The following is a 129,993-nucleotide window of genomic DNA, read 5'->3' on the forward strand; positions in this document are numbered from 1 at the left end:
TATGCTTCATTTCATTTGGGCAGAGACTGACCCTGCATTGTTTTATAAAGTACTGAATTCATATTCTAGGTGTATAGATTTTTTTCCCCAGTGAGCTTGGGTTTTCCCCCCTTATATTCCCAGGGTCAGAGTCAGCTTCAGCCCAACCCAGGTGAAATTTTACTTCTGGAGATGCCTACCGGGCTGGACCTCGTGTCCAACCTCAGTGATGGCCATTCTTAATCTGCAGCAAGCCCAAAGAGCTGGGCTGTTTCCTAAACTGAGTGGAAGGCTGTAAGGATGTGTTGGGGCCAGGCTCAAATCCCTGAGAATCCACAAGATCAGCCCTGCATTCTGGATCTTGTATCTCCCACTGGCTTCTCTGAGCGTCAGAAAACGTGGAACGGTTGAATTTGTCTCCGACCGCTGTCTTGCCACCTTCTCCCATACCTTTTATCCTTGGGCCCAGTGCACATTCTAAGTTTGGGTCAGTACTTGCCTGTCTTCTGGGTGGTTGAAAACCTCACAAGTAGGACAATGTTGGACACATGAAGACAACCATTCTCCAAGAACAACATTCTTCAACTGGTGACAGTGCAATTTTGGAAGAGTGGGTTTCTATACTTGAGGTATCAGGGAGTCATAACAAATGAAACTTCTCACAGTTTCTCATGTTCTCGTCAAATATGCGGCACTCGTAGAAATAGCCCCAAAGCTCGAGCATCTCTGCAGAAGCCAGAGCAGATGGAAAGCATCACCCTGATCACAATGGACAAAATCTCATACCTGTGATTAACTTTACCTGCGCCTCACCTGTGCCTCTCACCCCACCTGCGCCTCTAGCCTCAGATTAGAAAGCTCTTCACACACAGTACTCATGTGATCCCACAACAATTAAGGAACATCATGCTGGGCTTACTGCCAACTTATCCCATTACAGTAGAGATAACACTATCTCTAGAAGGTTCTCACTTCAGCCACAAAGAAAGCCCTTCCCAGATTAAATCCTACCGTGCGTCCCTCCGCACCCTCCAGGCTTTTCCCCATATGCCTTTTTATACAGAGCGTATATTCCACCAAGTCCTAAATCCTTGGGTTCATCGTTATCTGCTACCCTCTCACCCTCCTTGTAAAGCAGACTTCCCGGTGCCAGGGACATTAGTGAAAGCTTCATCTCAGAAATTTGCTCATCCATCCCCAGGGCTCCCAATTGTTTAACCCAGTGCCATCCAATAGAACATAATGAGAAAGCCACTTATGCAATTTAAAATTTTCTAGTAGCCACATTTTTTAAAAATTCTATTTATTTTTTGGCTGCGCTGGGTCTTCGTTGCTGTGCATGGGCTTTCTCTAGTTGCTGCGAGCGGGGGCTACTCTTCGTTGCAGTGCGTGGGCTTCTTGTCGTGGTGGCTCCTCTTTGCTGCAGAGCACGGGCTCTAGGCATGCGGGCGCGCGGGCTCAGTAGTTGTGGCTCATGGGTTTAGATGCTCCGCGGCATGTGGGATCTCCCGGGACCAGGGATCAAACCCATGTCCCCTGCATTGGCAGGCAGATTCTTAAGCACTGTGCCACCAGGGAAGTGCTGGAAGCCACATTTTTTAAAAGTGAAAAGGAATAAGTGAAATCAATTTTTAAAAGTGTACTGTGGTAAAAATTCACCATTTTAACCATTTTTAACTGTACAATTCAGTGGCATTAAAGTTCTTGCACAACGCTGTGCAACCGTCAGCACTATCCATTTCCAGAACTTTTGCGTCAGCCCAAACAGAAATTCTGTATTCATTAAACACTAACTCTCCACCCCCACTTCCCCTAGCGCCCCGGTAATCTCTATTATACTTTCTGTCTCTATAAATTTGACTATTCATATAAGTGGAATCGTATAATATTTGTCCTTTTGTGGCTGGCTTGTCTCACTTAGCATAATGTTTTCAAGGTTCATCTCTGTAGTAGTGTGTGTCAGAATTTCATTCCTCTTTAAGGCTGAATAATATTTCATTATATATATCGCGTTTTGGTTATTGATTCCTCTGTTGATGGAAATTTGGGTGTGACCATCTTTGGGCTATTATGAATAATGCTGCTATGAACACTGGTATACAAGTATCTGTCTGAGTCTCCATTTTCAGTTCTTTGGGCATATCCCAGAATTAGTGAAACTAATTCTAAAAATATATTTTACTTAAACTAATATATCAAAAATATTACAATTTCAACATGTAATCAGTAGGAAAAAATGAGATACTTTACATTATTTTTACATTATTTTTTGTATGGGGTTTTCAAAATCCAGCGTATTTCTTCTCAATTCAGATGATAAATTTTCAACAAAAAATTGATCTGTTTAGATTTCATAAAATATATATTTGAAAAAGTAGATTCACATGCCCACATTGTTCCAAATATACTTTAGAATATGTAAATTAATTAAAATTAAATAGAATTTAAAATTCAGTTCCTTAGTCACATTTCAAGTGCTAAATACCCACGTGTGGCCAGTGGCTCCCATACTGAAGAGTGCAGGTCTAACCAACTGAGTACAAACGCCTCTTTTTGGTGCTATACAATCCACTCCATCCTACCTTACTCAGCCTGCCTCCCACTATTTCCCAACAACTGATCCTGATCATTAACTCGAGAAATATTTATTGAGCACTGAGAATGTTCTAACCACTGGATATAACGGGAAACAAATCCATGCATGGAGCCCCAAACCAGGTGGGGCCAGCAGACATTAGAAACAAGTAATTGCATAAATACGTATACATATATATATATATATATATATATATACACACACACACACACATATTTATAGTTATAAACCTTATGGAAAAAAAGGGTGTGATGACAGGACAAGCAGATGTCAAACAGAATCACATGAATAACAATATCTTAAAATTTTTGATAAGTACCTGGAGAAAAAACAGATCTGATGGGAGTTATAATAGTGGGCTTTATGTAGAAGAGAAGCTTCTCAGAGGAAGCAACTTGAAGCTGAGAAGGAAGGACGGATGAGCTGGGGAACGGGGTACAGAAGAGGGGCAGGGTAGTAAAGTGACAGGCAGAGGGTCAGCACGTGTGAAAGGCGTGGGGTGAGAAAAAGTTTCGTCTCTGAGAAACAGAGATGAGTAGAATGGTGCAAGTGTAGACAGCAGGGCCCCAAATGGGTACATAAGCAGGACTCAGTGTAGACACTGGGGAGGCTGGGCAGGTAAGCAGGACCCAGCTTATGCAGGTTTTTATATCATAGTAAGGATTTGGGATTTTGTACCAAATGCAACGGGAAAGCTATTAAAGAACATTTAAGAATGTTGGGCTGGCATTTCTTTTAAAGGCCACTTTGACTGGTGAAGAAAAGTCCTGACTCTGCAGCTTGGCTCTTAAATGGGCCCTTCTTTCCTTCTTCAGCCTTTTGACCTACGCTGCTTGGTCAAAGCTGAACCATAATTCTTAGCTTGTATTTATCTACTGTCATTGTACGTACTGCCTTCCTTTACTGCTATTCATACACTCAGGTCACTAATGCACCTCACCCTAACTGTAATCTTTTCCAGCAGGTGGAAAAGCTTCTCACCCATCTTTGTGTGTCCACAGCCTGGAGTATGGAGCAGACAGACCCAGTCAATCTGTTAAATTGGATTGAGGTCAAAGTCTAATCATAGTTTGCTACTTTCTCCCTCCAAAAAGCATTCTGTGACCTAATTAACTCTTTGATCCAACTTTTCTGTACTCTGCTTGCCACAAAGAATGAAGTCCCTGAACAAGACCTGGGCAGCCCTCCAGCATCCCGGCAGGCAATACTTAATTACAAAAAGGGGTTTTGTTTCAGGTCAGGCTAGGGTTACAAAAGACATCAGCCCATATGTGACCTAGCATTTCAGAGCTTCAAGGAACTCTCCTTCTACCCTTCAAAGTTCTGGCATGAAAACTATGTACTTGACAGAGTTCTCAAGAAATACAAACCCATCTCCAAGAAGTGCTTGCACACTGGGCTAGATGCACCATCCTTAGCTAAGGGTGCCAAAAGCATTAGATTCCTTTCTACCTTCCATTTATTGTGGATTCCATGATCCGGGGGTAAGAAGTGTGGAAAGGGCCCAAACTCTGTGATACACAAACTGTGATCTTGGTCAGATTAATCTCTGAACCTGTTTTGACATCTAAAACAGGTGATAATACCTATTACTACAGACTGGTTAGGAGGACTAGGTGAGAAGTGAAAATATCTAGCAGCAGTTTGCGGTCAAACTGTTTTCTGTGCCTTACGGTTTTGGGAGGGGGAGGAAGAAGGGAGTGACCTCTGCCACCAACAGAAAAGCCACTAGGTTTCCTCTTAATCCTTCCTGATGAATAAGACATTATGGTAGATAGCTCAGAAGAAAAAACAAAAGCCCATTTATGAAACATAGTAGGACAGATATTTTCAATATCACACAATTTTTGAAGATACAAAGAGTAAATATAATTTTACCTCTACAGAAGCAGCCTTTTGTTTTATCCCCACCCTCCGCAGCCTGGACAAGCATTAACAAAGTCTACAACTGCGGGGTAATTCCCGGGTTATAAAAGAGGACTGCGAGAGATGAGTAAGGACTTCAGGCTTCTCTCCACAGCCCTTCCCTAGCATCGCACTTGGGCTGAGCTGTCCAGAGCCACATTTTCCTGCTGCTTCATCTTCCCCTTTTCTCCTGCCCCACCCAGTTCCACCCAGGGCGCGGCTCGGGACCGGGAGCTTCCTACGCGCCAATCTGGATGCTCTGGGCTCTAGGTCCGAGGGGAGTGGGACCACTGCAGTCAAGACCACTTTCCATTCTTCCCGACCACCCTCAGATCCCAGGACTCCGCCGTCCGGCCCGCACAGCTCTCCGACCCCTCGCCCGGCGTCTCCCCACCCTCACCCAAGTGCCCGCCGGGTCAGCGCGAGGCCGAGGCAGGTCACTGCCCGGGACTGACCCAGGCCGCCCCGGGAAGGGATGAGCGTGTGCCCGGCGCGGCCCCGCCCCATCGCCAGATGCGGAGCTGTGGGTGCGCGGTGATTGGCGGGCACGGCCGCTGGATGAATGGGGTGACCGCAGCGGGGGAGCGGGGCGGGGCCGCGGAGGGCGCCGGGTGGTGGAGCGCGGCCGGGCGCGGGGCCGGAGTGGCACCGCCCTGCGCCGCAGGCGGTTAACGGTCCCCACGCCCTGAGAGTGGAGGAGGGGTCCGGGGGGCGGGCTGTGGTCCCAGGGCCTGGCGTGGCTGTAGGGCCTGGAAGTGATGGGGGCCCCGGAGGTGTTGAGGTCCAGACTCGGGTGCGGGAGGTTGGAGTGGGGGAGGAAAAGCCGCGCCCGCCCCTCCGGCCGGCGCAAAGGGCGTCCCCACCCCATGAGGATCCCTCCTGGGCTCTCGGAGCCTGTTGGTGCAAAGATGGCCCGGAGCTCTTCGGAGGACGAGCTATGACAGGAATCCATGTCCGGACACGCAGCTTTTTTCCATCCCTCGACCAGCACCCTTTTTTGACTTCGCATTTTACATTGGGTCATCCAGCAAATATCTGTTGAGCGCATACTTTATGCCTGGCACACCCCAGTGAACAAGGCGGACTTGTTTCTGCCATCACGAAGTCTAAAGCCTAATTGGGAAGGTAGGGATAAAAATAGCAAGCAAAACAGTCGCAGACTGTGTCAAGTGCTGTGCATTGAGCGTAAACTAGTGGCTGAGGGAAAGGAGGTGAGGAACTGATTTTAGCCGGGGTAATAGGGGAGACCTATCTGCAAAGGTGACTTTTAAGTTGAGACCTGGAAAAGGGGAGGTGGGAAGTTTTAAGTGGAGGGTATAGCCTTTGCAAAGGCCCTGCTGCCTCAAAACGCTTTTCTCATCCTCTCCAATACCTGAATTCCTGGGGCACCTTTTCCTGCACTTCTTAAGGTACATCACTTTTTTACCAAGTATTGTAGTTTTATTATCTCAATTCCTGACACACACCAGGTCCCCAAAGAACATTCAGTAAATATCAACGTAGCATTAACTGACTTGCAGATACCCGGCTAGGTGCCCAGGTAAATTTAAGAAGTGAATAGACTATTCATGAATGTTTCCTGAATATTCATTTTGTCTTTTTTGTGCTTCTCCTATACACTCACTGTAGCACCCTTTATCCCTAGTCTTTGGGAATTTTTCTTAATTTATTTAACCAGAACGCAACTTCCCAGGTTTTCACACTTTCAGAGCTTAGTGACTTTCTTTTTTAAAATTATTTTTTTTGTCTGCGTTGTGTCTTCGTTGCTGTGCGCGGGGTTTTTCTCTAGTTGCGGCTAGCGGGAGCTACTCTTCATTGCGGTGCACGGGCTTCTCATTGCGGTGGCTTCTCTTGTTGTGGAGCACAGGCTCAGTAGTTGTGGCGCACGGGCTTAGTTGCTCCGCGGCATGTGGGATCTTCCTGGACCAGGGCTCAAACCTGTGTCTCCTGCATTGGCAGGCAGATTCTTAACCACTGTGCCACCAGGGAAGACCCCTTTTCTTATATAAATTTATTTTATTTTTTGGCTGCATTGGGCCTTCGCTGCTGTGCGTGGGTTTTTCTCTGGTTGCAGAGAGCAGGGGCCACTCTTCCTTGCAGTGTGTGGGCTTCTCAGTGTGGTGGCTTCTCTTGTTGCGGAGCACAGGCTCCAGGTGCGTGGGCTTCAGTAGTTGTGGCACGCGGGCTCTAGAGCGCAGGCTTAGTAGTTGTGGCACACGGGCTTAGTTGCTCCGCGGCATGTGGGATCTTCCTGGACCAGGGCTCGAACCCGTGTCCCCTGCATTGGCAGGCAGATTCTTAACCACTGCGCCACCAGGGAAGTCCGCCATAACATTTTTAACTCAAAGCTTCTGTAGGTGAGGAATCGGGGCATCACTTACTTAGGTGGGTTCTCTGCTCCAGGGTTTCTCATGGACTATAGTCAAGATGCCCGCTGGGCCTGTAGTCATTTCAAGGCTGCACTGGGTAAGGATCCACTTTGTTGGCAGGATTCTGTTCCTTGTAGGCTGTCATATTGAGGACCTCAGTTCCTAGCAGTCTATTGGCTAGAAGCCACCCTTAGTTTCTTGTTATGTGAGCACCTCCAACATGGCACCTTGCTTCATCAAAGCATGCAAGTCAAGAAGCTATATGGAGAGAGCCAATAAGATAGAAGTCACTTCTTTTCTGCCTAATCTTGTAAATGTCATTCCATCATTTTTTTCCCATCATTTTTGCCATGTTCTTTCTATCTATTAGGAGCAAGTTACTAGGTCTAATCCATGGACATGAGTATCAGGTGCCAGAGATCATTGGTGGCACTTTCAGAAGCTGCCTACTGCATTATTAAAGAACATTAAACTGTTGAAATAAACTTGGGGCTCCAAAAGTCTTTCATGCATATCCTGAAACAGCCTACTATGTTTTATTTGCCATCCTTATCATGAAGAAAGTAAATGGTCTTTGAAAATTTGATTCAATAAACATTCATTGAATGCCTACTATGTATCTGGTATAGCATAATGCTAGAGGAACAAAGATAAATGACACATCTTCCAGCCTTGAGTTGGGGAAGAGAAGTAAAAGCAAATAATTACAATATTAATATCATAAGTGATAAAACAAAGGCCTGTACCGAGTGCTCCGGTTACAGGGAGAATAGGAAAGAAACATTCTGTTCTAGGTTACATTCAGAAAGTAAAAAGGGTGGGAGGAGGTGGAGAGAAAAATGAAAAGACAACATATAAATTAAGACAATGTAGAGGGCTTCCCTGGTGGCGCAGTGGTTGAGAATCTGCCTGCTAATGCAGGGGACATGGGTTCGAGCCCTGGTCTAGGAGGATCCGACACGCCGCAGAGCAAATAGGCCCGTGAGCCACAACTCCTGAGCCTGCGTGTCTGGAGCCTGTGCTCCGCAACAAGAGAGGCCGCGATAGAGGCCCGCGCACCGTGATGAAGAGTGGCCCCCGCTTGCCACAACTAAAGCCCTCGCCCAGAAACAAACATGCAACACAGCAAAAATAAATTAATTAATTAATAAACTCCTACCCCCAACATCTTCTGAAAAAACAAAAAAAGACTGGGGGCTTCCCTGGTGGCGCAGTGGTTGAGAGTCCACCTGCCAATGCAGGGGACGTGGGTTCGTGCCCCGGTCCGGGAAGATCCCACATGCCGCGGAGCGGCTGGGCCCGTGAGCCGTGGCCGCTGAGTCTGCGCGTCCGGAGCCTGTGCTCCACAACGTGAGAGGCCACAACAGTGAGAGGCCCGCGTACCGCGAAAAACAAACAAAAAACAACAACAACAACAACAACAAAAGGCTATGTAGAAGTTAATCTTCCTGATTAGCAAAATGTACAAGTAATAACATATTATTTAACTTGCTAGACTTTAAACAATTTTATGTGTATAGGGTATCTGACAGTTTTTTTTTTAAAATTTATTTATTTATTTATATTTATTTTTGGCTGTGTTGGGTCTTCGTTTCTGTGCAAGGGCTTTCTCCAGTTGCGGTGAGCGGGGGCCACTCTTCATCGCTATGCGCGGGCCTCTCACTGTCGTGGCCTCTCTTGTTGTGGAACACAGGCTCCAGACGCGCAGGCTCAGTAGTTGTGGCTCACGGGCTTAGTTGCTCCGCGGCATGTGGGATATTCCCAGACCAGGGCTCGAACCCGTGTCCCCTGCATTGGCAGGCAGATTCTTAACCACTGCGCCACCAGGGAAGTCCCAGTTTTTGTTTTTTGTTTCTTTTGTTTTTCTGGCCGCACATGCAGCATGTGGGATCCTAGTTCCTGGACCAGGGATCGAACCCCTGCCCCCTGCAGTGGAAGCGTGGGATATCTGACAGCTTTTTAAGTTGTATACCTGCGTCCATTCTGTTGAAATACATCTGATGGAGGGCAGTGCATTATTTAATCATTCAGATTAGAAGACAATACTATAAAGCTATTAAACCTGAAAGAGAATTGACTGAGTGAACCTGATATCAGGGAATATATGAATTTCAAAAAAAAATAAATGTGCTTCACCAACACATGCCAAGCAATAGTTTGCAGAAATAATAGAACTGCAACATACACTTGTAGATTTCACTTGACACTTAAGCTGCCACACTTACTCAGCGAAAAGGGAATTTGAGATTGTGAAAAGAAATGGCACTGCCAATTTTTGACATGTAATATAGAATGTCTAATATTGCAGGTGTACAGGGCTTCCCTGGTGGTTCAGTGGTTAAGAATCCGCCTGCCAATGCAAGGGACACGGGTTCGAGCCCTAGTCTGGGAAGATCCCACGTGCCGTGGAGCAACTAAGCCCGTGCACCACAACTACTGACTCTGCTCTAGAGCCCATGAGCCACAAGTACCGAAGCCCGTGCACCTCAAGCCCGCGCTCCACAACAAGAGAAGCCACCACAGTGAGAGGCCTGCGCACTGAAACAAGAGAAGCCACCGCTCGCCTCGACTGGAGAAAGCCTGCGCACAGCAATGAAGACCCAACACAGCCAAACATAAATAAAATAAAATAAATTGCAGGTGTACAAAAACAAGGCGTTTTATGACACGTTATGCATATAACTAATACGTCACATAACCTAGAATAATTAAACCAATTATGGCTAATATTTGGAAAACTTGTTTCATAAATAACAGCATTAGGGCAAAGCATATTCTGTGCTATATCGCCAACTCCAAAATCATCCAGAGCACTTATAGAACACACTGCTCGACCAGGACGTAGTCCACACAAGCATGTTCTTAACAACAGAACCATGTCACTACTCTTTGCCAGTTGCGCATAGCTTTTAGCCAGAATTTCGGTTATCATCTGCTTTTGTCTACTTCCTAGAATTCTTTAGCTCCTCCGTATGTTATAGAATGAAATATATCAATTGAGAAATTTCTCTTTCGATAACCAGCAAAGTAAAAGACACACTGAGAAGCTCTCCTGATTTAAGATCTTATCTTTGACAAAGCTCAGCCTGTGAAGAGATTGAGGACTGAGACCTGAATTCAATCTTAATTCTTCACTTACTGGCTTTGCAGCCTTGCGATGTCACTTAACCCTTCTGTGACTCAATTTTCTCATCTCATTATGGTGTTGAAAGGATAAAAGGAGAGTGTATTGGGAAAGGCTTTAGAAATTCATAAGTAGTAAGAAGAAAAAGAACTGGTGCCAAATTTGACTTATCATCTAAATAAATGTAACAGTCTCTATTTCAAGAGAAAGTGCTTGATATTCAAGATAACTGATGCAGGACTTCCCAGGTGGCGCAGTGGTTAAGAATCCACCTGCCAGTGCAGGGGACATGGGTTCGAGCCCTGGTCCGGGAAGACCCCACATGCCACTGAGCAACTAAGGCCGTGCGCCACAACTACTGAGCCTGTGCTCTAGAGCCCGCAAGCCACAACTACTGAGCCCCCCTGCCACAACTACTGAAGCCCGCGCACCTAGAACCCGTGCTCTGCAACAAGAGAAGCCACTGCAATTAGAAGCCCGAGAACCGCAATGAAGAGTAGCACCCACTCAACTAGAGAAAGCCCACACGCAGCAACGAAGACCCAACACAGCCAAAAACAAATTAATTAATTTTTAAAAAAAGGTAACTGATGCATTTATAGAAGAGTAAGACATCCCGAATTCATACCAATTTAAGACAATGGTATGTCTTTTTCATCGTAACCATAGTTATAGTCTTTCTTCTTTTATAGCACTTTATAAAGGTTAAGTATTCTCTTGGAGTGTGTTAACTTTTCAGATTTTAACATTTCAGAAAGGTGGCAGGAAAAACTATCATTAATGGGGAACAGAAAAATATTACCCATCGATAGTAATTTTTTAAATTATTATAGTTGTTATTTTATTTCTCTTAGACTTAATTTTTGGCCAAGGGGTTCCTAGTAAAAGCATATCTTACTGATCTGCATTTCAATTTTCCATTCATTTGTTCATTAATTTATCCATTTAATAAGTACTGACTGAGCTCCTACCAGGTGCCAGGCAATGTTCCAGGTGCTGGGGTTTCAAGTAGTGGTGAACAGAACAGTCTGTGCCCTCAGTGAGTTAACGGGGGGTGAGAATAAACAAATATTAAAAGTGAGCCTATAGGGACTTCCCTGGTGGTACAGTGGTTAAGACTTCATGCTCCCAAAGCAGGGGGCCTGGGTTTGATCCCTGGTCGGGGAACTATATCCTGCATGCATGCCGCAACTAAGAGCCCTCATGCCCCAACTAAAGATCCCGCACGCGGCAACAAAGATCCCACGTGCCACAACTAAGACCCAGAACAGCCAAATAAATAAATAAATAATTTTAAAGTGAATCTCTAGTACGTCTGACAGTGATAAGTGCTAGGGAGAAAAATAAAGCAGAGTAAAAGGAAGGCAAGGAGGGAGATATTACAAATTTAGATAGTGAGCAACAACTCTCCAAAAGATGACATTTATAGAGATCAGAGTGAAACAAGGGTATAAGCCTTGGAGATTTCTGGGTTAGATTATTCTAGGCATGGGGGAGAGTAAGTGCAAAGGCCCTGAGGCAATTCTAGTGCTTAGTGTGCTCAAGGAATAAGAAGGAGGCCGTTGCAGGTGGAAGACAGAGTAGCTTTAGAAGGTCCAAGAAATGACAAAGGTCTTATATGTTGTTTTAAGGGTTTTGACTTTTACTGAGTTAAGAGTTTGATAGATTGTTTTAAGTGACTTAATCTGGCATTGGTTTTAAGAGGATTGCTCAGGCTGCTGGGTTGTGAATAGACCGTAGGAGGAAAACACAGAAGTAGAGGTCAAGTTGGAGACTATTGCAAAATTCTGGGAAACAGCTGATAGTGACTTAAACCAGTGGCTGTCATAAGGAGGGTGAAAAGTAAACAGATTCTAGATATGTTCTGACGATGGACTAGGCAGGATTTTGCTGATGCGTGAAGATAGGATGTGAAAGAAAGAGGAGTTAAACATAACTCTAAGGTGTTTGCCTTGAGAACACCACAGAGGGAGCAGGTCTGGGGAAAAAATCAAGAGATCACTTTTTATTCTCAGTTTGAGATGCCTTTTAGATAGACACCCAAGAGGAGGAGTCATTAATAGGCAGTTAAGTATATAAGTCTGGAATTCCGGGGAAAGGTTTGGGCTGGAGAAATACATTTGGGAGTCAGCAGATTGTAGATGGAATCCAAAGCCATAAAAGGGGGATGATAATACACCTAGGAAGTAATATAGATAGAGGGAAGTGAGGACACAGATGCCTTTCATTGCCCAGTTGCTCCCAGATAGAGTACTAAAGACTATAAAAGGAAGTGGAGAAGAAAAGACCAGAGAATCCAGAAACAGGTGAAATTGTTCACTCATTCAGTAGATATTATGAGCATCCGCTATTTACCAGAGGTTCTGCTAGCCATTGGGAAAACAACATGGTAGACAGGCATGGGCAGTGCCTTTCAGTAGCTCACATCCATTAGGATGAACACTCAAGGACAGGAATAGAGATAAACCTGGTTACGTGTTGACCAGCAACAAGGAGGAGTAGCAGCAAAGTAACAAAGGAAGCATGGAAAAAACCCCAAGGTTGAGGAGGAAAGAAAACTGCCTTTTAATCTCTCTCTCTCTCCAGCAAGACAAGCCAGGCCAATGGGAGCCCCTGGCAACAAGATAACAGAAAACACAAATTAGAAAAGAAGAAAAAAGTAGGATCACGGGGAGGAAAAACAAAAGGCAGAGACTGAATAGTGTTACCCTTAGCATAAACTAGCTTATACTTGGTTTGTATTTTAATCAACATTCAAATGTCCAGAGGCAAACATAGGCTTGTATTTTATCTCAAAAGAGAGGTTTCATTGGGTTGTGCAAATACCTCCTAAACACATGTAGTATTTCATCTTTAAATCAAACAGCACTCATTAGAACAGCATTCTAATGAAACTTTCAATCATATTTCTTAATTCAACTTCAGATGCTACAACAATAGAACAAATCTCCCAATACTTCTTAATACTGAAGCAACCTTCTGATACAGTTGTAAGTGTATGGTTGGAGGACACCTGGGATCACAGAAGGGAGAATGCTGCCAGAATTTAAAAATAAAGAAAGAAAAGCAGGAGGAGGGAGAGGAGAAGAAATAAAATAGTTAACTATTATGTGAAGATAATTCAACAATCACTTCTCAGGGGACTACCATGGATGCTATAGGGCAGGGGTCCCCAACCCCTGGGCCACAGACTGGTACCAGTCTGTGGCCTGTTAGGAACTGGGCCACACAGAAGGAGGTGAGCAGTGGGTGAGCGAGAGAAGCTTCATCTGCATTTACAGCCGCTCCCCATTGCTCACATTACCGCCTGAGCTCCGCCTCCTGTCAGATCAGGAGCGGCATTAGGTTCTCATAGGAGCACAAATCCTACTGTGAACTGCACATGCGAGGGATCTAGGCTGCGCGCTCCTTATGAGAATCTAACGCCTGATGATCTGAGGTGGAGCTGAGGTGGAGATGCCAGCACTGGGGAGCGGCTGCAAATACAGATTATCATTAGCAGAGAGGTTTGACTGCACAGAGACCACAATAAATCAATTGCTTGCAGACTCATAGCAAAACCCTGTCAGTGAGTGGCAAGTGAAAACAAGCTCAGGGCTCCCACTGATTCTGCATCATGGTGAGTTGTATAATTATTTCATTATATATTACAATGTAATAATAATAGAAATAAAGTACACAATAGATGTAATGTGCTTGAATCACCCCGAAAGCATCAGGCCCTCACCCCCTACCCTGGTCTGTGGAAAAATTGTCTTCCATGAAACTGGTCCCTGGTGCCAAAAAGCTGGGGACCACTGCTATAGGGGAACAAGCAAGAGCTACAGGGCTGTGTACTGCACCTACTTGGGTTCTTTTTTTTTTTTTTTTTTTGCGGTACGCGGGCCTCTCACTGTTGTGGCCTCTCCCATTGCTGAGCACAGGCTCCAGACGTGCAGGCTCAGCGGCCATGGCTCACGGGCCCGGCCGCTCAACGGCATGTGGGATCTTCCCAGACCAGGGCACGAACCCGTGTCCCCTGCATCGGCAAGCGGACTCTCAACCACTGCGCCACCAGGGAAGCCCCTTGGGTTCATTTTTGACAGGCTGGTTGTAAGGATTGGGATGGCTCCAGCACAGGGTCTAGAACCCAACTGGCCAGGAATTTGATTCTGACACTCAGTAACACACTTTCCTTGAACCCTGGCATGGAATCCTAGGCATTCTCTTGATCTATTTTGAAAAAAAATACCCACAGTTAAGTTGAAGAGTCATTTCTTGCAACTTTATCCATGAATGCGATGGTGTTGCCATATGGAGTAACTCATACTGAAGTCATGGTAGTCAGTTTACACTGCAGGGTTAAGATGAGTTGTCTGGGGGACAGAAATTTCTCCCTAAATCATATATGTATTGGGAACCCTAAGTCTCTGGATGGGTAAAGAATGAGAACATGACCTTACTAACTTAGGTGTGAGAGGAGTCAATAGTCCTGGGACATAATTATCTGACAGAGGGTTGGAGTTCTGGAGCAGAAAATGGAAGCACCAATGTGACGATGGTGAGGGGGAGTAAGAGCTCACACACTTATTCAAAACATATTTACTAAGCTCTTATTATATATCAGGGACTGTAGTAAGATCTGGGGATAAATAATGAGCAAAATTCAACATGGTTCTCCCTCCAATGGAGTTTACAATCTAACGCAGGGCTCTTTAAAGTGAAGGTACAAGCACCCCATGGATTGAACAAGATGGGACAGTCAGGAAACTACAATGCAGAGTGAAAAATGCTCTAATGGAAACCAAGATACACAGACAATAACTAAGGCATATCTGTCAAGGGCATATGAAAAGGCGTCCTTTGTTTTTGTTTTTGTTTTTTGCGGTACGCGGGCCCCTCACTGTTGTGGCCTCTCCCATCGCAGAGCACAGGCTCCAGACGCGCAGGCTCAGCGGCCATGGCTCACAGGCCCAGCCGCTCCGCGGCATGTGGGATCTTCCCGGACCAGGGCACAAACCCGTGTCCCCTGTATCGGGAGGCGGACTCTCAACCACTGCGCCACCAGGGAAGCCCAAAAGGCATCCTTTGAAGGCTAGGAATAAAATAATAGAAATTTGTGTTTACTTTTCTCTTAAAATACGAAAAATTATTTAATATTTAATGTATGACTTGACAGTTATATAAGTCCATAATTAAAAATAAATACAGATATTTTGGTAGTATGGCCGAAACATTTTGATAGGTGAACACAGCTAAAACAATTGTGTCTGCGTAAAACTGGAGATTTTTGGAATATCAAGTTAAATTTGAAACTTTTAAAACCTGGAAGGATAGAACTTGTTAGGGTGATGAAAAGCTGAACCAGCTCTGGTCTTGAACTGCGGGCAGAAAAGTGAAGAATAAAGGAGATACATTTGCCCAACTCTTCTATGCCTCTGGCATATGCTTTTCACCCGCCCCTTGACAGACAGTTCTTCATTAATCTCCTTATCTTGGTTTCCATCGTAGTGTTTACCATTCTGCATGGTAGTTGTTTCCTGACTATATCATTTCACAGGGGGAGGGGATCCTTGCAGTTTTTTATTTCTAACACCTAGCATAGTATCTGTCAAACTGAAGTCAGTGTTTGTGGAGTTGAATGGCAATCGACTGTTAAAAATCTTGTTATGTGTTTATGTTTACATTATCTCATTTGTATATAGTTTGTACACCTGTATTCTTAAGGCAATGGGCAATGGCCGAGGTCCTGGAACGGCTGGCACATGATAAACATTGTAAATACGTAAATGAATAAACTTGCCTACATTAAACAGTTGACCATGTTGGGTCCGGGGCATGGGGTAATAGAAATACAGCCAGAGGGCACTGGGAGAAAGGCTTAATTTCTGGGGCTGGATATGGGGAAAGCATAGGATACTAGGATGATGAAGGCCTTAAGTTATCCAAATATCAATGAAAAACAGCAAGGATCTTCCACTTGTGCCCTGAGCACAAAGCACTTTGTCTTATATGCTTAAACCTGTCTAGCTGAAAATACGTCACTTGCTCCACTACATTTTCTCCTTCTACAAAAAGTCTTGAGGAGAGATGGAGTTGGTAGTGATCACTAAGGGAAAATCAGAATCCCTAAGAAAAATCACGGTAAATCTACCCACCAGGAGTTAAGCTATAGCATCAGTTTTGAGCGCTTTTTTGTTGTTGCCTTATCTTGTTCGCGCCGGTGACCTCTGCAGGCATTTAACCCTATCATCCAAAACCAAGAAGAACTGGCTCCCTTGCAGAACCCGCGAGGAGACTGCACCAGAGTGGGCTGCTGCTGTCCAAACGCGGCCACACAACCTCGCCACGCCTGGCACTAAGAGAATCAGAGTTCAGGGCACCGGGAACTTCACTGGTGCTATTGCGCAGGCTCTGCGTTCCACGCAGGCTTATTAGGAAGAAAGGGGATAAAATCGCCCAGAGACACGTGAACCGGAGGGGACCAACCCAGACCACGGTTCCCCACTGCGTCGGATTCTGGAATTTACAATCACGAAAGTTCTATTGTCTCGCGATTGGCTCCGGAGCCGCATGACATCATAGCGCTTGATTCGGCCTCCCGGCGGCGATTGGCTGGCCGCGCCATTGTGACGTCACGGTCAGCCCACGTTCAGATTGTAGATACCCGGAGCCTTCCTCTTCCCATCCCGGCGGCTGCTGCTGGCCCGGCACTCCCTCCCGCCTCCTCCTGGCTCGGCTGGCCCCGGGCGCTGCCGCCGCCGCCTCGCCGCTTCTTGGAGCCGCAGCCACCCTTGGCCTAAGAGGTAAGCGGGCGGCTCCAGGAAACTTCGCCCGGCCGCCGCTCGGCCATGACACCCGCGCCGGCGCGCGGCCCGGACCGAGGGTTGCGACCCACCATTGGGTCCTGAGCCCGGTGCGCACGAGCGACTGCCGGCTCGGCCCGCGCTGCGCCCGCGTGGCAGAGGAGTTCGGCAGCTCCGGGGGCGCTGGCCCGCTCCCGGGCGCGATGGCGGGCGGGGTGAGAGCTGTGCGGGCGTCTCAGGAGTTTACGCGCGGTGCTGTCTCACCTGTTCGGCGGTGGAAGCAGTCGGCGGGCGGTGTGCACGCTGACGGGCGCGGCGGGAACGCACCCGGCGCGCCGACGGGAAGTAGGGCGGGTGGGCTCTTGCTCTCGGGTCTGCCCGCCCGGGCGGGATGAAGGCGCGGCCGGAGGTCGGGGAAGAGCCCCGAGAGCGATCGCGCTTCCTCAGGGGAGAACAAAACCCGAGGGAGCTGGGAGAGCTGCCACGGGGTCGCAATGCGCGGGTCGGTGCGCGGCGCCTCCGGCCTTTCCTTTTCTCTCTTACCGTCCCGCCTCTGCCCCTCGGAGTGGGAGCCCGCTAGCCCGGGAACGCTTCGGTTTTTATTAAAACCAGATAACTGTAGCCCGCGGATCCTCGGGGAGGCCGGTGGGGAAGCGCGGGGGAGGGGACTGGAGAGCCACCTGGGAGACCCTAGCTGGAGTCTGAGCGCGGGGGCGGCCGGGGAAGCCCTGGGGTCGCGTGTGCTGCGAGTGGCAAGGAAAAGGCTCTTTTACAGTGTACACGCAATAAGACTCGGCCCCCACCCCATCCCCGCTGTCTGCACGCCCGCCTCGGGGTGGAGGGAGTCGTGCCTGGAGCAAGGCTTGTTCTTTTAAACTGTGTCTTGCAACCGTTCCGTGCCCTTGCACTTTTAGGTTGATGGTTTCCCCTGCTCACGATTGTAGTTCAGCTCAGCTCCTGGCTTCTTGATTGCAAATTGGATAATGCATTTGGTCCACTTTGGGGTGAGGGGTGAGGAGTCCCGTATGGAAGAATCCAGTGCATGACTTGTGAGCTGGGCTGCGGAACCTAGGCATGCGGCGGGAGAATAGTGGGGAGCGAGCAGCCTTAATTCTTTAATAGCGGGCCCCGTGGCAGGAAGTGCTTTCTTTATAGGGTAGGACGAAGAGCTAACGTTGCTTGTTAGGCTTTGTAACTTGTTCGCCTAACCATTCCGTAGATAACCTGTTGGTGTGCACTTGTTTTGCTTGCACCACCTCTCAGCCAACAGCGTTCGGTGCATAATCTCAGATAGGGACACAGCCTATCTGTGGACGAACACTTTAACTTTCCATCTGCTGTTAGGGATAAGCGGATCACTTTTTTAGTTCGTTCGGAAGCTGCCTGGGATTCTCCAAGGAAAGCTCCGTACTTGAAAGAGAAATGTCACTCATGTCCCTTTTAGATTCTTACCCCAGATTATAACTTCTCATTGCCAGGAATTTTTTCTGTACAGTTCCTCTTTTTTATATTTCTTTTCTGTTTCTAACTGAAGAGAAAAGGGAGAGTGTTATTGATGGTTACAGATGGTTAATTTTACAGAATATAGAACAGAACTGGGCTGAAAAGTGAAAGTAAAAAGTGTATAGATTTGATGGCCAAATTTTCTTCAAGAAAAGTACATCATAAGTTCAGACACTGTCCTCACCCTCTTGACTCAATTTCCTCGTCTGTCCACAGGTTTCACGTTGCAGAATTGTTAGGGATTCCAAGAGATGACACAGTTGAAAGTGCCCAGCATGGGTTTGATAAATGTTTCTTCTTCACTTATTTTTCTTCTTGGGGAAGGGGAAGTGAGGTTTAGGGGGTGTGGCCAAGGATACAGCTGGAGAATCTCAAGTAACTGGGAAAATATTCAAAACTAGGTTTTCACAGACACTAATGCCAGCATTCCTGCAAAGTCACTTTTGAAAATGAGGTGAGTTATCTCCTTCCCTGGGATCGACTGAGCTTCCTTTTTCTTTTTTTGTGCGGGAGGGGTGTCAGAATTCTTAATTTTTGGATGTCTGCAAGGATCTTTTTTCCACTGCCCCCTCTTTTCCTCTTAGCATAACAGTTGATTGCCCTCCTGTTTGTAGGAGTGAGTATCGGTACTTGGGTGTCTTATTTCCAACTTGAATTATACAAATCAAGGCAAAACTGTTTACTTTCCTTTAGGGTGACTTTGATGCCTAAGTAGATAGTAGAGAGTGTGAGTGATGGTTTTATTTCTTTCTTACTCGGGGCCACATCCTTCCCCTAAGAAAATTTGTAATTAAGTCTAATACCTCTTTTATGCCTACTAACTCTTTTACTGATGGGATAATCTTTCCATTAGTTAGTTCCCAAAATAGGTCTGTCTTTGCATGCATTCAGTTTCAGGTATTACTGATGTGAGCACCTTCCTATTAATAGTTGCTTTCCGTACATAATTCTTACAGCCTCCCTGTGAGAAGTGCTATCCCCTACCTCTTTTATAAAGAATTGAGAACTAAGGCCTAGAAATGCCAAGTGACTTGTCCAAATCACATAGCTCTGTCTTCTGTAACATACATGCTCCTTCCTCTGTCCTTGCTGCTGGGAGGATTTGGTCAGTGGGCTCTGCCCTTTATGTAACTCTGTTACTCTGTAACTTAAAACTCTAACCTCATGATTAAAGGTCCATCTTCGAGCCATCCAAGATTAACAATTTGCCATTTTTAAATCTGTGTCAAGTCTATTCCTTCCTTTTAGCCCACATTTGATTTACTCTCTTTATTAATTAATTGACTTGTCAGTTACTGAGTGTGTACTGTGTGTGTGTGTCTTGGGGGAAGAGGTTGTATACAAAGCTGAACGACAGTTTCTGACTCCAAAGGGCTTCCTGAATGAGTTTACACTTTAATCCTTTTATACCCATACTTAATCTGCACCTTCTACTAGAAGGGTATCAGAAGCAGATTTCCAGGGGGCTTGTCTCACTGTTTCTGGGAAAGCTTTATGGCAGAGCTCACCATGTTAGATGTATCAGTGCCTAGCACTGATGGGCCTGTTTTTCGTGCAAGAGACAGAAAACCCAATGCAGATGGGCTTAAATGACCATCTGACCTGAAAAGTCCCATAGGCAGAACTTTTGCTCTGTTTCTCTGAAGTCTCCTCAGATGTTGGTTATGTCCATAGGCTGATTTTGCAAGATGACTGCCAGCTAGTCTGGACCCCTTATTACCATATTCTCATGTGGGAACTTCCCTTCCCACCACCTTCCAAAGAGGGTCCTTGCCCTTGAGGTGATTGATTTTGGCTTTGGTTACTTGAAGTAATAACTAAAACAATGAAATCTGATAACCTGGGGCCCATCCCAAACTGAGGAAGTGGATTTAAATCTCATCTCACCTACCTGGCTGCTAACTACACTTTCAGGAAGGGCCTCTGTGGACATGGGGGGTGTGTCGGCTATAAGGGCCTCCAAGGATGTCAGGCCCCATCAAAGAGATGATTGGATTAAATGAAACAGAACTGAATCAATATTTGAATTTCACTTTACCCGTCATAGAGGAATCTTATGGGCGCACAGAGGTCAGAGGGTGGGCATTCTAGGAGAGGGAGTTTGGAGAGCAAACAAGTGAATCATTGGGCATTAAAGCAAGTAGCCCAGTTGCCTGAAGCTAATAGGGCAGAAGTGGAAAGAAAGGTTAGAAAGGCAAGTTGGCGCAGTGGTTGAGAGTTCGCCTGCCGATGCAGGGGACACGGGTTCGTGCCCCGGTCCGGGAAGATCCCACATGCCGCGGAGCGGCTGGGCCTGTGAGCCATGGCCGCTGAGCCTGCGCTCTGCAACGGGAGAGGCCACAACAGTGAGAGTCCCGTGTACCGCAAAAAAAAAAGGGGGGGGGGGCTAACTTTTATTAAACTTAGTACATATCAAACTCTGCATTGAGCCCTTTTATGTGGGTTTATCTCAAGTACTGTTAATTGGTACTGTGAGCATTCCCACTTAACAGATGAGGAAATGGAGGCTCAGAAGTTTTAGTCTTGCCCAAGGTCACAAATCATTCCAGCCTGGGTGGACTTGACCCAGTAGCCTGCTGTCTTTCCTGAGATGTTGGGTAACAGGACCGCTGAAGCTTTTGAACCAGAAGGAGTGCGTTGTGAATCCTGTGTTCCAAGAATATGAGTGTGGTCAGAGTACGTGGTGGGGATTGGCGAGGACGGACACCGGGGCTGTGTGGGGGTGGACTGGGAGGCTGTTGGAGGCCAGGGCAGTGGTGAGGCCTCACCTGGAGCCACAGCCATGAGCACAGACTGCAGCGAGCTAATCACATGAGGTTGTTTCTAGGACAAGATCTACGCAACTTGGAGACCAGCTGGATTGAGGGCCAGCAAGAGGAAGGGCGCTCTCAGGCCTGGGAGTTAGAAGAAATGCGGTGTCGTGGGGGAAGAGGGAGGAGGCTTTGTCCTCAGGTGGAAACATCTTAAGGGCCCACGTTCCATCCAGACAGGCCCTTTCTCCCCCTGTCGGGCCCGCGGTCCTCTTTGCAGCTGGTGTTTGTCCGCCACTTTACAGGTGTGTGTTTCCACCACATTTCATCCGTTTTCAGGCAGTTTTTCACATTTTCACATATCTGGGTAGAGATGCAGCTTACAGTCAGTGGCATGGTAAAATCACACAAGCCGTCTTTCGCATTTTAATATTACTGAAATCAGGATGCTTCCCAGCTTTTAATGACGTATTGTTGGTGAGAAAAGTAAAGTCTCAGTATTGCTGAAGCTCATGGAGCCAGTTGCTGGCAGAGCCAGGAGTGAGAACCAAGGCCTCTGGGTTCCTCTCACCCACTGAGTTACCTCAGCTTACGTAAGAGATACTAAAATAAACATTGCCTCCTAATACAGGATTATGGTAAAGCACACGCATATTTCTTTGTTATTAAAACGGAAGTAATCTGAGAGGTTTGGAAGGCACAGTGGTTCAGGTAGAGTGCCTCATCCTTGTATAGAGCCCGGCTGCCCTGGTTCCCTATCCTAAACTTGCCATCAGCCTTAAGAAAATCAATTCTGGGCATTGGTCCCTTTCTTTAAAAATAAACAGTTACACCAAGGTGATTTTCAAGTCTGTCTCAGAACGAAAATTTTTTATTTTCACTTTTGCCGAGAGCAAATCCTTTGTTTCTGTTTGACCAGGGATAGAGAATGAAAGTTGAAGTCATTTAGGTCTCAGTAAGGTAGATGTCAGAATCAGTGATGGAAATTACAGTTTTCTCCTTAAGAGGTTAATCGTAACTGCTGGAGATGTTCCGGCCTAGCAGAGTGAGTTGTTCAGGAAGGTAGACTGACCTCATTTTGAGTTTCTGTCATAGAATCCCTCCTCCCACCTGATCCCGATTTCAACCCCTAAATGTTATCATTACCAAGCTCTTTGATTCCCACTGGCATGTTTCCTCTACGGGGACACTTTTATTTGACTTATGCATTTGCTTTTGGAATTGTGTGGCCCCTGGATTGAAAATATTCATACTTGGTGAGTTTTTAGGAAGACTGAATCCTTATGCTTCCTATTTAAAGCACAGTTGTGTGCGATGTCTCAGTATTCCTTGTATCTTAAGTTAGACTTTGGTACCTTTTGTTTGATGAATGTTTTCTTGCTGACTGGGATTTAGGAAATAGTTTTTCACTTAAGATTTTTAGTGCTGGGACTCTCATGCTTTCTGCAGTTAGAATAACCATTTTCTTTTTTTTGCGGTACGCGGGCCTCTCACTGTTGTGGCCTCTCCCGTTGCGGAGCACAGGCTCCGGCCGCGCAGGCTCAGTGGCCATGGCTCACGGGCCTAGCCGCTCCGCGGCATGTGGATCTTCCCCGACCAGGGCACGAACCCGTCCACTGCGCCACCAGGGAAGCCCCTAGAATAACCATCTTCTTGAAACACCTGCAGTTTCAAAGGACAGTCCTAACACTAGGTTCACGCCCTCCTGCTAGCACACGCCCTCTGCCCATTTCTTTCCCCATTGTCAACAGTTTTACTGTGTCAGAGCTAATCTCTGATAAGTGTATACTAAACAGACCTAATTAAAGCCACACTGGAGAATTGGCCACTCTGGTCCTTATTTTATATGAGTTGTTCTGAACCCCAGAGTACCTGTTCCTTCTGTCTTGGGATAGCACACACTCCTACAGAGTAATTGTGAATTTCTCCTTCCCCAAAGAAGAGTTCTTATGACGCCGAATTCAATGATTATTCATTTGCTTCCCTGGGAAGTTTGGCCGTGCGCTGTACGTCCCTTGAGGGTAGCGTTCAGGGTACCTCTGCTTCAGGTTTTGGCAGAAGAAATACATTACCTTAATATCTACAGGAGTTGTTGACACCTCTATCTGCCCTGTTTGTGAGCTGATATGTACCTCTGTGAAAATTTGAGCTTACTTCTTACAAAACTTCCGAATGTTTAGCTTTACTGTGGATCTGAGGTGCATTTATTAAGAGCATCTACTGTGCTTTTTTTTAAAGTTAGCAAAGCTATAGGAAGGGGATTGGCAAAGAGGCCTTTCAGGTTAGCAGCTGCACAGGATAGGGACCCAGCTCTGCCCCACAAGGCTGGGCAGGCTCCGGCAGGCCAGTCACTGCACCTCTGAGACTTCTGTGTAGAACTTGCAGGTGATAATACCTGTGCCTCCTTTGGAGGGTGTCCAGACTATCGATATTATACATAAAAGTTAAGTAGGGGACTGACTTAATTTGATGTGCGTAGTTAAAAAATAATCCCTCTATTGGATAGGATGTTCACTGAAGCATTGTTTACTCAGCTGACTCAATCTTCTGTTATAATGTTCTTCAGAAGAATAAATGACACTGCAGTTGGGCAATGTTTGCAACTTATGAAGAGAATGAGGCTGTTCTGTGGGTGCTAAATACACTACATGCCAGGCGCTTTTCTAAGGTGCTCTACATCTGTCAATTCATTTTGGCCTCACCAAACTCCCCATGAGGTAGGTACCCCAGTTTTACAGATGAGAAACTAATACACAGAAAGGTTAAGTGACTTGTTCAAGGCCTCCCAGCTAGCAGGTGACAGAGGCCGGGTTCAAACCCAGACTGGTTGAGGGCATCCAGCGTCGGTTTCCTTGTCTGACCCCAGCGCAGCCTGGGTTTGATCTACAAGGTGTATAAGACCTGAGGGCTGTGGGTTGGGAGGGAAGGGCACCCACATCCTCCAGGCAGCCTCCATCTGCGGATTGTCTGATCTCCCTTGAGTAGAGGTGTACATCCTGTGTGTTTTGAGAACATCTGGGTCATTCTGACACAGGCCTGGTTAAAGGCTGCTTGTTCGGGCTGTTCAGAATAACATCTTCCCCAGCCCTTCAGTCCTCTTGGGATTCTTACTGTTTTAGGACTTCCTCGTTTTCTTTCTGGGTGTGGGTCACTAGGTCTGACAACATTATGATGGCTGTTAAGTACCATAATTCCTAAAATATGAGGATCACAAAATTCACAGAATTGTTTATATATTAACATGGAATGTTACCAGGTGATAAAATAACTGTTGGCTTTAGACACTCTGTAGAGGACATGATAGATTGATTGCTGGGTTGTGTTTGCTTTTAAAAATGCCAGATCGTACCAGGCTTTTTTCTTTTTGAAACACATTTTAACCCTGCCTGTTCCTCCCATTCCCACCCCCCCACACACACCTGAACAACAGTTATAAAATATGGAGGTTTAGATTGAGTTTTTAAGAAGAAATGTGTTTTCGTGTCACACCCTTATTTATGTTACACAGATTTGAATTAAAATCTAAGACATTTTCTCTCCAGGGGGGTACATAACTTATCTTTGTTAATTATATTTCTCCACCCTCTTTTAATTTCAACCAAGGCTGTAAGGCTGCCTTTGTATATTTTGTATGAATTAGCTTGGAGAACATGACTATTTATTTTGAATATTCAAGTAATCACGTCAGTTAATCAAGTAATCATATCAGGCTGTGGTCAGCTGCTTAATGTTGCTGAAAAGCCGCTTGAATGTTTGTCTCCCAGCTATCTGCAGTTGCAGTCTGATTTGTATGTTAGAAATGGGGTGGAAGTAGAGCTCGGCCTCTTTAAGCTGGGTCTTTAAGGGACCAGTTAGAGGCTTGCAGAGGATCTCATATCCAGATCTGTGCGGCCTTCCATTGTCTGCAAGTTTGTTTCAGCCAAGAAGGCGGTTGTCCTGTGAAACAGGTCGGAGCTTCTCCAAATACCCCCTTAAAGACAGTGTTTCAGGACTTCGTGAACCCAGGAGAATGCTGTATGTGCTGGGCTTGTTATGGCAGATCCTTTTTGTTTTCTTTGCAAGGCGCGGTAGGTTTGGAAGAGGCTCAGCGACCCAGAGGAAGGTGGCTGCGAGTGCAGAGTGAGGTGGGTGCTCTACATTGAGCCCTGGTACAGAGCTCCATGCTTGAGTTTACCATCTTTTAGGAAATGGGACTGGCATATTTTAAAGTGCTTCCCGAAATTCAAGATGTAGGTGAATAGTTGCAAAGTACTGTTGGAAAACCAATCTCAGTGGGTGATTTACTTAACCCATGGATTCAAGTATTCACCCACCCACCCAACCCATTGTCCATCTCAGACATTTCTTTTTTTTTTCCTAAATTTTATTTAAGAATTCATATAAAATACTCCAGATAGCTGAGTTTCAGTCCTCATCTTCCTCCTCTTATTCATCTTGATTAATCTAGAAGTAACGTTAACTCACAACTTTCTTTCCTGTTAGCAGCTGTGCATAACCGATCACGTAGATGATGATTCTTCAAATATTTTTTCGTGAGATATTTCAAATACTTTTTGGAAAAAGGCACCTCGGAAGTTACAGTGATTTTGCTTTTGCTTCTTTCGATTGTTATAACACCTCCTCTGAGATTCCCAGCTTTTCCATGCACTTTCATTCTTTCCTGAAGGAACTGCTCAAAATTGGCAGCATCCATGATTCCATCTTCTACAGGATGGGCACAGTCAAGAGTAAACTTCTGGACCTGCTTTTTCTTGCCCCCCTTCGCCACAAGCTTTTTCCATGCTTGCACTTTATTTATTTATTGGTTTTTAAATTTATTTATTTAGGGCTTCCCTGGTGGCACAGTGGTTGAGAGTCCACCTCCCGATACAGGGGACACAGGTTCGTGCCCCGGTCTGGGAAGATCTCACATGCTGCGGAGCGGCTGGGCCCGTGAGCCATGGCCGCTGAGCCTGCGCGTCCGGGGCCTGTGCTCCGCAACGGGAGAGGCCACGACAGTGAGAGGCCCGAGTACCGCAAAAAAAAAAAAAAAAAAAAGTAAATTTATTTATTTATCTTTGGCTGCGTTGGGTCTTCGTTGCTGCACGCGGGCTTTCTCTAGTTGTGGTGAGCAGGGGCTACTCTTTGTTGCAGTGGCTTCTCTTGTTGTGGAGCACAGGCTCTAGGTGCATGGGCTTCAGTAGTTGTGGCATGTGGGCTCAGTAGTTGTGGCTCACGGGCTCTAGGGTGCAGGCTCAGTAGTTGTGGCACACGGGCTTAGTTGCTCTGCGGCATGTGGGATCTCCCGGACCAGGGCTCGAACCCGTGTCCCCTGCACTGGCAGGCGGATTCTTAACCACTGCGCCACCAGGGATACCCCAACGCTTGCACTTTGACAAGCCTTTCAGAATCTGAAAAGACCTTTCCAAGAACACATCCTACCTCCCTTCATGTCTCAAAGAACTTCACCTAAAACTTGTATTAATTGGGTCAATTTTTCAAACATTTAGCTTTCGACAGAAGTCACTCTTTTTTTTTTCTTTCCCTAACATGTCTTCCTAGTAACAACCAAAAGGGCTGCTTTAAAATCTAGCCCCAGAAATACACAATCAGCAAGTAAAAGACCTGCCAGCAGTGGGCTCCATACCTCCCCCCATGGTTTTAAACCAAAAGTGTACAAACGCCTAGAAGCCTTAAAAGCCCACCCAGGCAGAAAGATGCAGGTGAGCCGACAATGTTAACAAGGGCATCCCAACAAAGGAGGAGGGTAGGAAGACTTTCTTACAGTGACCTGGGAGGAGAACGATCTGCAGCCAGAGTGACGTGAGGGCGCCGCACGGCCCAGGCCCAGCCTGGCTGAGAGCGAATGGAACTGGGCCCTCCCCCAACACCCAGAAGGGTCTGTAGAGCTGCACCCTGAAGATCTAACTTCCTCCACAGTGGCTAAAGGGTCCTCTAACCCGGGCCTCCCTCTGAAAACAGGCCGACCAGGTCTAACTTCCATGGACCTTCCCACTGGTCCCCAGGGATGGCGGGTCCCCACTTTCCCCGCCCTCCGCCCAGGTAACCAGGCCCAGGCCTTGGCTGCCTCACGCCGGCCGGGCTCCAAGGGCCGCTGACCGACCCAGGCTGCAGTCGCTGCCCCCCGCTGGCCACAGGCAGGGCCCTGAGCGCCAGCCATGGCCTCTGAGAGTCCCGGGTCTCCCCCTCACGTGGGGGCCCCGGCGGCCGCCCCAGCCTGGCCCCGGCAGGATGCTGCAGAGCACCATGTGCTGCAAGCTGTCAGCCACGCAGGGCGCGGGCGGGCGAGGCCCTCGTGCCTCCCCCCAGCCGGCTCCCCCCTCATGCGGAGTCATACTCCCCACCCCAGACTTTTATTTCTAATCCACTTCTTTCTTTTGAGCTCCAGGTTCAGAACTTCTCATCCGCTGATTCACCTGGTTGCCCTCCAAACCTGTCTCCTGTTGGCCAGCATGGCCAGGAGCACCGCCATCGCCTGTGTGCCCAGGCCGTCAGGCTGGCAGCACTGCCTGGGTCCTTCTCCTGTCAGCTGCATCCTTCCCCCGCTCCCTCCAACCATCAAGTCACCAGGTGTCCATTCGGGCTCTGCCCTGTCCGCAGCCCACCAGTCCTTCCTAGGTGCCTGGTTTCCCCCTCCTCCTTCCTGCCTCCCTGTGTTCTGCTCCCAACTGTGCTGTCACAGAGGTCTTGTGACAGGTTAATGGGATCATGCGCTCCACCCTAACACCTTCGTTTACTCCCTGTTAGGGCCACCCTTGATCCAGCATCGTTTCCTGCCGGCACTTTTCACTCTGCACACACCACAGACTCACATCTCCCCAGATGTGCCTTGTAGGCTGTATTTGGATGCTTCCTCAATTGCTCCGCACCGACAGAAACACAAAAGCAAAGCAAACTAAATAACAGAAAAGGCCCTGTTCTTTGTAAGTCAAACTCATACAGCCTAGAACCTTTGATGCTTTTGACTCGATTAGATGTTCCCACCCCTTCCGGCTTGTGTAACCTTGGTTATACATGACTAACTAACCTCTGTGTGCCTCAGTCTCCTCATTCGTCAAGTGAGGCTGACGAGTGCTTTCCTTCTGTCTCTGCTCAGCGTCTGGCACGCTCCCCGCGTATCCTTGGTACCTGTGTCCTGTCTGGCATGTAGTAGGTATCTGCCAATTATTTGCACGAATGTCTCTAAATATGTACCTTTCAAGTACGATAGTTCTGTAACCTGTGCTTATGGCTGTGTGAAGGTGAGTATGCCTCAGTAGCCTGAGAGGCCTGAGGCTTCGTAACACTGCACAGAGGAGGGGCCCACCTGGGGAAGCGGGCTCTGGGGCACTGGTTTCCCTGCTTAGGGTTGCTGTTCCCCCAACCAGGCTGAGGGAGTAGAGCAAATTGCTAGACATCCCACCTGCCCAGGAGCAGAGGATGTTTTTTTAATGTCTGTGTTAAAGGACCTTGCTTATTTGCGTATTACCTTGTAGAGCTTTTAGGTGGAGTAAGCCAGTGATAGAGTACACTGGTGACCCTGTGCCCGAGGAAGGAAGAGGATGAACTCTGGTGTCTAGGCTCTGAACTATTCCCTGATCAAGTAATGGTAGAAACTGACACTTTTTTTTTTTTTCTTTTTAATCGGGGTACAGTTGCTTACACTGCTGTGTCAGTTTCTGCTGTACAGCAAAGTGAATCAGCCATACGGATACGTATGTCCCTTCTTTTTTGGATTTCCTTTCCATTTAGGTCACCACAGAGCTCGGAGTAGAGTTCCCTGTGCTATACAAGAGGTCCTCATTAGTTATCTATTTTATACATAGTGGTGTAGACACTCTTTTTAACTTTATTTTGGTTGGCCGCAGCAGTGAGCCAAGGTTAAGGTAGCCCCGTGTAGCTTGGACTGAGTCTGTCTGCATCAGTAACCACGTGGTCATCAATTCATTGACCATCCCCACTTATTCACCGTAGAGGAGTTCTGTGTGCTGCCCTCTGCTCGGGTGCATGGATCCCGCAGAGACACATGACAGTACACCTACTGACAAATAGATTATAATCCAGTAGAAGAGGTGAGGTATGTACTTGATGCAACAGATAATTACTGGTGCTGTGGATATGGCTGTGTGTGTTGCAATTAAATTTGAGTGCAGGCGACAGGGATTCCAAAATAATGATGGTTCCAATAATGGCATCTCAAAACAAGGTATTGTATTTCCCATAAAGGGCTGGAGAAAGGTACAGGTATGACCCAGCTGTAGGCTCCTAGCTCACTGTGTGTAAGGCTTAGAGGCAGCAGGATGGAGGGAGAGACAGAGGCAGAAAGGACAGAGGATTCATTCGTGCTTTCTCTTAGGGAAGTTCCCAGAAACTGCCCTTAGACAATTTTGCTTATGTCTGCTTGGCCAGAACCTTAAACGTGCAGCCACATGATGCTGCAAGACAGACCGAGAAATCTCATCTTGATTCTGGGTGGCTGTGAGCAGGTCCTTCTGCTCTATCCAGAATTTGGGTGACCACCCCCCAGTCTGTACCTAGGGTGGTAGATGAGGTTGACTGACGGTGCTGCCCGTGTGGAAGTTGCAGTCTGGAGGATCCTGACGGGGAACAGACACTACTACCACGGTGATGAGAACGGAGAGCGTAGTGTGGGGTGCTATGGGCGCAGACAGGAAGGACCCGTAAATCAGACCGGGAGGGCCGGGGAAGGGTGCCTGGAGAACAGGCAGACATCTGCCTGGTGGAAAGAGGAAGTAGGCATTCAGGCAAAGGCACTGAGGTGAGGAAGCAGGTAGCACATGACGAACTGATAGGAAAATCGAAGGAGGAAGCAGGGGTCTGGGGCCACCCTGAGGAGTTTGGACATTTTCCTAAGAGCCTTTAACTGGTTTTGAGGTGAGTAACCTAGAAAGATGCTTTTTGGGGAGTGGGGAGCAACGCAAGGCTGGAGTCAGGGACCCTCTATCGGGAGGGAGTGCACTAATCCAGTTGACGTGATGGTGACCTTGATTGGACAGTAACTTTGGGGGTTGAGAGAAATGGATACAAACCCCCCCAGTTCGTAGAACTGGGAACGGATTTAGACTAATTTGGGCTGCTTTTCACTGACAGATCATGAAAGCAAGGCTGTCAAGTGGCATGCCCGGGCCACACAGCTGGCTCAGGGTCATCCCTCTGCCTGAACCCTTTGTGTCACTGCTGAATGGCCAACTGGCGCAACAGGGCTTTGTGGGCATTCAGGGAAGGCAGAGAGAGGGCAGGTGGCATGTGAACTGGAGCGCGGTGTGCGTGTGGCTGTGGAGCAGAAGCCGGTGTGTTGGGTGCTCCCGGTTCTGCAGGTTGAGGACAGCGCTAGGGTACTTCAGGGAAGTAGTGTGAGATAATCCTGCAGGAGTGTTTCGAAATCATGGAAGGCTTTAATAGCAAATTAAGTGGTTTAGGCTCAATTCTTTTTTTTTTTTGCGGCATGCGGGCGTTTTGTGGCCTCTCCCGTTGCGGAGCACAGGCTCCGGACGTGCAGGCTCAGCAGCCATGGCTCACGGGCCTAGCCGCTCCGCAGCATGTGGGATCCTCCCGGACCGGGGCTTGAACCCGTGTCCCCTGCATCGGCAGGCGGACTCTCAACCACTGTGCCACCAGGGAAGCCCTAGGCTCAATTCTTTAAGCAGCGGGAGTCAGTTAACAGTTGGTATCAAAGGACTAACACAAGCTTGACAGCCAAGTCTGTGTTTAACCTTTGCCCCTCCCGGTGCCTTGTATCAGGCGCTTATGGTCAGCAGAATAAGGGCCCCCAGAGATGTCCGTGTCCTAATCCCCAGCACCCATGAATATGTGGGGTTATAGGCAGAGCAGCATTAAGGTTGCAGACGGAATTAAGGTTGCCAATCAGCTGACTGAAGCAGGGAGGGTCCTAGGTTATCCAGGTGGGCTCAGGGTAACCCCCAGGGTCCTTAAGTATGGAACAGGGAGGCGGGAGAGAAGTAGAAGGGTGGGGTGTGAGGAGACTTGGCCCAGTGTTGCTGGCCTTGAGATGGAGGAGGGGGCTGTGAATGGAGTGATACAGGCAATCCCTAGGAGCTGGAAAAGGCGAAGAAAAGGATTCTCCCATAGAGCCTCCAAAAAGGAACGCGGCCCTGCCCACACCTTGGTTTTAGTCCATTGAGACCCGTTTTGGACTTCTGACCCCTAAGATGCATTTGTGGTGTTTCAAGCCACTAAGTTTGTGGTCCTTGGTTATCTGATACAGCGGTCAGTACTTGTTTGCTGAGTGAATGAGTTGTGCTTTAAGATATCAATGTGACAGATTCATGCATTAGATGGACTGGATGAGGGGAGGTTCTGGAGGCCAGGGAGTTCATAGAAGATGGTTCTGGCAAAGAGGTGACGAGGCTGAGGCAGGCCGCGGTGGGGGAGTGGGTGACTGGAATCGCAGGGCCTGTTAACAAGCCTGAAGCCCTGGCTGGCCTGGGATCCATGCTGCGGGGTGGAGTGTGCTTTCAGGGCTGGATTCCTGGGAAGGTGATTGGGCAGGAAATCACCTGGAGTGAGTCAGGAGGAAGGGAGGCTTGGCTTGTTGGGTTTAAGGTTCAGAAGCATCTCATGTATGTAGGTGGAGAGAGCAGATGGAAACTGGCCCTTGAGCGTGGAGTTGGGGATACAGGATTGGGTGTCATTGGTCATGATTTATCTGTACCCTTTCTTTAAATTTTTCTGGTGAAGAGACTCAGCAGCCCTTTTGAAGAATCCAGTATGTTACATTCCTTAAAATTAAGAAGTTTTTCTTAGTGTTTTTTGCCTAAATTTTTTTGCGGCCATTTGAATTCTGTGACTCTTTTCTCCCCCGCTCCCATTTATTTATTTATTCATTCATTCATTCATTCATTTATGACTGCGTTGGGTCTTTGTTGCTGTGTGCGGGCTTTCCCTAGTTGCTGCGAGTGGTGGCTACTCTTCATGTGGGCTTCTCGTTGAGGTGGCTTCTCTTGTTGCGGAGCACGGGCTCCAGAGCGCAGGCTCAGTAGTTGCGGCTCACGGGCTTAGTTACTCTGCAGCATGTGGGATCTTCCCAGACCAGGGCTCGAACCCGTGTCCCCTGAATTGGCAGGAGGATTCTTAACCACTGCACCACCAGGGAAGTCCAATTCTGTGAATCTTTAAAAGATTTTTACTAAATAAAAATAAGTTAATACTAAATAATTGTTTTAAAAAACTAAAAATAACATCATCCATGACCCTTCCTTGCATATTTCACCCTGTGCTGCAGGTCATCTTCCCAGAAGCCTCTCTGGCTCCGGTTGGTCTATCACCCAGCTGGTCATCAGGGTCACACGCTTACCTACCCACCCCCAACCTGCCCCCGGGTCCTGACCCTATCAGATCTCACCCACTGAACTGGGGAGGATAGAGCCCTAAACAAAACTTGGCTTGTGTTGGAAAAGGGAAATGGATGGTACTTGCTAGAACATTTCCACATCTGTTTTTTAAAAATATCAATTTGCCACTGAACTATATATGTACTTATTTTAGACTTGGTTACTGAAAGTCCTGAAAGTTCTTGGTTTTTGAATTCCTTTGTTCTTCATAATGAACTTGGTTGTAATGATTGAAGTTACAACCTGTTTCCTGAGAAATGGGAGAGGGACCATTTCCGAGGAGCTGTGTAGAGTGTATTGACATTAGAGGTGTTTTACTTTGGCACCACATTGCCTTCCTACCTGTCTGTTGCTGCCGTCTTAGCACTCTGATCACTGTCCTTCTACTTGGTGGCAGTGTATCGAGTAATATAAGTTTAAAAGTTTTCAGTGAAGATTGTACTGAATATAAGTAAAAAAAAAAGCCTTTGAAGATGAGTTATGACTAATAATGATGTCCATAAACCACACATGAAAATCAGTTTAATTTCAGTGAGTTACTTACATTTCATTCTCAGAAAAAAATAAGATTAACACGAGATGTCATTCGTTCTAAGTTAACCAACTAAACTTTCTGTTCTCCCTTCCCTTTGCTCTTTGATTTGATTAAATAAGATTTGTGGGTGCTACCTGGTGAGTTGTCTTTCGCATCAATTGGTATCCCTGTAAGACAAAGGCCCCACAGTATCCGGCAACCAAGTGCAGCAGGGTTAAGCCGTGTTGAGCAGGAGGTGGGGGAGGAGGTGTTGGTCTGGACCCCAGTGCCCATTATTGACATTTCAACTGTGCTGTCCCCAGGAAACAGTCATGATTTTTTTCTTTCTTGAAATCAAGTTGTTTCCCCTAATGAGACAGACCGCTTGGCCTACAGGCATTTCTCTGTAATGTTTTCCAAACTAAGAAAGCAAATAGAGAAAACATTTTGTAGAGAGAAGCCTGCAGATAACTGCACTGTGGCCGTGACCTAAGGTGAACACCCTGAACTCTTGTTTGAAAGCACTGGGTTTCTTCACGACGGATGGGAGGACATAATACACCTTTATAGCAAGTGAGTGTTAAGCTTCACACAGGATTTGTTCTCCCGTCGACACTGCTCTCTGTCAAAGGAATAAATGAGGCGGGGGGGTCATGCTTGGAGCTCTGAAATGTCACCTTCAGATTCTTATTTTGGAGAAAGGAGTGTCCTGTGATTTTCTCCCTCTTATTCATATTCATTCTGTCTGTCTCTGCTGACCTGCTTTTCTTCCTCCAGTGGGGACTCTGCTTTCCTGTTGGTAATTATATTTCTGTGTCATGTCAGGGACATACCTGCCACTGACACCCCATTTAGAGGGAGAAGGAGGTGAGCCCCTGACCGGGCAGATGTGCTCCCCTGAGCAGGCTGCACTTTTAAGTTTGGGGAAACCTCCTGCCTGACGCTCTGTTGGACTCATTAGCAACATGAATCAGAGAACGGAGGACCCAGTGACAGTTGGACAACTGAGGCGATAGTTAAATGGAAAGTGTGGTGTTTTAAAAGATGTTTTGTAGTGGCCGGAAAATGAATTTTTGATTGATTCTGAGCCCTCTCTCTCTCTTTCTCTCACGTGTGTGTGTGTGTATGTATATATGTATATGTACATAAGCACTTCAGCATCTGTGTACTGGCTGGTGAGTTAATAGCATTTTAGCTGCAGCACTACCTAATGTGACTTAGCTACAGGATACTTAGGCCTTATTACTTATGACTTAATTAAGTTTTAGGTTTTGGTGAGTAAGAGTTTCCACGAGGAGTATCTTCATCTGAAAGGGAAGTATCATGCTAAAGAAACGTTCAGAGGTTTTAGCCCACATACTAATGTGAAAATCAGCTCATCCTGCTGTATATAATTTGAGTTACTGGGAAACCGGTAAGAATGTAATTATTTCACAGAGTGCTTTAAATTAAAATGTATTCATTGTACGTTTTATTCATTACTGCTAGCTGGCTCTTTTTGAGGTATATTTGGGAATTTTGCCTTTAAGTTGAGAAGCTAAATTAACGTCTTTTTAGAGATAAAACCTTACAGAGGGGAAAAAATTCTGTATGCGGTTTTTAATACAGCAACTCTGAGACTTTTTGGTCTGAGGACCTGCACTTCTAAAAATTACTGAGAACCTCAGAGCTTTTGTTTATGTGGGTTATATCTATTGGTATTTATTCTGTTAGAAATTGATTTTAAATTATTTTTAAATAATTTTAAATAGTAATACATCTAAAAGTAATAATTAGCCCATTATATGATAACATTGTCTATATTTTTATGAAAAATATTCTTTTCCAAACAAAAAGAAATGAGTGAAACCAGACATTTGACTGTTTTTGCCCATCACTTTGGTATCTGGCTTAATGAAGGACAACTGGATCCTCTTCTCTGCTTCTGCATTCAGTCTTTTGAGATATCACACATTATGTAGCCTCTGGGTCACTTAACAGTGAAGAGAGAGATGAGATTGAAAAAGTAATCTCTTAGCAACATTACAAAAATAGTTTTGATCTTATAGAACCCCTGAAAAGGACCCAAGGACCTTCAGGTGTCTGGCCTACACTTTGAGAACCCCTGTTCTAACTAGAGCCTATTGTATTTTTAAATAAGGACCAACCTTCTACTTGGCTGTGAAAACATCCTTCATGGGGGTGGGTGGTGGTGTCTTACTTCATCAGCTATTGCCTCCTGAGTCCTTCTGCCTGAATAAATTTCTTGATTTATGTCACAGGAGGATCTCTGAATGTCACCTTTGTACGTGAACTTCATCAGGTGGACTGGTTTTGGTCATTTTATCAAATAAATGTATCTGTAGGTCTGTAAGTACCATACTTCGGTAGGATAATATTTAAAAGTAAATTTATGTCGTCTGAATATGCTGGTTGCTTGCATAGGTGCTCTACTGGAGGACTGTAGTGTTCAGGGTTTTTTTGTTGTTTTTTTTAAAAATTAATTTATTTTATTTATTTGGGCTGTGTTGGGTCTTTGTTGCTGCACGCGGGCTTTCTCTAGTTGGGGCGAGCGGGGGCTACTCTTCCTTGTGGTGCATGAGCTTCTCACTGCAGGGGCTTCTCCTGTTGCGGAGCACGGGCTCTAGGCACGCGGGCTTCAGTAGTTGTGGCTCGCGGGCTCTAGAGCGCAGGCTCAGTAGTTGTGGTTCGCGGGCTTAGTTGCTCCACGGCATGTGGGATCTTCCCAGACCAGGGCTCGAACCCCCATCCCCTGCATAGGCAGGTGGATTCTTAACCACTGCGCCACCAGGGAAGCCCTAGTGGTCAGTTTGTAAAATAAAAATCCAGAGCAGAAAGGAGTTAATCAAGAGTAAGGTCTCAGTGTGGTGTAAACACCTTTTTCAAAATTTTTATTTATGTATGCATGCATGCATGCGTGTATGTATGAATGCATGCATGCCACATGGCGCGGCATACAGGGATCTTAGTTCCCTGACCAGGGATCGAACCTGCGCCCCCTGCAGTAGAACATGGAGTCTTAACCACTGGACCGCCAGGGAAGTCCCGTAAATACCTTTTTAGATGTTCGAGATGTTCATTTCTTCCCCCCCCCCCGCCGCCATTCTCTTTGCCATCTATACATTATTGTATTTGGGCCTTCAGATTGGCTGTCTTTTGGAACAGTTTTAAAAATAGCTAATTTCCTTTTTGTTCATGCCTGTTTGATAGATACTACTTAACTTTCTTTTTAGTTACTGCTGATTTTGGACAGTGCTTTTGCTTTAATAAAAATTTGCTGCATCGCGTCCCCACATCACCTTGTTCTCTTTAACCATTTAACCTTTACATTCTTGTGTTACACAAAGGTTCTTCTGGCGTTTTTTGTATGTCTGATCATGTAGCGTTCTGCTCTGGGGACTCGTCAACCCAGCATCTGCCTCCCCTTTTCTTTACTCTAGGGACTTCTTTCAGGATGTTTATAACCTCAGGTTCTGTGATGTCTGAATGAGGTGCCAGTGCACACTGAGCTGCTCGCTTCCAGATGCTGAGGTGTTTCTCTGGGATATGTTTTGCACTGTCCAGTATAGTAGTCACCAGTCACAGAGCACTTGCAGTGTGGCTAATGCAAGTGAGGAACTGAGGTTTTTCATTTACTTTTACTTAATTTACATTTAAATAGCCATGTGTGGCTCAGGTCTCTCTAGACCATGCAACTCCCAGGGTGTCTGACAGCTTCCTTTTACTGACTCATGCCCGGCTCAGTCTTGACCTCAGAGTCTCTTGCAGGTTCGTCTATTCATTTTTATAAGTTTTGTGTATATTTTATCTGTCAATTTTAGAAGTAGCACATAGGTTTCAGCATCTGTAGACTGCCTTACAGCCGGAAACAGAACTAGAGGGAATATTGGAGCTAAAAAAGTGAAGGCTGTTTGATGTTGGCTGCTTTTTATGAGATCGTGAGGTGGTTCTAGGTGAGATTCAAGGGTAAATAGGGTTAAGGGGAAAGATTTTAGGTTGGGGAGACTTGAACAGATTTGTCAGCTGATAAAAGGATCCTACAGAGAGGAAATTGAAGGTAAAGGGGGAAGTGGAGTTGAACAGTCAATTCTTGAAGGAGGCAGGAAAGTAGGAGATGCTCAGCCTCCCTTTATGAATTGGGAGGGGAAAGAGTAGGTTGTTTTTCGGGTTTTTTTTTTAAGTATTTGATTTTTTTTTTTTCCAAGCAAAAGTCTACGAAATCAACCTTTTTTTTTTTTTTTTTTGTTACCGTGCAGCACGCGGCATCTTAGTTCCCCAACCAGGGATCAAACCCATGCCTGCTGCAGTAGAAGCGTGGACCATCAGGGAAGTCCCTGAAATTAACCATTTTGAAGTGGACAGTTCAGTGCATGTAGTTCACCCACAGTGTGGTGCTCCAGCCACCTGTGTCTAATCTTGAAACATTTTCATCCCCCACAGGAGACCCTGTGCCCATCAGCCGTTCTCTGCCCGCCCTTTCCCTGCAGCCTCTGGGCAACACTAATCTTTCTATCTTTGTGTATTTGTTTATTCTGCATATTTCATATAAACAGAATCATACAGTATGTCGCCCTTTGTGTCTGGCTTCTTGGCATAATGTTTGGAGTTTCATCCACTTGTAGCATGTAACAAGCGCCTTGACATTTGAAGGCGAGGGAGTTTCCGGGAATTCATATTGACAGCCTGAATCTCAGCAAAACGAGTCAGTTCGGCCAGTTGGATTTACCGAGGATTAAGGCTCCACAGGGGCAGATGTGGCGTCAAGAGTATTTGTGGGATGACCGACTGAGGTCCAGGCTGAGGGGAAACACACCCCAGGAGCCAGCGCTGGGGGGGATGGACATCGAAGTTCTAGATCAGGTGATGGTAATCACCACAGCGAATTGGCTGCCAGTGGGGGCAGGCGGGGGAGGACCCTCCTTTAAGAGGGGGAGGAATGTCCTATTTCCGAGTGGGGTAAATTTGGGACCCTGAGTTAGAGCCTATCTGCAGCGGAGGGAGCCTCTTCTGCCTGCAGATCAGGGGGCACCGTGCCGCCTGCTGCATGAACCGACCAACCGCACGTCCGAGGCAGGTGAGGTGGAAGCCGTGTCCTCCTGCCCCGCTGGGTGGCGAGGCAGCCCTGCTGCGCTGGGGACTTCCTCAGAAGCGGGGGGCGGTGTGGGGTGGGGCGTGGGAAGCAGCCCCAGCCTTTCTTGCTGCTTTCTTTGATGAAGGTCATAAAGGGAGTCAGCCCCTCTGGTTGCTGTCGGGAGCAGTGATGGAGGCAGCAGCGTTGCTGGCAAGGCTGCCTGGGGCCCCGGCTGTTTTCACCCACTGCTTGTGGAATAAAGGTCAGAGGACTTTCAAGGTCTTCCCCATCTTGTCCCCAGTCTGCTCTCCAGCCTCTTGACCCTGCAGCACTCATCCCCCAGATATGCAGTGGGCACCCCCGTGTGCCCAGCACCGAGCTGATGGTCCCTGTGAAGCAGACACACACAGCCCTTGTCCTCGAGGACTTAGGTCCTCAGTGTTCGTTCATATCTGGGCTGTGATTAGAGTGTAAACAGAGGGACCTCACCAAACCTGGGGTTTTGGGGAAGAGGAGTCAGGGAGGGTTTGTCTGAGTGAAGGACCTTTATGCAGAGGTGAGGTCAGAGGGACCTTTATGCAGGAGGCTGAGGGAGCTTTCCCAGCACAGGACGTGCCTGCAGAAAGGAGAAGGTGGAGGGAGGTGGGTGTGGTCGGGGCAGGGGAGGGCAGTCTTGGGCTGGAAGCAGGTGTGAGCCAGTGATGGAGGGGCTCTAAGCAAATGAGGGATTGTAGGTCGTATCCAGAGAACAAGGGACACCACTGTTGAAAGGCTTCAGGCAGGAGTGGGCCTGCAGATTTTGGTGGCTCTGGTGCAGTGTGTGGGGGTGGATGGGAGGGGACAGGGCTGGATGCTCGGGACTCACCAGCTGGGAGTCCACATGGAAGAACACGGCCTGGGCTAGTGGTGCGGATGGGAGAGGTGGATGTATATAAGGTACTAGGGGAGAGCATCAGCATGCTCAGAGATGATGTTGTTGCCCAGGTGCGCTGCCCCCTACCTGCCGTATCCTTCCACGCTTCTACGCCTCCTTTCATGCTGTGCTTCAGCTTGAAACACCCATCAGCATTCTGCCTCCTAGGCCTTCCACCTGGTAAAAACCCTTAATAACCTGGCCCCATGCCACTTGTGTGAAGTCTGCCCTGATCCACTGCTCGGAATAAATTCATTTAACATTTATGGAGCATTCACATGTTTTAATGTGTTTTAAATCATTGCCGACACTTTTCTGGTGAAGGCGGAATCATATCACATGCCAGTCAGGCACGTGACCGCTTCATTCTTCCCAAAGTGTGGCGACCCCCTTCCCCCTCTGCTCCTTGGATGCTGTCCTTCATTTGGAATACCCTTCCCAAATCCCTTGGCCTACCCATACCTACTGCTCTTTTAAGGGTTGGTCCAAGCCCCACTCCTCTGGGGAGTCTCTCTGGGCATCCCAGCCCCAGATCTCTCCCTCCTCCCCACAGTGCTCAGTGCTTTGGTGCTTCTTCTCTTTTACTGGGTGCTCTTGTGGTATTAACTTTCTATGTGTGTGTGATTCCAGATAAGTTAGACAGTTGTGGACTGTTTCCTGTCCACTCCATCAAGAAGAGTGCTTGTGCATAGTTGGCACACGTATGTATCCGTAGCGGGCCCATAACCACCCTAAATTCCTGTAAGTGATAGATAAGATATGGGTACTGAAATGGATAGATGTGACACTTGGATGTAAGTATCATATGCTGGTTTATGACACAGTAATGGGTATCTTGACCTAGAATTTGTTTTGGATTGAAGAGTAAATACCCACATGATTCTCCTCTGCTGTAGCTTTCCATACATTGTTTTGTTCTTGGACAGGACATCCAACCCGGAGGAGGTTGGTCGGTGGTAAATAGAGTGCGAAGCAAACGGCATTTTTGGAGGATGAGCTGAGCACTGACCTTCCTGATGGAACTTAACCCCAGGATGGGATCCTCACCTTGGAACTGGGCCTAGGGGCGGGGCAGAGTCAGGAGACCCAGCAACCTTTGGCACAGTGCCTTTCTACCTTTTTCAGGCTGTGTGGGAATGGGGTTATCAGCGTCCAAAAAAAGTCCTTGGCCTCAGGTTAATCTGTACTCCCAGCTGTTGGGTGAGGGGAGGCGCTTATTTATGCAATATCCCCACAGGCCCTCTCTGGTGTTTGTACTCTCTGAAAGTTCTGTGTCAAACCTCAAGCTAATGCTTCTCCTTCTTGATACTCTTTGGAGTTGGAGACATTCTGATTTTATGATAGCCCATTCCGCAACTTTCTGTCTTGGTTTAAGACTAGATTGTTATCCCAAACTCATTGCCATGGGTCTCTTTATTTTTTTAATCTTTTAACTATATATCTGTGTTCTAAAAAAAAATTGTGTATTTTTAATCACATCGGTTGATGTAATATCTAGAGATAGAGATAGATCCATACTGATTTAATTATATGCTGCATATCCATATTTTAAAGGGATTTGGGAGCTCATTTCATTACTCATCCTGGCTCTAGAAACTGACCAGTGCTCTACTTGGTGGACACATTTCTCGTTCTGTATCATGTTATCCTCCAGGGCACTTAAACCAGAAGTTTCCACTTGAGATTCTTTTCAGCTTATAGCCTCACTGAAATTACATTATCACCATTATTTGCTTTTCTGTCATTTCTAAGCAGGCTTGCCACCTGAGATTTAATATGACTTCATTGATGCTGTGAGCAGGACACCAACCTTCTTTCTGACTCATTTGAATGGGGAAGAAAAACCAAATCAAGTGTATGTTCCATAAACATTGTAGCCAGTAGTAACCATGGGTCCAGTGACATTCTGTTTTGTACACCATTGTCTTGGTGTTAGGATGCCTTGGGCATAAATCGTTCCTTACAAAACCTTAGGTTGTTACTTAGAACCCAGTAGTGTGTTATAGGTATTTGTAGGTGGCCAGTTGGATGTACTTTCATTTTTCCTAGCAGAGTTAAACTTAGTCAGGTTTTAGCATGAGAGGCAGCTAAGAGCTTAGTTTGTTTGAACCCCCTGAACCAAGTACAGGTTCTGTCATCGTGTGCAGCACGTACCTTCTAGTACGTGAGCCTCCATTTCCTTCTCTGTAAAGTAGGGAAAAGACCCTTTACAAGGTTACTGAGAAGATTGAATTAAGTGGTGCACGTGAGGGTGCCTGGAGTGATACTTAGCACACACTGAGCGTTCAGTGTTAGTTACTATTCAGATAATCATCATTGTGTTTTCGGTTTTTAATGATCTTACCACCCTGAAGCCAGGGATTCTCTAAAGGAAGAATATTATGATTTCATAACGAAGTCTTCTTAACTCATTAATGAGGCATTACAGTCTGTAATGATCTGAGATTTGTTTGATGCTGGGATAAATTGGGCCAGAGTTAATGCCATTTCATCCTGTTAGACTTTGTATAGCTTATCTCATTGCCTGCCTGACATTTTGCTGATCAAAATTTCCTTTCCCCCGATGGTGGACCACTTGTCGTTATGAGGATTTTTATGATCCAAGTAGCAGTTGGTTGATTCTAAATTGAAGCTTTGGGTTCAACCTTTTTTGTTCTGGATGCAGGTGACTGAGCTGAAAAGTGCAGGCGAGAGGACACCTTGGGGTTTCTCATTTGTATCTTGTGAAATGCATATGAACTTTCTCTGTGAACAAGTCAAAATATTTTTATAACTGCTCACTCAGTGCCTCCACATGGGATTGGAAAAACCAAGCTGTTTTATGATGCTTTATTGATAGTAATACTAATGACATAAACTGGATTTGGCTGACTTGGCTGCTGCTGAGCAAACAATGCCCTGTCTTCTGCAAAATGTTACGTACACAGTTAAAAACCACCTGGAAGCATCATCTTAATTCAAGTTCTTAAATACAGAAAACATTTGGCTTTTTAAAAGCTAGTTTTATGAGCCTCTGTTACTAGAACCGGATTTACTGTTGCTTTGCAGGGCTCCTTCCTTTGTGGTTGGGTTTGTAGAGTCCACTTTTTAAAAAACAGTCCATGGGCTTCCCTGGTGGCGCAGTGGTTGAGAGTCTGCCTGCTGATGCAGGGGACACGGGTTCGTGCCCCGGTCCGGGAAGATCCCACATGCCGTGGAGCGGCTGGGCCCGTGAGCCATGGCCGCTGAGCCTGCGCGTCCCAAGCCTGTGCTGTGCAACGGGAGAGGCCACAATGGTGAGAGGCCCGCGTACCGCAAAAAAAAAAAAAAAAAAAAAAATGCTTGGACTGTGCTTTTTAAATGCATGCTGTCCTCAAGGATCACTATTGTGTATGTAAGACGAATGCTTCTCTTAGAGGTTCAAAAATTGGTAACTAGACCGAGTTCCTGGGTTTGAGGGGGGATCTTTGTGGAATGCAGACAATTCCATTTACTAATAGCCTGAGAGGAGGAAAAACTCTTAACATAAGTGACCAATTAAATTGCAGCTTATATTCACAAGTCAATTTTTAAGTAGAGGATACACAGAATTTATTATTCATTTTTCTTTTATGACCATTAGCCAGAAATGACTCTTTATACATTTATTCAATGTTTATTCAGCTGTTGGGCTTTCTGTATGATTTATATTTCTAATATATACATAGAGCATTTTGTATTAGACTAAAAAATAAAATCTCTTTTTCCTTCATGACGTTACCCAGTCCTGGCCAGGGTGCAGTTTATATAGGCTGTTCACATAGTCCCTGCTGGTAGGAATGTTAATCAGTGAAAATGTTTTGGAAAGAAATTTTGCCATATATATTATATGAAGACCCTTAGACATGATTGGCCAATTTCTGGGAATCTCATTCAAGGAAGTAATTTAATATACAGCTAAAGTTTTACGTGCAGAGATGGCCATCACAATATTATTTAAGAGTAGTAAAAACTTGGACGTCCCTGGTGGCGCAGTGGTTAACAATCCACCTGCCAGTGCAGGTGACACAGGTTCAAGCCCTGGTCTGGGAAGATCCCACATGCCACAGAGCAACTAAGCCCGAGTGCCACAACTACTAAACCTGCGCTCTAGAACCCGCAAGCCACAACTACTGAGCCTGTGTGCTGCAACTACTGAAGCCCGCACACCTAGAGCCCGTGCTCCACAAGAGAAGCCACCACAGTGAGAAGCCCGCGCACCGCAACAAAGAGTAGCCCCCTCTCGCCGCAACTAGAGAAAGCCAGTGTGCAACAACGAAGCCCCAGCGTGGCCAAAAATAAATAGATAAATTTATTAAAAAGAATAGTAAAAACTTGGAAACAGACTAAATGACTAATAATGGGGGAATAATTAAAGCATTTATATAAATATTGCTCCAAAACTCAGATTAGGTTCATGAAGATAGTAATTGCTGCAGTGTTGAAATGCAAGATTATACAAGTATATGCTTTTTAAAAGCATATAGGATAGTGGAATATATTTTATTTATATATTTATTATATAATACTAGCATAGCTCTGTGCTAAATGCTGTACACGAACCACTTCATCTGAGTATATAGGTATTATTTTTACTCCCATTTGAAGGGAATATTTCAGGTGAGGCAGCTGAGGCTTTCAGAGGTTAACTTGCCCAAGATCACACTGCTTGTAAATGGCAGGAGGAGGGACATGGATTCTACCACACTCTCAGAGGCTTTTTGTTTTTTACCTTAAAATGAAACCAAAAAAAAAAAACACCTATTTTTTCAAGTTCCTGCAATAAACATCCCTTTTTATTTTCAGTGTAACATAGGAACTAGAGTGCAGTGGTTAAAAGAGCAGGCTGTGGAGTGACTCTGCCTGCTATTGGCGTGACCTTGGATAAAGGACTTAGCTGCTCTCTACCTCAGTGTGCTCACCTGTGAAAAGGGGACCTGTGAAAGGGCTGGTGTGAGGGTCAAGTGAGATCATCCTTGTAAATTCATAGCAGAAAGACTGGCACGTAGTGAGGACTGAGTGTTAGTTGCTCTTGCTATCATCATGATGCTCTTCAAAGAAAAGGACTTGAAAATAAGAAAAATCATTTGAAATGGTGGCCTGCGCTGTCCTAAGTGGTTTTCAGATTCTCGCAGAGAGATGTTGTGATGGGAGAGTGACTTTGGAAAGCTTTTTTGTGGCGGTCATTAGCAGACCATTTAGTGAAGGGAAATAGCAATTTGCTAAATAAATAATTCAACCCCCTGAAGTGTGTAATTCATGTTGGAGTGTAGCTGGCTTAGTGTTTTCTTAGGACAAGAAGAGCATAAATCCCTAAACAAATGCGTGGCTCAGGTCCTAGCTTAAGCTTGAACTTCTTATACTTAACGTTACTCACTCATTGCACAGTTCATCTTGCAGATTGTTCCCTATAAGGGAACACATCACTACAGTGAATGTTCACTAATTTGCACTCCGGTAATTCACAACACATGGCCTGCCTGTTGACTCAGCAGGCACGATGCGTCGATGATGAACAGAATCGGTGGCCAGGCGGTACATTTCTAGATGGTCAGAACCTTCCCTATTCCCTTCTTCCCTCCTACTTGTCCCTGTGCTCCGTGACTCATAGGATAGCACTGCGTGCAGGGTGCAGAGTCAGAACCAGAATTGGGGCTTCCTCCTCTCGCTCCCCTCGCCTTCCTGCCACCCCTCCTGTGGCCCCTGGTTCCCTCCCCTGCCGTGGCCTCACGGTGTCCTCCATCTCCTGTGTGGACTATTGTGGCAGTCTTCTGACTTGACCTTGATATCACTCTCTTTCCAGCCTCCCGCCCACCCTCACTCTCACCCCCCACCCCCAATCTAAAATCAACCAGTAGAGCCCTTAGCTGCTTCTCCAACACGGGTTTTCACTTTTCTCTCCCCTCCGCCTTGTCCCGTCCCCCACTGGCAAGCCTTACACGTGACTGTGACCCACCGGTCCCTACGTAGAATCGGTACGTCCTTTGTCGAGGCATCTCCCTCAGCTTGCTAGTTATCATTTCTCCCTAGTGAGACTGACTTCTCCGGAGGTAGGTGTGTGTCCTGTGGCTCTGTGTCCCAGTGCTTCCCACGGTGCGGTGACTGTGCTCCAGGATCATAAAAGCAGCTGCCGTGAATTGAAGTGCCCCTGCGTTGCCCCAAGCGTGTCATATCATCTCACAACAACCCCGTGGGGTGTAGGCATCATTACACACGTGTTTAAAGTCCAGGGAACCGGGGTCTGTACAGCTTACCAAAGATCATATTACAGTGTTAAGTGTCAGAGCCCAGAGGGTAGTAGCTCACGTTATACATATTACATGAAATTATTTTCGTGTAGAAATAGTGAGAATCTATACTCATAGGCAGCACTTCATTATGAGTTAAGTAGTTTAGGGCCCATCTGGAGATCTGTCAACTACTTATAGCTAGGGTTCTTAATTTGGGGATTGAGGGTCCCTAGGATTTGGGGGAGTTTGTCAATTTTATCCAAATTCTCTGTCATCTGGGGATAGAAAGAGGGTCATCTTCACTTTTTTTTTTTAACCTTTGCTTTAATCATATTTTTACAATTGGAGTGGGATCCCCAAAAGGTCCAGAACTGCTAATTTCACATTATTTCTATGGAAAATAGAATACAGAAAATAGAATTTTCCAAAGGCCAGATGACTAGTTTACAAAGTAACATCTGGAACACAACCCTTTTGTAAAGTAGAGATTATATGTTTTGATAACTTGAGGGAGTAAATGAATGAAAATGATTCACCTTAGAGACTAGGTTTTCTAAAAGTAGCAATTACGGTCATCCCCTTTCCCTCTCAAAACCACCCTTCTGTTATACACTGAACATTTGTGTGCCCTCACCCCCCCATTTCATATGCTGAAGCCTTAACTCTCTGTGTGATGATGTTTGGAGGTGAGGCCTTTGGGAAGGGTTAGATGAACCTTGACCTTGGTCTTGCCAGCCCCCAGAACTGTGAGAAATAAATGTCTGTTGTTTAAACCACCTGTCTATAGTATTCTGTTACAGCAGCCCAAGCTGACCAAGACACTCTTCCTTTCCTTCTCCAACCTGAGGGCGTATATGAAATTGTTCATGTATATGAAGAAAAGTATTGGGGAAAACCGTAATACATTTTAAACATGTCGCTGCTTCTGTAGTCCCGTTAGTTTTCTTCAAGTTAAGTGTGTTTATTTGGTTCTGCCTAGGAATATGTGATAGCTTTTCCAAATCAAAGTAGGATATTATGTATCCTTTTATATCTGTCACCCCCCAATTAAATGTTCTTGTCTTGGAACATTTGTGGGGTTTCTTTGGGGGGGGTTATTTTTATCGGCGTATAATTGCTTTACAGTGTTGTTAGTTTCTGTTGTATAGCAAAGTGAATCAGCTATCTGTATACATATCTCCCCTCTTTTTAGGATTTCCTTCCCATTTAGGTCACCACAGAGCATTAAGTAGAGTTCCCTGTGCTATACAGTAGGTTCTCATTGGTTATCCATTTTATACGTAGTTTCGGAACATTTGTGTTTTTAAGTGAGCTAAGAACGTGGGTTCCAGCTGGGTGATAGATTTCTGAGTTTAGGGGGAAGGACCACATTCCCTATCTCTGCCACCTACCGTAATGCCTTAAAACACATTTGCTGCTCACGAAAGGCATGTTGTTAAACAGTATATGCCGGTTTATATGCCTCAATTCTTTTCCTAAAATTTTCACCTGATAGACTTCTTCAGGAAAGATGCCTTACTAGTTCTTTTTTTTTTTCACACACGCACACTGTATTTTATTTTTACAAGAGATAAATAGACTGACACCAAGCATTGTAAATGGATGTCCACAACAAAAGCAACGATTGCAATTACCAAACACGAAACACACTCATACTGTGTCATAATATTGACATTCAGTCCGGGAATCCTCCACGGTAACAGCTCCTTTACTTTGCAGTGCCTTACAAGTTCTATACGTAAATATTTTTGCTCCTCCTAACTGTGTCCTTAATTTTCATTTTCAGATCTGTTAGTGTCTCTCCCTCGGTGTTCCAGCTGTAGGTGGGCACCTAATTTTCATGCTAATTTGATCACTGGCTTGCCTTTCTTCGTTTTGTTATGGCAAAATGGCTTTTATGACAGCTTGGAGTTGGATATTGGTACTTGGGGAGAATTGAAATGAAGGGAAACTCTTGTTATCAGCCAGTCAGAATATTCATTTACATTAATGTGACTTGCTAAACTACTTGGAGTTCCACTAAAATGTAATCACTTTAGGGCCTAATTCTCAGCTATTTCACCTTTAATGGTTGTCAAGGGGGTTTTAAACACAGTGGCACAGTTGTTGAAAGTAGCACTAGGTGAAAAGGAGAAAAGCTTTGCTAGGAAGAGATCTAATCTTACTGGAGAATTTTGAGAGAGGGTTACAGAAGTCCCCGCAGCCCTTGCTAGACAGTGTCTGTGCTCTGGGCAGCTGTGGGCGTGGAAGGCTCCTTCCCGTCCTGAGGGCAGCAAGGCCCCCTGCAGGGCACAACTTGTGCCCACACTGCACACACCCAGGAAACCGGAATCACAGAACGGTAGGACTCCTCCACTTTATAAAAGTGCTGCTTCGCCACTTTCTGTTTTTCATTGGATTGACAAGAAAGTGACCCAAAAGGTAGAAGAAAACAGTTTTTTATTTTCCATAATGAAGTAAGCTTTTCTTCATATTTTTCATTTATCAAAAAAACATCTAGAATCTGACAACTCAAAACTATTGATGATGCCTAAAGTTTTCTATGTTCTGTGTAGAATAGAAAGCGGCACGGAGATAACGGATGGCAGGAACTTCTTATTTAAACCAGAGAGGCGGAATAGATTTACAGATTTATCCCAATTATCTATGCCTGCTCCATCCATGGTTCTGTAAAATGGGGTTGGTTCAGACTCTGGAACACTTCAAGATCACAGAATGCCCCTGAATCATCAAAGCTTTGATTTTATTCGGGAAGATTTTATTTGATACGTTTAATGATTTTCTTACTCTCTGAAAACTGGCCTATGTGAGAGGTGTGGTCCCTTGAAGTCAATCAGAACATTAGGCTGGTCAAACAGTATTCCTGTCGCCTGAGTAGTCTGGGTAAATAAGCGTTTACTGGGAGGCTAAATCAGACAGCTCTGAAAATTAAAGTAGTGAAAACTCTAGCATTTAGGTGAAGGGTTAAGCTTTCATGAATGAGGTTATAGTTCACACTATTCCCTTCCAGCAGAACTCATTAACAGATGCCAAAAAGTCACAACTGTGTGTTAGTGGGAGGTGCAAGGGGGGCGTGAGGAGATTGAATTTTTTAGAAAGTCAAATGCTTAGTCTTGTTTATTGGTTTGTTTTCCACTTTTGTGGATTTTTTTTTAATGTAACTTGTTATTTTGAGGTAATTTCAGGTTCATAACTAAGAAATAACACAGAGGTCCCAGATCCCAAGTACCCTTTACCCAGTTCCCCCTCCCTGGTAACATGGTGCAGAGCTGTAGTTTGGTACCACAATGAGGTTGCTGACATTGTTACAGAAAAGATACAGGACGTTTCCATCAGCACATGTTGCCCTTTTATAGCCACATCTGCTTCCCTCCTGCCTTCACTACATCTCTAACCCCTGGTAACTGCTCATCTCTTCTCCATCTCTATAATTTTGTCATTTCAAAAGTGTTATATAAAGGGATTGGCTTTTTTCCACTAAGTCTCTAGAGATTCATCCAGGTTGTTACATGTATCAGAAGTGTGTTCCTTTTGTTGCGGAGAAGTATTCCATGGTGTGGATGTACCACTATTTGTTTAATAATTCACCTGTTGAAGGGTATCTTGGTTGTTTCCAGTTTGGGGCTATAATAGATAAAGGTGCTGTGAATATTCACGTATAGGTTTTTGTGTGCATGTCAGTCTTTTCTCTGGAATAAATGCCCAGTAACTTTATTTTAATGATGGCATACTGTTTGTATGCCTGTACCATAATTTGTTTAGCAAGTTACTTTTAGATGGGTATTTTTCTGCTGCTTATATCACTGATGACAATTTTATAATTAAATCTTAATGCACATCTGCTTTTATTTCCTTAGTATAAGGATTTCTACAAGTGAGCTTGAGTGTGCAGAATTTAAAAGCTTTTTTTTAAGTATCTCTCATTTTTTAATGTTTATTTTTAATTTAAGTGCATCTGATTCCAGAGCATTTTCATTACCTCAAAAACCCCATACACCTCAGCAATTACTTCCCATCCTCCCCTCCCCCAGCCCCTGGAAACCACTAATGTACTTTGTGTCTGTATGGATTTGCCTATTCTGGACATTTCCTATAAAATAGAATCGTGTAATATGTGACCTTTTGTGTCTGACTTCTTTAACGTAGCATAATGTTTCCAAGGTTCATCTATGTTTTAACGTGTATCAGTACTTCATACCTTTTTATGGCTGAAAAACATTCCATTTTGTGGATGTACTACCTTTTATTTATTCATCAGTTGGTGGACATTTGGGTTTTTACCCCTCCCCCCCCCTTTTTTTTGGCTAATATAAATAATGCTGCTGTGAATACTTGGGTACAGGCTTTTATTTCTTCTGGGCATATACCTAGGAGTAGAATTGCTGGGTCATATGAGAGCTCTGCGTTTCACTTTTTTAGGACCTACCAAACGATTTTCCACAGCAGATGTACCACTTGACAATCCCAAATGATGTATGAGTGTTCCAATTTCTCCATATCCCCACCAACAACTGTGTCTTTCTTTATGATGATAGCATTCCTAGTGGGTGTCATATGGATCTTTCTAAAAGAGAAAGGGCCAGAGCTGTTGGGGTAACACTGCCTTGCTGATAGGTGGCCACCTGACCTACCAGCTACGGAAAGCCCTCGGGCACTGCTAATATGGAGTTTCCCAGTGGTGTCAGTGGGCTGTCTCTGGGCTTCTGTAGAGGAAGAGGAGATTGTAGCCCTGACGGTGCCTCATGCCAGAGCCCCTGACTTGGATGCAGTTCAGCGAGGGCCCAGGAAGCTGGGCGGGGTGGGGGTTTACCTACTCATCCTTTGGGGACCCAATTGCAGAAACTCTGAGGCTGAAAAATTTCCTTTCTAGCTTTTATCATAACAGCAATTGTTTTACTCATTCTCAGGGGGAAAAAAAACACCCTTTCTTGGATCCTGTGGGTAAAGGCTAGAAAGGCTTGTGGTTTCCATTTTCATAGGTGACATTTCAAAAGTCATTGCAGGGCTTCCCTGGTGGCGTAGTGGTTGAGAGTCCGCCTGCCGATGCAGGGGATGCAGGTTCGTGCCCCGGTCCAGGAGGATCCCACATGCCACGGAGCCGCTGGGCCCGTGAGCCATGGCCGCTGAGCCTGCGCGTCCGGAGCCTGTGCTCCGCAACGGGAGAGGCCACAGCAGTGAGAGGCCCGCGTACAGCAAAAAAAAAAAAAGTCATTGCAGATCACAAGCTGCCAAAATGATAGCTTTAAAATGTACTTTAAAAACAATTCTGTGTAGTAGTTTGCAGAGAGCACAAGATTTGTACATAGTCGGGTAACTAACTCTTCCCAGTGTGCCTGGGACTTTCCTGACTTTTTTTTTTTTCCCTGATATTGAATCCCAGGAAACCAAGTTCCAATAAATCAGGACACTTGGCCACCCTAAGACATATAAACCTGAGATAACGAAATGGACCTGCTTGTTGTTTGGCCAGGTTTCTTAAAGTCTCTGAACTTTAGTTTCCTCATCCGGAAAATCGGGATAATTCCTTACTGAGTCTTTGAAAATCTGGTATGTAATAGACGCTCAATAAATGTTAGCTCCCTTGTCTTAAGCTTCAGACTAGCAATGAAAGTTATATTCTTTTTATAACCAAATTCTATATTTTCGATTACAAGCCTTTTCATTTCCTTCCCCGTTCCAATTAAATCAAGGGGGTGTGTGTGTGTTTATTTTTTAGGGCCGTGCTTCTAATTGGTGCCTTGGTTGAGTGTAGTAACCAGCAGGAAAGCCAGCAAGGGAAAGGGGAGTTGGCTTTGAAGAACCCCCTCTAACCGCCCCCAACCTGTTAATTTAGTCTATTGCTAAGTAACAGATTACTGCAAAATTCAGCAGCTTTAAACAGCAAACATGTATTATCCCACACAGTCCCTGAGGGTCAGGAGACCCAGAGAGGCTTAGCTGGGTGGTCCTACCTCAGGGTCTGTGCTGAGGTGCCGGTGGGCCTGCAGTCCGCTTCCTCACTCACTCGGGTGTTGGCAGAGGCCTTGGTTTCTTTCTGCCTTGCCCCCCCATAGGATGGCTCACGACAGGGCAGCTGGCGTCCCCCGAAGCTAGTCATGTGAGAAGCATACTGACCATGATGGAAGAAGTCACAGTGGTTTTTATAACCTCATCCCAGAAGTGACACACCATCCCTTCTGCTGTGTTCTACTGGCCCCACACACAGCCCTGGTCCAGTGCAGGAGAGGATCCCTGGGGACCACCTTAGAGGCTGCCTTCCACAGATGCTAAGTTCACATGAAGACACCTCTGTCCTCTAATCCAGGGACTGAAGCCGATAGGAAGTGGCTCAGTGTAGGACTGATAATAACGGGGCCTGAGCCAGAGCCCACCTCTTGGCCAGTGCCCGGATGCTTCCTGTCGTCCACCTTGCCTCCTTCCAAGCAGTACGTCCAGTTGGCTGTGGGCAGGTATGTGCTGTGAGTTCTGGCGTTGGCAGCCACTTGGTGGCACCTCACACGTCCCCAGCTTGGTATGACCAAGCCTGCGGTTACTAAATCCCTCCTGTGTCCCGAGAACAGCTGCTGGGGGTGACACAGAGCAGGATAGACCCTCCCTCGCTGCGCTTTACAGGCCTGGCCTCCATTGACACCTGTCAGCCTGGGAAGTGCTGACAGAGGGTAAGGGGTCCCTCCTTATATTATGTTGTATTCCTTACAACAACATTCCAGAGTGGAGGAAGGGCTTACACTACTTAATGCCTGCTGGCTATATGTTATATGTGCTATGTAACACTGTGTTTAAAAGGTAGGAGAACTGATCTCTGACTTAATGAGGTTTATTTCAGCTTAAGAGATGATTCCCCGCGCCCCCCCCACCCCCACCCCCACCCCCACCCCCGCCGCCCCCCGGCTGATGGAGTTAGAGCAAACAGGGAATTGTAACCTAATTTGTAGGAATGAAAAACATTTTGTCCTTGACCCCTGTCCTAGTCTAGGCTCTTGTCATTGTAATACAATACATGGATACTGTCTGCAACAGATTTCATTAGTCCCAAAGCCCAGCTTATGTACACAGCAGTAGTTCCCAAAGAAGCCTGGCTGCCCATCAAAATTACCTGAGGAACTTTTCAAAAAAAAAAAAAAACAAATTTCTCAGCCTCTTGACTACTGAATCAGTTTCTAGGAGTAGGTCCCAGAAATCTGTTTTTTAAAGCTTCTAGGTGATTGTGAGATGCGGACAGATTGGAAGACCCATTGATGTGAAACTGAAAGACGTGAAGGCATTCATTCATTCATTCATAGTTTCAGCCGGTAACCGGCAGTCTGTCAGGCACAGGTCCAAGCTCTGAAGGCACAGATGGGAACATCAGAGGCGCTGCCCTTGAAGGCTTGGAGCTTAATGGGGCTTATGAACAAATGAGCAGATAATTACAGTATAACTGACAATCACAGCACTTTAAACATAAGCCTATAATTTTATCACTGATTGAGATGGTGGAAGTGATGATGGGCGTATGAAAATGAGGCCAAGGAGGATTGCCGCCCTTTTCCCACTGACTTCCCAAATAGGTCTTAATATGGAGATTCCTAAGGTCTCTCTTACCAAGCATCATGAGTGAATACAACTGGTTGTTTTTGGTTTTTGTGTTTTTTCATTTTGTTTGTTTTTGGCTGCATTGGGTCTTCGTTGCTGCGCAGGGCTTTCTCTAGTTGCAGCAAGTGGGGGCTACTCTTCATTGTGGTGCGCGGGCTTCTCATCGCGGTGGCTTCCCTTGTTGCACAGCGTGGGCTCTAGGCACGTGGGCTTCACTAGTTGCAGCACACGGGCTCAGTAGTTGTGGCACTCAGGCCCTCAAGTAAGCATGCTTCAGTAGTTGCAGCGCGTGGGCTATAGGGCACGCGGGCTCAGTTGCTCTGCGGCATGTGGGATCTTCCCGGGCCAGGGATCGAACCCATGTCCCCTGCATTGGCAGGCGGATTCTTAACCACTGTGCCACCAGGGAAGTCCCTACAACTGATCTTTTAAAATTTTAATTGAAGTATAGTTGATTTACGATATTGTATTAGTTTCAGGTGTATAGCAAAGTGATTCAGTTATATATTTTCAGATTATTTGCCATTATAGGTTATTATAAGATATTGAGTATTGTTTCCTGTGCTATATAGTAAATCCTTGTTGCATATCTATTTTACATATAGTAATTTGTATCCGTTAATCCCGTAGTACTCCTAATTTATCCCTCCTCCGCCCCCCTTTCCCTTCTGGTGACCATAAGTTTGTTTTCTACGTGAGTCTGTTTCTGTTTTGTATATAAATTAATTGCTGTTATGTTTTAGATTCCACATATAAGTGATATCTGATATTTGTCTTTCTCTGTCGGACTTACTTCACTTAGTATGGTAATCTCTGGATCCATCCATGTTGCTGCAAATGGCAATATTTCATTCTTTTTTTATGGCTGAGTGATATCCCACTGTGAATACAACTGGTTTTGTTTTTGTTTTTTAACCTGATAGTGTTATTTAAAATTAATTCTGCATTTATTCTCATGGATAAAGCTGTGTGAACTCAAAACCACTCTTACATATTGTCACCATCCTCTTTACAATGCTCTTATGAACGTGCCCCTTGAAAGGCCATACCGGGTATTTTAAGAGAGGTAGGTTGTGGGGTGGGAGACTTGGCTTCAAACTTTGGCTCCACCCAAAGTCTGTGACCTTTGGCATCTCAGCCCCCTCTGCAGCTGTAGTAAATGAATGGACTCATTGGGCATCTACCATGTGCTAGTTGCTAGGAGTACAAAAGGCATGTCAGGTACAGACTGACTTCTGCTCTGTGCTGATGGTATGAACACTGATCTTCTCTTCCACTCAGAAGTCAGTGACCAGTGTCCCCTTAACATTCCAGAGAATTTATCTAGAGACTTAAAAGTCTCCTGGATTTGCACATATTATGTCATCCCATCCAAAGCAGAGAATGCCAGAGCTGTGAGGTGTGGATGTGGGCAGGTTTCATTGCCCATGGACTTTGCAGGGGACCCCAGTCTATGGCTTAGCAAAAACTCTGATGAACATTGAATGTGAAATTGGTCAGCGCCAGAGGTCTTTGTAATGATGATGATAACGCAGATATGTTTGCATCTATTGTGTGCATGCATGATTGTAAATATTTTACATATGTTATTGACTCATTTAATCCCACAGAGAAGGCACTGTCAATGGCCCTTCTTTTACAGGTGAGGAAATTAAGTAGCTGGCCCAAGGTCACACAGCTAGTAAGTGGTGGAGCAGGGGCTGGAACCCTGGCTGTCGGGCTCCTGCCCAGTGCTCGCCACAGGGTCTTTGCACACTGCCAACCACTGTGTTTCAGGAGGGCAGAGTGATGTCTGTCTCCGTCAGTCGTTTTCCTAACGAGCAGTACTGTATACTGCTTGGCACATAGTAGGCGCTTGTTAAATATTCAGCTGCCTTTCCGACGACTGGTAGCATGAAGGGCAGTCACAGCATCACCAGGAGCACAGAAATAAAACCAGTCATGGGAAGACCTGATTCCGGCACTCGGGTCTTTCACCTTGTCTCACCGCCTCGTGTGGATTGATGAGTTACTAGTTACTGTCAGCAAAGCTCTTTGTGGGAGCAGAGCTCTCCGTCCGTCCACAGCAGTCTGGCCTTCATCCAGCGGCAAGGGGCTTTCTGTGTCTATATTCGCTTCGTCTTCTTCCAAATGACAGTGTGCTTCAACCGAAGCCAAATGTCACTGGTTTTATTCTTCTGATTTCCAATGAGAATTGAGTCGCCCGAGAGTAATTTTCTACAGTGAACCCCTCTCCAGATGCTTGTGGGGTAAGTGGGTTGGTGTGTGGGGTCTTTACTGGGGAAGAACTTTGATGATATGTTCTGTTCCTTAGCTCTGAATAAGAATTCCCCTAGAAGCTACTAGAGGCCAAGGGGGAGTCACTTGACACCTAACCTGGGACTTGGAGAAAAGGTTGAAGACAGAATGAACAGGGAGGAAGGACCACAGATGATTCATTTAAGAACAGAGTGGGTGTGACCCTCCACCGCTTTAGAAGAATAGAATGTCCTTCTTCGGCAATGGTTAGAATAGTGCTTTTCAGTTAACTGGTGGCAACCAAGGAGTTGGAGGTGACGTGGGCTTCCCTTTCAACCTGTCTCATCTAACTTTTGGATAAGGGAAAACTTGAGTGTGGCAGCATTTACAGTCCCCGCCCCCCCCACGCCCCAGTTGTCCATTACACCAGAACGAGGGGCTCAGCCTTTAACCGCAGCGCTGACCTATAGCAGGACTTGGTGGTGCCTGGCGGTGCCCCAGCTTTGCAGTGACTGGCCTGAAGCCCAGCCAGAGCTGTGTCCTTTCTCACGTGCTTGCTGTACAGTAGGAGAGAATGACTCCATCAGAGTATTAACGAGAGTTGGATGTGCCCTTAGAATGAGGGTAAGAAAGTATGAGAAGCTTATGGGGGAATGAGAGTAAGCACAGATTCCTGGATTGTCGGAATGAGGGGACCACACCAATTATCTATTGATGTGGCAGATAATTTCTCCCGAGCCAAGATTTAATCCGGAGTTATCTTTTTTTTTTTTGCGGTACGCGGGCCCCTCACTGCTGTGGCCTCTCCCGTTGCGGAGGACAGGCTCCGGACGCGCAGGCCCAGCGGCCATGGCTCACAGGCCCAGCCGCTCCGCGGCATGTGGGATCTTCCCGGACCGGGGCACGAACCCATGTCCCCTGCATCGGCAGGCGGACTCTCAACCACTGCGCCACCAGGGAAACCCCGGAGTTATCTTCTTTTTAAGTGCCAGCACTCTAAAGGGATTCTCTTGTCAACTTGCTTTCATATCTGGAAGCTTGTTAGTGCTTAGATGTTTTTCTCCTTAGGGTCTCTATGACAGTTGTATATTTTAACATTTCTGAGCAGATGTGGTCATTTTCCTCCTCTTATTCCCAAGCTGATTTTCTCCAACCAAGAAAAACCTTTTTAAATTCAAGAAACAGTGTTGTGACTACCAAATTAAAGCACCATTTAATGTTTTGTGTTATTGGCAGCAACTTGGAATGTTCCCATGCCTGCTTAACAGGAGTTGACTGTTAAGGGGATGAATGGGTTGGAGAATAGAAAGTGGAGGGAGATTTCCTCCTGACCCCTTGGAGCTGGAAGCTCAGTTTAGCTGACTCATTTTTAGATGAACTGTGACAATTCTAAGTGAATAAATAAATAAAACAGGACACGATGAGGAAGCTAACAGTAGTTAAATGTCTGCAGTAAACACATCTTTAAACCAAAAGCAATGTGACTTGACTGATTTCACAGGAAAGGGGGCTTTCAAAGCAAGCTGACTTCTCCCTGCCACCATTGCCTTGGCAGCAAGAAAAACCAGGGCTTGACCCTGAAAATCAATTGTCACTGCTAAGCTTGAGAGTCAGCAAACAGCCTGGTTGTGGGTTTAGGTAATTAACTTCCTTTAGGTAATTAACTTCCTTTATAATTTTTTTAAATCTTACTATCCTTTAAAACAAATTTGCCTTAAGATCTCAGTACTTTTCACGTGCTCAGCAGCTTTCTCACTTTCTTCTGCTCCAGGTATAAATGGCCAAGATGCTCAGCATTTGCGCTCTTACCAAGACCAATAACTTCATCTTGAGAATCGCGGTGGGAGCAGCTTTCCTTAACCCCAGCGACCTTCCCTGTGGTCACCCCACCACCCCATTTGCTCACAGTTTGTTGTCTCTCTTGGGGGCCGCGTGGAAAGGGGGGGCACTGGTTTGCCGTAGAGCTTGTTGTGTCTTGTTTCAAGCCTCCAGCAAATTCTGTGTGATACTAGATCACAGTGAAAACGAATGCTTGTTCAGCCTCACGCAGATGACTCACCTGGGCCTGCTCCTGGGGAGAGCCAACTCATGGACAGATGGATCTTCCACAGGAGCCCTGCTCTCTTTGGGGGATTCGGGTTTTGCCCTTTTGTGCCCTGTTTTCATCAGTATTTCCAGGTTTGTGTATTCTGAGCTGTGGTAGTTTGAACGTTTCTCTTGAATTTAGGCCTGAGGCTCACGTAGTACACGTGCCAGGAACTTGCCGCGTCACAGAACTAATCCTTGATTTAGATGAAGGTGTACTGAATGCTCTCTCATCCTCTTTTAATACAGGGTAATTACTGGCCCTAGTTAATCATTTCTTTTCTTAGTGAGATACTTAACAATGAGGCGCAATTGTAATACAGCTGCATGGTTACCAGAAACACTCCCGAATTTGATAGTGGGAAGTGGCTTTCAACTAAGAGTGTCTTTTGGGAAATGTGCGTACAGAGGAGTTCTTTAAAATCTATTCTAATTTACCTGCCCGTGTTCTCTACCCTTATCCTGTTTTCATTGTTGTCATTTTCTGTGTGTGGCCCTTGAACTCGTGAAGAGCTTTTGGATGCTGTTGTGGTTGGAATTTTCCTTAATGTATCTGATTACTCCCTGTCGTGACCTGTCATTCTGGGAGGCCCCGTAGGTTGAGCGAGTGCCAGAGACTCCTGGTTAAAGAGGGTGGGGAGGCGATGCTTGGCTAGGTGTCAGCGTGATCTGGCCCCTGGGAGGTGCTAACTCTCCCTTTTTCCTGTCTGAGTGTGGGGAACCAGTCACATCAAAGAATGGCTTATTCTTTGGCTGCACTCAGGACCAGAGCTCCTCTTGCGTGGGCCCAGCACATGGGCTTGGTCCCTGCTAGTACAATTGTCCAGAGCAGCTGTGTGCCTGAGTGGCCCAGCTCGCCCAAGCTGCCAGTAGGTTGCCTGGTTGTTAAGAAGTGACGTTCCCAGCCCACGTGCAGCTTGGAAGATGGGGATCTGCCACAGTCAGGCAGGCCACAGACCTGGCCGTGCAGTTGGACACCTTGTGCAAAGTGGGTCATGCCATTCCCGTGATCCCAGATCACCAGGCAGAGTGTCAAGGGCTTTGCAGGGCCCCGTGCCTCTCCCGTTCCTTTAGAAAAGTACAAAAGAGTACGGCTCAGCCCACAGGCTGCTCAGCAAGTGCACAGTTCGCCCAGCAGGGCGGGCCGGCCTGGCGGGAGTTCACTTGCTGGGACCTTTTGTCCTGTTCCTGCCAGGCGGGCCAGCCAGGGAGCTGCGAAGGGGACGCGGGGACCGGTGTGAGTGCAGCTAAGGAGCCGCCTCCCCTGCCAGCCGGTGGCCACGAGCTCCCCGCGCTGTGGGGTTGATTTCTGTGAACCCCAGTGGGCGGGGAGGGGAGGACAGAGGGGAGATGGCCCCAGGCCCCTGCCCCCAGCTGGCCCTCATACTGGAGTGCCCTTTCTCTCCGCTCTGTGGTCACCATCTCCGAGTGGCGACTGCATTTTCCAAAGTAAATTTTTGCTCCGTGATCCCGTCCCCTTTACCCTGCTTTATTTTTTCTTGCTGACGGTCACTTAACGTACCATATTTTACGTGTGTGTTCCTGCCCAGCCTGGAATTTTGTTTCCTGCTGCACCCGTCAGGGCCGTCCTGCCTCTGCTCCTGGCACGGGGCACGTGCTTGGTAAGCGTGTGGTATGAATGAGAAATGAATCCATGGTATTAAGGGACCTGGACGTGTGGCCGGCTGGACAGGAACTCAGAACTGTGCTGAGATGATGAAAGCAAACCTTTGCTGGAGAAGCCTCCTGGTGACCAGTGTAAAAACAGCCCCTTCTGAGCAGGTCACGGGACGTGTCCAGTTGTGGGCGTGGCCCGGGGAGAGGCTGGGGGAAGCCATGAACGTGGCCGCGTCCAGCCCACAACCAGGCCTCCGATTCCCCGGCCAGGGACTCTGCTGGTTAGGGCCTCATGTTCCCCCTTCTCAACATAGACGTTTCAGGAATTATGAGCAACTCTCTCTGAAAATTACTACTGTTGTGATTGTTTGGCTAGCTTTTTCACGTGTTCCCAAGTTGGATGGTGAAAAGTTCTGCAAGCCTGAGAGAATTCTCAAGCTGAGAAGAAATGTGGTCTAAGAACAGCTGGGCCCTTACTGGCAGAAGCGTGTGGAGATGTTCCGTCTTAGAATGAGCCCCTGTGCTGCCACCTCCTGCAGGGCTCAGGACGGGTTCAGATTCGGATCATTCAGGACAGATGGCCTGTAACAGAAGCCTTCAGTATCACCACATACTAGATCTCGTAGTCTCGTCTGGGGGCCTGCTGCTGGGTTCAGTGCGATTGGACTGAAATTTTGCCTTGTGTTTAGCCAGGCTGCTTTTCTGTTGCCATGATGTCAGCATTGTCATCTTTGTAACGATGGGTCATTTATACCCATTCCTAGGCCTCATTTTTTCCCTAAGTCCACGAATGTTCTCCCCCCACCTCCACCCCACAGGTCTGTTTCCTGTCATTTTTGAGCATTCCTTTACTTCTGTTTCCAGCTTTTCTACATCCTCCCTACATAGAAACCAAAACTGGTTACAGGCTCCCGTGAAAGGGCTCTTAGTTAAAAATGAGAAGCGTGTTCTTACTGTTTTCGTCAGGTGTGTTCCTGACGTTAGATCCCAGAATGCTGTTACTTGCTAGGACTTTTACAGCTTGTTGTTAACGCGTATGTGCATCATTTCCAACATCTGCTTGTTGGCAAACTCGGTTGGTTTTGGTGTTCAGCACGTGCCTTCTCCCCCATCGTGAAAATCTAGTCTGTTCTAGGCCTCCAGGCGAGCTCTTTGTGTTTTTCCCTATTCAACAATCCTTTGTACACAGTAGGTTTAGTACGTTCATTTCAGCCTCATCTTTCATGCTCAGATAATGCTTCACGCTGACAGGTGCCTCCCTCCTGAGATGTTGTCAACTGTCCCACCTTCCATTGCTGCCCCCTGCGGGTGTTAGGACTTGCATTGGATGTTGTGGGCTCACTGGTGGGAGTTTAGTGGGCAGGGCACACGGACGCTGGCGGTATCCACTGTGGAGTGGACCCTGCGGCAGACACACAGCAGGAAACCTTTATGGGAGGGCTTTCTGCGCGCCAGGCACTGCTCTAAGGACCTTAGGCGTATTGATGTATTAGATCATTTGCTCTTCTTAACAGCCTGAGGGGCAATTATTATTTCCCACATGTTACAGGTAGGAGGCTAAATAAGTTGTCCAAGGCCATATTACTATTAGGTGGAAAAAATGGGTTTCAAACCCAAATTGTCTGATAAGGAGCCCAACGTGGAGCCTCTTAATCACCTGCCAGCCTGTCACGCTTTTCTACCTAGTTGTGTAACTGTTGAATGACAAAGGTGGCATATCTAATTGTTGGCACTTGGGTGTGTGGGAGCTGGTGGCTTCTTGGCTGAGGGAGTCCGCGCCCTGCAAGTCTCCCCCCAGGGCAGGACAGATGCTGGAACGGAACCCTGGTCGCTGCTGCTTTCAAGGTGTCATCGATGGCAAAGGATTAACTGCCTAGTTGATGAAACCAATTTTGCCTTTGCCCTTGGAAGCAAAAATATTTGTGGTTATTTCTATGAGAGTAATGACCAAGACAGTTAAACGTATGCCTCCGAACTTTAATATAGAAAATCTAGTCAATACACAGATGAAAAGATGCTTTGCTACCCTGTAAATGTAAATCTTAAATGGGGGGAAAATAGGGAGTTTTAAACTCTTAAAGATGGAGGTAGGTCTGTAACCAGTGATAGGAGATCATCTCCAAGATGTTGTCAGTGAAAACAATCAGCAATATTTTTCCAAGCCTTTTTTTTTTTTTGCAGTTACCACAGTAAGAATATATTTCACATCGCAGCTGAGTACATCATACTCATAAGTACGGTACAGTAACACTGAAGATTCGTGACATTCATTCTCACTAACGGCAAAGCACTGCGATAATTATGATCAGTTTATTATTTCTAATGCGAAGTTGACTTGATCATCTATTAATGGGTTGTGACCAACAATTGTAAAAACTCCCATTTGGCATGACTTCTTTTGTGCTCAAAAGAGAGAAATCTCTGGAAGTATACCCAAGAAATGGTACCAGTAGGCTTCTTCTAACAGTGGGGTGGAGGGATTGTGTTGGAGCAAAGTGATGAGATTTTTCTTACCTCCTCTTTTCATTTTAAATGTTTGAATTTTTTTTACTATGGACGTGAGTTAAGACAGTAATTAATAAAAGTACCCAGCAGAGGAACTGTCTTCTCCCTGTGGCGGTCCTATTTGCCCTGATGGGCTCTTCCCTGTCTGCCTCCTTTCTATCCAGTTCCATCCTTCTCCTCACTGAGATTTCAGCTTCACGGAGAGAGTTTTTACAGAGCTGAGAAAAGAAGCACAGAAAACTGGCGCTTCATTTATAAAGTGAATTCGCGGGATTGTGTCTTTTCTTTTGATTTTCAAATTAGAACTTACCCCATAAGTTACTTTTGTGAGTTTAAAAAGAAATTGTTTGTACATGAGGAACTTAACCTTGTCCAGAGCATGTTCCCTGAAAAGAATTTGTTCTTGTTGTTTTATGAAAAAATACAAAAAGCATTTTGAGTAGAGATTTAATCAATGTCTCTTTTTCTTAATAGGTTTTAAAATGGAACACTTTGATGCATCACTTAGTACCTATTTCCAGGCATTGCTCGGCCCCCGAGGTAAGGTGGTTTTGGGTTTTGCTCCCCCCTCCTTCCCCCCAGCTCCTTGTTACAGGCACATGTAAATATTGCATGAAGACATTCTAGAAAACATGAGCATTTTCCAGTGATTAGACTAACGCTTTGTCCTGGATACCAGGGGCTTGGAGTCCTCTGAGGTCCCCTGGCTGCTGGGGCAGAGACACAGGTGCTGTGACCCTCTGCTGACTTTGGCTGGAGCTCAGCTTTGCCGTCAAGCTTGCAGCCTGAGAATGCCACAGATTTCACCACTACTGGTGACATGGTTTCCTCAGTTCTTGTGAGTCTTCAGCTGAAACTGACTTCCAAAATGCACTGCTGCAATAGGAGTTAAAAACTTTTCCCCTTTTACAATTCTAAGGGCTTTTTTTTTTTTTTTTTTTTTTTGCGGTACGCGGGCCTCTCACTGTTGTGGCCTCTCCCGTTGCGGAGCACAGGCTCCGGACGCGCAGGCTCAGCGGCCATGGCTCACGGGCCCAGCCGCTCCGCGGCACGTGGGATCTTCCCGGACCAGGACACGAACCCGTGTCCCCTGCATCGGCAGGCGGACTCTCAACCACTGCGCCACCAGGGAAGCCCCTAAGGGCTTTTTAATGTCCTTTGGTGTTGTGTCACGTCAATGGCTAGATATATACACCTGAGCTCTTTTGCCCTTCATCTTTCATTACCTTTTAGGAAGTAGGTCAGCTCCGTATTACACCTTCTTCTAATGTCATCTATAATGTCTTAGTTGTAAAGAAGGAACTTTGGGAGTTCCCAGGAAGATTCTTAGGAAAACTACAAGAGGCTTTTAAACAGATGAAAAGATTCTGTTTCACTTGTGGTTTTTAAAATACAAAAGAAAACAATAAAAGGAACTTCATCTGTTAGTAAGGCAGAGATGAATTAAGGCTGATACCATCTGTGATAATAGTGAGGGTGTAGAGAAAGAGTCTAACTTGGGGTGACCTCTCTGGAGGGCACTTGTGGTTTCTGTTGAAATTAAAATGCTCGTGTCCTTTGACTCAGCAAAGGTATGTATAAGGAAGGTCCTTAACAGCATCGCTTGTCAAAACTGGAAATAATCTAGAAGCCCATCCATAGGGGACAAGTCAAATTAGTGTGCAGCCCTTGGAAAAGAACAAGCCAGATGTATCTCTGTGTGTGCTGGTGTTGGGACGATGCCTTCTTTGAGTGTTGCTGGATCAAAAATCCAATTTTAAATGGCTGAAACAATAATAAAAATTATTAGCTTACATGATGTGACCTGAGTCACTTCAGGGGCTCCGTGATGATACCCAAGAACCCCGTTCTTGTCATTTCCTACCTTGCATCCTCGGTATGTCAGCAGCTCTGTCCTCAGGATAGGTTTTCCCACCTTTCGTGGTTGCAAGGTGGCCGCTGCAGCTCTAGGCTGCACCTCCAGAGGAGGAGGGAGAAGTCTGATCATTTGCACAGTTTTAAGAACACGTAAATTCTTCCCCAGAGCTCTTCACAAGCTGTCATCTCCTCAGAGTTCAGTGGCCACAGTTGCTCCACATGCTTATGTCTGAGCCAGCCCCCAGGGAGTGGGTTAGGTCTCCACAGTTGACCAGATCCCTAAGGATTTACTGCCTGGGGTTGGGGCCAGCCACCCAGGAAGTACTTGGATACTTGGTCACATAGAAGAATGAAGATCTGTGATAAAATTTAAAAAGCATGGTGCAAAACAGCGTTAAGTAAAAGGAAATGGGAGGTTTTTGTGGGCGCATTTATTATGTTTGTGATTATGTACACATCAACATTTGTAACAGTCTGATGTTAGTTGCTGCGGAGGAACTTGTTTTCTCAGAATTGACCGCTTCCAGCCCAGAGCTGAGAACAAAAGGGGTTAAGAATCATCTTGTTAAAGTTCACTGGGGGGGCCGCTTCCCTGAAGGGCTTCTGAGAAGCACAGTTCGGCAGAAACTGGCAGCCACCACCCTAGCATCACTAGTGGGGAGAGGGTGGAGGGCGTCTCCCTCTAAAGCCAAGAGGAGAAACACTGAGGGAATTTAGGGTGTCTGCAAGAAAGGAGACTGACAGTGGTTCCCCAAGCGGATGTATGCTCCACTTAACCTGTGCTTGTCCTACAAGGTCAAGGGAGAGAGCATTGGAGAGAGTAGCAAGATGGTCCAGCCAGGAGCTCAAAGAAGGGGCTGAGACACTGTCCTCACTTAGCTGCTGCTGCTTAGAGGATACGGAAGTGAAACCAGCATGTGCCTCTGAGCTCCACAGTGGGGGGGCCTTGGAGGGTATGTAGAGCGAAGGGCAGGCTACAGGTTTGGGGGCTCACTGCAGCAGGATGCAGAGGGGGACGTGCTGCAGAGGTGGCTTCCTAGGAGTCAGCCAGAGGATGGAGTTGAGTCTTGCAGGGGACATATAACACCCAAGGGATCCGGCTGCCAGGGAGTTTGTTCCCAGCCACGGGAGGGCTGTCAGGTTGCCGCGGGCAGCCACTTGGAGTGCATTTTTCCTTTTCCTCCTCCTTCCTGCCTAGGAGAGGGGAGGGGAGCCAGGGAGGTCCCTCCTGTGCCAGTAATTTCCTTGAATCAGTATAGGTCTTCCCTCTCAAGCTTCTGTTCTTCACTTACCTGGTCATTGCTGCTTCACCCTCACTTTTTAAAATATCATCCCCGCTGCTGTTGCCCATGGCACTCGTGGCAGACGCTGCCTGTTGAATCAGACGATCTCTGAGCTGGCTGAGTGGCACGTCTTCTGAGCCTGCGCACGCTGGGCAGACTGGCTGACACTGGGCTGGGATGGAGGGCTTTGGAGCTCAAAGACTGCCATGTCTAGGGTTTCCTTGTCCCATGCATAATTCAGCAAGCCTGGTTAATCAATCCAGTTAATGGAAAATTGAGCTTTCTCCTTGGTTTCTTTAAGATTCTTTGGAAAGGATTTTTAAAAATTATTTAGCAAAACCTGTGAATAATAACGCATGTTGTTATTCAGAACATGAGTGTGAGCCTCACCTTGAGGCTGTATATTGAAGACTCACAGTTCCTCTTCCAGTTGCTTTGCTGGCTTGGGAAATTTTAATTAATGTTTTAATGTTTGAAAAACATTGTTACTATTTTTGTATCTACTTTGTTAATCACTAAATGTTGTTTCTTTTAATATTTTCCAGATCCCAGAGTAAAAGGATGGTTTCTTCTGGACAGTTATATCCCTACTTTGCTCTGCTCCATCCTATACTTGCTAATTGTTTGGCTGGGACCCAAATACATGAAGAATAGGCCGCCGTTCTCTTGTCGGGGGATTTTAGTGGTTTATAACCTTGGACTCACGCTGCTGTCTCTCTATATGTTCTGTGAGGTAGGTCAGAGGTTAACACAGCTTCCTCTCACTTAAATGTACTCGTGTCACCGTCCTGAATTGTGCTCCTAAGTGGAGAAAGGCAGCTGCGTGGGGGGAGAGAACAGGGAGGGCAGGTACAGTAATGCGTTTCGAGGATGTTATAAAATCGATGTTTCAAAACGCCAGAGTTATTTGCACAAATGTGCCTTCTGGGCACATCTATCTAAAACAGAAGGCTTTGCTATGGATTCTTTTGTTATTTATGTTCTGCATTATACTCAGAATTAAAATTAATATTTTCAGAAATACTCTTACGCAAGCAGAACACAGAGTAGAAAATGAACAGAACGCAAAGAACAGATCTGTGAGCATTTTATTATGAAGCATTTAATAAATGCCTGGTTCTTGTTTGGAGGCAGCCGGGGAAGGAAGTGGGTGGAGTCTGCGTTTGGTATGTTTGTGGTCGGTCAGCCCTCTCCATCCTGATCTGATCACTGTAGACAGCTTGGAGCTTTGAGAGGTTATTTTTTTCAAAGCTAAGAAGAATAGATAGTGAGGTCTGCGTTTAGGGTTGGAATGGTCTAAGTTCAGGCCAGATTATTTTTTCTATAAAACAGTGATGTTGAAAACCAAATTTGATGATCTTGAAGGCTTAAGGAAGAGTGAAAGACACATCGGAATCAAAACTTAAGCCTCCTATTTTGACAGTATAGTCACTTAGCCTTTAAAGCTAGAAGGGGAGGAAAGCTCCCTCCGTGATAAGTAAGATTTGTATGCATTTTTAGGGGCAGAACTACACTGTTCAGGTTTATAGCACAAAACTACTGCTAAATCTCTGGGGCTGAGACTCAAGCCATACGTAAAACAAACACTTGCAAGTACTCCTGTTTGGATTTTTAACCTTTCATTTTGGCTTCAATTCTCCAAGGAGTAGTAAAAGAGAAGAAAAGGGGAGAAATCAATACGAATCTTGCAGTGAATTCCCCAGCAGCCTCGGACTGTGACGGGGGTCTCCCCGTGTGTGTGCGGGGGTGTGCGTGTGATGCAGGAGCTGGTGGGAAGCATGTGTCTGATCGTCAGAGGCACTGCCGCTGGGAGAGGTTTGGGTCTGGTCCCCCCCCCACATGTATTTCATAAGCCAAGGTAAAGGTTTTATGACTAGGCTGGCAGATGCTACTATCATCGCTTTTATGCCTGACAGTCTGTGAAATGCTCACAACTCCTGTTTTCCTTCCTTTCTGGCCTGTTCTAGAGCGAAAGCAGTTTAATTAGCCTCCGAGGTGGAGATTGCGGGCCTGGAGGCAAGGGCAGTGCACAGGAATGGGCCCAGCACTGTGCTCATCTCTGTGTTCCAGGGACAAAGCCGCAGCAAGCTGTCAGGTGTCTTAGAGCGAACCGTTTACTTTCCCCTACTTGATAGATGGTAGAGCCATTTCCTTAAGAAGGCTCTTATAGAGTTTATTATTACGCCTAGCAATATTCTAGAGAAAAAGTATTTAAGACTATTAAATCTTACAGAACTTAAGTATCTACCTGTCTCATATGTTTCTCAAGCCCTAGAGATATAATTACAACTTCATAATTAACCTCTCAAACAGGTAATTCCCTGGTAAAGAGGGGAAGAAGAGTGCTGGGTAGATCGCTTCCAAGTGCATGTGGCTGAATTTGGGGGGTTCTAAAAGCATTGTAATAGGAAGTACAGATTTCCCTCCAAGACAGCTTGGCGAAAACATTGGAAGATGTTGAGCAGTATCTAAGCCCTGAATAGAGAGATTCAGGAAATAGAGGAGGAAAATAACGTGCTTAACCCACAATTTAGAGTACATAGGGAAGTAATGGATGAGGGGGCAATAATCTTTAAATTAAATCAAGTTTATAAAAATAGGCTCAGATCAGATATTCCCGAGTTGAAAATAAACCCTAGTACCCACATTAGATGATATTTCTTTTTGATTTTTGTCTGACTTTTTTTTTTTTCCTGTACTTACATAAACCCCTCAGGAATAACCTTATAACATATCCTTCGTCAAGTTTTAAATTTCATTTTAGCTACTGGCTTTTCCTCTTTTTTTGCTTAGCATTTATAGTCCAATGAGTACTGAAACACGGGGCAGTCATGGCATTTTACAGCAGAACAAACTGAGGGGACCATGGAGCCCAGCTGGGCCCCTCACTTCAGGGAAACATCCCAAGAGTTGGAGCCATTGCCTGTGGTCACACCATTGGCATGGTCACAACGATTAGTCTTTATTTACCCACCTGCTTATCTACATATTTGGGTCTGTAAAGAATCTTAAAAATAAATATGTAGCCATTGATATTTCTGTTTGTTTAATCCTGTGGTATGAATTCTCAGCTGCCTTGGCAAAGTTTTAGGTTAATATAAAGAAAATTAACTGTTGCAAGGAGAGAAGAGAAATCTTGAAAGAGGGAGATAAAAAGGAAATGAGAGAGGAGTCAGGAAGTTTTAAAATGACTGGAAGAAGAAAAGTAACCAAATGACTGTCTTGTAACTGTGAAACTGAGTTTAAGGTATAGAAAGAGCTTGGTCATAGCTTCTGCACTTGGTAGAAAGAAAATTAAAAAGAGAGACAGGGCTTTACTTCTAATTGCCTCATAAACTTGGTGTTTATTTCTGGGAAAGAGGTCATAATCCCTGAATAGAAGTATGTTTGAAAGTGGTATGTTTTAGATTAGGAGTAGAGGACTTCACGGCAAGCATTTTTTTCATTTATTAAATTAGGTGTTGTCTAAGATCACAGTCAGTGGTAAAGCCTCGAAAATAAAATGTCAAGTTATAGAAGAGAAACAACTTAGTTTGCATTACTCACTCAGCTTTGTAAAACGGTGTCCTCATAGCAAACATAAACATCTTGTGTGCCGTTCTACCCACACCCCTACTCCTCCAGCCCCCCCCTTCCCCCCCCCCCCAGCTCCAGGGCATGTTTCATCTGAATGGAAGCCCCACTGTGTTTTCAGACTATCCACACATCTTTCCCTTTGTCCCCAAGATTGAGAATCCCCACCCACCAGATGCCAGATTGTGACTTTTCCCTCATTGTGCAGGGTGTACCTGGGCTGGACTCAGGTTTCCCCTGGCTCACCCAGTAGTATAACTCCTTAGTTAACATGTCAGACACTCAGGGGGCTGCTCTGTCCTGACCTGGAACTTTTTTGGTATATCCGCCCTGCTCCTGGCCTCTGGCCTCTCGTCAGCAAAGCAGGGAGGATCCAGTTGCTTGGTTTGTCACGGTCCGGAGGGGAGCATCCCTGTGCAGGGATCGCGGGTCTCAGCAGTAGCAGCAGGAAGCAGGGTCAGCACGCACAGCACGTCAACCTTGAACTTGAATGGAGAGAACTGCTGGCTGCCCTCCTTAGCAGCCTGCCCCAGTGCCCCATCCACTCAAACCCCCAAGACCAGGTTCTTCCTTTCTTTGGGTCTCTGCCCCACCTAGAAACTCCATTTCCTTCAGACCTAGGCCTGCCTCGGTTTGACAGTCCCCGTCTCCTTTCTGAGGACCCTTCTCAAGGTCAGTTCCTCTGTGACACCTTGAGAGAGCTTGGCTCTAGAGCAGTGATCCCAGCCTCTCCTGCCTCCCCGTGGTCCCGAGGAGCCTGACGCCTTCTGTCCCATCACGGTGCCCCTAGGGGTGCCCACGGTGCCTCCAGCCTTGCGTCTCTCACACACACCTCTCTGGCTGTAGTTACAATGTTCCTTCCACATCTTTTCCGTCCCCTTGTTAGCATGGCTTCGACATTAAGACATAAAAAAGCAAATGCCAGAATGACGTTTTACTTTATTTAATAAAGATAAATCACAGATTACAAGCAAGATTATTTTGATTGTTTATTCCCTTGCAGTTAGAACTGTGTGTTGTGAAGTAGTGTGAGAAAATTCAGTGAAATGATTCAAACATTCAGAACATTTAAAATGTAATTTTAGAGAATGATTGATAGCTAACTAGATAGGTGATCTGAATTGGCATAGATTCAAAACTTATTGTTTCTTTCCCTTTGCAATTTTTACTTAAAATTGTAAGTCCAAAACTACTTCAGAATATGGAAAATAAAATCATAGAAATATATTTATCTATGTACCTAACAAATATTGACATTACTGGTTTGAATTTTTTGTTTAAAGAGGAAATGACAAAAATGCATCTAAAGCACAGCCCCTTCACAGATTTGACTTTCTTCTGAAGTTCGTTTCTTTTCTGGATATGTTTGGGGTGTTTTTTGTTTTTTTTTGTGGTACGCGGGCCTCTCACTGTTGTGTCCTCTCCCGATGCAGAGCACAGGCTCCGATGCACAGGCCCAGCGGCCATGGCTCACGGGCCCAGCCGCTCCGTGGCATGTGGGATCTTCCTGGACCGGGGCACGAACCCGCGTCCCCTGCATCGGCAGGCGGACTCTTAACCACTGCGCCACCAGGGAAGCCCCTGGATATGTTTTTATACTTTTACTAAACATGTATGTATATGTGACAACTTACAGAATATTCTGAGACAATTTTTTTAACTTACATAAATGGTGTACAGTTTATACTCTTTATCAAATAGCTTTTTTCAGTCAGCATTATATTTTGAGAATGTATGTTGAATCTTATGGATTTCATTTCATTAGTTTTAACTTCTCTGTATTATTTCAGTGTTAGAGTTTATTATGCCATTTTATCCATTTTTCTTTGGATGGACATGTATGTTATTTCCAATGTAACAATTTTGCATTGAGGTCCTTGGAGAATTATCTCCCAACACTATCTTTCTCCTTTGCAGAAACTTCACTCTTGTTTTGCATTTTGCATTTTTTAATGTATTACAGAAACAAAATTGTATTATTTTCATAGTTATTCTCCAAAGCAGCAATTCTCATGTGCTTTACTAGCTAGAAATAAATGTATATGCTGGCATTTGAGGTAAAAAGCTTTTGCAGTTAAGAAGGAATTAAAAAGTATGTTTTTTTCTTGATCAGAAACCTTCCTCCCCAAACAGAAACAATGTTGCATTGAATGTTATTGGACATGTCCCTGTGTGCAAATTTTATTTATTTATTTATTTAGGCCAGGTATACACTTAGGAGTTAATGACTGAATCTTGACACTCTCTTGTCTTTTAGTGGGGAAATTTTAATCCATTTTCATTTAGTATAATCGTTATATTGGAATAATTTCTATCACCTTTGTGTGTATGTGTTTGTATGTTTTCTTTGCTCTTTTTTTATTCCTTTCCTGCTTTCTGTTGCATTTTTTTTTCATTTTACTGATTTAAAAGTTATTCTAATTCTATTATTTAGTAATTACCTATAAGTTTTTAACATGCACCCTTGACTTAATGAAGTCTAAAATGAATTACTGTTTCTACTCCTGAACAATACAAGGACCGTAGAAGATCTGGGCTCTGATCCCCCATCTTCCATGTTATTGTTGGCAGGTGTTTCATTCCACCTCTTTCTGAGGTCCTAAACAGTCATCATTACAGTCTGTGCTTACTGATTTTCTCTGCACGCTGTTCATTTGTGAAATCCATTCTTTCCTTTGAGGTTCAGTTTTCTTCTGAAGTAGTTCCTTTTCTGGGAAGGGTAAACTCAGTCCCTGTTTGAGCATCATTTATGTGACTTTATGCTTGAATAGTATTTTAGCAGGGCGTAGAATTCTAAATTAGCAGTTATTTTCCCCCAGCACTTTGCAGATTTATCAGAGAAGTCTGCCGCACTCCCATTTTTGTTCATTTTGTAGGTAGTCTTTTTCTTTCCAGATATTTCTAAAATTGTTTAAGAATGAAACAGAGTGTGCCTAGATAGTAATCCACTTTTATTTATCTCACTCAGGATTGTGTGCATCCAAGCTGAGAATTTCTGTGTTTCTGAATTTGGGAAAGTCGTCAGGCATCATATCCTCGATGCTTCCTCCTCCTTCACCAGCTCTGGCTGGAGCTCCTATTAGACGTGTGTTGGACATTCTCACCCCTACGTATTCTCTCTCGTGTTTTTTGCATCTTTATGTCTCTCCTGCATTCCTCTAATTCACTCGTATTTTCAGTTGTGTCTATTCTGCTCTTTCAGCCATTTTTAGTTTCAGTTACTATACAGTTTTTATTTCTTTATAAAAATTCACTGCTTGTTCTTTTTTTCACTTCATAACATGGAAACATTGGTTTTTTTCCTAGTTAGATACAACTGTGATCTCAAACTTAACCATTTGCTGTATTGCTATTTGAAAATATCCTTTAAAAATTTTTCTTCCAGCTATATCTGTGAGGTCATGCCCCTGGGAATAATTATTATATCAATGTTAATTTTTTTTTTTTTTTTTTTTTTTGGCCACACTGCACAGCATGTGGGATCTTAGTTTCCCGACCAGAGATCAAACCCACGCCCCCTGCATTGGAAGCGCAGCGTCTTAACCACTGGACCGCCAGGGAAGACCCTATGTTAAATTTCTTTACCTTTTTCAAAAACAAAAACAGGACAGTTTGTAGGGAGTCCCGTGTAAGCATCCCAAGCTAGTATTGCTGGGGTCATCTCAGGTAAACGTGTCTGCCCCAAACAAAAGGGATTTTTAAAAGAACTTGAATGTGAGCTCACGTCCTCTTTTCTGACTTACTTTATAGGGGAAGCCTCACCTTACAGTCAGGCATCGGTGGTGTTGGCGTTTCTCTGGTGTTTCATATAGCATTTCTGCCTTGTGTTAACGGTGGGGAGGTGGCTCAGCTTTCGCGCGGTTTGCTGCGTTGCCAGGACCAGACATCAGGGGTTTTCTTCTTTGAATCTTCTCTTGAAGATTTCCGACGCTGCTTGACGCGGAGGATGAGAGAAGTTGAGCATTTGACGGGAAGGGTGTTTTGCTTGTGCTTTCCGCCCCCTCTGTAATTGTGGCCTCGGTGCTGTCAGCACGTCTCCCCAGGCCCCCGACAGCACTGCCTCCCCGGCTCTGGCTTTGAAGGTCCTCGACAGAGCTGCAGAGCAGTTGCTCTGGAGACATTATATTCTAAACGGTCTTGTTTTTCTTTCCCTTCAGGCTTTCTTAAAATAGATATGTTATTGTGGAAAAAAAAATAGGATTTGGAAAAACACTTAAAGGACCTGGCAAGTAATTACTGAATTTTATTTAGAAATGATTTTGTTTCCCAAAATACTCTGAAAAAGACATTTAGTACTATTCTGCCTTTCCGCATTGAACAGAGGTTGAAACTCTGGTGAGATTAATACTTATAGGAAAGGCCCAACGATTGCCTAAAACACTTCTCCCTCGCAGTTCCCTTACCACTGAAACTCCTTGCTCAGAAAGAAGCTTCTCTCAGGGAGAAGCAGCACCTCAGTTACCTGCCTGTCCATTTACCTGGCACTGCCCTGAGGGAATGCCTGCAGTGGGAAGATGGAGAGAAGGATTCAGCCTTCTGACAGACAGCCTTCCCCTCAGCGACACTCCCAGGGGACAGGGAAGGGATGCCTTCCAGTAGAGAGGAAGCTTTGGCTTTGGTCCAGAGCCAGGCCTGACTCCTCTAAACTGACCCTACAGACCTTGGTAACTGAGCCTTACAGCTGGTGTAAAAAGGAACCAGTCTACAAATCCTCAACTAAAGCAGACTCAGTTTGTAAAGCAGGAGTCAGTAGGTAAGCTGGAGGTCTCTCTTTGTTTTTGTTTTTGTTTTTGCGGTACGCGGGCCCCTCACTGCTGTGGCCTCTCCCGTTGCGGAGCACAGGCTCCGGACGTGCAGGCTCAGCGGCCATGGCTCACGGGCCCAGCCGCTCCGCGGCATGTGGGATCTTCCCGGACTGGGGCACGAAGCCGTGTCCCCTGCATCGGCAGGCAGATTCTCAACCACTGTGCCACCAGGGAAGCCCTGGAGGTCTCTCTTTAAATTCCGCAGAGGATGCTCTGGTGGGGCTTCTGTATACAGTAGGAGCAGCAGCAGTGCAGACCTAGTCACGCGCCTTCAAGCGCTGGGGCAGAAAGAGCAGACATTTGTGTAGAGTCATAGCAAAGACTTATATATACAGTGCCTGCCTTATGCCAGGTACTGGGTTCACTCACTGTTCATCACACTGTCACTGTCCCCTTTCTGCACAGGCAAAGCCCCGGGTGGACCTGGGATTCGAGTCTGTGCTTCAGGCCATCGTGCGTCACTGCCTCAGAACACTGAGCCTCAGCTTGGGTTTTCTCTCCCAGCCAGTCCCATAAAATATAAAATGAGTGTTTCTTGTGGGGTATGTGGAAGCAATTTACCAGAAACCACCTCTCAGGAGGCTGAATAGTGAGACAAAAGGACTGCCAGCGTAAGTGGACAGGGCCCAGGGTTGAGGGAAGAATGCCAGACATACCTGTGTCAGGCTGGGCTGAGGACAAGCTGTTTCTTTGTGCTTTGTTCTGAAGCCTTCTCTAGTGTACAGAGCCTGGCCTTATGACGTAACCAAGAGTATTGCAGTCAGCTGTAACCCAAGGGGTTCCTGGGCCTCAGTGGAAAAAAACACTGTGGGAGGCCACAGGTATGAAATTATCTTAATGGGCATCCTTCTGCTCTGGACAGGAAAGGTTTGAAATTCAAAACCACATGCTTTGACTTGACCCTGTTCCATAATGGCACTGCCAGTATTGGCCAGCTGAACCTTGGAGAAAGGGGTGCTTTTAATTTGGGAGTAGCTGATGGTTCATTTGAAACCAAACATCTGCTGACGATAAACATGCAGCGAAAGGTCTGCTTTTCCATAGAATTCTTCATGAATAGAGTATCTCCATTGTGTTCTTACTAAAGACACAAAAACAGACAAAGAAGGTCAGAGGAGCTTGGAAGTGCTGTTAGAGACATTGCATTTGGACCAAGAGTCAGGATTCCTAGGTGCTGGTCCCAGCAGTGCCACCGAGAAGCTGTGTGACTTTGGACCAGCCATATCACTACTCGTCTCTGTTTCCTTAATAAAAAACATGACCTTGTACCGGTTCTAAAAAGTACACGCTTGTAGATGCCCACAGGAACAGTCAAATCTGGGAAGATGTCAACCTCACACACTTTTGGTGGTGGTGCTTATTTTAGCAAAGTCCCTCGGGTCCTGGGATGGTTGAATTTCAGCATGGATAGTGTCTGTTCCCGTTACCTTTCATTCCATTTCTGCTTAGGGGGAAATAACCACACAGCTCATCAAACCCTCATCACTAAATCCATTAGCCCCTTTTGGAAAGGGGTCACCTTACTGCTCTGACATCTTGGGTTGTTGGGGTGAGTGAACTGATAAGGGCCACACAGGATGACATTTTTCTGCTTAAAGTGTTTCAAATGATCTTGTTTCTTGAGATGCTTTTGTGGCATTATAGAAAGTGCCTTGGAAGTGGTTATCATGCTATAGGGTATACATTTGTGGTTAAATTGTGGTGTTAGTTGAGAAAAGTCAACTCTCGCCTAGACAATCAACTAGAGATGAATCACTCCGTGAACTGCATCATCCAGACCCAGCTGTGATATTCACCTCAGTTTTCTTCTTTAAGTGAAAAGATGCATGAAACCACTTTTGATTATTGAATTTGTCTCATAAGGAGAGAAGAAAGCTTCTAGCTAGGCTTTAATTATAGCTCTGCACATGCCCATGGCCTAATTGAAGTTTGCTTTACTCCAGAGAAGGAGTGGTGGTTCACAGCGGTGCTGTTTATGTCTTGGTTACTGGGGAGAAGCCAGGTGTCGGGTACTTAGTGCTCCCTCGGCGGTTCTTGGAGTGGCCGGTGGGATCCGGAGCTGGGGCGGTGGTGGCCAGCTGCTTGCTGTGGGCTGCTTTTCCACTGGAGCACGGACCTGCCCTGTCGGGGTGACTTCCAGCAGTCAAGGTAGAGCCCTGCCCTCACTTCCAGTGCCTCCCCTTTGGTCCCACCTCCTGGGCCCTCCCTGGGGCTGCAGTGTGATGAGCTGCCCAGAGCAGCTTTTGGAGGGAAGGCCGGGCCTTGGCTGAGAGCCTCCAGGGTCTGTTACTCAGACATGCCGTTTTTTTCTGATGGGAATGGAGAGAGCAGGACCCTGATACTGGCCACTTGTATGGAGGGTGGCTGAGAAGCCTAGGTGAATAAACTTGAACTCGGGTGCTTGATCCTCGTGTGTTAAATATCCTATCCCTTTTGAAGCCAAGGATATTTAAGAATTAAACTCCATGTCACCAGTATGACATTTAATGAGGACTGGTTTTCATCTTGTGAACGGAAACTTTTATTTTCCCCTGCAAATAAAACATTGGGCCTAGATTTAAGGGGCAAGAAGCAGCACCTTGAACACTTTGTTTGTTGTTATCGAGCAAATATTTGTTCAACATCCCTTATGTACGAGTCCCCGTTCCATCTCCCCCCACCCCCGTGATGGATTCTGTGGATGCAGACGTGCAGACACAACCTCTGAGAGCTTACAGAGGAGCTTCAGACAGAGCCAGTGACGGGTCTTAAAGGAGCATGTAAGCACATAGGTGTAAGTCACGGCACCTAGGCTCAGAGGCAGGAGACTGGCTTCAGCTGGAGTGCTCAAGGGAGCAACCATGAAAAACAATAAAATTTTAGCTGACCTTTGAAGGATGAATAAGATTTTGAGAGCTGGAGATGGGGGTCCATGGGTGTGGAGAGCACTGCAGTTGAAAAGGATAAAGTAATGGTCATTTCTAACAGTTGCTGTGCTTATCCTCTATACCAGGTTGGGTGAGATAAGCATTACACACATTTTGTTAACGTCTCACGGCAGCCTGAACAGGCCAGAGTATTATTTTTATCCTGTTTGAAGAGTAAGGAAAATGAGGCCTAAAGAGCTGCCATCTGTTTTTGTAAATAAAGGAACAGGAATGGTTTGCTGTTTCATAGTATTTTTTGTGCTCCCTCCCTCCCATTGGTGATGTAAAAGAACTACAAGTTTCTGTTTCTAAGGAAAGGCTTCTGTGAACAAAGATTTTACATTCTCTTCTGGTGTTTTTGAAAGTTGTTTCCCCTTTTTTACTGCCAAGGGGCAAAAGCAGATGTGCTTAGAGGGGATGCCCAGAAGTGGTGACGCGTTTGCTTTGAAGTCTTCACACTGTCTCTCCTCGTTGCTCCTGTGACCAGAAACACGGAAGCATGCAACAGCCAGCTGGGCTCAAGGGGCGGGACTTCCTACAAGGGAAGCAGATTTTGCACTTGGAGAATGTATCTCACCTGGGAGAGGCTCACACCTGTGATCTAGACTTCTTTATCTCCATCCTTTAACCCAGTGGAGTTCCAAAAAGTTCTTTCTCTGTACCCTCCAGCCACAGAAGAAAATTTATCAGCGCCCTCATGGGGTAGAAGGAAGGGCAGCAAAGAACATTGTGCCAAGATGACACCTCTCTTCCCTCAGGTTTCCACCCCAGCGCGGGCACACACGCACACACACGCGCGCGCGCGCACACACGCACGCACACACACACACACACGCAGTCCACTTTAGACTCAGGCTTTGTATCTTGATGGTTGGGACTTCTGGTAGGTCTGCATGCAGTGTGCTTAACTGGCATGACTTTAGGAAGGGGAAGACCAGAAAGATAATATACCTTCCAGTAAATTACCTATGGGTCTGGTTTTTCAAAGATAGTATAGTGTAGTTTATGTGTGGTCTGTTTTCAAAAAAATCTTAGTAACTGTAGAAAATTAAAACAGAACCTTTGGAAATAATTTAATACAGCCTCATCTGCTTACAGTAAAGAATGGCCAAGGTGCAAGGGAATTAGCTGGCGTGTCCCAGGTTGCTCACTAGCCCTGGTACTTCTGCTCCCTAACCCTGCGTTCTTTTCATCATAAAATGATGGGCTGGTCTTTGGCCGCAAAAACCGTGTTAGCTCTTAAAGGAGTTAGTAGAAGGAAAACCAGATTGAAGCAGGGTGTTGAGTGTGCTGGCTTTTGTCTCTGAGGGTGGAAGTTTAACCGTTTGTCTTCAGACCTTTGTGATCAGCTGATGTTCCCTGAGGGTATCTGTGTGCCGCTGCCCTCCCCCCCAGCCAAACTCTGTTGGAGGACAGTGTAGGGGAAGGTGGTCAGTGCGAGGTTCTAAAGTCCTGTGTCTCAGTTACATCTTTCATGCAGCGCTGGTAGGTGAACCATTTCTTACGTGAATCAGGTAGCATGAAATCAGTGGTTCCCACTCCTAGTTTCACACTGGAATTGCGTTGCAAGCTTCTGGTTTAATGGTCTGGGGGAAGCCAGGCATTAGCAATTTTTTTTTTTTTTTTTTTGCGTGTACGCGGGCCTCTCACTGTTGTGGCCTCTCCCGTTGCGGAGCACAGGCTCCGGATGCTCAGGCTCAGCGGCCATGGCTCACGGGCCCATCCGCTCCGCGGCATGTGGGATCCTCCCGGACCGGGGCACGAACCCGTGTCCCCTGCATCGGCAGGCGGACCCTCAACCACTGCGCCACCAGGGAAGCCCCCATTAGCAATTTTTAAAAGCTCCCCCGGTGAGCCTGTCCTACAGCTGGAATAGGAACCACAGCTTAACAGTTCTCAAACATCAGTGGCATCAAAAATCACCTGTGAAACAACCGGTTTTCACACCGCAGAGCTTCACACCCAGAAATTTCTGATTCAGTGGGTCTGGGGTTAGGCCTCAGATTTTATATTTCTAGCTAACTCCTGGGTGATGGCGCTGCTGCATCGGGACCACACTTTATAAACCACAGGATTGGATTCTCTAGGGTTTTGGCTCTGAAGCTCCAGGCAGGGTTCAGGTATTTGCATGTGTTTTGAGTTCCCACATGATGCTGGTGCAGCTGGACTAGGGAACACGTTGAGAACCACACTTGGGGGCCCAGTGGCCGGTTCCTCGTGTTGGCTCCCCAGATGAGCTCAAGCACGACAAGACAGACCACCTGAGGTTTCTCCTCCCATGGCCCCACTTGACCACCAGAGGGAGAGCCACCGGGAACAGTTGAGGATGCCAAGGCTTCAGGAGATGGTTGTGAGCTGCGGTCTCCATGGAGAAAGGCGCATCTCGTGGGTGTCTGGCTGGCTGGAACATAGTGGACACGCACAGGGTGGTCAGATCACACCCACCTTCTGGACCGTTGGAGCAGGTCCTTAGGTCTCCCCCTAGCCGGGCATCACCCTCGTGTGGGTGAGGCAGCTGAGGCCCTCGTGGAGAACTGGTGACCCTGCAGCTCTGCACCCCAAGTCCGGGGTCCTCGCTGTGCCACCACAGTGCCTACTCGGCCGCAGGCGAGTTCCAAGGCGTGGGCACAGTTCCTCAGTTTGCAGAGGTCTCATTCATGGATCTGGAGATGACACAGCAGCGGGAAACAGTGAAGAGGCTCAGGCTGGACTCGGTTGCCCCAGGCTTGCAGCAGGGGGGCTCCAGACCGGCATCAGGATCACCTGGGAACCTGCTAGAAGTGGGAATTCTTGGGCCCCACCCCAGACCTGCCAGACCAGAAACACTCCCCAGCAATCTGCCTTTCACTGTGCCCTTGAGGTGGTTCTGGTCGTACACACTCAGGTTTGAGAAAGCCTGTGGTTTCCCCTGAGGCCGTGGCAGGGCAGGACCCAAGCCCATGATTGGAAAACTTGGGCCGTGGAATTGGCGAGGTGCCTGTGATGAGCCCAGGGGAACTGAGGGTTCTGGAGAGAGGCAGCCTGGCAAAGCAGGGCCTGCCCCTTGTGAAATTGAGTCCCTAGTCATTTAAACCCCCCTTGGTTCATACTCCCTTGTCATTATGGTTTTTTGCCCGGAGCAAACTTGCCTCAGCACAGCCCAAGGTCAGTCTGCACAGATTCTCAAATTAATGAACTTTAATTGAATAGGGCTTCTCCTGGTTCTTATTTTGTTGGTGATTAGCTTTTTCCCTTTTTCTTTTTTTTTTTTCCAGTTAGTGACGGGAGTATGGGAAGGCCAGTACAACTTCTTCTGTCAGGGCACACGCAGTGGAGGAGAAGCAGACATGAAGGTATTGTCTTTTTTTTTTTTAAAATAACTAAATTGTCCAAAAGACAAGATGGCCGTCCAGGTAATCCCTGTGGACATTTTTTAAAGAACTTTAAAAGCAGTATGTGCACATGGTATGAGAACTTAAGCAGCATGAAAAGTATAGAATGGAAACTAAAATCTCCCTCTCTGCAAAAAGTAAGTCCTGTTAACAGCTTCCAGGGAAAAAAATGTGCATGCATTTATCAGTATTTGTGCTCTATTTATATAAACAGGATCGGAAGGATGTCTTAAGTGTTTTAATTATTCCTCGAAGTGGCCTCTGAGTGTGGTCTGCCGGTTCCAGCTTCCACTCTGGCGTGTTTTTTGGGTTTTGTTTTTAACAAAACGCTGCAGTCTACCCTCAGCGTGGCAGTCATTTCCTTAGAGACCCCGTGTGGCACGTTTAATTGGGCAGAACCTGGCACTGGATACCCTGATTCCTTTCTTCCTCTGCCTCGTGTCTGTCACCTGCCCCACGCCAGCCCCTGAAAGCAGAAGTGCCTTTCATGTGGTTTTCTTCCTCCGATGGCTCTGTAGGCTCCTTCCAGAGGGAACAGGAGGCCGGCAGGGATCTGTTAAGAGTCTTGAAAGGGGTTGGTGGACCTTTGAGAGCTTTCCCTGCCTTCACTCCCCCCAGCCCCCCACCCAGCCCCCGGTGTTCTGGCTAAAGACACTGCAGAGTGACTCGCTTTGGCAGGGCCAGTCGGGGGGAGCGGGGGCGGTGGGATCCTGGGGTTGAGCGCAGAACCCAGAAGATGCTGACGGCCCCTTCCTCCTAGATCATCCGCGTGCTCTGGTGGTACTACTTCTCCAAGCTCATTGAGTTCATGGACACCTTCTTCTTCATCCTGCGCAAGAACAACCACCAGGTCACAGTCCTGCATGTGTACCACCATGCCTCCATGCTCAACATCTGGTGGTTCGTGATGAACTGGGTCCCCTGTGGCCACTGTGAGTCGGGCATCTTTGGGGACAGGTGTGAGCGGAAAGGCTGAGTTGAAACTAAGGCTTTGAGAAAAGGTGTTGTTTCTGTAGATATCTAGGTCAAGCCTTTGAACGTGGTGTCCAGGTTGCCTTTAACGATAGTCTGCGTGGCCTGTGCACTCAGCAAGCTGACAGAACCTTTTTCTAGTTTGGTGCACATCCTGTGCTGATTTGGCAAGATGAGGGAAAGACCAGATTCCCAGCCTGGGGCACATGAAGAAATCAGGACAGAATTCTCTATTCCAGATTGTCCCTGATCCTTGTTCCCCTATAATTTGGAAGACGTTTGACTGACAGGGACAGACCAGGAAGATGGAATCACACCATGGAGTGGGCACCGGAGAACAAGCTTTAGCTGTAGTACCTCAGGGAGTCTGCACATACTCTGATATAGTGACCCTCCCCTTCCTGAAGCGTGTTTAGCTGAGCAGCTTCTGTGACAAGCACCAACATTTGAAGTAAGTTCTCTAAGAAGGATGTGGACCGCTTGTAGTCTGAAGTGTCCCGTAATTTCCAGAGATTTAAGTTGTCCCCGTCAGTTTCAGCCCAGGAGTTCTAACATGTCCCAGTCAAAATTTCTGTCATCCATCACCAACAGATTTTGACCAGGACCCCTTGAGTCTATTCACAATATGTTTTTCCCCAGGGTAGCACCACCCTTGATTAACTTGGCCCACCAGGATTCACATAGAGGAGTTTAGAACCAGAAAGGACTTTCCAAGTACAGCTCCTTCTAGTTTGGGAGAACCCTGAGACAAAAGAAGGGTTGGTAGAGCTCACACCTCATGGCCGTGGGTTACCTGACTTAACTTTCTAATAGAAACGGCACCTCCCCACATTAGAAGAGGACTTTAAATGTCAAAGATCCCACAGGATGACAGATCATCACCAGCCCCACCTGGCCGATGAGAAACAACCAGAGAATGGACGTGACTTGTCCAAGGTCATGTGGCCAGTTACTGTCATAGCCCAGCCTGGTGTGTCTGACCGCACAAGGGGGAAAGCTGGTAGCTTTGCTTGATTGCTTACCGTGGGGGCAGAGGGCAGAGAGTCTGAAAAAAGACCTGCTGGTTCTACTGGAAATTATAAATTAAGACATAAATAATGGGTCTCTCATCTCTAAGGAACGAGGCTCTGGACTCTATTATTGATAAGAATATATGGCCTCCACACTGCAGTCCTGGGGAATAATTAGGAGGTGATTTCAAAGACCTCTCCAGACCTCAGCAAATGTGTAGAGGCGGCCAGCTTTGAACGTACCGCCCATCGGCTGTCTTCCCCACATCTTCAACGCAGCAATCAGAGGCACTTGGGCAGCTGCCTCTGGGAGTCACTGGGGGCCTGGCAGCAAAACCTTTAGGTGCCAGAGTGGGGCAGGTGGTCTCCTGACTCCTGTGCTGGATGCCCACCTGGTAGCTGTGCAACAGACCCTGGGCTTAAAGCATCATGACGACTGCCTTCCCTGGGTGGAAATTGAATTCTGATTGCATGCCCGTGCAGTGCCAGATTGCTGCCGCGCTGTCTGCTAGCCCCTGTTCAAAAACACTTTGTTGTTGTTTTTTTATTTAAAAGGAATCTTGGATTTTATTTGTGACCTGTTACATATAAAACATTGAGGCATCCTCCTCCCCAATTCCCTCTGTTCCTGCAGCTTATTTTGGTGCCACACTTAACAGCTTCATCCACGTCCTCATGTACTCGTACTACGGTCTGTCGTCCGTCCCTTCCATGAGGCCGTACCTCTGGTGGAAGAAGTACATCACGCAGGGGCAGCTGGTGAGTGACGTGGCCTCTTTCCCCCAGGACTTGCCACCTGGGGAATGCCACGCTCTTCCTGGGGCGCTCTTGCTGCCCTCCTGGCTTCATTGTTGTTTACTAACACCTAAGATGTGGCTTTCCCATCCTCTCTCTCTCGGTCCAGTTAAACTCCTTGAAGTGGGCAGAGCAGGGCATCGTGTTCATTTCAGTCGATGGAGAGGCCGTGCCTGTGAGGGGGCGGCTAGTTGGATTGCGGAGCAAGGATTAAATCGAACTCTCTGACTGCAAGTTCAGCCATTTGTTCTGAGTTTGTGCACAGATCGAACTCTCTGACTGCAAGTTCAGCCATTTGTTCTGAGTTTGTGCACAGATCGAACTCTCTGACTGCAAGTTCAGCCATTTGTTCTGAGTTTGTGCACAGAGCATATGTGTGTGCACATGTTTTCTAATCAGAACCCACATCCAAGGCGAAGTCTGTGTATGTGTTTCCAGGATTTGCTGGGAGGAGCGTGAGCCCAGGGCGCTAGCTTATTAGGCAGCAAGGATGCAGGTGCCGGGCGACCTCTCAGCCTGTGTGGTGGTGAGGGTGGCACTGCTGTGCCTCAGGTGACGGCCCCCTTCCTGGGCCCACGTGCCAGGGCCACCCAGCAGCTGTTCGCACTTGGTGGTTATTTCCCACCGTCCTTCTTAAAGCTTTCCTCAGCTGTCAGTATATTATACACCCTATTCCTCTCCCTTCCTGATTTCTTTCATAAACTAATTATTAACACTATTACTACTCACGTTAAAATCCTGACATTTGTTGAGTTTACTACGTGCCAGGCTCTCACGTCAAGTAAGCAGTTTTACATGGATTGTCCCAGTAGCCTGATTTCGTGTTATTACCCCTGTTTTATAGATGAGGACATGGGAGCAATAGGCCAGAGCTAGCTAACCTGTCGATATTAGGTATTAAACTCTTGGCCCTGGCCTTGCCTTATTGGTATATTTTTTTCTAAGGAAACCAAGCTGATTCAGATCCCTCCAAGCCAACTGCAATTTTTCAATATTGAAAGATAACCTTCTGGGAAAAAAAAATCCGAGGAGACCTTCTGAGCTGCTTATGTGTTTGGCGTTTCGTTATCATCTCTTTGCCAGCGGCTGGACAGTCCTTGTTAATTTTCTCCTTACCCACCTGTGAGGAAGGATAATTGTTCTTCAGCCTCCCTGTTACGCTTGAGAAGCGACGCAGAGATCGATTTGCTCCACGCAGCATGGCTCTGCAGAAGCAGAATTTAGAGCAGCCTGGAGAGTTGGTTTCCCATTAGGCTCTGCCCTTTGAGGTGGAAGATGGCACCCAGGTCGCCTAGATTTATTCTACACACCACTTACAGTTTCTTCTCAGTCTAGAATACTTAACCTTAAAAAAGGAAACAAACAAAAACCAGTTCCCTACATGGAAGCACTGAAAGGCGGGCCCGAAATCCAGTGGGCAGAGCCCTGCCCTCCGCTGTTAACTCCTTAAAGGAAGCAGCAGCCACGCCTTATCTTAGCCCCTTCTCCCCATTTCCCTCGGCCCTTCCCTTGCTTCTCAAGATTGACTTGTCAGAAATAATCTAAGGAATTAGCATTATATGCCAGTCAGAGTATAAGTCTGTCTGCCAGCCTCAGCCTTCACCAACCAGAAGGTCCACGGATAAGGATGGGGAAAGTGTCCCGTGGGGTTGCACGTCCTGCGGTGAGGTCCCTGGTCCCTCTAAACGTACACCCCACGCCCATCCTTCCTTTACAAAGAAAACAAAAAACAAAACTCTTGCATCTCCTATACTGTATTCCTGAAGTGTGTGTGTGTGTGTGTATTAGGTTTTTTAAACACGTTTTCCATTTTTCCCTCCAGCGTCATTGAGATATAATTCACATATAGTATCGTGTAAGTTTAGGGTGTACAACGTAATGACTTGATATATGTATCTGTTGTGAAATCTACCCTCAGCAACTGCCGAATGTACAACGCAGTGTTGCCGGCTGTTCCCCAAGGTTCAGAGAAGATGGTTTCAGTAGTTGGAAGGGGAGGAGCGTATACATAGGACCCATTCAGACGTATAACGAGTTTGAGTACGTTTAGCATATGCACCATGTTTTTGAAATGACCTCTGTACCTACAGAAGGGTTAATAAAACTTGGGGGTGCGGGGTAGAGCGCCCATCTGGCGGATGCCTTGACCCTGGGCCGTGGCCGCGTGCTCAGCTGTGTCTCCTCCCCAACCAGGTACAGTTTGTGCTGACCATCATCCAGACCAGCTGCGGGGTCATCTGGCCGTGCGCCTTCCCTCTTGGTTGGTTGTATTTCCAGATTGGATACATGATTTCTCTGATTGCCCTCTTCACAAACTTCTATATTCAGGTAAATCTCACTCTTCTGTGGCGGTTGAGATTTGGGGTCCTTGCAGCCAAGGCCCTCATTCGTTCCTTATGGGGAGCCCCTGCCTTGGTGGGGCCGGGGTGGGGGTCACTGCCAATGTAGGAGGAGGTACTGAAGTCTGTCCAGGCCTCTGGAGTTCCAGGTCTTCGATGAGGGAGGCTCGGGGTCCCTGTGGGAAAGCAGAGCTGTCCAGCAGGCCCCGTACCGCTTCCCTCGTGGCCACTGCAGACCCGCCATAGGTGAGTCTCAACGCCATGTCCCTCAGCCCCACTGCCCTGAACTTTGGGGTTTAATTAAATGTCTGAAGAAATTTCCATCACAGATCCCAGTTGTAGACAGAAATCAGCCTTTCGTCCTGGTTTTCTTACACTTTCTCTCCCCGCTGCTCAGGTTTGGGGGTGTGGGTCGTTCCCATGTGCATGATGTGATGTAGGTTTTTGCTCGTGGAAGGGTCTGTTTAGGGCAGGTTACCTACAGGGGAGCCTGACCTTTTGCAGCCACAGTTGACTCCCCTGTGTCCCGTCATCCCTGGGGCTCGTGTGTTCGTGCTCCATGGGCAGGGCCTGGTTCTGGGCAGGCATATAGGGGGTGGTCAGGAGCAAGGAAGAGGGAGTAAAGCCGGGTCACATTGAGCATCCCTCCCCCCCCGGGGGGCGGAGGGGCAAAGCAGCATGTTTGCCCCTCCCTGCGCCCCATGCAGGCAGACACCTTTCCCCAGACACACCTGGGGTGGCGGCTTTGAGTTGCATTCACATCTTGCTGGGCTGGTGGTTCGTGCTACACTTTGGGGCAGTCACCAGGTATGAGGGAGGTTAAAGGATAGGGCCCGACGAAGCTGAAGCCACACCTGTTTTGACTGCCCTTGTGGCAGAGCACTTTGTACGTAAAGGGCCGAAATAGCTGCTGAAGTCATGAGGCAGTTTTGAAGGCAGAGCTGAGTGGAGTGTAAATTGTGTTTTCTGTCTAACTCTCAGATAACATTGATACAGTGAGCCTGTGACTCACTGAACTTACCCGGCTGAGCCTCAAAAAAATGGAAGAGTGAGCGAAACCAGTGGCAAAAAAACATTTTCCTGGTCGCTTGACCACAGACGTTGCTTCTTGATATGATAGCACTGGTCCCCAAAGGCTCTAACGTTAGGGATGCAGCTGGGCCCCCGCCGTGGTTGCCATCTGCCCTTATGCCTTGCAGACCTACAACAAGAAGGGGGCCTCCCGGAGGAGAGAACACCAGAACGGCTCCGTGACGGCCGTGAACGGCCACACCAGCAGCTTTTCTTCTCTGGAAAACAGTGTGAAGCCGAGGAAGCAGCGTAAGGACTGAGGCCCAAGGGCTGACAGCCTCTGAACCCCGTCGTCTGATTGTAAGCACAAATGAATTGTGCCCAATGCTCGTTAACAGCTGCCGTAACTAGTCGGCCTACCATAGTGTGACTCACGTAGGACCTCCTCCATCAGTTCCAAACCCCTAGGAAATGTAGACAGATTACCCAAGTAGGCATAAGATTTTTAACATTTCTGGGCTCTCACCGACCCCTGCGCTAGACTGTGGAGGGCGTGTTGTTGTAGTACACGACACTGCTGTTGCCTTATTAGTTATAACATGATAGGTGCTGAATTGTGATTCACAATTTAATAACACTGTAATCCACACTTTTTTTTTTTTAACTGTAGACCATGCATGTGATTGTAAATTTGTATAATACTGGTGTTACAGTAGAGAAACACACATGCCTTAAAAGTTAAAAAACAGGGCCCAAAGCGTATTCGTTTAAATTAGGGTATGTTTCAAGTTTTTATTCATTTCTAATAGCTCTGTTCAGAAAAATCAAAGACCATGACTTATGAAACTATCGTGTGACACGTAGTTTCAAGTGACTTGTACATGTGAACTTGGCACCTTCAGTTTTGTAATATCGGCTTTAAATCAGGCAGGTTCAAATCTAGTGGAACAGTCAGTTTAACTTTTTAACAGATCTTATTTTTTTATTTTGAGTGCCACTATTAATAATGTAAAAAGGGAGGGGGGTTCTAAAGCAGTCTTGATGAAACTTAAAATATATATTCTTTGTCTTCAGGATTTTAGGAAGTGTGTAGGATGAGTAAGGCCGTTTTAAATTTCAGAATTGCTTAAGTGTTTTTATACAGGAAACAAAGCCCATTTTGCTTTCCACTTGTGAGAGAAGATTTATACTTTTCAAGAGAGATGATTAAATGTTTACCATTTGACAGAGTCCCATAGATGAGCAGTGGGGGAACTGGTTGCCAGGGTCCAAATTTGGGTTGATTTCTGTACTATTTGTTTTGGCACAAACTTCCTTTGAAAATGTGCCTAGCTTACCAAAATGAATTAAAGGTGGGGAAAGGACCTTAGAAAAACTTAAGGTAAAATTAAACAGATAGCTGCAGCATGAGAGAACTGGGGGATTGGATAGAGATGGTTTGTTTAATGTAAATCTAATAGCACCTGTAATTTTTTTATCGTGCTTCAAATCTAAAGATTTGTTTAGAAATACTTGTTTAAAAACAAGACTGCTTATCATAAAATCATGTCTCACACCCTAGAGGCAGTGGTCAAACAGATAAGGACTGTTGTGTGTGTCATCTTAAAGTGCTGGAATTTAGCCTCGGAATAACCTTCTCCGTCTGGAGGAAAAAAACATTCACTGAACCACTCGTGACACATCTGAGAAGGTCGTTGACAATGTATGAACGAATTGTTGGTTTAATATTTATGTAAATACCAGTTTATCATGCTTTAATTTTGCACATTCATACTATAGGGAGCCAGTTGGTTCTCTTAATTAGTCTTGTGGGATTTCTGTTTGGAAGGAGTCACAGCATCTGTTTACATTTACCTTATCAAATCTAGAATGTGTATATTTGTAAATGTATGTCTTCCTAGGTACTAGTTTGCAAATGTCTACATATTTCAATACAGAAAGTATAACATTCAATAGTGTGCTGTCAAAGTGTGTGCTTTAGCTCATCTGGATATACCCACAATGTTAAATAATGTCTAAACATTAATCATTAAAATGTTTTTGATTACCTGTGCTTAGTTTTACATTGTTTATATGCTGCTAATTCTGAATGACTGGAGAAAAATTCGCTTTCTTTACCATCTAGGAACTCACCCCAATAGATGTAAATAATTCAGTTTGGAAGGTTATATTGTGGCTCAGCTCACAGGAGGAGGGATCGATCCCCACATCGTAAGACATGGTGGTGGCTGAACCCCAATTCCTTCCTCTAAGCCTTTCCCAGTTTCCCCACTAAAGGCCCCAGCTCGAAGTCCACTCCTTTTTCCTTCCTCCCTCCCTGCCCCAGGCTATTAGAGTTACTTTCCTAGATCTAGACCAGAGGTCTGCACATTCTTTCTGTAAAGAACCAGATAGTACATGCTTTAGGCTTTGCAGCCCACCCTGTCTCTGTCCACACTGTTCAGCTGCCTTTCGTACAGAGCTCCAAAGCAGTCACAGGTAATATGTAAGTGGGTGGGCGTGGCTGTGTTCCAGTAGAACTTTATTTGCAAAACTGAAGGCCTGTGGCCATAGTTCCCTGACCCCTACTCTAGAGTAATGAGGGCCCACCTGTGTCACATTCTTTGCCAAAGACCATTTCACGTCCCAGGCCCTGCCCCCCCGGGCCTCCCCCATTCTGACTTAGCAGGTCCGTCCACATCCACGATGGAAATGAGGACACGGACAGCCCCTCTTCCTTCCCTCCACTTCATACCACAGAATCCCCAGTGCAGGCATGACCCTGGCTTTGAGTGTGTTCTGGTTTATCAATATCACCTTAAAAATCTCATCAGAAACTGAATTTAGTATTAGGGATATCACCTGAAAAATGCAGAGGACTTTGGGGTTTGGTGGTGAAGATTATTTATATCCTTGTCCTTCCCCTCTGGGTCCAGAACGAATTGAAAAGACGTCAAAAAACCAGACTGGTGGAAATCAGAATAGCTCATCTGTCACTGAGAAGACTGGTTGGTGATACGAAGACCACGGTAGGGCTCTGAGAATACCCTGGTTGCTGACCCTGTTGACGTACCACGGTCGGCACTGGCACACCAGTGGTTTGTGGCTGCCCCCGGTTTGTTGGTCTGGTGATGAACTGATTATTAAAATATTTTGAATATCAGTCCTGGAATTTACCCACCTTCAACTGCAAGCTCCCTTGCAGTGTCAGGTTCTGCCCTGATGACCTTACCTGCTCAGTAGTATCTCCCAATCCTGGCAACCAAAAAGACGCCCTCCTCCCCTCAGAGAAATGAGTGGGTAAGAGGGCTGAGCGAGGCCAGACGTGTTCCCACCCTTTGCTCTCTCCTGTATGGAAGTGGAAGGGCAAGTTCACACACCCGTGTGGAAAAGGGAGGATTCCCACTTCCCCTCTTGAGCAGCCTTGCCATTTATAGGAAAGGCAGTGTAGCCTAATGTGGGAAGCGCAGCTCGGGGGCCACATTGCCTGGTTGGAATCCTATCTGTATGATCTTTAGGCACATTGCTTTAACTTCGCCTCAGTGTTCCCATCTGTCAACTTGGAATAATGTTAGTACCTACATTACAGGGTCATTATGACGGTTAAATAGACTAATGTATACAAAGCTCTTGGAACCACATCCAGCACGGAGTGAACTCAGTGTTAGCTGCTACCTCAGTCCGCCTAGCTGGTCTCTTTAAAGGAGCAGCTGTTGTTTTACTGTTACTTCCTTGATTAGTTGCTCTAACAATCCTATCAAAAAGGAGAGGAAGTTATTTGTGTTAAATCAAGAGTTGAAAAGAAGGGGCTTCCCTGGTGGCGCAGTGGTTAAGAATCCGCCTGCCAATGCAGGGGACACAGGTTCAGGCCCTGGTCTGGGAAGATCCCACATGCCGCGGAGCAGCTAAGCCCGTGTGCCACAACTACAGAGCCTGCGCTCTAAAGCCCGCGAGCCACAACTCCTGAGCCCACGTGCCACAACTACTGAAGCCCACGCGCCTAGAAGCCTGTGCTCTGCAACAAGAGGAGCGACCGCAATGAGAAGCCCCCGCTCGCTGCAACTAGAGAAAGCCCCCACGCAGCAACGAAGACCCAACGCAGCCTAAATAAATGAACGCATGAGTTGAAAAGAAACCAGCAATTGTTGGGAGTCAAAACGTGTGTGACTATGTTATTCCAGATTTTGTCAGAGTTTCAGAATTTCTGGAATCTGCTTTATTTCCTCTCGGGAAAACAGGACAGGTTCATCAGTCTCTGGTCTGGTGCATTATTCCTCCAGATCCCTGACAGCAGTTCTGCGATTGCATCCGCAGACACAGCGTATTTCTTGTGAACTGATTTTAAACAGGTGTCTCCCACTATCCCCACGTCAGTCGGAGATTTCAATACTAAGCAGCTTCTCCTCTTCAGTATTAACTTGGAGAATATTGTCTTCGGTGGAGAAGGAAGATGGCAGCAGAATAGTGGTTGCCTTAGTTTGCGTTCTGCTTCCACAGCATTGCGTCACCAGCCACTAAGTCTCATTCCAGACATAGATTTAAGACTCATCTTTGTCGCCCTTGACATTTTTATAAGCTTCATTTTCCCTCCTTTCCAACATATTTATGGCACTCACCCAAAGCGAGAAAGTTCCCAGGCTGACGTTTGCTATAGTTTGCACCCAGCTTGTGGAAGACAGCTTGGGCTCCGGGGCAGAAGTTGTAGGAACAGGCAGAGTAGGACCCAGTAACTGGTGATGTAGTGGTGGCAGAGAGCCCATCATGGTGGTCAGCGGCTGTCCCCTTTCTCAGATCATTCAGACTCTCCTCAAGCGTGCTCACCATCCCCTCTGTTGCCCGTGTATGTTTATTGTGTTGACCACCTGGTTCACTGAGCGCCTGGTGCAGAGGACTGAGTTAGGTGTATTGGGCAAACAGGGATCCATGAGAAAAGACTTCAGTCCCCAAAGGAGCCTTTGTTAGACTGGGATCAAACATACACACAGATGACTCCCACACAGGGTGGTTTGTGGTGAGAGCATGAGATTGACGCAAATCGTAAGAGTCCAGGGAGAGAGAATTCTTCTAGCAAGGTGATGAAGGAGAGTTCCTGCAATCTGAGCCTTCAGAGATGACTTGGATTTCTACAGGTGGTGGCTGAAGGTTGCCGGGGAGACAGCATTCCAAGTTCGGAAAACAAATGCAGCAAACGAGTAGAAGGCTGGGACAGTGAGACACAGCACATTTCACTGAACTATTGGATGTGTGGGAGAAACTGCTTATTTTTAAATTAAGAGGTAAAGTGGAAAGTCCTTCCTCCCTCCCTCCCTCCCTCCCTCCCTCCCTCCTCCCTCCCTTCCTTCCTTCCTAGTAATTAGCCTTGAAAGAATCATCTGTAGCTATGCCTCCTGCCCAGATGACCTCCTCCTCTTCTCCAAGGGTGACTGCAACAAGAATTGGCACTCGTGTCTTAGTTATAAACTGATGGGAGTCATTTATCAGATGGGGCAGACTCAAAGGGGCCTCAGCCCTTCTGAAAATTCCTCGGAACCAAACTTGGGGCACCCAAGGGTATGGATCGTGGGTAGGATTCCATGTTAGCGTGTAAACAAAAAATTCTTTATATCAATAATATTACTACTGGCATTCTTTATTCAGATAATGGGTATAGATGTGGATTTCCCTTGATGGTTGAATTTCACAATGTTTCAACCAAGCTAGCACTTTTTAGCAAGTTGTGTGCCTTCCCCTTGACGATCTTCCCAGTGAAACAGCTGCCTCTTTGTAGCAAACCATCAACACCAGGCTCCAGCAACCTCGTGTCTCCTGTGTCCCCTCGTGAAGTGCCGAGGTGGTCCGTCCTTTGTAAGGCCACGTGACTTGGGGTGACCAAACCGTGCCTGCCTGCTCACCCTGCAGTGCCGCTCACGCAGAGCCAGCACCCCTGGTAAAATGTATTTTAAGACCAAGGCCCAAAGTCGGGCCATGCCCACACAAGGGAGCAGAGGGGATCCAAGTCTAGCTTTCCTCAGGACTCCAGAAGAGGAAAGTCATGACCCCAAGCTAGGTCCTGAATCCCATCCTTATTTTAGAACTGGGTGTGATGGGGTACGGGCACAGTGTCTTAGGCCACAAGCAGTGCCCCTGTCTGCTGGAAGTGGTCCAGCACCGAGTACATGTTAGAATACAGGCTTTGCTGTTGACTGTGGGACCGCAAACAAGTCACCTCACTTTCCGGAACCTCAGTTTCCTCAACCGTGAAGAGTGCTGTGGGTGTGTGACAGATGGCTGAGGTTAAAGGCAGAGATGAGATTCAGAGTGTTTGGCACAGGGCTTTACAGTAACAACCACCTATTTACTATCAAGGATGAGAGACCATATAGGTAAGGAAACGAGGAAATGTTGCACGTTCATCAGATTTTAGAATTCTGTTGCTCAACACAAATTATTTCCACTAGATTATCCTTGGTTGAAGCTCAGTTAATACTAGCTTTTGGTAAGGGAACTCAAATTTCTTTTTTTGATTTTTTTTTATACAATTTTTAAAAGTAACTCCATTTACAGTTTTTACAGAATACTGGCTATATTCCCCATGTTGTAGCTTGTTTTATACCTAATAGTTTGTACCTCTTAGTCCCCCTACTCCTATATTGCCCCCCCCACTGAGAACCACTAGTTCTCTGTATCTGTGAATCTGCTTCTTTTTTCATTATATTCACTAGTTTGTTGTATGTTTTCCACTTTTTTTCCACTTTTTAAATCAAAGTATAGTTGATTTACTGTATTTTTTAATCAGATTTCAAAAGAAGTAAATTGGATGTCTTAAATTTAGTTGTCTCACCAAATGATTTTAAGTAGGAGAATTTGTCTAATCATAAGTGGTCACTCAAAAACAAAAATTATCCTTTATAGCACTAACTGTATCTAATTCTGGTAGGACACATCATAAGTCTCTGGGTCTCATCTATAAAAGAGAGGGTTGTAGGAGTGTTCTAGGCCCTTCCATGGAACATTCTGTGATTCCAAAACAGAACTCAGACAGAGCCCCTTGCCTCCCCAGGACACTGACATGCTTCCTATGCATCTCTAAGGCGAGATTTTGAACACACAGTGTACAATGCAGAGAATCCTGCACACAGTCAACCTCTCCGGCTCTGTGGGACCCTGGGCGGCTTGGAAAATACAGCCCTGAAGAGGAATAGTCAGTGTGAAATTCAGACCTTCTTGTCTGGATTTAACATAGCATAATTTTATTTGGCCTGTTTTAGATTCATCCCTAATGTTTGGGGAGTATATTTGAGAAAGAACTTTATGTTTTTTACAGTATGTTTTAAATGTATCTCAATACAGAAAAGAATGGGTGGGAGGTGATTGAAATAAGGCCCTTTATGAAAGGAGGTCAAGGGATTCAAGAACCTCTCAAGTGTCCACACTGGCCCAAGATCCAAGCGCACATGGCCTGTGTCCCAGGACCTGTAGTGGGATTTGTGATGAAGTTTCTGAAGAAGCAGAGGCAGGAAAAGAGGGAAGTACCACGTTCAGATAAAAGGAAGAAGACAGGAACACTGATGGAATAAAAGCACCAGAGAAGGAGCGCTGTTCTAGAGGCTTCTCTTCTCCTTTCTATTTTGTTGGAGTCTAGTTGATCTACAGTGTTGTGTTAGTTTCTGCTGTACAGCAAAGTGACTCAGTTATACAATTATATACATTTTTAAAGTATTCTTTTCCGTTATGGTTTAGAATAGGCTATTGAATTATAGTTCTCTGTGCTATACAGCAGGATGTTGTTTATCATTCTCTATATAATAGCTTACATCTGGCAGCAGCTTCTCTTACGATCTGAGCTGAACAGCTGCGGTGCCCTCACCAGCCTTACAAATCGCTAAAGGGACTCAGCTTGGTTCAGGTGTTCCAGAAGGGAGTCAGGTGTGGAGCGGTGCCGTGGTCTGCATGTTTGTGTCCCTGTTAAGTTCATCTGTTGATACGTAATGCCCAAGGCGATGGGATTTGGAGATGGGGCCTTTGGGAGGTGATGAGATCATGAGGGTGAAGCCCTTGTGATTGAGATTAGCGCCTTTAATAAAGGAAAGAGGCCCCAGAGAGCTAGCCAGTCCCTTCTGCCAGGTGAGTTTATAGGGTGAAGATGACCATCTGTGAGGAAGCCGGGACTCACCAGTCACCAAATCTGCACCTTGATTTTGGACCTGCCAGCTTCTAGAACTGAAAGCAATAAATGTTCGTTGTTTATAAGCCTCCTGGTCTGTGGTGTTCTATCACAGTAGCCCCAACCGACTGAGATGTGTGCCTTGTACCGAGCGCCCACTGAGCGCGAGACACAGGTGCTTTCCTCCCCGCGTCAGGTATTAGCGTCTATCGTCTCCACCTCACAGATGAGGAAGCTGAGACCCAGAGAGCATGCGAGACCTGCCCAGGTGAGTGTGACACCAGAGTTCAAATGGGCCCACCTGTTCCAATCTGATGAGCTCACCCTGCAGGGAGCCGCCCAGAAGGCAGCCCCTCAGACCAGCTCCTAAAGTACAGGATTACAGCTCCATTATTCCCATGCTGGCTGCTTCCCTTCCAACCAGGGTGATAATTTACCTCCACGCTTACATCAGTGTGATTGTAAATTATTTGGAAAGTACACATTATCTAATGAGGGGTTTCAGTTAATGGATTAGAGATGCTGGGAGAATTGTACAGAGATCCCCAAATATTAAACCATCTGATTTAATGCTTTGTCATATTTAAAGGACTTTTACACTCATGTACTATCTCTTCCTTCTGTGATGCCACTGAGTAAAAGAAAGCGCCAAGTCGTAAAAGGTAACGCCAAATCATATCTGTAAATTTAATAAAAATCTTTGTCAGGGGACTTCCCTGGTCGTCCAGTGGTTAAGACTCCGCCCTTCCAATGCAGGAGGTGCAGGTATGATCCCTCGTCAGGGAACTAAGATCCCATGTGCCGTGCGACGCAGCCAAAAAAAAGGGTTGGAAAAATAATCACATTTTGCATTCATTATTCTGTTTTTAAAGAACTGACAGTAGCATATATTTACTTAGATATCAATATAGCACTTACTGCATCTGCATTACAGTAAAACATTTGAGTCGGTTTCTCTCAGACACTGAAGACAGTTCCAAATTGCTTTGGTCACTGGTAAGTATCTGGCGTCTCAGAAACTTGCTGTTTCCCCCAACTCCTGCTGAGGTTCTGGGCATTTTGCCAGTTGCTGGGGAAACAGCAATGAAAAGATAACCTCATCCTGGAAGAAAGACAAGAACAAGCAAACCAACTAATTACAAATTATGATAACTGTTCTGAAGGACATAAGCAGGACACTGACATTGAGAATAATCTCAGGCACTGTTATACTTGAGATGGTTTGAGGCATATGGAAGGATATTGGAGTGTCTGTGTATGTGTTTAAATTGGTACTTATTGAGCTGAATAAGATATCACTGGAAGTTTCCCACCTTCTCTAGGAAGCTGTCAGGAAGGTCTTGATAGACCTGTCTGTTCTCCACCTGAACGGTGGCCCTTCACCCAGCACGAGTGAGCCCCATGCTGGGCTCTGACAGTTCTGTGAGTATCTGGGATTCCTGCTGCTCTCCACGTGACGGGCAGGCTTGTACACTGATATCTTGTCATTTCAGCCCTGCACCATAGGGTGATCTCTTTGAAGACTTTTTTAAGCAACAATTAAGGATTCAAATATAAGCAAAATTCAACTGTGAACGGTAGTACCAATGTCATCCGAGGACACAATGGGTCAACCACTGCTTTTCATGCCTGGCAGTGGCGCATCCTGCCTAGCAGTTGCCAAGGTCCTTTAATGAGAAGAATAAGACAGATGTCCATTTCAGAAAGACTAAAGCTGTGTGGGTGGGTGGGTGGTGGAGACTGTGTGTTATAATCTCACTCCATTCTGGAAGATGCCAGTGTGGATTATAAACAGCCCATTCGATTCTAAGACACTTGAGGGCAGGAACTGTCTCTTATTTGTGTCTAATCCCTAGTGTGTGCCCAGCACAGAACCAGACACAGCAGATGTTCAGTAAATGTTTTGATGAATGAATGGAGTAATCAGGAAGGGCTGGACAACACCATGTGCAGTGAGAAAAACAGGCTTTCCAGCCAATTAGATCCAAGTTTAAATCTCACCATGTGTCATGGACTGAATGTGCACCCCCAAAATTCATATATTGAAACCCTACCCCTCAGTGTGATGGTATTAGGAGATGGGCTTTGGGAGGTGATTAGGATTAGATGAGGTCATGAGGGTGGAGTCCTCGTGAATGGGATTAGCACCCTTCTAAGAGTGGCAGGAGAGCTTGCTTCTCTCTCTCCATCATATGAGGATGCAAGAAGTCGGCAGTCTGCAGCCCGAAGGAGGGTCTCACCAGAACCTGACCATGCTGGCATCTAATCTCAGACTTCCAGCTTCCAGAACTGTGAGAAATGCATTTGTTTATAAGCCACCTAGTCTATGGTACTGTTATGGCAGCCTGAACTAAGACACAATGTGACCTTGTCAAATTACCCAACCTCCTATAACTCAGTGTGGCTGTCCAGGATTAGAGAAGACACACATAGGTCACAGGATCTGCAGGGGGGGACTCTGATACAAATGAACTTCTTTACAAAACAGAAACAGACTCATAGACGTAGAAAACAAACTTATGGTTACCAGGGGGAAAGGGGGTAGGGGAAAGATAAATTACGAGTTTGGGATTAGCAGATACACACTACTATATATAAAGGAGAAAACCCACAAGGACCTACTGTACAGCACAGGGAACTACATTCAATACCGTGTAATAACCTATAATGGAAAAGAATCTGAAAAAGAATAGATACATACATGTATAACTGGATCACTTTGCTGTACACCAGAAACCAACACAACATTGTAAATCAACTTTACCTCAATTGAAAACAAAAAATCCCTAAATGTTCCCAGCTTGTTGGGACCCAAGGTGGGAACCCCTGCGTTCAAGGACTCGAGAGTCAGCTGTGAATTGGCATTTAGAATAGCGCATGGAAGAGCTGACCCAAGGTCCCCTCGGGGTCACCAGCTTCCCTCACCTCAGGGCCACTTCCAGACAGTTGCTCAGCAGCAAATAAAATCCTGGATCTTTCCATGGCCTGCAGGCTCTTCCGGAGCTGTTCCGGCCCCCTCAGACCTCCCCGCCCACCCCCGGCTCCTGGCTTCAGCCACAATCCTCTTCGCTGGTTCCCTGTAGCCGAGCTCTGCCCATCTTGAGACCTCGTCCGTGCGGCTCCTCCCCAGATAAGTTATTTCCGTGACTTGTTCTGCACTTAAATGCCACCTCCCTAAATTTAGAGGCCTCCCTAAGTAGCAGGTCTAAAATACCTCCCTACACCCTCCTCACACACTCCTCTCTCTTACTTGGCTTTGTTTTCCTGTGTAAGAGTTTCATTCTCTTATGTATTCATTTGTTTGTCCCCCGCCTAGAAGACAAGGGCTTTTTCTATTGCCTGGCACATAGGAGAGTCTCAAATGTGTGGGTATTTTTGTTTGTTTTTTTTGCAGTACACGGGCCTCTCACTGTTGTGGCCTCTCCCGTTGCGGAGCACAGGCTCCGGACGCGCAGGCTCAGCGGCCATGGCTCATGGGCCCAGCCGCTCCGCGGCACGTGGGATCCTCCCGGACCGGGGCACGAACCCGTGTCCCCTGCATCAGCAGGCGGACTCCCAACCACTGCGCCACCAGGGAAGCCCTCAAATGTTTGAAAAAATGAATTTGTGAATGAATGGACAGGAGATGATTATCGTGGAGGTCACTCACACCCTCTGGTGGGGGGTGTGGGGGGGTGGAGAGCTGTGACCTTGTCTCTCATAAGAAGGGCACCCTGGTAGAAGAGAATGTAAAAAAAGAATGTATATATTTATATGGATATGTATATGTATAACTGAATCACTTTATACCTGAAAGTAACAGAACATTTTAAATCAGCTATATTTCAATAAAAATTTTTTAAAAAAGAAGGGCACCATGGTTATCAATAAGATATCTTAGTCATGTCAGCAAAGCGGGCCCAGATATATTTCGGAATCGAGCATATGATGGTGAAGAGTCATATCCCACCAATGTTAAGAATTAAAGAGCTGTCTGTTCTCTTATGAACTTAATGTATAAATTCTGCTGCTCTGTGCCCTTCAGATTTAGAAGTGAAGATGAAAATAATTGTGAAGATGAGGGATGGGGCTGGGAACTATTTTTAGAGCCTGCAACCAACGAGATTTTATTTAAAGACGCCTCAGTTGGGCCTTATTTGATTTTATGACCTCTCTTCATCTGTTTTCTTGAATTACAGCTTGGAAATAATGATCCATCCCAATTGTTCTACTTGTTATTAGAACTAACAAACTCATGGTGCCTGATGAGAAGAGAATGGAAGGATGTTAGGCCCAGTGAGGGAACGAGAGAAACCCAGAGGTGGCCCCGTTGTTAGTTACCCCTGAGCTTCCCGCCCCTTGCCAGGGCAGCTCTGGCTGGCCGTGGGCTGCAACCACAGAACCGTGCAGTGATTTGCCAAAGAGCTTTGTGGGCATGACTTGTGACAAGGATCCCTCAAGGACGTGCTGACCTTAGAAATAACTTTTTGGGCACTGAGTCGAGACACAGAAAACATTTATCAACAGCCAGGGCGACCAGAGGGTCTGTGATGGGAGCACACCCACAGGTGGGGACAGGAGGGGAGCAGAGGATGACAGCTGAAAGCAGTGGCAGCTGCAGCGGAGGCCGAGATGATACATAGTGTGAAAGCCACGTTAGAGGAGCAGAACTGAGAGCACAGGGGAAGGAGGGGACCTTTATAGAGGAGACACCTGAAACCTGTGGCCTCACTTTTCTCCCTTCTCCAACTGACAAAAATCATACCCTATTAACTATCTCTATGTCTGCCCTCATTTTAAATTTTTGCCAGCCAACGCCCAGACAAGATCACTGGGTGACTTTACATCAGTAAATTTTTATAAGACCAAGGATGCCCATTGTGGTGGTGTTTATAGTTTAAAAAAAAAAAAATTGTGGGGCTTCCCTGGCAGTCCAGTGGTTAAGAATCCATCCTTCCAATGCAGGGGGCAAGGGTTCAATCCTTGGTTGGGAAACTAAGATCCCACATGCCTTGCAGTGAGGCCAAAAAAAAAAGGTAACAACCTAAAAGTCCGCATGGGTTAAGTAAATTAGGTACATCATTCATAGGATAGTATGCAATGGATCAAACGTGCTTTGAAGGGCTTCCCTTGTGGCACAGTGGTTAAGAATCCACCTGCCAATGCAGGGGACACGGGTTTGAGTCCTGGTCTGGGAAGATCCCACATGCCGCACAGCAACAAAGCCCGTGTGCCACAACTACTGAGCCTGCGCTCTTGAGCCCGCATGCCACACTACTGAAGCCCACGCTCCTAGAGCCCGTGCTCCGCGACAAGAGAAGCCACCGCAATGAGAAGCCCACGCACCACAACAAAGAGTAGCCCCTCTCTCAGCAACTAGAGAAAACCTGCGTGCAGCAGCAAAGACCCAAAGCAGCCAAAAATTAAATAAATGAATAAATAAAGTTATTAAAAAACTTGAAAAAACTTGAATCATGTGAGAAAAATGGTCGTGGAAATATTAAATGAAAAAGTGAGTTATTAATCAGTTTATACCACATTTTTTCCAATTTGTTAAAATATGGTTCTATGTGTATGTAAAAAGACAAGAAGGATACATATCAAAATGTCAACAGCGATTGTATCTGAGTGGGAAGATTACAGGTGATTTTTATTTTCTCCCTTGTGTTTTTCTAAAATTTCCAAAGTTTCTGCAATAAATACTTATTATTTGTATAATGGGAGAGTCATTAAATTTTTTTGACAGAATCAGTCAGTCCATTACCCAGAGATTCAACCTATCTGAAATGAGTGCTTTGCAAAAAATTGAAGACACCCTCTTTCCCCTTGAGGATACTGCTCTTGATGTCTAAACCGTGGTTTAATAGAAAAACAACATTTTGTTTTAGAGGCAGCAAGAAGCTATGCGATCTTGCATGAGTCGTTAGATAATTTCCAGGTGAATTGACAGCCCCTACTGTGTTAGAAAAGACCCAAGTCCAAGGTCCAAGTTCCTGCTCATCCCCTTGAAACCTGGGGCAAGACGGTCCGTTTGTAGTCCGTTTCCCCATGTATAAATGTAGAGTATGCTTGCTTTTCTGTTCACCTCACAAGAATATTTTTGAGTCCTAAACCCCGACATTACATGGAAAGTAAGGCAGGGCCATTCTCACAGAAATGCTGTCAGGACTCCTTTCGACACCGGGCAACTTTTACTGGAAGGCCAGAGGGGAGGCTGGTTCAGATCGATAAATCCCTGCGGAGATGAGCCATGATTCACTCGGTGAGTCACGGAGGCCAATGGCAGAGGAGGCAGGAGACCGCCAAGGTCTGCGGCAGGAATGCAAGTTCAGCCTTTTCCCAAACAGTGTGGGCTTCACAGTAAATATTTTGACTGCTCTGCCATCTGGCAGTTCACAGCCAGCCTCGTTCTTCCAAGAGATTCTTGGCCATCTCAACAGAGATGGGGGGCGAATTGCTTTGTATTTCTACTCAGCCAACACTCAGCTTCAGGGTCACAGCTAGGCGAACTGGTCAAGCCTCCGGCACTTGACATCAGCACCCTCAAATTTCCCTTCTTTATTCTTTCCCCATCTTCCCTTGACCTACATGCTCTCTCCGTCCTCACTTTCAAAACACTTTCTAATAGTCATTTACACACTAGTAAGAATTTGAATCCCCGAATCTCTTCTACCAATAGCATGTTAAGCTCATTTCTTATGGTATAATAAAAGACTATCCAGTGCTAGGAAAACTGAAGACAGTAGTGAATGGGTGGAAGGAGATGGGGGAGGTCAAGTGAATTTAGGGGAGATATTGCTCACTTTCCCTCAGGCCAGGGTCACCTATGTTACTGAACCCAACTTAAGTCCTCTTGCCTGATGTGCAGTAAAGCGAATCTACTGACACCAGGTTGTGATGAAGGAAAGTACCGCGTTTATTGCAAGGCACCCAGTGTGGGACCAAGAAAGGAGGACTGGCAGCTCATGCTAGAAAGACCTGAACACCCACATGGCTTTTGGAGGAGGGTTTTTTTTGGTTGTTTTTAAAATTTTTTTTTTATTTTTGGCCACACCACACGGCACGTGGGATCTTAGTTCCCTGACCAGGGATCGAACCCATGCCCCCTGCAGTAGAAGCGTGGAGTCCTAACCACTGGACTACCAGGAAATTCCCTGGGGAAGAGTTTTTAAAGGTAATATTAGGGGTGAAGGTTGCCAGATCCCTGATCAGCTCGTGGGCATCCTTCTGACTGGTTGGTGGTGAGGTAACAGGGTGGTATTTCAGGAGTTAACATTATCAACCTTCTGGTTCCAGCTGGTCTGGGGTCTACATGCTGGTGGTCAGCAATTGATTTCTTCCACCTGGTGAGGGTTTTAGTATCTGTAAAACAACTCAAGGATATGGCTCAAGATATTATCTATAACCCTTGAGGAGGAACTGAATGTCCTTGACTTTGTTTTATGACTCAACTATTTTTATTTTGTCCTGCTTCATCGTTTTCTTTTGTTTCTGTGTTTTCTCATTTCTCTGATTAAATTTGCTCTTTGGAACTCAGGGAAGGACAAGGAGGCTAAAGCTTTTCTACAAACAAGAGGCAGGGGACAAGGGGGTCTGTCCCCAAGAAGGCCCTGCAGAATCCTGCTCAGTTTCAACTACTCTCCAGTCCTAAAATCTGGTCTTAGAGCGAAGTGAGTGGCACCTGTTATGGAAAACACAATACTAAACTGGAGTATTCGTGAAAATGCATAATTGCAGTACTGAGAGCTCTCCTCAGACTTCCACGGATCAGAATAAAATGCAAAGCTTTCACACTGGCCTGGGGCCCACGTGATCTGGCCCCTGCTCCCCTGCATGAGGTCATCTCTACCACTGTCCTCCCTGCTCCCTCGAATCTGACCACGGAGGGCTTCCTGAGCAAGCCAAGCTCATTCCTGCCTGGGAATCTTTGCACTCCTTGTTTTCTATCCTGGAACACTCCTCCATGGGGGTCCCAGAGGAGGAGAGGTATTACAGGATAAAATGCAGGATACTCAGTTACAACTGAATTTCAGAATAATGACAAATACTTTAGTACATGTAGTACATGTATGCCTCCAAATATTGCATGGGGCATACTTATCCTGGAAAAGTTTTCATCATCGATCTGAAACTCAGACTTAGCTGTCTGTCTTGTATTTTTATTTGCTAAATCCGGCCACCCTAAATAGAAGTCTCTCCTTACCCCTCATCTAGATACCCCTCCCCCGGGCAACTGCCCTTCAGCTCCAACACCCTTGCATCTCCTTACCTGTTTTATTTTCTTCAGAGCACTTACAACCACATGAAATTATGTTTATTGTTAGCCTCACCCACTAGTTAGAGAGAATGTTCCATGGTTCCTTGTGTAGAGAGACCTCAAGTATCTTGTTTCTGGCTGCCTCTGATACATGGAACATAGTAAATACAATTGCATTTGGATGAGTGAATGGATGAAAGAGTAAATGGGTTGAGTTTTACATACACACTTGCTTTTCTTGAATGTTTTATTTGAAGGGAAAAGCAGATAACTTCCAACATGAGTTTTCAGTTCAAGGTGTTTGATGCTCACATCTCAGCTCCCATCACCTCTTTTATCTGCTGCTAGACCCCTTCTCCTGACTTCGCCTTCCTTTCTGAAAATGACGTCCTGCTTTCCCACTCATTTTCCTGCCCACCTTCCCCTGCTGCACTGCCTGCCCCTAAGCAGGTCCCTCCCCTCTTAGCTAATTTCTTTGACTCTGACATTGCACAGAGACCAATCACTTTTGCTTTAAGTCTTCACAATGCAAATGCACCCCAGAAGATAACATTTGTCCATTCTTCTTGATGCAAATAAATTTATCAGATGCTTTCCTGGAAGCAGGTTTTGGTTTAGAGAAATGAAAGAGGAGGGAAGCTCCCGGAGCCAGTGATTGTGTACAGGAGCCTCGAACAGAAAAAAGTGGTTCAGAAAGGTGAGATCAGGGGTAAGTTTTCATTTTATTAAACCAGAGCCCTCTGTCTGCACTAACGCTTCTCAGCTCCCGGCTGCCTTAAGGATTGTGGGCAGTCCCGGCTCTGTCCTTCCCTTTCACTATCAACCCCCCAAAGGGGCCAAGAGGACATTTTGGTACTTGATTCAAACCTCTATCAGCTGCTGTTGGTAGGCACAGGAGAGGTTAGAGGAGCATCTCTTTATGGCTCTGGGTATCTGGCAGAGATAATGACCCAGGGTCAGTCCCGGGGCCTGGCACTGGACTGGGGTCCCCTCTGCCCTGTCCCCAAGGCAGGGCCCTAACTGGACGCCACATGAATCCCAAGGGATGGAGCCTTGCAGGGGCTGAGACACAAGACTCGCATTCCTGTAATCAACCAAACTGCTCCTGTGGGGCCTCCAGACTGATTGTAGTTTCCTTTGTGTGCAACTTAGAATCCGTGCTTCATATTTGGGTCAGAGCAATGGGAGGGGCACATGACTTACTTTAAAATTAGCCTCAAAATTCATTGTATAACAGCTCCCATTGTCACTAAACGGAAGGCTTCCTGGGAGGATAAGCCAGCATTTGTAATTAAGTCTGTCTGGTGGAGTTATCTTGGAGAAAACCCTTTCAGTGTACCAGGACTCAACGTTTCCACCTGTAAAACGGGGTAGCTTTGTGTGAAAGAAAAGAAAGGGCAACAAGAGTAACCACTTCATCCAGACCCCCTTCCCCCAACCACCACCACCACATACACACACACAAACACACACACATATACACACACACTCACACACAAACTCACACTCACATATACACACACAAACACACTCACATACACACACACACACAGAGACTCACACACATACACATATACACACACACTCACACAAACACACATACACATACACACACAGAAATTCACACATACACACACTCACAAACTCACACTCACATATACACTCACACACACAAACTCACACTCACATGTACACTCACACATATACACACACTCACACACAAACTCACACATATACACACACATACACATATACACACACAAACACACACACACACAAACACATACACACACATATACACACACGGTTATCAGGGTCATCAGCAGATAGAGAAAAACATCCCATCTAGTCCCCAAAAGATAGGACAAAAGCAGAGAAGGAAAGAAATGCTCACTTCCTAGATCAGGCCATCAGCAGAGTCCAGTGTTGATGCTCCGATAGTTTAGTGAGCTTGGAGAATATAGTTTAAGTCTTAAGAAAATAAACTTTTCTAACTATTTCTCCTGGGACAGGGAGATAGTCTTCACACAAATTCAAAATCAGCAAAAAGAAACTAACATAAAAACATCCTGGCGGCTCTCTTTCTCCAAGGACAGATAGCTTCCCCAGATCTCTGATTCATCTTGGCAACGTCTGCAAATAAACCCCAATGACCCAGAGGCTAAAGAGGTACAAAGAACTACGTGTGACTGTGTGTGCCTAAAGTGTTTCTTTATAGCAGGAAAGGGTGTTCCCATGATCCACTGAGTTAGAAGAATACCTCACTTCTGAGGTGGTGATAAGGAGCTGAAGGTTGGGGGAGAGGGTGCTAAAAGAATTGGGCCTCTTTTTTTTTTTTTTTTTTTTTACATTTTACAGCCTTTCATTAAGCACATAAAGCTGTACTATTTAATATATTTCTCCATGAACATTCTGTGAAATTCAGATCGCAGCATATCATTTAAAAATCTTTCGTCTTTCTTCTGATCATCTACACCTTTTGCACAGTTCTTGAAAACAACATCATCATCCCACCTTCTTTTAACTTTGAAGTTGGCCTGAGGCTGGGATGGGCCAGTGAGATCAAGGAGAGGGTTTCCCCTCAGAATGTTTTCCATACGAATCCTTCCTTCTTCAGCCTTTTGTTCTCCTTCCTTCCTGGCCTGCTCTTCAGCTCCTTCTTTTTTAATTTTTTCCAGCTCCGCAAGAAGAGCTGCAGTATCATCGTCATCACTCTCCTCTTCAAAATCTTCATCTTCCTCACCTGCTAGAGGGTCGTGCGCATCGAGGTTGGCAGCGGGAATCTGGACCAACCAAGGCTTCTTTGACACTGAAGAGGAGGTTGTATGTTCTCGGGTTGGCCGGTCTCTGTTTTTTTCTCTTGCAGCAGCTCTCTCTCTCTTCCAACTCGCTCCTGAAATCACGGTTCCGAACTTCTCCAGGGGCATCCTGAGTGGTCTGTCTATATTTTATCTTTGCATGAGAGGGTAGGTCTCTGCTTGAATATTGCTTTGAGAGTTGGCTCAAATCACCTTCTCCTTTTCCTCTCCCCCCTCTTGCAGGTTCAAAAGTTGGCTTAGCTGCTGTTGTCATCTTCTACGAGTCTGCTTTCCTGCTGCCGCTCACTTTGGCAGAGCTCCGATGCAGTTGCCTCAGGAGATCATACAGACGCCATTATAACTCTTGGCTCCCAGAAACCTCTGCGCCGGGCCTCTTTTTAAGTATGGGGACAAAGAGCACGTGACACTCAGCCAGAAGCCACCCGCCTGGATGAATCAGGCAGGGAGGCTTCCATGAGTGCTTAAAGGAGGTCTTTGTAGTCAGAAAGACCTGGGTCCAACCCCAGCTTACAAGACATGCAAGCTACTTTGCCTGTTTTAACCTCACTTTGCTCATCTGTAATATGGGGATAATAAAAGTACGTATCTTATGAGGCTGTTGTGAGGCTTAAATGAGATAATGCTGGAAAAAATAAGTGGGGGGAGCTTAGCAGAGTGCCTGGCACATAATCAGGCCTTAATAAATGCTCAACATATTAGTAATCATTGAAATGAGTTCTAATTTCCTAGGGCTGCCATAACAAATTACCACAAATGTGGTGACTAAAGACAATGGAAATTATTCTCTCACAGTTCTGGGGGCCAGAAGTCTGAAATCAGATGTTGGCAGGGCAGTGCTGCCTTTGAAGGCTCCAGGGGAGACTCCTTTCTTTCTCCTCCAGCTCCGGATGGCTGCCAGCATTCCTTGGCTTGGGGCTGCATCACTCCAACGTCTGCCCCCTGGTCACATGGCCTCCCCTTCTCCTCCCTCTGTCTCTCCTCTGTTTGTCTTATAAGGACACTTATCCTCTCTCACCCCAGGCCCTGCAAGTGTCAGCAGCTTGCCTGACTGTGCTTCTGGGTCTCCATCTATAACACAGGGAAACCTCTGTGCTTAATGAGAGTTTTCTTGATTTAGAATGTCTTTCTTGGGACCTCCCTGGTGGCGCAGTGGTTAAGACTCTGAGCTCACAATGGAGGGAGCCTGGGTTCAATCCCTGGTCAGGGAACTAGGTACAACGTGCATTCCACAACTAAGAGTTTGCATGCCACAACTAAGGAGCCCGCCTGCCGCAGCTAAGACCCAGCGCAACCAAATAAATAAATCAAATATTTTTTTAAAAAAAAATTATAGAATGTCTTTCTTTGTCCCTTTGGCAGGATGACACCTTGCCCATCCAGGAAGAGGATTAGCACTGTTGGTCTTCCAGGGTCCTCGAAGGAAGTTCACAGAAATGCATGCAGCAGACCATGGGTAGCTTTGGGGAACGGCATCTCCTAAACTAGCAGCCTTGGGCCATTGGTGCTTGAAACTTAGGAGAGCCCTCAGAGGTCCGCCCTCACTCGTAAAAGCGCACAGCTTTTGTTCACCTCTGCGGCCCCCTCATCATCTAGGTCCTAAAGTTATAAATGAACAGGCTCATCCAGCAAGATGCACAGAGGCAGCTAGGTACGACCTCTTCTAACTGTCCATTTTACTCTTTCCTTTCCTCACTTAGAATATTTCTAAACTACCTTTCACTCATTCCTACAGAATCATTGCCTTTGTTTTCGACCATGTGTTGTATGAAATGCTGATTCTGCTGGTATAAAGTTTAGGATCTCTTGGGACTCCCCTGGTGGTCCAGTGGCTAAGACTCCACACTTCCAATGCAGGGGGCCCGGGTTTGATCCCTGGTCAGGGAACTAGATCTCACATGCCGCAACCAAGATCCTGCACACAGCAACGAAGATCCCGCGTGCCTCAACTAAGACCTGGTGCAGTCAAATAAATATTTTTTAAAAAATAAGAAAGTTTAGGATCTCTCATAGTTAGGGACTCCCCAGTGCCGCATCTGAGTCCCAAGGTTTTCACATGTGAACGTCTGTCTCCTGGAATACGTGGGATGCAGAGTGGGAGGTGGAGATTGGCCTCCCTGGGCTGGGCAGCTGCTCGCTGGGCTCCCTGCTGGGTGGGCCCAGGGCTGCAGATCACATGCCATCTGCTCTCCCAGCCCTGCTCCTGACCCGCCCAGAGGGACGCGCTATTCTAATTCACCCACCAAAGATGCACTCTTTCCGATCTAAACAAACTAATCTGTGTCGGCTTGACGTGGCCCGGCTTGGGTCCCAGAATCTCCACCGTCCTCCTTTTCTCCCTCCTTTACAAACCAGGGGTCAGAAGAGCTGGCAGTGAAATAAGATAATAGATCCTAAGCTGTTTATACTGCAAACAAGCCTGTCACCTGCCCAGGTGAATTGCCTTTTAAAGCCTGTGCTTGTAACCCCTGAACAAATGATCCTGAGCTCTCCTGACCTGGAGGCCAAGTTAGAGACCAACATGCAAACCAGCTGGACTCTCCTCGTGGCTCCTTGATAGCCCGAAAGCTCCAGCCAAAGGACCTGGCAAAGGCTCCCTCACTGAGGGTCCTGGCAGGCTGAGAAACTCTGCAGGTTCTTGGGCTTCACCTTCTGGCTCGCTGCTTCTCCTCGCTGGTTTCCAGTCTACACCAGTGGTTCTCAACTAGGGATGTTTCCCCTCAAGGGACATTTGGCAATGCCTGGGGACATTTTTGGTTGTGACAACCTGAGGAAGGGTGCTCCCAGCATCAGATGGGTATAATGCAGGGATGCAGCTAATCTTCCTACAACACACAGGACAGCCGCAGGATAACAAAGAGTTATCTGCTCCCAAACGCCAACAGTGCTGAGGCTGAGAGAGACTCCGTGTATACCTGCACTTGGATCTGTTTACTGGAATTTGGTTCTTCCTGTCTTATTGAAACCGAGCAGGACCCTGTGGGGCTCCTGGGCGAGGAAGCCTTTCTGTTCTCCATTTTCTTGTTTGTAGGGAACAGAATCCAGCCTCCACGACCTTCCCTGAGCTCCAAAGGGCGATTCGAACAGTTGCTAATCAAGGGGAGAGCAGCCAGGAACCACCTGAGGCCAGGAACCAGAGAAGCTCACCAAGAAGATTACCTGTGACCAGATTAGAGGAGTGCAGGCCCTGCACACACCCTAATCCTGTCAGCAATCCTACCCTTGAACTATTGCTATAAAACTCATCAAATCTTCCCACAGGAGCCCGCTGTGGCCCCCTTTGCCTGGAAAAGCAGTAAAGCTATTCTTTTCTACTTCACCCAAAACTCTGTCTCTGAGGTTCCATTCGGCACTGGCGCATAGAGGTCACGTTTTCGGCATCATTATTGACCCTTGGACTGATGCTTCGGCCACCCTTGGTCCCAAGCCCACTCTCACCTTGGATGTAAATACCAAGTACCTTTCCATTCCACAGCCCGAAACCACTAAACAAAGGCAAGGCTGCCCTCACCACACCGGGTTCCTGTAAATTCTTCCAAACGCTGTCTGGGGCTCTGTGATGATTTCAGACCATGCTTGGGGCTCCCCCTACAGCCTTCCACCCCTGAAAGCCAAGCAAGGCCCTGCAGCACTGACTTAGTTAATGCTAATACAGTCTTGCTTTTTAAATGATGTGAGTTTTAGATGTTTAGTTCTGTTTTGTGAAGGGATGATACGTAACAGAAAAAAGCAATCCCACGCTAAGCCTCCATTCTGCTCAGTGCTTCTAACACGGTTAACTAGTGTTGTCCTATTTTTGTTCATGTTGTCACTTATCTCCTTTCTTGGATTTTTTTTTTTGTATCAACTCTCCCTACCTCTTTGTACCCTGCAAATTATTAAGACTAATTTCAATTTTTCGTAACATCCTTTAGTTTCTCAACCCCTGCACTTCTTTAAACAATAGATTTCATCCATATGGTAGGCAGAATAATGCCCACCCCGACTCCCAAAGATGTCCACACCCTAATCCCCAGAACTTGTGATGTGTTACCTTACATGGCAAAGCAGCAGATGTGGTTAAGTTAGGGACCTTGGGGGGTGGTAATCCTGGATTATGCCCAACCAGTGCCCAACCCAATCACATGTTTCCTTAAAAAGGGAGACCTTCTCCCAGCTGTGATCAGAGAGGCAGATGTGACAGGGGAGGGTGGTCACTGAGATGCAGTGTTGCTGGTTTTGAAGATGGGCCGGTGGGGGGGTGGGGGGGAGCCACAAGCCAAGGGGTGTGGGCAGCCCTTTAGAAACTGGAAGATACATGGAAATGGACTCTCTCCCAGGGCCTCCAGAAAAGGATACAGCCTTGCTGACACCTTGGTTGAGCCCAGTAAGACCCAAGTCGGAGCTCTGATCTCCAGGACTCAATTTGTTGTTGTTTTAAGCCACCAAGTTTGTGGCAATCGTTAGGCAGCCATAGGAAACTAAGGCAATCCCACATTTTCCATCCTTCTTATTCATTAAGGTATTCCTTTCCTCTTAAAACTATTCTTGACTTCTAAAAGACTTTTCTATCTTAAGCCTTTTTATTTCTTGTCTCCCATTAGCAAAGAGTTATCCAGAATTCCTTCCTGATGTTTCTAAGAGCTGTGAAGTTGCAGGTTTTTAGTTTGTTGGGGTGCAGCCTGGTGATAGCCTACAGATCTCACTTTGCAAATGAGAGCAGGAACTTCAGAGAGGGCAAGCCCTTGTCAAGTTCACTCTGTTATCAGACAGCAGACCAGAACCACACCCCATGTCCTGACTCACCAACTCCTCCTATTTTCATTTCTTTCCCCATAGAAAAAAAATTGGACTATCTCATTGATTCGAGAAGGGCATACTTACTTTTTCTGACTATGGGGGCTCTGAAAATATGCTCCTAATTGATACTGTATGGATCAGGGTTTCCTGGCAAAAGTCCCATGGAAATTAGTTCAGGGAGATACTCCAGGAAAATTGTTTTAAAGCTTCTGCTGTCAAATAACTTGGGAAACACAGCATGTTTAAGCTTGTCTTGGAAAGTCATTATATACGTAAGCATAATAAAACTTCACAGACGTCCCATAAAAAGAAACAGGTTCTGGGGCTTCCCTGGTGGCGCAGTGGTTGAGAGTCCGCCTGCCGATGCAGGGGACGCAGGTTCGTGCCCCAGGAAGATCCCACATGCCGCGGAGTGGCTAGGCCCGTGAGCCATGGCCGCTGGGCCTACGCGTCTGGAGCCTGTGCTCCGCAACGGGAGAGGCCACAACAGTGAGAGGCCCGCGAACTGCAAAAAAAATAAATAAACAAAATAAACAAGTTCTAACCCAGAGTTTACCCTTTTCGTATCATACCCATTTGCCTTCAACAAGAAATGCTGGTGTGGAAAGTCTCTCCATGTGCTTCCTTTGGCCCTTCAGCTATTGTGTAGTTGGTTTAGTTCAGGATGTGGACTTGGCCTGAGTACACAGTGTGGGATCTTTGGGAGTTGAGCAGGTGAATGCTGAGACAGACTGCTGGTTACCACCCATTCTTCTTTCTTTCCTTATTAACTGGACCCCATTTTATTTGGGTCAACAAGTGTTGAGCTAAAACTATGATTGCTCTCAGACTCCTTCGAAGTTATATGTGGCCATAGACATAGTTCTGGCCAATGAGATGGGAACAGAAGTCTATAGAGGAACTTCCAGAAAAGCTCCCACATGCATATCCTCTTCATCTTTCATCTTCTTCCTGCCTAGAGTACAGAGGCAATACCTGGAGGTGCAGCAGCCATCTTGTGACTGTGAGGTCAATAGCCATTTACCAAGGGTGGCAGAGAAAAAAGCTAGCAAGAGCCTGAGCCCCTGGTCATGTGGAATCATCTCACCAGCTTTGGGTAGCTTCTGGTCTACTGGAGAATGTGAGAAAATAATAAACTGCTATCAGGTTAAGCTTCTGTGGTCAAGTTTCTGTTCCGTGCCATCGAACATCTTTCTAACTGAATCATGGTTCAATATTTACTTCTGAGTCTCATAGAATTTTGCTCTGTGAGTATAGTCTTGGCTTTCTTTATGAAAGGCAATTACTGGGGAGAGTATAAGACACTTACAGAGCAGTCCAGCACCAGCGTCAAGTCACCCAAGTCAGTGGTTCTCTAAGTTTGGCCCCAGACTAGCAGCATTAGCCCGACTTGGCATCTTCCTAGAGATGCATATTCTTGGGACTTCCCTGGTGGTCCAGTGGTTAGGACTCCATGCTCCCAATGCAGGGGCCCCGGGTTCAATCCTTGGTCAGGGAACTAGATCCCACATACCGCAACTAGAGCCAGCAAATCGCAACTAAATATCCCGCACGTGGCAATGAAGATCCCGCGTGCCACAACTAAGACCCAGTGCAGCCAAATAAATAAATAAATAATTTTTTAAAAAAAGAAGAAAAGAAAGAAATTCACATTCTCAGGCCCCACCCCAGATCTGCTGAATCTGAGACTCTGGGGGTGGAGTCCAGCAATCTGTGTTTTAGCAAGCCATCTTGGCGATTCTCAGGCACACTGAAGTCTGAGAGTCACTGACAAGTTAAATATGTTACCTTCAGTGAGTTCAAACCCAAGGCAGGAAACACTTTGAACAAAACAATTGCGTCTGAACAGTAAGACCCATGCCAACAGCTAACAAATCACAGGCTTTCTGGGAAGAGATGTCCTGCCGTGCCCTGACAACTCAAACTGAGATAGAAGTAAATGTAACGACACAAAGAAGCACCACCACTTGACAGCAACGTTAATCGTGGCTCATGTCAGGGTACAAAGGGGCCACAGTTGCAATTTTGACAGGAAACCTTCACTTTTATTTTTCTTAAATTTTTATTGGAGTATAGTTGATTTACAATGTTGTGTTAGTTTCAGGTGTACAGCAAAGTGATGCAGTTATACATATATATCTCCACTCTTTTTTTCTTTTTTAGATTCATTTCCCAGTTAGGTCATTACAGAGCACTGAGTAGAGTTCCCTGTGCTATACGGTAGGTTCTTATTAGTTATCTATTTTATATACAGTAGTGTGTATATGTCAGTCCCAATCTCCCAATTTATCCCTCCCCCATTCACTCTACTTTTCTTTGGTTACAGATTATTCTCTTGCCTCCAACTCTGATTGCAACCAGATCAGAGCAGAGATAGGATTTACATAAAGCTCAGCAATTTAAAAAAAAAATTTTTTTTTTTGGCCACACTGCACTGCATGTGGGATCCTAGTTCCCCGACCAAGGATGGAACCCCCACGCCCTGCAGCGGAAGCATGGAGTCTTAACCACTGGACCGCCAGGGAATTCCCTAAAATGTGTATATGCATTTAAGAGCAGGGTTGGGATGAGTGTGTGATTGGAAATGATCAGTGTGTCTGGAAATGTTATGAGGATGCTTTAGGGTCTAAGTGAGATCACTTTCAACTTGAGATCTCTAAACCCACCCTGTGCTGTCCCAAGGTACCTACTTTCCTCCTTCAGTTAAACAACCAACAATACTGATCACTCGCAGTTTTCCAAAGACTTATACTCTTGTTTCACGAGAGTCCCAGGAGGCTGGTCTTTGCAGTGGACATGTGTTGAATTCTTGGAAGCAGAGGGGACAGGAGGTTCCTCTGCTGTGGAACTTTCAGGGCACAGAAGCAGTTGAGAGTTACTCAGAGCGACAGCGTGGTGCTGAGAATTCAACTCTGGCAACAATACCCAGTGTCCAGTGGACGTGATGTCAATACCAGTTTCCCAACCAAACCCATCCTGAGGCTTCAACCTTGCGTGACCTTTCTTGCTCCCAGGCCTCCCTTGATTCCTACGCACCTTATCAGCCTCAGTATATGGCCCTCCTTTCTATTATGTGAATTGCCCCAAATTCATCCAATAAGTTCCCCTCTTGCCTAAGTAAGCCAGAGTCATTTTCTATTGCTTGCAACCAAGAAGTGTGACTAACGCAATATCATTACCATCTTTTTCAGATGAAGAAACCAAGACCTGGAGGTTAAGCAACTTCTGAAACATGTGGTAACCAGCCTCCAAGACGGTCCCCAATGATCCTTTCCTCTTGGGTGTTCATACCTTTGTGTAGTCTCCTCCCACACTGAATCAATACTGATGTGTAGAGTATGACACAGGTAAGCCTGCTCACCCCACCTGCCTGTTCCTTCCTGTGGAAACCACAATAAAGACTCTTGCCCACGTGTTTCCCTTATAACCTCTGCCTCCTGACTGACCCAGTGCTTTCCCATGTAGTGGAAGTACCCCTCCTCAGAATCTGTAAGTATAACAAGCTATCTTTTCATTGGCAGTCATCTCCTGATCTGTTGGCCTTGCCATACCTAAGTAATAATAAAACCTTTATTTAAAACCAAGGCCACTCAAGCAGCCCCGGGAAGTAGCCCAGGTGAGAGGGGCTGAGGGTTCCCTCCAGCCCCAGGTGAACCTTCAGATGAACAGCAGCCCTGGTCAACACCTGTTTACAGTCTCCTGAGAGGAAGAAATCTAAGCCAGAGCTGCCCATCCAAGCCAATCACCAATTTGCAGCCCACAGAAACTGAGAGATAATACATGCTTGGTGTTTTTTTTGTTTGTTTTATTTGGTTTTTTTTTTTGTTTTTTTGCGGTATGTGGGCCTCTCACTGCTGTGGCCTCTCCCATTGAGGAGCACAGGCTCCACACGCGCAGGCCCAGCAGCCATGGATCACCAGCCCAGCCGCTCCGTGGCATGTGGGATCTTCCCAGACCAGGACACGAACCTGTGTCCTCTGCATTGGCAGGTGGACTCTCAACCACTGTGCCACCAGGGAAGCCTGAGACATTTATTTTTAATGTTGTTTAAATAGGCTTTCAAGCTTCATCCTTAAAACATTTTATCTGGTATTTATCAAAACAGGCCAAAAGTCCAGCTAATAATATTGTCAGCCGCTTTTGTTGCTCTCCAATAAATTACATAGAAAATTATTGAAAGTAATTCTCAATTTTCCAAGTGACTGGAACAATTAGGGACTTCAAGTCTCCAGTTCAAGAGTTCATTGGACTCATTACCTCAAAGAGAGTAGAAATAAGCTTCCTGGGATTATCTTTCTAAAATAACTCTTCTAACAGCTGACTTGCAGAACTGACTTTGTACTCAGATCCACATGACTGGGTGCGATGGACTTAGTGGTCCTGGAAGAATATTCCGAGTTTTGGCTTCTTAGAGGATTTTTCATTCTTGGTTTCTCGGTTTGTTTGAAGGGGTCAAAGGGGAGCCTCATATGCCAACTGAATGGGTATATTTATCATCATTTTCTGTCGCTTTCCTTTACAAGATTCATTATGACTTTGGAAATGTGCTAACATCTGTCTTAAGGGACTCTATTTAATAAAGATGAAATCTGGTAAGTGGCTCTAGGGGACTGTGTGTGTGTGTGTGTGTGTGTGTGTGGTGTGTTGGGGGTGGACAGGGTGGGGGAAGAAGATAAATTTTGGAGTTGCAATTGTAGCCCTTGGAACAAAAAAGGATGTTTAGCATATACCCATAATAAATGTGGTCTTCATTATTTTAAGTTATTATTATCCCAAGAAAAATAATTTAAAGCATTCAATTCACAGGTTAAATAAATGATCCACAGAAGATAAACAAAGGCAGTCTGTTCGGTAACTATCATTACTTCCCCCACTAATTTTCAGGTTGCCAAATGACTATCAGGAAAATAGTTTTAAGGACTTCCCTGGCAGTTCAGAGGTTAAGATTCCGCACTTCCACTGCAGGGGGCACGGGTTCAATCCCTGGTCAGGGAACTAAGATCTCACATGCCACACAGTGTGACCAAAAAACATATATATATACACACACACATATATACATATATGTTAGTCAAGCAAACTATTTAAGATTTATTTGTCCTCACCCATTTAGGCACACGAGTAAGCTAAAGTGGGCTAGAAACAAGATGAACAACAAACTCTGATTAAACAATTCATTCATCAAACGCGGACACTTGCTATGGGACAGGAGCTTGTGCTACTATAAAAGACACAGGAAAAGGAAGAGTCTTGATTCAGTGTCACACTGTAGTAGAGCGTGCATGGGAACACACCTGTGAGGTATCAATCCTGGTTTGAGCAAGGAGATAGTCCAGGAATGTTCTCAGGAGGAGGTGACATTGAGCTAGAAGCGGAGGGACTGGTCAGTGTTAGGCAGACATGAAGGTAAAGGGAGTAGGAAGAATAAAGGTTTGGAGGTGCAGGGGTGGGGCAGGTTCCAGGACCTCAGAGTCAATATGAGGCATCAGGACGGAGGGAGGAGATGGATGGATGCAGGGGTCCAAGGGCCGGCTCCTGCGGGGCTGCACCTGCCTTGCCAGACCAGACTAAATCCTGAGAGAAGTGGGAGCTATTGAAGAAAGCATTTCAAGCAGATAAGGTTTATTTTGGGTTTACTGGCAGAGTGGGGAGGTTGATGTCTGCGTGTGTGTGTGTGTGTGTGTGTGTGTGAGATTAACCTTGCACAGTCTTCTTAAGTTTAGTAAATACAAATACAATACAAGGTACTTAAGATGGAAAGCACCAACACACCGTGTCATACACTATTGCAACATTCTCTTCATTCACATAGCGCATGAGGGTGAATGTATTCTCCCCAAATATCTCCTTCTTTAACATGTGAGCAGAGTCGTTGTTTGGTGGGAGAGAGAGAAAATAAAAGTGATGCCAAGCTTCAATGACCTTCTTTTTTTAAATTTCATTTTATTTTATATTTTGAGGTTTCACATTTTGCTTTTTTATTATTTATTTATTTATTTTTGCGGTACACGGGCCTCTCACTGTCGGGGCCTCTCCCGTTGCGGAGCACAGGCTCCGGACGCGCAGGCTCAGCGGCCACGGCTCACGGACCCAGCCGCTCCGCGGCATGTGGGATCTTCCCGGACCGGGGCACGAACCCTTGTCTCCTGCATCGGCAGGTGGACTCTCAACCACTGCGCCACCAGGGAAGCCCTGCTTTTTTATTTTTTTAATTGACGTATCGTCAACATACAATATTATATTAGCTTCAGGTGTACAACATAGTGTTTCGACATCTATATGCATTAGGAATTGGCCACCGGGATAAGTTTAAAAATCATCTGTCACCACACAAAGTTATTGCAACGTTACTGTGTTCCGCATGCCGTACATTACATCCCCATGACTTATTTCTTTATTTTCCAAATGGAGGTTTGTACCTCTTCATCCTAGTTTGCTCCTCCCCCACCCACCTCCCCTCCGGCAGCCACTAGTTTGTTCTCTGTATCTCAGTCTGTTTCTGTTTTGTTATGTTTGTTCTTTTGATGTCTTAGATTCTACATATAAGGGAAATCATACAGTATTTATCCTTCTCTGTTCAGTGACCTTCACTTGTCTCAAATGTGGTTTCACCGCTGATGTTTCATCCCAGCATTTCACACTGGCCTCCTCAAACTTTTTTTTATCAAAGTCTTAACAACCATCATGTCGAAGTGACCTTAAAAACTGTACAGAAGGCACCTTTTGGGGACAATATGTTCATGGGGAAAAAAATCTCTTTGTCCCCCTTCTCCCCACCCATCTGTGCTTCTGCCTAAAAGCATTTGTATTTCAGAGCCGAACACTCTGTTCTTTAGATCTTAGGTGCCAATTTTCATTTTCAGAAGCCATACCAGAGAAACTGAGAAATCCCTTTTTTGACTTGACTCCTTAGAGCTTTGTAAAGAATGAATGTCAGATTCAGGCTTTATTTAAACCCTGCTTTAGTTCATTAAAAGACAAATTCTGTCTATTTAAAATTTTAATCATTACATGTCAAGAGCCACCATAACCAGACTCAGTACAACTTTAAAACATATCAGCTGATTTGGGCAGGGTCACCAAATGCATCCATTTTTCATTGCATTTAATCTCAAATATCTTTTAGATTTTGCATTTAAGGGTCACCAAATGCATCCATTTTTCATTGCATTTAATCTCAAACATCATTTTTGGCTTTCTTTTTTTAAAATTTATTTATTTTATTTATTTATTTTTGGCTGCATTGGGTCTTCATTGTTGCACGCGGGCTTTCTCTGGTTGCAGCAAGCGGGGGCTGCTCTTCGTTGCGGTGCGTGGGCTTCTCATTGCAGTGGCTTCTCTTGTCGCGGAGCATGGGCTTTAGGTGCGCAGGCTTCAGTAGTTGTGGCTCACGGGCTCTAGAGTGCAGGCTCAGTAGTTGTGGCACACAGGCTTAGCTGCTCCGTGACATGTGGGATCTTCCGAGACCAGGGCTCGAACCCATGTCCCCTGCATTAGCAGGTGGATTCTTAACCACTGTGCCACAAGTGAAGCCCCATTTCTGGCTTTCTTACTGGTCACCACAGTCACATCTTAAAAAAGAAAAAAGAAACAATACATTTAATCAGATAAGTCAATATTAGGAACTATTCACTAGTCACATAGAGCATGTTTTTATGTTGTAGGCACAAACATTCCCCAAATGTAACTATTTGTGTGTAGTTTTCTCTTAAGAAAATTTACCTGAAAGATGATCATAGATTTTGAACTCCATGAAAGAAAATTCTAATTTTCCCTCTGAGATTTTTTTTTAAGATTAGTAAAGAATGTTTTAACAAAAATGAACCACAGAATGAAGTTAGATTTTTTAAGTATTTTTAAGATCTGTAAGTAAACAGTGACTTCACCTGCCTACTCTATGAAAGACCGTGAAAGTTTTAAATGAACCCCCCAATGCTGAGCTGTGTGTCCCTTTATCCCTTTACCCCAGCCTCTGCATTTTAATGACGTAAGTCAAGTAATGCTATCATCTGTTTGAAGATCCAATGATGTCACTTTTTCTAAACAAAGGACGAGTTAGACTGGATTTTAAACATTACTAGAGGTTTATCTCACAAGGTTCTCCCAACCTAATGGTTCTGGAGACCTAATGGAGCTGATTTTAATAGGAGGGGTGGAGGTGGGGGCAGAAGATGGAGAGTTAGGGTTCGGGGAAGGAGGCGGATTGAAAAGGATAAAAAAAAAAAAGGACATGTGGTGTCTGTCTGGGTTGAAAGTGCACTCGCTTCTTGCCTCCCCAGAAACAATTGGAGAGGAAACATGGGTTAATGTTAGGGAGACACTAGGAGTTAATCATTCAGGGTACAGATGAAAGCAAGAAGGAATTTAAAAATTGTGCCCTCCCTTTCAAAACTGAAGCTGTTTGCAAGAAGCAGAATGGAAGAGCTTATTAGCTTGACTCCTTTGCCCTCTGCAGCAGGTGCTCCCAGGTGAAATCCTGGCACTTCGTAAAATGAGAGTTCGCTCTGCAAAATCAGAAGAATCGAGGGCATCGAAGAACAGCCATCAGGTGAGTCTGGCACAAAACTAAGTCAAAATTCCACGTTTGTGTCGGGGGCTCCTCGACCTCCCGCATCCTCGTTGCCCTCCACAGAGGTCACTGAAAAGAAGTCAGACAGACAGAGCTGCCACTGACAGAGCTGCCGTCCTCATGGGCCACTGCTCTGTCATCCTGCAGCATCAGTAGCTTTGGGAGGAGCAAGGGAGGGTTGCCAAGGCATTCGATTGTATGTCCACTTCCATTCTATTTTCAGTGCCCTTTATGCAAAAGAGGCCCGGCTGCAGCCCCACTTCCTCTTAAGAAGCTTGCCACCCAGATCCACCCTGCGCCTTTCCACAAACCCTGCGAATTGTTTTACTCCCTATGGCCGACCGACCCCATGGCTAGTGCTATGAGGTGGATCCCTTCCTTCTTTCTTCTCCTCCTTCCTATGTCTTCCTGCCCTCAAACAATTTCAGCCCTGTACTTGATGCTAGAGATACAAGGAAGACCAGAACATTCCCTGCCCTCAAATCCTTCTCAGTCCAGTGAAGGAGACATAAACTGAGGTCTGAAAACTCTGACTAATAAAGCAGCATGTCGCAGAGTTCCAGCTCATATGGAAAGTAGAACTGACGTCTTCTGACTCATAGCAAAACCTCCATCACAGCGCCACATACGAAACAAGCTATTTATACATGGATGAGCTCCATTAACAGATTTATCATTTCAGAAAAGGCCATTGGTGCCAAGATAGCAGCATTTCAACTACTACCTTATCTTCCTCCCACTTGCTAAAGGAAGACTTTTTCTGAAAGAATATGTTCCCCCACGGCTAAAGAGGCTGCTCAAAGGACACAGGCTTTTCTTACCGACAGGTGTGCCGCACATGTGGGTAAGGCCCTTCCTTCAGCATAGGGATCACACCCCACACTGTCACTCATGAGCTCCTGAGGCAGATGGAGAGGCAAGGCCTGGCCAGCCAGTGCCACCTTCTGGAGGGGCCAGGGCCTTGCAGGTGTTGTTGTTGGTGGCGCAGTAGAAGCAAATGTCAGGCCTTCCAGGAAATTCTTCCCTTTGTATACAACAGAGTGTCCTAATGCAGCTGGGCTTTTAGCGGTTGGGCACATAGCAGCATCAGGAAATTCAATTAGGGGACGGATGCCAGAGACCAGGAGAGGTACCAGAAACACCAAGAAGCTTACAAGTTTACAGATAGCCTGGTGACACAAAATCAGAGAAAACATTAGGGATCTTTATTTAGTTCCTTATGAAAAACTCTCAAATCTTTCTGATTTCAGATGTTACAAATTCATCCCACCAACATTGGACCTGTGAGTCTCAGAGAAAACAAGTCTCCATTGCTTGAGGAACGACTACTTCATTTACTGTCTTTCAACCCTACCCTGCTGCAAACTGTCAGGTCCCTACCCCTTTCTCTTCCTTACAGATCCAAAAATGGTTCTATAAAGCACAGCTTGAAAACCACTGCCATGGTACATTACTGGGAAATTTGTTCATGTGTTAAAACTCAAACATCACTTCCATTTCAAAGATCACCTCCTCAATGTTTTGGTTAGCTATAGCTGTGTAACAAACTACCCAAAACATAGTGGTTCAAAACAACATGGATTTTATTTGCTCCCAGCACTGTCACTTATTAGCAATGTCAATGTGTATGATTCCATGAGGCAGGAATTCAGGACAGCTCAGTGGAATACTTCTCCTCTATGTGGGGTCAGCTGGGGTCATCAGGTGGCTGGGCTGGGCTGGAAGGTCCAAGAAGTCTTCACTCTCATGGCTGGTGCCTGGGTGCTCCTCCAAGTGGCTTCTCTCTATCCACACGCCTAACGAGCTTCCTTACAACATAGTGGTCTTTGGGTAGTCAGTCCTAAGTCCATGATGGCTGGCTTCCAGGGGAAAACATTCCAAGCATCAAAGGCAGGAACTGCAGATCCCCTGCCTCAGAAGTTAGTGTCCTGCCTCAGAAGTTACATGGGCTCACGTCTGCTGCACGTCGCAAGACCAGCCTAGATTCAGAGGGAGGGTAGGTAAACCTGCCTCTCTGTGGGGGAAGGGCAAAAGAATTTGCAGCGACCTTTAATCTACCACAGTGAGGGCAGCCTTTCCAGAACTCCAGTTGAAGCCTCAGGCTCTATTATGGTCTCTCCTTGCCTCTTGAATTTCTGTGTCATAACATTTATCATAAGTTAGTTATGTGATGAGCTGTCTTCCTCATCAGGAACCTTATGGCCAATGAGGGCAGGGAATGAGGTGACTCTGTTAGACTCACCATTGCATACCCACTGCCTGGGGCAGTGCCGATGCATCGTAGGCTTTTGGAAAATGTTTGTTTAGAGAATAGGATAAACTGTTACCAGGAAAATAGAAAAACACACTTAGGGAAAGTCAGAACAACATAATGTAGTTCATGTGATATAGTTCTATTGGAGGAAAAAAGATAAAATAATGCTCCAAGTCTTTGAAATCCATCTTTTTGGGTAACAAACTTCTCATTAACCACCTAGAAATCTCATACTTCCTATCTTTTCCACCACGGAGGAAAAATCTAATATGTTCCATTTAAGCACATCTGTATATGAATTTTCCAGAGTATCTATATATTTAAAAAAATTTTTTTAATTGTGGAAAATACACACACAGAAAGTTTACCATCTTAACCATTTCTAAGTGTATATTTCAGTGGTGTTAAGTATCTTCACATTGCTGTGTAACCATCACCACCATCCATCTCCAGAACGCTTTTAATCTTGCAAAACTGAAACTCTACCTATTAAACAACTCCCCATTTCCCCACCTCCCCAACCCCCACTTTATTTTCTGTCCCTATACCTCTACTCTATAGATACTTCATGTAAGTGAACTCATACAGTATTTGTCTTTTTGTGTCTGGCTTATTTCACTGAGCATAATGTCCTCAAGTTTCATCCATTTTGCAGCACGTGTTAGAACTTCCTCCTTTTTGAAGGCTGAATAATATTCGGAATCACCTATATTTTTAAACCAGGTTTTTTCTTGTAATTGTGAAATTAATTATATCTATTCTGAGAAGGTGTAAGAGAACGGCAGTGCCTTGAAACACTAAGCTTACCTACCCATGCACACCGTGTAGCCTTATTATTTTTTTTTAGAGTCGCTTTACAATATTTTGTTAGTTTCTGGTGTACAGCAAACTGATTCAGTTACATATATGTATTCTTTTTCAGATTCTTTTCCACTATAGGTTATTACAAGATATTGAGTATATCAACAGATCCTATGCATTTTAGTTATTCCTCATCTTCTCCGGAAGGTGTCGCTAGTCCTTGAAAATGGAAGGTCACATCTGGCCATTAGGCAATTAGGTGATAGATTTTCCTTCAAATAATTTCTACTTGGCCAATCAGACAAAGCTGTGCTGAGCATACCTAGGGAATGGTGCCCCTGACATCCTCCCGTCTGCCTTTTCAATCTTTTTTCTTCTTGTTACAACCTCCCTACCCCATGCCCTGCCCCTCCTCCCATCTTTTAATACTGACCTTTTCCAGGAGTCTCTCTCCTGGCCAGTCACCTTGGAGTTTAGTAATCCCCTTCTCATCCTGCCAGACTCGCCTGCCATGTCTCTTGTATCCCAGAGACCCTTCCCAGTAAATACCCAAGTGTGAATAGGATCACAGATGATATTTGTGAGTGAAAGGTTTATAGCTGGGTTTTTTTTGTTCCTTTCTTTATTTCCCAAGCTTTCTTTGAATTGGTTACACATTTTATAATGTAAAATTGATTTTAGGGACTTCCCTGGTGGCACAGTGGTTAAAAATGCACCTGCCAATACAGGGGACACAGGTTTGCACCCTGGTCCAGGAAGATCCCACAGGCCACGGAGCAACTAAGCCCATGCACCACAACTACTGAGCCTGCGCTCTAGAGCCCGCGAGCCACAACTACTGAGCACACGCACCACAACTACTGAAGCCCATACGCCCTAGAGCCCTTGCTTCACAACAAGAGAAGCCACCACGCTGAGAAGCCGGTGCACCGCAACGAAGAGTAGCCCCCGCTCAGCACAACTAGAGAAAACCCGCGCACAGCAACAAAGACCCAACACAGCCATAAATTAATTAATTAATTAAATTAAAAAATAAGTAAGGGCTTCCCTGGTGGAGCAGTGGTTGAGAGTCCGCCTGCCGATGCAGGGGACACGGGTTCGAGCCCTGGTCCTGTAGGATCCCACATGCGCGGAGCGGCTGGGCCCGTGAGCCACAGTTACTGAGCCTGCGCGTCTGGAGCCTGTGCTCCACAGCAAGAGGCCGCAACAGTGAGAGGCCCACGCACAGCGATGAAGAGTGGCCCCCGCTTGCCACAGCTGGAGAAAGCCCTCGCACAGAAACGAAGACCCAACACAGCCATAAATAGATAAATAAATAAATAAATTTAAATATATATATATAATTCTAAAAATAAATAAATAAATAAGTAAAATTAATTTTAAAAAGTTAAGTCAAGTTTTTACTAGGTCAGCAGTGGCATAATTCTACTCTGTCTTTTACACCTGATCTTCCCAATTTTTGCCATTACTGAGCACAATCTGTGTTATTATTTGCAATTATTTTTATTTATTTTTTTGTTTTTCATTGACGTATAGTTGATTTACAATGTTGTGTTAGTTTCTGGTGTACAGCAAAATGATTATATATGTATATATGTATTCTTTTTCACATTCTTTTCCATTATAGGTGTTATTACAACATATTGAATATAGTTCCCTGTGCTATACAGTAGGACCTTCTCGTTTATATATTTTATATATAGTGGTTTGTATCTGTTAATCCCAAACTCCTACTTTATCCCTCCTGCACCCCCTATCCCCTTTGGTAACCGTAAAGTTTGTTTTCTGTGTCTGTTTCTGTTTTGTAAATAAGTTCATTTGTGTCATATTTTAGATTCCACATGTGTGATATCATATATTTGCCTTTGTCTGACTTACTTCATTCAGTATGATAATCTCTAAGTCCACCCATGTTGCTGCAAATGGCATTGTTTCATTCTTTTTTATGGCTGAGTAATATTCCATTGTATCTTTATAACACATCTCTTTATTCATTCATCTGTTAATAGACATTTAGGTTGTTTCCATGTCTTGGCTATTTGAATAGTGCTGCTATGAACATAGGGGTGAGTGTATCTTTTTGAATTATAGTTTTGTCCGGATATATACCCAGGAGTGGGATTGCTGGATCATGTGGCAACTCTATTTTTAGTTTTTTAAGGAAACTCCATACTGTTTTCCATAGATATTTGCCTAATAACTTTTATTAAACTTATTCACTTTTCTACAAAATTAAATATATCTTAAAAGATAATTTTATGTGACATTCTAAAATGGAAAATGCATTTGCCACAAATATAAAGTAACCATATAAATAAATACAACAGAAATAAAACAATATTCTCAAATCTACTTTAAACCATTGCCTGCTGGAAGCTGGGATCCTTTGTTAAAAGGGTGATTAGCAAGTGTTAGGGGTCTTCTCCTAGGGGTAATCAGATTGATTGGAGGAGCACTGAGTCATTGTTAATTAGTACAATGGGCCTCATATCTCTTTAGGGTTCATTTGCACTTTAATGAAGTAATCTTGAAGACTACACCTTGGCTGGAGGGAAAGACTTTCTCAAAGTTGTATTTCAGACGTAGGGGCTGGTGGGCGTGGAAGAGGTGTGTGTGCACCCATTAGGGTTAGGTGGCCTTGTCCCAAAGGTGATACCCCCTGGGGTGCACTAAATTGTTTGGCCTGCACCCAGGCCCCACAAACAGGGATTAAGGTACGAAGATGATAGAGTCATCTACCAGGGCCTGACCGTAGCTCCTGTACTCATACAGATATTCAAGCAGGCGAAAGCATGCTTTTCTTGTTTTTTCGACCATGAGCCTTAATCACAAACAGGCAGAAGGAAAAAAATGCAGCAAAGCTGAGAGCAAAGTGCTGCAGAAATAGACTTCCTGCAAAATTGTCTTTGCAGCTTTTTCCCTCTTCAATTTAGTCTTTGCTCATTGCTACAGTTATTGTCAAGTCACTAATTACAAGTGAAGACCCAAACACTAGATAAATCTATGAATATTAGGCTGTAGTAAAAGAGCTCTAGAGCTGGAAGTAGGAAACCTGAAATCCAGTCCTCTTCCGGCACTTCTTCTCTGTATCATCACCAAGACCCACTTATCCCATCGCTCATCACGTCTCATCTGCCATTAAATCTTCAATTCCCGGGGCTTCCCTGGTGGCGCAGTGGTTGAGAGTCCGCCTGCCAATGCAGGGGACACGGGTTCGTGCCCCGGTCCAGGAAGATCCCATGTGCCGCGGAGCGGCTGGGCCCGTGAGCCATGGCTGCTGAGCCTGCGCGTCCGGAGCCTGTGCTCCGCAGCGGGAGAGGCCACAGCAGTGAGAGGCCTATGTACCGCAAAAAAAAAAAATCTTCAATTCCCTCCCCCTTATTTGAATGAATTAGGATCTGAGGGCTCCAACTAGAACCTCTGTAAGATGAGAACAACATCTTATCCCCACCGTGGAAGGCTGGGGACTGGACCAGAGAATCTCTTGTAACGACCAGTTTGGAGGTCATAGAATCCTATGAAGTAGCAAAAATCAACTGTACACCTGTGCCTACTTCTTGAGCATGAAGCAAATACAAGATATACCAGTGTCTGAGATGTCAACAGCGACAGGTATGTATAGATAGCCAACGATGCACACACAATAAGGTTGATGAAGATATGTAATTTTTATTGAATCCTCACAACAGCCCCATGAATTCGTTTCTATTACTATCCCCATTTTAAAGGGGTAGAAACCAAGGCACAGAGAGTCCAAGTCATTTGTCCATAGTGCACAATCAATACGCAGGAGAGCGGCTTTCGAACAGAGGTGGTCTCCCACAGGAGTTGTGCCCTTAGTGCTAACATCACACCACTTAGGCAAATAGGAGGAAGAAGATATACAAACCACTGCCTCACCCTCAAAGCCTTGCACCCTAAAGGGGGCGGGCACAAATGCAAGCACTAAGCCAGGTAGAATGCAGTCAGGGGCAAATACAGCTGTTAGGAGAAAGTATTCCTTCTGGATGGGTGTGTAGGCGACAATGAGGGGCAGTGGGCCTGGTGATTCCCTGGGAGGGAACACAGAGGATCACGCAAATAGAACAGCACAATTTTCAAAAGATGGCCTGATGGTCCCCTTCACGCCTGGCCTGCCACCTGTGTTCTGACATCAGTCAAACTTAGCATCACTAATAGGGACAGCAGGCAAGGGTCCCCGATGGGATGGACAGGAAGCCCACTGCCCCTCGGAGGAAGGAGTCTTGCTCCTGTTAAATCAGTTAAACAAGGAGGCCATAGACCCGAGGTGGCTTTAACGCCATGGCGGCCGGAATAAGCAAAGCAAAACCTAAGCCTGTAAATGCCTCAAGGTTACGAAATTGAAACCTAAGGACAACCAATCACAAACAGCCAACTAGGCTTTAAGCTACAGCCAATCAATAATTTCCACGCTCTGTTTCTGCCTTTTCTCTCTAAAAGTCTCTCCCAGCTCCTGCTAGTGGAGGACTCCTAACCAGCCCTGGTTTGATACTGCCCAATGTGAAATCAATTTTTGCTCAGATAGACTTAAAAATTGTAATATGCCTCAGTTTATCTTTTAAAACTCCCAACAATCTAATGATGTCGTCAGAGCTAACTTACATGAAGTGCAGGAAACAGAAGAGAAAGTTAAATGATACCACAAGGAAGCAAGGCAACAAATCCAGAATATGGAGACATTCTGTAGGAAAACAGACCTGTTTTCTGTAAGTCAGTGACATGGGAGGTCAAAGGAGAGGGGACTAGTCTGGATGAAAACACTAAAGAGCAATAACAACGTCATGTAATATGGACCCTAACTCCAAGAAGCCAACTGTAAAAAGACATTTTTGAGATAATCAAGGAAGTCTGATTATGGGTGATGTAGTGGATAATACCAAGAAAAAGTCAGTTAGGAGTAAATGTGGCATTGTGGTTGTACAAGAAATTGTCATGCTTTAGAGATCTGTCATGCTTTTAAGGATTTGATATGATTTCCAGCATCTTCTTTAAAATATTTTAGCAAGAAAGAAAAAAAGTGATAGATATAGAAGACACGGCACAATTTTTATACTATTGAGTTTCACCAATGGGGGGGGGTCACTCCACTGGTCTCTCTCCAATTTTATGTATGTTTGAATATTTGTAACAAACTATGAGTACACAGCCCCAAGCTGGAAACAAACCAACTGCCCGTCCATCAACAGGTGAATGGATAAACCAATAGCCATACAATGGAATACTACTCAGAAGTGAAAAGTAATAGACAGCTGATACACAAAACAACATGGATGAATCACATAAGCATTGTGCTGAGTGGAAGAAGCCAGATTCGAAAGGCTGTATGCTCTATGATTCCATTTATAGGACATTCTGAAAAAGACTAAAGGGACAGAAAATTGATCAGTGGTTGACAGGGCCTAGGGTAGGAGGATGGGATTGAGTACAAAGAGGCAAGAGGAATTTGGGGGGTGGGGATGGAAGTGTTCCATATCCTGGTAGAAATGGTCTATATCTTGGTGGTTATGTAACTGTATACATTTGTCAAAATTTATAGAACTATGCACCAAAAAAAGGTGAATTTTACTCTAAGTAATTATACTTTAATTACTTTAATATACTACTCTAAGTAGTATACTTTAATTAACCTGAGTCTAAAAACAAATAGAATGAGACCAAGAGCTAAGGAAGAAAGGGAGGGAGGAAGGGAGGAAAAGAGAGGATGGGGGATCCTCTGCATAGCAGGCTTGGAGCCTGGAGACGGAGCAAAACTCTTTGCAAACACTGACCAGTGCAAGGTCAGAGACATCTTGAGAACCACTGCTTCCCTGTGACTGTTTCCACAATCCCAGGGAGAAAAACAAAAATATATAAATTCTGCTTCTCTTTTCCCTTCGTGTTTGTTGGGCTGTGCTTCTTTTCCTCTGCTGTGGTCCCTTCTCCTTACCTTATTCATACTCTCTTAGGAAGACAGTCTCCCCATAGACTCAAGTGCTGGCTGATGAAAGCAGGACTGAAACATTTGATCTCACCTTGATTTAACTAGAACAGCCTGTTCCGGGGATGGAACAAGCAGTGACCCAGAGGTTTTTGTTAAAGAATCTGACTGTATTGATCCAAGTAAATGAAAGAATAGATAAGTATTTTTACTGCAGCCGTCTGGCTAAGAATTGATGGGAAAATGTTCATGAAGAGTTAAATAGAAAACAATGGCGTTCTCTTGCCAGCATGCTTTTCACCTGGTGGAGAATTCATTTCATTTTTTTTAATTTAATTAATGAATTTATTTATTTATTTTTGGCTGTGCTGGGTCTTCGTTGCTGTACGCGGGCTTTCTCTCTTTGCAGCAAGCGGGGGCTACTCTTCGTTGGGGTGCGTGGGCTTCTCATTGTGGTGGCTTCTCTTGCTGTGGAGCACGGGCTGTAGGCGCACGGGCTTCAGTAGTTGTGGCGCATGTGCTTAGTAGTTGTGGCTCGCGGGCTGTAGACCGCAGGCTCAGTAGTTGTGCACAGGCTTAGTTGCTCTGCAGCAGGCATGTGGGATCTTCCCAGACCAGGGCTCGAACCCATGTCCCCTGCATTGGCAGGCGGATTCTTTTTTTTTTTTTTTTTTTTTTTTTATTTATTTTTTGGCTGTGTTGGGTCTTCGTTTCTGTGCGAGGGCTTTCTCCAGTTGCGGCGAGCGGGGGCCCCTGCTTCATCACGGTGCGCGGGCCTCTCACTGTCGCGTCCTCTCCTGTTGCAGAGCACAGGCTCCAGATGCGCAGGCTCAGTAGTTGTGGCTCACAGGCTTAGCTGCTCCGCGGCATGTGGGATCTTCCCAGACCAGGGCTCTAACCCGTGTCCCCTGCATTGGCAGGCAGATTCTTAACCACTGCGCCACCAGGGAAGCCCCAAGAACTCATTTCAGATTTCCATTTTTAGCAAATATGTCCCATATCTCCCTAGGCTGGAGCCCCTGACCCTCCTCGGGACACCTCTCAGACAGGAGAGTTGCCTAATCACAACCTGTTTATTTCACCCTAAATTTTACAGTCCTAAGTCCTTTGCCAAGCTGTCATTTTCATGAGATCAAAGTACATTTGCTTTAAGAGGTACAAACTACTATGTAGAAAATAAGTAAGCTACAAGGATAGGGAATATGGCCAACATTTTATAATAACTATAAATGGAGTATAACCTTTTTTTTTTTTTTTTTTTTTTTGGCCTCTCCACACTGCTTGTGGGATCTTAGTTCCCCAACCAGGGATCGAACCCGGGCCCTTGGCAGTAAGAGCAAGAAGCCCTAACCACTGGACTGCCAGGGGAATATAAGATTTAAAAATTGTGAATCACTATGTTGTACACCTGAAACTTATATAATATTGTAAACCAACTACACCTCAAGAAAAAATAATAAAAATAAATTCTACTGCTAAAAGAAAAGTACGTTTTCGAAAGACTGAAAATTGATTGATTAGCAAAATAATAAACTGTCTAATCATTTCTTGACGAAGTATTGTCTCTTGTAACAAGAATTTTGGTGACCATCAAGAAATCAAACTATTAGAATTTTTTTAAAGTGTTACTTTCATTTCATATCTTAACCTTTTATTTTTATTTTAAAGTTTATTCTTTAAGTGTTAGAATGGGTAATCCATTCCAATGGTTGAAAAAATAAGGAAAAAGTAGAGTGGAAAGTTTCCTTTCCTCAGTTGTCCCCATTTGCCCACTACTCCCTCCCTAAAAGTTTCTTTTGTATTCTTCTAGGGATTTTAATGCATACGAATGTGAATATTTACTTACTCCACTTTTAAAACCTAAACTTTCTATTAAAGTATATATGTCTGGAGGAAAAAGTACACAAATCATAAGTGATCAGCTCAATATTTTTTCTCAAAGTGAACATACTCATGTCCTCCTAGATCAAGAAAGAAAACTTTCTCAGACTCTCATGGGCCATGAGGCTCTTACCATGAGACTCTTAGTAAACAGGTATTCAGGTCTTTTGCTTATTTAAAAAAACAGGTCGTTTATTTTTTTTTTTACTGATTAGTGGTTCTTTACATCTCTGGCTATGAGTCCTTTGTTTATTACATGTACTGCAAATAACTTTTCCTCTCTGTGGCCTCCTTTTGACCCTTTAAATGGTGTCTTTGGATGGACAGAGGTCCTTAGCTTTAATGTACTCCAATTTGTAATTTTTTGTTTGTTTGTTTGTTTTGACCAAGCCATGCAGGCTGCGGGGATCTTAGCTCCCCAACCAGGGATCCAACACAGGCCACCTGCAGTGGAAGCATGGAGTCCCAGCCACTGCAACACCAAGGAATTACCTAAATTTTATTATTTTATGATTACCACTTTTTACTTCCTGTTTAAAAAATCTTTACCTTCACTAAACTCATGAAGATATTTATCTATGCTTCTTCTATTAGCTCAACTGTTCTATGTTTTCAGACCTCCAATCCATCTGAATTGATCTTTGTGTATGTTGTAAGCTAGGGGAGTCCAGATTCATTTTTCTTCCCATTTGAATATCCAGTTAACTTAGCACCATTTTTTAAAAATTTATTTATTTTTGGCTGCGTTCGGTCTTCATTTTTGCACGTGGGCTTTCCCTAGTTGCAGAGAGCGGAGGCTACTCTTCATTGCGGTGCGCAGGCTTCTCATTGTGGTGGCTTCTCTTGTTGCAGAGCATGGGCTGTAGGCACAAGGGCTTCAGTAGTTGTGGCTCACAGGCTCCAGAGCACATTCTTCCCTGCTGTTGCACTGGTTAAGAATCCGCCTGCCAGTGCAGGCGACACGGATTCGAGCCCTGGTCGGGGAAGATCCCACATGCTGCAGAGCAACTAAGCCCATGCACCACAGCTACTGAGCCTGTGCTCTAGGGCCCACGAGACACAACTACTGAGTCTGCGTGCCACAACTACTGAAGCCCGCGTGCCTAGAGCACATGCTCTGCAACAAGAGAAGCCACAGCAATGAGAAGACTGCACACCACAACGAAGAGTAGCCCCTGCTTGCCGCAACTAGAGAAAGCCCTCGTGCAGCAACAGAGACCCAAAGCAGCCAAAAATTAATTAATTAATTTAAAAACAAACAAACAAAAATGTTGCCTATATTCCCCATGTTGTACAATACATCCTTGAGCCTATCTTACACTCAATAGTTTGCACCTCTCACTCCCCACCTCTATATTGTCCCTCCCCCTCCCAACAGGTAACCACTAGTTTGTTCTCTAGATCTGTGGGTCTGCTTCTTTCTTGTTATATTCTCTACTTTGTTGTATTTTTTAGATTCCACGTATAAGTGATATCATACAGTATTTGTCTTTTTCTGTCTGACTTATTTCACTTAGCATAATACCCTCCAAGTTCATCCATGTTGCTGCAAATGGCAAAATTTTGTT

At 45.7% G+C, this 129,993-nt stretch overlaps 1 protein-coding gene and 2 pseudogenes across 4 annotated transcripts; 1 reads left to right on the forward strand and 2 right to left on the reverse strand.

Moving 5' to 3' along the window:
* Window positions 1-16,584: 16,584 nt before the first annotated feature.
* On the forward strand, window positions 16,585-87,082 carry ELOVL5 (ELOVL fatty acid elongase 5). Of its 4 annotated transcripts, XM_022582138.2 has the most exons (9): window positions 16,586-16,758; window positions 61,582-61,647; window positions 64,793-64,980; window positions 78,786-78,863; window positions 79,663-79,834; window positions 81,519-81,643; window positions 83,873-84,007; window positions 85,218-85,389; window positions 86,591-87,082. In XM_022582138.2, exons 2-8 carry the CDS (start codon window positions 61,590-61,592, stop codon window positions 85,347-85,349), a joined length of 888 nt encoding a protein of 295 aa, XP_022437846.1. In that variant the 5' UTR covers window positions 16,586-16,758; window positions 61,582-61,589; the 3' UTR covers window positions 85,350-85,389; window positions 86,591-87,082. The 4 variants fall into 4 exon arrangements, with proteins under 4 accessions (XP_089774745.1, XP_022437846.1, XP_089774744.1 ...); XM_089918619.1 differs by lacking the exons at window positions 85,218-85,389; window positions 86,591-87,082 and adding an exon at window positions 85,000-85,204 and having other exon boundaries at window positions 16,585-16,758; XM_089918618.1 differs by having other exon boundaries at window positions 85,218-87,082.
* Window positions 23,302-27,483, reverse strand: LOC111178961 (large ribosomal subunit protein eL22 pseudogene; annotated as a pseudogene).
* A 16,190-nt stretch (window positions 87,083-103,272) lies between the features above and the next one.
* Window positions 103,273-104,801, reverse strand: LOC111178638 (spliceosome-associated protein CWC15 homolog pseudogene; annotated as a pseudogene).
* Between the last annotated feature and the right edge of the window lie 25,192 nt (window positions 104,802-129,993).

The sequence above is a fragment of the Delphinapterus leucas genome, chromosome 10 (assembly GCF_059928025.1).
Source record: "Delphinapterus leucas isolate spDelLeu-1000000601 "Yukka" chromosome 10, BTC_Dleu_Yukka2, whole genome shotgun sequence".
Lineage (NCBI taxonomy): Eukaryota > Metazoa > Chordata > Mammalia > Artiodactyla > Monodontidae > Delphinapterus > Delphinapterus leucas.

Bases quoted from the DNA above. Each gene is read 5' to 3' on its own strand.
- ELOVL5 (XM_089918618.1), top strand. From the start codon at position 61,590: ATGGAACACTTTGATGCATCACTTAGTACCTATTTCCAGGCATTGCTC. The intron at 61,648-64,792 runs GTAAGGTGGTTT...AATATTTTCCAG, and splicing joins GGCATTGCTCGGCCCCCGAG to ATCCCAGAGTAAAAGGATGG. The intron at 79,835-81,518 runs GTGAGTCGGGCA...CTGTTCCTGCAG, and splicing joins CTGGGTCCCCTGTGGCCACT to CTTATTTTGGTGCCACACTT.